Genomic DNA, 144,179 nt, shown 5'->3' on the forward strand with positions numbered 1-144,179 from the left:
GTCTATTTCAGCACTGGCTGCTGGAAAACTGCGTCAATACTCATAGATCAGAAAGCTCCAAAAAGGAAGTCACAAGCATAGAATACCCAGTTCTTTCAAAACACAACACAATGCACGGACTCCTGATCGCAAATCATCACTATATCAACATTACGCCTTATCCTGCAGCGAGAGCAAAGGGTCACCCAGAGGTCTGTGGGTCACAGAGCTACAACGGTGCCATTGACAAGTAAAAGTTAACTTATGAGGACATTTAGCCAAAAATTTTTACGTAAAACCACAGTTCCTTTAAGCAAACATTAACCTTTTAACTTCCTAATGTAATTAAAAAACTGTTCAAACTGTTCAAATACTATTGCTGCGTGAACTTGCAGTTCTCCCGTAATCTCTGCCTGCTGATCAGGGCTGAGTGCCGCGGTGCAGCACCCTAGACACGCTTCCAGTGGGTGAGGTTGCTTGCCTTCGGACGGAGCAAAACTGCGGTGCTTCGGGGTGAGGCGCAGTTGTCCTACGTGGAAATTGCGGGTAAAAGGACCTCCATGAAAACATTCTAACACAGCTAAGGCTAAAGCTGATGAAGCTACATTAGCTATGTTTCTAACATAGCTTATGTAGCTATGTTATCTACAGTATGTTGCTACTGTAGCTAGTTTAGCTTTGCCTTTGTTTGCTAAAGCTCACGTTGCTCAAGCTAAAACTAGCTAAGCTACATTGGCTTACCATAGCTACTATAACTACATAGCTAGCATAGCTATGTTAGCATTAGCTAAAGCTAACAAAGCTAAAGCAATCCACTGTTCATGTAACTACTTCTTAAAGGGTTCTGCACATAATTCAATCCTGGACATGACTTTATTTTTATCTTTTATTTATGAATTGTTGCTTAGTCTGTAATGTTTGCAATGTGATTTTTTCATGAATGTAACTGCCAGACTTTATGAAAGTTAAATTAGAAAAAAAAAACTTTTAAAAAGTACCAGTAAATTATGAGTCCTCCATTGTGAGGTGGTGTCTCACATTGATGGTCTGCAAAAGGGGGCATCTGAGATCTGTGGTCTACAGCCAGACCCCTCTTCAAATGAAAAGGGAATCAGACTTGGGCTGAAAACCTGAATAAAGATCAGTCCTACCAGTGGCTGCACTCAGTCAGAATGCCCCTCCACATTTAGTCTCAAAGACTGCTGCTAAAGTGCAATATCTACTAGATCCAAATTCCCACATTATACCTTTAGCCATTAAATGTAACACTTAATCTGAATCTTTTCTGCAGAAAATGCTTAAAAGGCTGTTTTTATAGTGTGACTTTAATCACTTTGTCTGACACCTACTCAGCAGCAGAAAATCCTGATTTTAGAAATAACTCAAGGAGATATTTTATCATACTTCTAATGGTCTAGTTTGCTTTAGAAGGTCAAAAGGAGGCATCACCCTGTTTCAGTCTGTTTAAACTAGGAAATAAAATCCTCAGGAGCTTTATATGCATCAGTTGTCATGTTAAATATCATAGCTGTCATGTTGAAGACGCATTCTTTTTAAAGGCAATGCTCACAGCCATCTTGAGCTAATAGCATGCATCTGAACTGATGAATAACTGACATGATCCCTGGCCTGAAACTTCACAAGTGTACCATGAAGTTTTCAGGAGTCAAGCCAGGAGATGAGTAACAGCATAAGTTGAGTTCTTTGTTCTTCATCTTTGTTCCAAAGTTATTTTTTTCAACTGACAAAGTCAGAACAACATACCTTGGTTCAAATTCTTGGTTTAAAGCAGATAGATTTGCCCGTGTCCGTGTTTCATGACTCAACCATCAGAAAGACACTGGGCAAAAATGGCATCATGGGAGAGTTCAAAGGCCAAAACCACTAAAGAACACAAAGAATCATCTCACATTTGCCAACAAACATTTTGATGATCCCCAAGACTTTTGGAGAAATATTCTGTGGACTGACGAGACAGAAGTTGAACTTTCTGGAAGGTGTGCAGTCCGTTACATCTGGAGTAAAAATAACAGCATTTGATAAAAGAACATCATGCCAACAGTCAAACATGGTGGTGGCAGTGTGATGGTCTGGGGCTGCTTTGCTGCTTCAGGACCTGGACCACTTGCTGTGATTGATGGAACCATGAATTCTGCTGTCTACCAGAAAATCCTGAAGGCCAACATCCGGCCATCAGTTCATGCACTCAAGCTCAAGCACTCTTGGGTTATGCAGCAGGACAATGACCCGAAACATACCAGCAAGTCCACCTCTGAATGGCTCAAGAAAACAAATATCAGGTTTTGGAGTGGCCCAGTCAAAAGTCTGGACTTAAATCCAATTGAGATGCTGTGGTGTGACCTTAAACTGGCAGTTCATGCTGGAAAACCCTCAAATATGGCTGAGTTAAAACAATTTTGAGAAGAGGAGTGGGCCAGAATTCCTCAAAAGCCATGATTTCAGTTATTGCTGCCAAGTGTGGCACAGCCAGTTATTAGGTTCAGGGAGCAATTACTTTTTCACACAGGGCCAGATAGGTTTGGATTTTTTTTCCCTTAATCAATAAAATCATCATTTAGAAACGGCATTTTGTATTTATTGGGTTGTCTTTGTGAGATATTTAAATTGGTTTGATGATCCGAAACATTTAAGTGTACTAAATGTGCAAAAAAAAAAGAACAAATCTCGTTTAAGAAATAAGCCTTTGTGGTTTCAATATAGGATCTGTAATTTAAAGTCATTTCTAGACTATGTAATTTGTGGGCAGATATTGAGACCTCTGGAATTTATTTTCCTCCAGTGTGTCAGACTTGACTCTGAGCAGATCCTTAATCTTCAATGAGGGTTATTATGGGATATGTTGGTGAACGAATTATGGCTTGTTTATTGCATTTCAGAGATACCATCGGCCTTCAGATTCCAGTGTTGGTTGGCTTCTTGTGAAGATTAAGGAATCGATTCCATCATCCTTTCCTCAAACACTCAGAGCTCGGGGACAACAAACCACATCCTCTGCTTCCATAAATGTTTGGATTATCTCTCGTCATCACTGGATTAAAGGTGATCGAAGATTGGGAGGTTCCACCCCTTCTGTGTCTGACGCTCCATGAGCTGACGCCACTCTTGAGCCATCCTGATGATTTTACAGGCCAAGACCATCTTGCTTTGCCCTGGCCTGTGTCCACTTGTGTTATTTTTACATTTCTAGTCATAAACATACCAACTGTATAATCACCTCTGTTTCCGAGGGGTTAAAGTGCACAGCAGCGCTGCAGATTAACGCGCGTATCTCTGCTGATTGATTCATCACATTAGTTATATTTAACCAGATCAGCTGATTGAAGGAAGCTTTTAAATTATAGCCACTCGCTCCAATTAATCACAGAGATCAAAGTTCGGATCAGCAGTGATTATGTGGCACAGTTTATGCTCTGGGAACAACAATATCTCTTCATTAAAACCATACTGTGTACCAAAGGAAATGTTCACTTTTTTGCTGCTTCTCCTCCTTCCTTTTTAATCTTTTATTTTCCTGTTATGGGATATTTTCGGAGAGCTGCTGTCTGGTGAAAATGCCGGTTTCTTTTTGGTTTTGCTACTCTGCCTTTTTTCATCTTCACTGATGATCAGAGACAAAGTTGGAACATAGACACCTACACAAACAGTTAGAGGAGAGGAATACTTTCTATGGTCCTGCAGGAAACCCTCAGATGTTTTCTGATCTCCACCAGAGAAGGAAACAAGGGATGAGTCACTCAGTTTACTCAGTGGTAAAATAAGAGTGGATGTGGGGGGTCAGTCATCTCCAGCTTGATACTTTATGGGACGTTTTTTGTCTAATGATCTTATGCTGTAATTCAGACAGAATGAAGCCAGAATTTGTGTAGTTAGGCCAGCTTTCTTTCAGTAAAGGGCCGTGAGGATGTTTCTGACCCCGTTTTCATCACAACGTTAACACAGAGGGAGTGCTAGGTTACCGTTTTTCCTCATTAGGTTACTTTGTGAAAAACAACAATGCATCTCCAGACATAGCTGATTTCACTGCATCTCCACTGGCCTGCATCTTGTGTAATGTGGTCCTTTATGTGTGCTACGGGGCAGATGCTCTGTGCGATCATCTGAGAGCTTTTGTGCACATGGCCTTTAGAGGAGGACATGTTTGTTCTTATAGAGACAGCAAAAGGCTTTCTTAGAATATTTCAGTCAAAAGGATGGAGAAAGATTAGATTATTACTGCATAGATTTCCCAAACTGACCTTTTTACTGTTGATGTGCATTTAATGCTGCTCTAATTTTGGAGTTTACCTCTAAGCACTTTGCATTTTTATCACTGGATGAACACACTGAGGTCATCATGACTTTTGAAACCTCAGGGTTTTTTGCTACTTCTCCTCCTGCCTCAGGCTTTCCTTGTAGGCAAGTTATGGAAAGTTATAAAATGCTCAAAAAACACCTGGAATATTCTAAAGGTAGGTGGTTACCTGGTAACAGCAGATAGTACCATGTTTGGGTAAAAGGAGCCCTCAAAGGCTTAGTCATTCACAGTCAAAGATGGGGCCAGGTTCTCCACTCTGTGATGATCCGGGTAAAAAGCCCAGCACTTTCTGAACAACGTTTCCTAGGTGCAGCTGAAAGGCGGCATGGCGGCGCAGGGGTTAGCGCTGTTGCCTCACAGCAAGAAGGTTGCTGGTTTCTGTGTGGAGTATGCATGTTCTCCCCGTGCACAGGTGGGCTCTCTCCGGGTACTCCGGTTTCCTCCCACCACCAAAACATGCTCATAAGGTTAATTGGTGACTCTAAATTGCCCGTAGGTCTGAATGTGAGCGTGCCTGTGTCTGTCTCTATATGTCAGCCCTGCGACTGGCTGGTGACCAGTCCAGGGTGTCTGCCAGATGACAGCTGGGATAGGCTCCAGAAATTAAAAATTTCAATGCTTTTCTGTGGAGGTCTATGAGATAAATGTCTGAGTGCATTGTGTAGTTGCAAGAAATGTTGTTTTAGGTACTGGAGTGCAGCTTAGCAATCAGTCAGTTGCACTGAAGTTGAAACATTTGTTATCATGGCAACATTTGCACATACAATACATGCATATATTTCATATTATTATTGTTATTCTTTCCTTTTCTTCCTGTAATGTGTTGTATTTTGTTATACTTATTATAACTGTAGATCTTATCTTACATCTGCCCTCTTCATGCCTATATCTCAGTCTAATAATGCTTATGTTCACCTCAAATGCAGCAGTAATGCCCAAAGTATTTCTGATTCTGGTAGAGTCGCCGCCATCCTCACACTGAGCTTTAACTTGCTGTGATTGTCTTTGTTGGAATAAAAAGTTCCTGCAGACATGCTGGTAGAAAAAGAGAAGAAGCAACCTTGCTTTCTCCACCCACACTGACTGTTTTCTCTCATTAGAGCTTTCCCTGACAATAAGAAACATCTTACATCGATCAAAACTGACTGTAAGTCCCTTCAAACAAGGCACACATAGGAAAGACTTTCGCTGCTATATGTTGAGATGTTACATGTGGGAAGATGGTTACATTACTTCAGCCATAAACATCCATTCAATGTGAATATCAGGAATATTGTTTGGTCCAATGAACTTGTTTGAGCTTGTGTAAACATGCACCGTAAGAGAGATTTAAGTGACAGACATTCACAGAGACGGGAAGGGAGCCATTCTTGCATGATAAGAAAGTCAAGATTTTTAAGGTCATTGATGCTCAGAGACAAGATTAGACGAAAATAAAGCAAACCCTTTGACATGTTTCATTTTTCTTGCTGACTTCTGACCTGTTTGTCTTTATAAGAGCTGTCTGTTTATTTGATTTCTGTCCATCATTCTGCACGAAGGCCTAGAGATCCTTTGTTTCTGTGTCACTGATTCAACCCAACAATGTATCTCTGACATACCCAGCAGTTTTGAGAGCAATTCCTAAAAAAATGAGATAAAAACCCATAAAAAGTTTCCCAAATTTGGGAGTTGGCTACATGGATGAAAGCAAACAGTCAAATTTCCCACCACAACTTTATCCAAACCTTTCCTGCTGGCCCAATGACAATGTTCCTCTTCTCTCACCAGTATTTTCTTTACCAAGCTGATATTGTGAAAATGTTTACCTTTAATCTGAAATTGTATTTCAGGTGGAAACAGCTATGTGCAGTCTTGATTTTATCCCCACCAAATTTCTCAGAGGTTTTTCATATGGTTGGATGCAGAATTATATCTGTTTTTAATAAACCTCGCACACAAAGTAAGGAAATTTGTGTTTGCTAGATTCTGTCTTTGTTGTAACAACACTTCTTAGCGATAAATCTTATACTGTTTTTCCCTTTTAAATGGTGCCACATTTGTAATGAACATGCATTTGTGGGATGAGCAGCAGAGCTGAGTATGTGGGTTTGCAGCCATAAAAAATGTGCCAAATCTTCTCTGCCAATGTCAAACAGCTGATTCTGCCATCGACTCTTGTTTGCTGTTGTTTGTTGGATTGGATGACTGAAGTCTTAAGAAACAAGACATACTGGCAATTTAACAGTTTATATCAGGGGTGTCCAAACTATGGCCCTGGGGGCCAAATGTGGCCTGCGGCCTACTTTTGATTGGCCCACAGCAAATTTTGAACAATGAAGTTAGAACATGAAGATTTTGCTTGACTGTATTGCACTTCTGAGGTTCAGCACAAGGCAGTGCTACCACTGTAATTCTGTAAACAAACATTTCGACAAGAAGAATTTATGTGACTATGAGACCGAGGTTGGCTGTGTGCAGTCTGTTCTGGATTTTCTGCACCTGTTAGATTTTAAATCTGTCATTCTTTCTTTCACGTCCAGCCAGTTGTTGCTGCAACCCTCCTCCACCCCAGCCACCTCCATTCAGATCCTCACAGGTCTCCTGCTCATCTTATCCTGCATAGCTCAGTCTCCTCCTCCATGCCACCTCATTGGTTCCTCGGCAGCCTCTCAGAAGTCTACTCTTCATCTGATCCTGCATCTCTCAACACCACCACCAGAGTCTAGACTCTGTAGGGAGGTATCCTATTCCTGCCGTTTGCTTCGCTACCCCTTCAAATACATGAAATCATCACGGTGGAGTCTAACTGCTGAGGAATTTGCACAGTTCTCTCTCATTCACTTTGTAAAAATAATTATTTTCAAACTCTTATTTAGTCTCTCCTGATTGAACTGTCATTTCTGTGTTGCCCTTTTTAAGTCATGTCTGGCCTTCTGAGACTCCCCTCTGCTCCCACAGGGTAAGATTCCCACTGTGAGGTCCATGTTTGAACACTTAAGAACGGAAGTTGTCAGGGTCAGCCTGTCTGAAACTCTCAAGAAATTTATAAGAATTCATCTGTGAAGAAGGATAGTGTCAGCATTACATGTGACGATGCCCCAAAGAACAGATATCGGTCAAAGTGTGTTATAAAAGAGAGAAAAAAAAATTGGGTTACAATTTTGGAAGAATGGCTCTGCCCCAGATTTCTCCTGAGATGACAATTTCTTACCACGTTATGTAGCAGTCAGAGTTCAAGAATGAACGTCTGCTGTCATGCATTTAAGAGAGCACATCATGTCAAACCATGTATCACTGGCATAAATATTACTCGATGTTATGGAATTATGCAGAAGAGAGGAACAATGAGAGCTTAACTCACACGCAAGAACGAACAAAACACAAGAATTACAGAATAAAAACAGCTGCACCAATAATCATCAATACTCAATACTGAATAAAGAGATAAATCCTGCATGAGATACCAGGAATAAACAGCTGTGATGCAACACCTGCTTTGGAAAGTCACAACTGATACTAATACAGATGATCTTAAACGAGCTTATGATTTAAAGTATTAAAATTATTGTTAGTAGTTCTTTCTCCTCCAACATCAGTGGTACCTGTCTTATAAACAGCATGTTGGGGATATTTCTTTGGGATGGTTCAAGACTCCCACACTGCTGATATTTTCTTTGATGTTGAAAACAGGTAAGGGTTCATCTAATGACTTCTTCCATCCAATAACATTTTCCAAACAATAGGAGCTTTTTTTAGATTGCACTGTATCATACCAAACCCTATCGTATCATATCACATCGTATCATATTGTAGTCATCAACTACATTTGGACAAGGGCCAGCTTTTTCCTATACAGGAGTATAGGGAAATAATTTTTAAATTAGTCGAATTAACACATATTTCTGTTATATATTATACATATTTTAGCCGAATATTTCATGCCGCCTATCACTGGGTTTGCCGCTAATATGCCGGCAAACCCACATGAAAAACCCAAGCAGGAAAATTGCATTCCCAAAACGCCTGAAGCCACGAGTTGATGTACAAAATGAATTTGATACTGTTCTGGGAGCTGGATGGGAAATATGGGGAGCCTGATGTGACCCCCAGAGCCAGCAGTTGATGATCACTGTTGTATCGTATCACCACGTATTGTATCGTAATGTATCATATTGTATTGTATCGTATTGTATCGTATCATATCATAACGTATCATATTGGTCCTTTCATATTGTATTGTATAGTATCATATCGTATTGTATTGTAATATATCGCATCGCATCGTATCGTACCGTATTGTATCGTACCGTATCGAACTGTATCTTATTGTACCCCATCGTATCATATCATATTGTATCGTATCGTATCATATCGAATCTTATTGTATCGTATGGTATCGTATCGAATCTTATCATATCGTATTGGTCCTTTCATATCGTATTGAATCATATCGTTGAATAATATCTTATTGCATCATCCTGTTTTGTATCATATCATATCATGTTAAATCTTATCGTATCGTCTAGTTTCCTTTCATATTGTATCATATTGTCTCTCTTCTGATAGAAGTCTTCTTGAGCCCAATGAAATTGTTAAATAACACATGATATCATATTACCATATTGTATAGCATTGATCATATTGTATCGTGTCATATCATTTTGTACAAGCTTGCCATTTTATACGTTAAACATCTGAGATAGGGTTCTTCTGATGACTTCTTGAGTCCAATAAATTTGTTAAATAACACATCCTATAGTATCGTACTGTATTGTATTATTTTGTATTGTATCATAGCGTACTGTACCCTACCGTATCATACTCTACTACGTCGCCATTATAAATTTTGAACATTTAAGTTAGGGTTTCCTCATAGGTAACTTCTTGAGTCTAAAAATGTCTCAGTCAACACACACCATCATGACGTATCTGGACATATTGTGTCATACCGCACCGTAACATATCGAAAAGTATCATTTTGTACAAGCTTGCCATTTTGAATGTCGAACATCTACGTTAGGGTTCTTTCAATAGAAGACTTCTAAAGTCTAATGAATTTGTTAAATAACATCCCATCATACCATACCGTTTCGTATCACATCACAGTCATGAACAAAAACAATCAGCTAAATTTATTTTCAAAATGTTTGTTTACAGAATTAACACAGACACATGTCAAGAGTTGAAACCAAAAATTACAACACAGTCAAGCACAGGCTGCATGCTCTAAGTTTTGGGGAATTTTCTGTGCAACTATGAGCTGCATTTAACCCTGGACTTATTTTTGACTTCCCTGATTAAGAGGTTTAAAGTGGTTAAGATGTGTGATATACCAAAGCTTGAAAGAAGACAATGTATGCAATAATCTTGATCTTTTTCACAAATAGCACTAAAAATCGCCAAGAATGAACTCATCTTTTTGACAGTAGCAGATTCTAGAGCCTGAAACTAGACTTTCCACCTGCCTCTGAGTTACAGAATCTTCTAAAAACTTACACCAAGATTTTTTCCTCAGCAAAGGAAGACTAACTTGTTTCTATGTCTTTAATACACAGTCATCTTCCTGCAAACAGTAACTTACACACCAAGTGCAAAGTAAACAACTTAAAGATTAACCTTTGCTGAAAATGCGGCTGCTCTGGGATTTTACTGAGGCTTTCAAAAAACAAAACGATTTATGTTTGACCTTTTGCAAAGATTTACCGTCTCATAGGAAAGAAACAACATTAGGGATGTGTGTCACAGAAAAAACTGACATAAGAGAGTAAAGAGGACGTGCTTGAACATTAGTTGTGGGTTAATTTGGGAAAAGTGGCAAAAAAACAGAACCTTATTAGTACAATGATATTGTTTCATTTTAAAAATAGGGTTTTTGCATTAAAGTTATGATATTTAGAGTCCTGATTGCTCAGTTTGAACAGATAGAAATGTGATTCAGGCATTTTTTTTCTTGCAGGATGCCTATGTGAGGACATGAGCGTCCACTATGTGAACAAACATCAGGAAAGCCTCTGGTTTAACACCTTCAAAGCCGCGCATGTTCGATTCAAATAGACAGAGTGACCCTCGGGGGGGTTTCTCTGCATTACGGACAGCATAGCTTCACACGTTCTCATAATGCAGGCTGCACACACACTGATACGTTGCATGCAAAGCAGAGGAGAAGCCCAGGAAAGACAGCTGCCTTATGTTAAATTTTGCAAAAGGTGATCATCCAGAGAGCAATGCAAGATTGTTTTACATCTCTCATTGGAAAAACTCAACAAGATAAATTCAAATGAGCTTCTTTTAAGAGCTGCAGGGAGGAATACTTCAACACCAGGTCAACCTGAGGGGAAACTGTCCAGCAGCTCTTCTGTATAAGTAATCAATCTATTAGCATTACACCACCACTACGGCACATTTTCATACATTTTATAATTAGGTCTTTTCTGGGTTAGGTGTATAAAAGCTTCGTGCAACTTTGTGGTAAATTGTAAAAGAAGAAATGTCCCTTCTGTAAAATGCTCAGGTTTTTCCTCTTAAGATAAAAGGCCAAGCTCTCACTTCTATTAGAGAAGTGTTCTTATAATAGGTTATATCACAGGGCCATAAAACCAGAAGGACACCTGAGCTACAGCACTGATGTCAGGTGGTGGTCTGGGGCTCGGTCTCTCCCTGTTCATACTGATTTCAAACAGCCTGAGTGACCTTAGAAATGAGTCCGTCAAAGTCACTTAGAACACTGGATGAAATGGGAAAACCTGGCTCAACCTGTTGGGAAAAGCAGTTCAGTTATTTAAGAAGGTGAAAGCACTCGTTTCTCCTCGTTGCTGATGAAAATTTGAAAAGCAAGTGATCGATTGCAACAGGAATGTGAACAGAAGGAGTGAAGCTGTCAAGTTTCTGATACTTTTTCAATAGCATGTGTCTTAAAAAGATGCTTTATTGATTTTATTTTAATGACTATACGGCGCCTATTAAAAGTACTCACCTCTTTGGGTGTTTCACCCTTTAACTGATTTTATAAATCAATCATTTTGCTTTTTTGACAAAGAGAAATACAGAAAAAACAGCTTTAATGTCGAAGTAAAAACAGATTTCTACAAAGTATTATTATCAATAAAATGTAATGTAAAATAAGTGACAGCATAAATATTTACCCCCTTTAAAGAGACTGATCTAATTCAACAGAGGTCCAGTCACTGGTGCCAGTAGTCTCACATTTAGTGAAGTGGGGATCACCTGAGTGCAGTGAGTACGTCTCAAGTGATTGTAGAATAAAGACACCTGTGTCTGGAAGGTCCAGTCACTGGTTAGTCAGTATTCCAGGCTACCATTACACCATGAAAATAAAAGGACACCCCAAGCTTCTCAGGCCTTGTCCATGTGTTATATTTCTGCTTCGTTTTGAAAAAGTATTTTGTAAACATAAGGTCCACTGAACCACTGAAAACGACTGAAAATGCTGTAGTATCTATGACAAGCCTGTAAGTGGCGCTGTAATGCTGCCACAGAAATACACCAAAGGAGAGCAGAAGATTACAGGAAACTCCCCCAAACTTTCTTCTAGTTGCCCTACAGGTGGATTTAAGGACATCTGGACCATGCTGTTCTCAGTGCTGGTAAAGGAGCGTCAGATTTTGCCGTAAAAGCCAAAATAAGCACAGTAACTTCTGCAGCATGAACACATCCCTGTAATCCGCCATTGTTGTTTAGGTTCGACATGCACATGCGGCGTAAGTGTGCTGTGCTATGTGTGACGTAATCGTTTCAAGAAAGATGCGGTTGGCTGTCCACACAGAGACGAAACGGTAAGTGTTTACAGATCTGTTCACTCTGGGACCCGGTTTCAAAAAGTAGCATTTACAGTCCCCCAAAACGCCATTTCCATGTGGATGAAACACCAGGGCGACAAAAACCTTTTGCCTTTACTCCTGAATTTGTCTCCGTGTGGACGGGGCCTCCGAGAAAAGGATATTGAAAAGTATAAGATAGGAGATGTATACAAAAAAGTATTCCAAGGCACTGAGCATCCCCTGAGTTCAGGTAAATCCATCATCATGAAATGGAAGGAATATGGCACATGTGTAAATCTGCCTAGATCAGGCCGTCCTCACAAACTGAGTGACCGTGCAAGAAGGAGCCTATAGAGAGAGGCCACTAAACACCTGTGACTGCTCTGAAGGAGTTATGGTGGAGTGGCAAAAAGAAGAAAACTCAGATTAAATCTCAACTACAGCTCGCCAAAAGGCATGTGGAAGTTTCCTTTGATCTGATGAAACCAAAATGGTGCTTTTTGGCCATCAGACAAGACGCCAAACACTGCACATCACCACAAACACACCATCCCCACTGTGAAGCACAGCCTTGGCAGCATCATGCTGTGAGGATGCTTCTCGGCAGACGTGCCTGGAAGGCTTGTGAAGGTAGAGGGAAAAATGACAGCATCAAAACGTAGGAAATCTTGAAGGACAGTCATATTCAGTCTGCAAGAGAACACGGCTCAGGAGATTTATTTTCCAGCAAGACAACGACCAGAAGCGTACAGCGAAAGCCACACACAGTGGTTTAAAGACAACAAGATGATTGATCAGGACAGGCCGAGTCAAAGACCAGACCTCAATCCAAGAGAGAATTTGTGGCTGGACTTGAAAAGGGCTGTTTACACCTGGTCCCATTTTTTGCAAAGAAGAATGGAGTGAAGATGCAGAGTTCAGATGTACAAGCCTGACTGAGACTTATCCACACAGACTCAGTGCTGAGATTGCAGCCAAAGGTGACTCTGCTGAATACTGACTAGACAGGGGTGAACATTTATGCACTTATTTTACATTCTGTATTTTTATTTGACATTACTTTGTAGAAATCTGTTTTCACTTTGACATTAAGGATAATTTTTGTCAAAAAAGCAAAATCATATTGACTAGGATTGATTAATAAAATCAATAAAAGGGGGTGAATACCTTTGATAGGCTATGTAGGAGTCAAAAAGAATATAAAAAAACCACATCTATTTCATAAATCATGATAAAATCATGATAATAAAAGAAATCCCACACATATTGGGTGCCTGGGAGTTTCATTTTGAAGTTTAAATCCTGGTTTGGGACACTCCTACTGTAAGACTATGAAAATGAAGCAGATGTTTCTTTTGCTACACTCATATTTATTTGTTTTTGTTTTTTTAGCAGCAGAAAGAGGTCACAGACAGAGGTGGCAACTCCAAAAGCGTCATTAAATTAGTATCTAATCTGATCTAATCGTCTGGCTCTAATTGAGGAAAACAAAAGGGACAGCATCTAAGCCCGGAGTCTCTTCCGGTGTGGCGTCACGGCAGAGGATTTCTCTTCAGGAAGGGTGATTTGAAAATGAGGTGACATGAGTTGACCACAAGCAGCAGCCACTTTCTCATCTGGCGTTTTTTTTCTATTTGTGGCAGCCAACATGTGCTCTTCATGATGGGACCTGACACATTTCCCTGGAGCCACAGGGAGCATGAGGAGTGACTTTATGAACATGCTATTACACTTTGACCCTCTAAAATTTCCTCATATCATTTACTGAACTTGGAAAATGGATGGTATTTGGAAGAACACACCAGTTTTACTAAAATCAAATATTCACCTTCTCTTTACATTTGCTGTTTTTTACATGAGTGAACGCTATCTGGAAGTCACTTTGACCTCTGCGTACTGCACATCTGGAGTTTTTCCTCAGGCTGCTTGTCTTGGTGGAATGGATTTACTGTTAAGGATTAATGGAAAGAGCTTTAGCTCACTGTGAAGCAACAACATGCCCACAAATATGTGGAGGTTATGCTTAAGTGGAGGAGAAAAAGCTGTCGCTCATCATTTATTTAACATCTTTTACTACATGTGAACCACAGACATCAGCTTTACTAAGCATTGTTGAAAAAAAAAAAAAAAAAAGAAGAAGCTCTAACTCAGGCATCACTTTAATTTACTACCCTTTAAAGCAATTAAGGACAAAAATGTCCATTTCCAAAACACTGCCATAAAAACTTAACAGATTCATATGTTTTTCTGCTTTTTTTCCATAAATCTATTAAACAACTTCAGCTGTGCTCAAAACTACCAAACATTCAATCATTTTGAGGATTTTAAGCCTTTAAATGCCAGTTTGATTACTAAAGGTCAAAGAATGTGGTTTTAATGGGAATCAATGGACACTTTTGTCCTTAATGACCTGAAAGGGTAGTAAATTTTAAATCAGATGATACACAAAAACTAAAAATGCATCAAAGTCAATATTTTGGCTAATGTTTGACATACCCAGGACTAATTGTAAAAAAAACACACCCCACCCCCCAACATTAGTTTTTCTGGAAAATAATTACTGTTTTGTGTGGGGTTTTTAGAAAAAAATGTGACGATCCTGTAATCAAACTGTCATTTAAAGGGTTAAAATCCTGAAAATTATTCAATAATCGATTGTTTTGATTAGAATGAAGTTGATCAAAAGATTTGACCCCAAAAAAAGCAGAAAAAAATATTAATTTATACTATTTTTATTGCCGTTTTTGGGAGTGGACGTTTCTGTCCTTAATGACTTAAAAGGGTAGTAAATTTTAAATCTGATGCTACACAAAAACTGAAAATGCATCAAAGTCAGTATTTTGACTCATCACTGACATGTCCAAGCTGGATTTAGAAATGATGCCTCAGCCATCCAACATTTGGTTTAAGGAAGATATCCTGTATTTTAAAAACTCTTTTTCATAAAAAAACAGCATTGACTTTAAGCAATCAAACTGGCATTTCAATGGTTAAAATCCTCAAAATGATTGAATGTTTGGTGGTTTTGAGCACAACTGAAGTTGTTTAAGAGATTTATGCAAAATAAAAGGCAGAAAAAATATGAATCTGTTAATTTTTTATTGCAGTTGTTTGGAAGTGGACATTTTTGTCCTTAATGGCTTCAAAGGGTAGTAAATTTGTTTCACAGTGTTCCCCTGACTTATTAGAGCAATTAAAATTTGAATTTAAAAATTTGCCTCAAAAGAAACTTTTCTGCAACAAACTGGACCACATGCACTAACACAGCCTGAATGATGAGCAGAGAAAGAGGAAAAATTAGCCCAAACGGGCAAAAACGTCCCTGGTGATGCCTGAGGGTTAAGGAGGAGACAGGAGGTTTCTGCTTTTAGGTCTAATTTTGGATTTAACATCCACATGTGGATTATTTGTGCCCCCCTCCAGAGGAAGGTGGGGATGTGATGTATGTAAATGCGCAGCAGCAATGAATCACTGGGAGACAATGCAGCCTCAAACAGCCTGAGGTTGTTTGCAGATGCACATTTGTTGAATCATCTGTGGAGTCTATTTGCATAAAAGGTCAAGCTTGCAAGCTGAAAAATATACCTGTTGAACCTGTAATTAATGTTTAGTGTCCTCTTCATTCTAAATGATTTCAACCATGGCTCTGAAGATAACGCAAAATGGATCAACATTTTTTTAAAAGTAGAGTTTTTGTCCATGTAAGGCACACTTACATCTAATTGATCTAATCTAACATCATTTTCTTTATGAGAGTGAAAAACAAGATTAAAAGCACAATCCCAGCCCCTCACTTAAAGGGCTTTCTCTCTTGGAGTCCAAGAAGATCCACAATTACTTCCAACGACTTACTTATTTAAGTGAAAATGCCAGCAGGTGTGGCCCCTATTGGGCTTATTCCGAAAGCATCAGAGGTAGACGCTCGTGCACGCGCGCGCACACTCACATATGACTCATCTCGTCTAAACTAAAGCACTTTGTCAGAGGCGTCCATTCACGTTACACCCCATGCAAGAACGCGCAGACTCAATCTCAGCTTGGAGAGACACTTATAGTGAGCTTGGCTATATAAGTCCATTCAGCATCTACTCTTAAAGTAACTATATACTTGATCCGGCCAAGAAGTGAAGGAGGGCGGCTTCTCGCCAAATTATACCTGGCAACCTACACGGCTTTGCTGGACCTCCTGTAGAGACTGAAGGTATGGAAAGATGCTCTTTCATTTCATCCTTATTTTGATTTTGACAGGGCATGTTACGAAATCTGATTTGCTGGTTAAAAACTAAACAAACCTGATGGAAGTGATTTGGTCAGAGCGAATTTATAAACAGACTTGATGTTGTATTTCACACTTGTTTAACAGAGCTGGAAGCATGTAGAGACTGCAGGGATTAATAATGAGTCCATCTCAGTGTATCCACCACTGAGCCAAAAATGTATCCATCTTTTACGCACGAAATACTCCACTTGTTTCCGTGCGTAAAATCCATATTTACGCACAATGAATTGACGTTTAAAAAAGCCCGTAGCATGAAAATAATCCAGCACCCTTTCTCCTCAGATTCCTGCTGATATCCTGACATGAAGCTCAATTTACTTGGTACCACGGTCATTCTGCTAGTTGCCTTCCTACCCCGCTTCGAATGTCGGGCTATTGAGAGCCCCGGCGGTGCACTGCGCGTCCCAGCACCTCAAACCCAAAACTCCCAGCAGCAGCAGCAGCAGCAGTCTGGTCCCATCCTGGAGCGGCTCGGAGAGGAGTACTTCATCCGACTGGGCAACGGGGACTCTAACTCTTTCCCATCCTCGTCCATGTATCCCGGAGGTTCCCCTTCCATCTACAACAGAGCGCTGCAGCTCCAGCAGCTGACGCGGCGTCTTTTACAGGGGAAAGTTGGGAACATCAGGGCGCTCATAGGCGGCTTCGGAGACCGCGGGGACGAGTCGATGGAGAGGGGAAGGAGGTCCGAGGACCCGCCGATATCCCTGGATCTGACCTTCCACCTGCTCCGGGAGATGATGGAGATGTCCAAGGCGGAACAGCTTGCCCAGCAGGCGCAAAACAACAGAAGAATGATGGAGCTGTTCGGGAAATGAAATTTCCACTCCGCCAAAGATTCATTTTCTCTTTATTTCTTTATTTTCTATTTTCATTTTTACCATCAGCACAAAACATGCTCTGTACAATATAGTGCTGCTTTGTCACTCTATTATTTATAGCTTTAACCTCAACAATGGAGCGGCTTGACTTATTAAGATCCGATTGTACCTTGCCATTTTAATGTTGGTGTCAAATCTGTAGAATTGCACCGTTCTTCATATTTGAGATGAAATACTTTCATTAAGACATGAAACACTGCATTGACAAAAATTGGCATTTTGTTTTAGATTATGAAACACTGTATTTATGATATTTATGTTTGTTAATAAACTTATGTGCAACCAGTCATTTTCTGTTGTGCAAGAGAACGTCTTATATCTATATTTTTTAATAAAAAATTAAAGCAATGCTTACACTTCTCTGTTGATATCCTTACATGTGAAGAAAAGGACCCATCCCCAGATATTTTCATCACTAATTTGGTTAAAAATAATAATTTTTACTCCTAAATCTGAAAAAGGAACACAAGCTGCAGGTTCAAAGTAAAAATGTAAACAGTTTTGCCTCTTGAGTCTTGCCTACACAGATATTGATTGATAGAGAAAAGTTTCTTTCTTACTGAATATAAAAATCATATCTGGTGTAACCATGGCATTGCTCTGGAGCCAAGTCGTGGGTTAGCACCGCTCCTCCTCCCCATCACACACAAAAGGAGCTGTGCCAACACAAATCTGAAGCCGAGATGTTTATGCTGTAAGAGCGCCTGCAGTCATGCAGGTGAAGAGCATTCAAAGAGCATCTTTTAAGAAGCACTTCTCATCGTAGCAGCTGAAAGATGCTCCACTGATGGCTAATGAGTGTGAAAGATGCTGTGTGTGTGCATGCTGTGCTGATCCTTGACCCTCAGTGTCAGAGTAAACTAAACAAGAGCCGTGGCTGTGAGTCATCCTCCTCTTGTTTGGCCCACTTAGCAACTTGGGGCTTTGCGCTGCTTTGAGCCCATTTGTAAAGGATCCAGCCCTCCCGCTCAATAATTAGACAACACTCAGGGGTGGAACACTACAATAGTGGAGTCATAGCAAGGTGAGACCATCGTTGGATAACTGACACCATTATAGGCAGGCTGGAGTCTGATATGTGCAGCAGGTTGTGGGCAGGGATCGTCTGAGGGAGGGAACTCACAAAAACAGCATTAATTCATTTTCTAGACTGAGACGAATCAAAAAGGAGTGGGAAAAAAGAAAAGAGATGAGGAGGGATGGTGAGTATTGGTAAGAACCTCACAATAACTTCAGCTGTGAATACAAAAGACATTATATGACATACACCAGTGTTACTTAACCCTGATCAACCAAAAAATATCTTTGCAAGAGCAGCAATCTAAGCAGTGAAAAGTGGCAATAAAGGGTTAAAATGGCAATAAAAACAAGTTAGAGGTGGCAAAAAAGAAGGGAAAATGGGCTACAAGGGAAAAAAGGCATAAAATCTGGGTGAAAATTGGCAAAAATGTGGAGACAAGTATTAAAAAAAGGGCAGAAGTGGCAAAAATGGGTGAGACGTGACAAAAGCATCAGTTACAGGTGGCAAAAATGGTCAAAAAACAGCAAATTTGTAGCCAAAAAGAGTGAAAAGTGACTAACATTGGCTAAAAAGCAGCAAAAAGGTGGGAAAAATAGGCAAAGGGCAGCTTAAATGAATGAAAAGTGGGAAAAAAGTGGGAAAAATTGCAAATTGAAAAGAAGCAGGATATACGTGGCAAAAATGGGTGAGACGTGACAAAAAACATTAGTTAGAGGTGGCAAAATAGTCAAAAAGTGGCAAATATGTAGCAAAAAATGAGTGAAAAGTGACTGAAATTGGCAAAAGGTGGGAAAAATGGGCAAAAGGCAGCTTAAATGGGCAGAAAATGGGAAAAAAAGTGGGAAAAAATTACAAATTGCAAAAAAGCAGGATATAAGTGGCAAAAATGGGTGAGTCGTGACAAAAAACATTAGTTAGAGGTGGCAAAATAGTCAAAAAGTGGCAAATATGTAGCAAAAAATGAGTGAAAAATGACTGAAATTGGCAAAAAGAAGCAAAAAGGTGGGAAAATGGGCAAAATGCCACTTAAATGGGGGAAAAGTGGCAAAAAAAGTGGGGAAAAATACAAATTGCAAAAAACTAGATATTCATGGCAAAAATGGGTGAGACGTGACAAAAACATCAGTTACAGGTGGCAAAATGGTCAAAAAGCGGCAAATATGTAGCAAAAATTGAGTGAAAAGCAACTAAAATTGGCTAAAAGGTGGGAAAAATGGGCAAAAGGCCTCTTAAATGGGTTAACAGTGGCAAAAAAAAATGGGAAAAAATTACAAATTGCAAAAAGTAGGATAATAAGTGGCAAAAATGGGAAAAAGTAGCAAAAAGAAGTGGCAAAAGGGGCTTAAAGCATTAAAAGTGGCAAAAAATGGAAAAATTGGGCAAAATAAATTGCACATAAGGGCAATGGAAATGCACAGACAAAGAATTCTACTGTATAAGTGGGAAACAAACTGATTAATGTGACTTGCAATAGATCATTTCTGAGGTCAAAGTTTCCCTTTTTAAGTTTTTTTGGGGAATAATATTTCAAATTAAGACATGAAAGAGCCACAAATCATCCCAGAAGGGCCACATGTGGCTCCAGAGCCATGCGTTGAGTAACACTGATGTATACCATAATGCAAACCTCAGTTAAAAAAGTTGGGACATTGGCTAAAATGTGAATAAAAAAACAGAAAACAGGGGTTTGCAAATCCTCTCAAGCTTGTAGCAAGACTTTTAACGTTCATTATCATCATGTTTTTTTGTTTTATAAGATATTTGCTCATACTCTGAATTTGATGCCAGCAACATATCACAAAAAAAGTCAAGATGAGGCAAAAAAAGTTGTGAAAGCATTCCACAGGTAAAAGGGTTAATGTGTGGCAGGTGATGGAGCTGTGATTTGGTATGACAGGAACTCTCCTGAAAGTGAAGGTGGGAGGTTCTCCACATTATGAAAGACTATGTGGGAAAATAATAATAATCTCTCATTGTAGTTTGTTTAAGTGTTTATTTCTGCAACATCACATGTTTGGTGTTCAGACTCTGACTCAATCACTCATTGCAGATTTTTTCACACAGATTTTGAGGAGTGATAAGATAACAGCTTAAACCCCCGGTCAGAGCCAGCAGGTGGATGCTGGGGTGGAGGTGGGTTGAAAGCGAGAGCAGAGGAAGAAAGCGGAAATCTTGCAGCTTAAACAGAAATCCTCTTATTTAGGAGGGTGTGGGTCATGTGATTTGGTTAAGATGTATGTCAGGTGTGATCAGTGCGCTCGAGATTATCAACAGAAATAATTCGTGAGCTTTGTTACATTTCATGTAACGTCCCAATTTTTGGAGGAAATAGAGTTTATGCTTTGCAATTCTCAATATGAAACCTTTAAGTGGAGCTGAGAATAAAACTTGCTTTCTTATTAAGTCAAAATTCTTTTATTCAGTGTCATAGAACATAGTTTTCCTTTTACAAACATGTTTCACTTCAGTATTTAATGATTAAAAATCAGACAAAATCAATAACTGTTTTGCTACCATGACATGAAAACATGTTAATCCCTGGGCACCCGTAACCTTAATTCCTTTCTTCATTCATCTTTCTTGTTGACTAACAAACTTCACCTTATGTCATTCGAGCACTGCTCCAGTTTCAGGCTATAGGAAATAGCCCATCAGTGTTATCTACAGCAGGGGTTCTCAAACTTTCGGGGCTAAGGACGCCTTACAGGACAGAAAATGTTCCAAGGACCCCCAGATAACCCTCACACTGATTAAACATGTGTGAACTGACATTTGTACTTCTAGATTTAAACTTGTCAACCTAAATACTCTTGTCCAACTGAGTGTGGCTTCTTACTTTTGCGATCCTTCGAGCAGCCAAATAAGAATCCCTCTGTGCTTTTTCTGACGACGTGGTCAGCTTCACCATTCGTGTTTTCTTACACATGTATTCCTCACCCTTTTGTCAGCAAAATCTTTTGTTTTTTCCTAAAACTCTGCATGCTGTTATCAGATGACGCTTAAGCTTGGTGGCCTTCTTGGCTTCAAATGAAGACACACAACAGGTTTTGGTCTTTCGTCACTATTTTCTCAATCAAGGTTATAATAGTTCTGGATTTTGCATTAGTTTTTATTTTCATTTCGTTTTTACTTTGTATTTTAAATTTCAGTTTATTTTTTACTGCTGTTTTTTTGGTTTAGTCTAGTTTTTGTTCTGAAAAAATACTTTAGTGTAGTTTTTATTAGTTTTAGTGTCAGTTTTATCTTTTTTTGGCAATATGAGATACTTGTCAGGGGCAAGACCCAAAAGTGCTTTTTACTTTTCATTTTACTTATTCAATTTTGATATTTATATATGACTCAAGACCCAGAGTTGTTATTGTGTGAAGTATTTCCAATCAAAATCAGGTGATTTTTCTCTCTCCAGGCTTGGGTGTCCATGTTAGTCAGTCTGCTGCTGTCAAAGAATAAAACTAAGGAGATTTTGTCTGTTATTGATTTTTTTTTTATTATTTCATTTCATTTCAGTTAGTTTTGTAAGTACAGAATTTAGTTTCAGTAAGTTTTCATTTTTTTGTAAAGGTTTAGTTTTATGGTGCTTTCACATAGGCCCGTTTGATTTGAACTGCGCAATTCCTCCTTCTCCTCCTTCCCCCCTGGCTTGCTTTCACACTAGCAACATTGATGCCTGGGCTCACTTGCGTATGTACTCAGTCTGAAACAGCAGGTGGCGGTATGCACGTAGCTGGTTTACAACCAGCCAAGGATGAGAAAGAAGAAGAAGCTACCATGTCAACCACTCGGGTCATGACCTGAGCAAAGATTGTTTTTGTTTTTAACCTGGCAGAAAGTCCATGGATGATTTAAAATAACTTTTAAGATGTGAGCGACTTTGCTCTTCATATCTGCACATCTACATGCAGCTCAGAGACTGAATGGGCTTGTGCTGTGCAGATACAGCGTTTTTTTGAGGTGACAGGAGACTTTTATTGCCTTTGCACCTCCTCTCACTGACTCCTACTTGTGTTCATCCATAAGGTGAGTCACAACAGACCATTTACTGACTGGATTCTGATGATTTCCGCCCTTTATTGCAAGAGGGTCTGGCTGCAGCCCTCGAGCAAACCTCTACGCTGGGGCATTCGGCTGGAGACCTCTACGGTGGGGTGAAACCTCTTCGCTGGGGCGTGACGTCATTGCCCAAGCGTGCGGCGTGTTAGCTGTTGTTAGCATGACTACACCGCTGTGCTTATGACACATTAGCATAGCCCCATACGCTGGGGTGAAGCCCCAGCGTATGGGTCTACGCTATTAAACCCCGACTGGTTAGGTTTAGGTATTAAAACCTGACTGGTTAGAGTCAGGGTCAGCCTGTCGGCCCAGCGTAGAGGTCTCCAACCGAACGCCCCAGCGTAGAGGTTTGCCCGAGGGCTGCAGCCAGATGCCTCTCCTTTTTTGAGGAAAAATGTGAACAAACCACCACGCTGTGGAAAGAAGTTAAGATTTTACGACGTCATAAGGCTGAAACGATGCTCTGTCTTGTATTTGAGTGCAGTTGCATTCACATCTCATCCGAACCGTGCTGGAGTCCACTTCAATCAGATAGCTGTCATCATATTTTCTCAGTTTAACTGGTTTGGGCCAAGCATCACTTGATGAAGTGGACGTGCTTAAATATTTATCCATTGCTGCTAGCTGGACCTGAGCAAAGTGACCGATGCGTGAAAAGTGATAGATGTACGTGATATCTCACAATCATATCTGAGTTTTATTGGTCCAAAGCTGACTGATGTGGGAGTCAGTGGTTTAGTGTGGTTGTTTGGAGATGTGGTCCCTGTATGTATTTTATGTGAGTTTGAATGACATGGTATTACTATAATGATTGATTTTATATTATTTCACGGGCCCCAAGCTGTGGCCCACAGACCCACAGGGGTACCCAGATCCTAGTTTGAGAACCACTGATCCACAGGCAGTTTGATTACAGGAGTTTGTATGAAATAAAAGAAAATAAATGCATAAAAGGAATAAAATCAATAGACTTTTGAAAAAAATCTAACATTTTTTGCTACATTGATTTTTTTTTTTTTTTTTTTTTGCACCGCCCAAACAGGAAAGGTGTTTGAGAGAAGCTATTTCATCAGCAGTTCAGCCATACATGTGATATTATACTGACACTCATTACAAACTGTAGTGGAAAAATACAACCATGAAGGTGTTTTTTAAACTCTGTTTTAATGACACATAAATCATTCATGTTAGGGGAAAATTGACATTTGTGCCCATAATAGGAAAATATGTCTTTTACACAACAAAAAACACGACACAGGCTGACAGATGTATGAATTTCTGAAATGTCACAGTGATACTTTTACACTCCTCTTCCTTGCTCATAATGTTATAACGGTAATAAAATGTATACGACAGGCAGGGAACCCTTGCCATGATTTCTAATGATGTAGTTTAAGAAGTGATTTGCAAAAGGTCAGCTTCATTAAAAATCTATGAACATGTCTCACTTGTGGAAATAAGATTTAGACACTGTTGGTGAAGCAATGTGCCAAAAACAACTAAAAGAAAATTTGTATTAAACCAGACAATATAGATCCTCTGTATGCACTGATGTAAGCTAAAACAATCTCAATAAAAGAGGCAGATGGGAACTGAAACTTCTGTCTCTTTCTTTAGATCTACCGCAGCGACTCAAACTTTCCCTTCGGCACAGATCTAAATCTGTCTCAGTGTTCCCCTGATCTGGGAGCAAACGTATCACAACTGACCTGAAAGCAACATCTAGTCAGAGTGAAACTTATCCCGCTCCCGGTTGAAGGTGCAGTCTGGGCGCGTGGCTGACAGCTAGGTCGAGGCTGCGCTCTTGGCTGCGCTCGGGGAGGAGTTTGTCTGCTGGGGGGCAGAAGGTTGGACGGAGGCGGATGTAACAGTCTGTGCCCCCTCTCCATCTTCTGCGCCGGCTTCTCCATCCTCATCCTCTTCGTCGTCATCGTCATCATCTGTGGGAAGAAAAAGAAAGGAAATAAATAAAAGTCAAGATCACGACACGTCTGAGGATTCCACTGACACCATTCCTTCACCTTGGATGAAGTCGATGCTGCGCAGGGCCTTCCCCTCTTTCTTGAAGTTGGCGCTGTAGTGATCCATGTTCTCGTAACCACGCTCAACTTTGTCTAAATGCGCTATGCTTGATGCTTCTGCAATCCTGAGAATGCAAGTCAAATCTGCTCATCACTGGGAAGAAAATCACACTTGATAACCACAACACAATCAGTTTATGATGTTCAGCACATTTTATGAATCATTTCAGGCTGCTGAAAACAAAATTGGTATTCACTACTTCGTACGTGACAGCTCTCAAGGAGCAGGAGTGACCTTTCTTCATAAAGCTTGTCTTACAACTTGTATGTGCAAGTACAAATTTGCAAATCATTCACAAGAACATGAACGACAAAAGAAACCAAAGAACAGGGCTTGTAAGAGATTTTAAAGGTTGATCAAGCAATGAAGGCCTTTGTCCTTTAATCCCATTTTTTTGCAGACAGCACCCATTTTAGTTGCAAAACAAATAGAGGTGCACAGATTATAAAAACCCTTTCATCCTGCGAGCTCCTCCTTCTCCTGAAAGACACAGAGAGCAGTCTAAATGTGCATGCTTATGGTATTATTAGTTTTTACTGCTGGTTTGTTTTAGTGTTGTTTTTATTAGTTTTCACTGCTGAGGCAGTCTAAATGAGCATGCATGTGGTCATGTGACACACCATTTTAATCCAAGAAACCCCGGCTTGGCATTTCACAGGAGATATTTACTCTAAAATTGACATTTTTTTAAGGTGGACAAAATAAATCTTTCATTTCTGCTACGTTCCATCCAAGGTTATTATAGTTAACTAAAACTAACTAAACAAATAAAACTAAAATTCAAAAATCATTTGAGTTAACTGAAACTAAATCAAAACTAAGCTTTACTGAAAAAAAACAAAAACTAAAACTGTATAGTGCGCTTACAAAACTAACTAAAATAAAATAAAATATAGAGACAAAATATCCTTAGTTTTAGTCTTTGACACAACCATACTGACTGGCACCTGCACCAGAGTCTGTGGGGAGTAAAATTGCCTGATCTGATTGGTTAAGACTTCATGACAAAAAAAAATGGAAAGTTAAGAGTAGCCTGTTTGAATATGTTCAGCCCCGACATCTATCTGTAAAAAACTAAAACTAACACTAAAACTAATAAATACGAAACTGAAACAAAGCATTTTTGCGAAATAAAAACTAAACTAAAATAACAAACCAGCAGTAAAAACTAATTAAAACTAAACTGAAATTAAAAAAAGAGAGTGAAAACGAAATAAAAATAAAAACTAATGAAAAATCCAAAACTATTATAACCTTGGTTCCATCTTTATTTACTCAGTCCCAGTAAATTCTAGGGGTGTAACGGTACGGAAAACTTTAGTTAACTCAGTATGTACCTCGGTTTTCAATCACAGTTCCATGTTTTCCGTACAGTGATTAAAGCAAATAAATAACAGAATTTATAGTTTTCTAAAATTGTATTAAATTATATTAAAATAAATAGGCTGAATAAATAACATTTGAATTATTAATAATACTGCAACCTCCTTCCAAAAGTTCATCAGTGAGTAGCATTATTAATAAATAAACACATTTTCGAATTACTAGGTTATTTTCATTGATATAATGACATATTTATACCCATTCTTGAAACACTAAAATTTCCCAGCCAACTTGAACACATCATCATACAACTATAAGTTCGCTTGTTAGTATGGTAATTTACGTCTATCCTGCTGATTTCAACACGGACTTCAGCACTGGATTACTTTTTTAACCACTGGGACCTACTACGAATTTTGGGAGAACTTTCACAGCCCATCTTGGAGGATAAAGAGGTTAGAGCCGTGTGAAATCTGAGGATAACTTTACCTATGTCGCAGCTGCAGACATGATGGAGTCCCCTCTACCCGTCCTCCGAGGCTGACAGTTGAAGGTACCGCATTTAGGATTAATTTTGTTCACAAAACCAGAGCACCACTGTTATAATAAAAAGATCTTAAATCCTGGGAAAGTCATAACCAGCTGGTGAGACTTTATGATGTTCCTCCATGTCTGTACCTCACTCAGAAACCTGTACTGAATGGGTGCGGTATGATTACATGTACCTTTACACCCCTAGTAAATTCTACAGGGATTTTTACACATCAGCTGAAATCTTTAAAGAGTTTTCTTTACATTGATGTCAAGCTTATTAGTAATGACACCTATTGTAATGTTAGTCTCAGTTTTAGTCTTAAGATTACATACCTTTAAGTTTTAGCCACATTTTAGTAATTTCCTGCCTTTATAGTATTGGTCTAGTTTTAGCTGATGAAAACATGAAAACATTTTAGTCTAGTTTTAGTCCATAAAAAGGCCTTACATTTTAGTCTTAACTTCTAGTCCAATCATTTATTTTCATGCCAAAATGTGGTACCAAATCAAGGTAATGTGTTGTCTGGACGCTGCTAAACTCAGGGTCCCTGCTTTTTACAGCAAGAGGCAGAATAGCTACAGACTTTTGACAGTTTTACCCACAGTGGTGAAATATGGATTTTGAAAGTTCGACAAAAAACAAATTACATTTTAGTCTAGTTATAGTCATCTTGATGAAACTAAACTTACTTGAAAGTGTAAGTGAACCCCAGCTCAGAGCTAACTCCGCCCACTTCAGTAATTCAAAAAAATGCACAAAAAGTGAGCAGTTTGGTACTGAGAGGAGGGAGGGGAAAAGCACGGGGTTTTCCAGATGAGGCATGAGTGACAGTGACATCCCTTGCCAGAGAGTGACACAGACTCCCGCAGCACTGCTGCCTCAGAGCAATCTTTAGAGGTGGAGGATTTTCCCCTCCAGAGTCCCCAGAAGCAGGCTGTGGAGCGGTGGTGGACCGTGGTGGGCCGTGGTGGTCCTGAGCACTAACTGTTTGGGCCGTTGGCTCCAGCACCGGCGTTACTAAAGCTGGAGCTCTCAGAGCCAAGGCAGTGCAGGAGAGGATGGGAGTGTCTCTGAATGGTAAAGTTGGTGAGAGGCAGTAACATTCTACCTTTTATATAGAGTTTGTGACATAGAAACCTACGTCACATAAGCCTCGCCTTTTCCGAAAAGATTTTTCAAAGCAGATGTCTGTTTGAGAGAATTAAAAGCCATAAAATGCAGATTTTTATTAACCTAGCAGATAGATACATCCGTTTCCGTGTTCCTCACGGCTCCCATCTGAACTGTTTGGGCCCGGTTAGAAAGTGACAGGACCAATTACCGACGAGGGACAGTACTTAAGGGCACGGCGGAGTCATGACGTATGCAAGCAGCGACAAGAAGCCGGTGCAATTATGGCGATAGAGATAAGCAGGATGCTGCTAAAGCGCCAGTTTTATCAGAACTTGATGACATTTCTTCATTTAAAGAAGAACAAAGAACAGCATTGAGTTGTTTTCTGTTCAAAAATGACAAAAGTCAACTACTGACGTGTCTGTAGTTGCCATGGTTCATCTTATGCAGTTCTCTATGGAGTTTATGCCTTCGGTAAGAGCGCAGCTCGCTGGCAGCTACGTCATGTGTTTTGTTGCTCTGATTGGCCCGTAAAGATGTGACAGACAGAACGTTCATCCAATCACCCTCCAAGTTTCTTCTCAAATCCTCTGCCTTTTCCCGAATGCTGTGTATGAGTGGTTTTCCAGATGGATGTGTGAAACAAATCCATCTGGTGTGTCAGGTTAGATTTTTATCAGTTTGGTGCAAATGTCAGAAAAAACACCAGCATTGACGTGTTTTATCATAATTCTCTCTGATAATTCAGTGTACCAATGAAAAAAATGTTGAAGTGTTCACTACTTCTGTAAGCCAGTTTTAGTCATCAAAGATCTATTTTTGGCTAGTTTTAGTCTAGTTGTTCTCATGGAGAAAAGGCCATCAACAAACATTTTTAGTCAGAGTTTAGTCGACGAAATGAACACTGTCAAAGTCACTTCTTTTAATCTTTCTCTGCTCTAAACGACCAGTCAAAACAAGAATGTATGGGACTTCCATTAATGCCTTTGCTGACAGCAGTGCTGAGGAACTAAAATGTCTTTATTCTCTAACCTTCTTTTAATAGGTTTTACTTCTAGGTTCAGAGCTCCTCCTTATGCCAGGTTTCTTTTTAAGGTTTTCTTTGTGAATTTTCCTTAAATAACAGCAGATTTTAAGCACACACAATTTTAAAAAGGCTTTACAGCCCTTTGAGAAGCAGAAGTGCTTCATGAAAATGTCTGTAACCTTGCAGCAGTGCAGGTGAGAATTACCCTGTAACAGACATGGACTCTGTTAGCTGTGGACGCAAGTCTTGTACAAAAACATAAAATTGTATTTTTATTTTCAAAGCAAACTCACCCTTTCAGTTATTATCAGTTATTACATTAGTCTACATCATTCATCAATACAAGAAAATATCTACTCACTTTTTGAGGAGAGGCTTGGTGTTCTGAAAAAAGTCAAAAACAAAAAAACATTCAATGATCTCATCTTTAAAATGTTGTTGATGCTGAGTCTGTGCATTCATTTATCAATCCTGTACCTGAAAAATTCAGATCTTAGCAAGTTGTCTAATTTCTCATCAAAGATGTCTCGTTGTGCTAATTATAAAAAGTGCCATATTTCAAGATGTAAAACCTACAAAATAAGGCCTGAACTGTTTGTAGAAAGAAAAATTACCTGCCAATGCAGCAGGCAAGGTCTACATACTGTAAAAGTAAAAAAATGTTTGCCGCTTTGGCAAATATTTCTACTAATCCAAGAAATTCCAGCCTTATTTTTTGCCTTTCATACCTGGAATGAAGATGTTGATCTTGACTTGTTGCTTATAAAATATCTAAAGGGATATTTTTAACTAGAAGCTAGACAAATACATGTGCTAAGATTTTTTTCATTGTATTTATTATTGACACTTACCTCTAGGAATAAGGCCATTTCTGGCTCCTCCATCGTCTGGATCCCCTTCTCCACAATCTTACAGCTCTCTTCCAGGTGATCCCCGTACTTCCTGGTCAGGCCCCGGATGTAGTTTAACTTTTCTTCCTGTTCGGCTGTCACCTTCTGACTCATCTGCCTCTTCTTCTCCTCCAGGATGGAGTACAGCTGGTCGAACTTCTCGCACACCAGAGTCTTCTGCCTGCGACCGTTCTCCTGTACACGCATGAATAAGCAGCAGAGATGCAAGGAAACACAGAGGGAAACATCATACATCCTGAAAGTCCATCTTTATCAATCTTTAATCACAGCTCTAAGTTGAGAAATGTATGTAAATGCAGCTCTTGGGGACAAGAGGGTTTAGAATATTCAAAAGCAAGACTAGACCAAAGGAGAAGAGGAGATAGTTGTTGATTTCTGTGTTATGTGGTATAAATACTGTACACTACAAACACTCTCATTTGTCTTCCAGTCTTCCGGTGGTACCATATGTGCAGGGAGGACACGGGAGCTCATCTGTATGCCCGTCCTTAGTGACGCCACTGAGGGTGACACTGCCAGACCTGGAGCCGCGCCAGCTTCCTCTCTGCTGTCCACAGGAAGGCTGTTTGTTCCTCCTCTATCACTTAAAACGCGTGTTTTTAATGTCAATAAGATGGAGGCAGTCAAAACAAATGCAAAAGTTTTATCGGATCCGGCCTAGACAGGCTGAGTATGTAAAACATGTAGGCTCTGATTTTATTTGAAATGACCTGTTACATGTGATCATTTGCATTCATCCCTCTTTCCTTTTTCATCATTTTTTAAAATTTATGATCTCTGGACTCTTGCTTTTCCTAATATATAGAAAATTCTTCAAATGGCAGCTATGAAGACTTATTATTTCTGTGAAGGTGCATTTGTGAACACAGGGCGAGCCTTGCTGTGTGAGTAAGCGCCCATTGCTCAGCAACAGTGGGACACTGACCTCTATAGCACGACAGGCTTCCTCCAGCTGACTGATGATGCCCTGCATCCTGTCGTTCGTAGCAACCATCATGGTGATCCCGTCACTCAGCTCCGTCTGGGGACAAGGACACGGTAGAGTAAATACGTGAAACATACTGTGTTTTATAGTTGAAGTTATAATAAATGGGCTATATTCAGACACACTCACTTTAGTCAAGGATTAAGTTAAAAAGCCTTAATCAGCTCAGGACATATCCAATAAAAATACACAGAATTTTAGCCTCTGCAAACAAGCCTATCAGTGTTTTTTAAAGAGGCAGAGACTGTTTGATTACAAGAATTTGTTAACCTGACACGCCAGATGGATTTGTTTCACACATTCATCTGTCAAACCTTCAATACACAGCGTTATGGAAAGGGCAGAGGATTTGAAAAGAAACTTGGAGGGTGACTGGATGAATGTTCTGTCTGTCACATCTTTACAGGCCAATCAGAGCAACAAAACACGTGACGCAGCCTCCAGCGAGGTGCGCATGCGCAGCTACCTAGGAATAACGCGAACCATGGCAACTATAGACATGTCAGTAAATGACTTTTGTCGTTTTTGAAAAGAAAACAACTCACTGCTGTTCTTTGCTCTTCTTTTAAGGAAGAAATGTCGTCAAGTTCTGATAAAACTGGCATTTTAGCAGCATCCACGCTTTCGTTCTTCCGCCATAATTGCACCGGCCTCTTGTTGCTGCTTGCTTACGTCACAACTCTGCCGCGCCTGAAAGTACTGCCCCTCTTCGCTGATTGGTCCTGTCACTTTCTAACCAGGCCCAAATGGTTCAGACGGGAGCTTTGCAAGATGGATTCGCTAGTGAGAAACACGGAAATAGACGTATCCATTTGCTTTGCAAAGTTAGGAATTTGTGGGAAATGAAAGGAAATGTTATGTATTGATAGAGGGCAGAAAAATCCACTTATAAATATTTGCTACATTCTTTGCTACAATTATTATTTTGCATAGCCCTAAAAGGTGTTTCACAAAACCTATTTTTATCAGTGGTTCTTTGATTCTTCTTGATTTTTATTAAATATGCCCTGATCTAACAAGGACTTTTCATGACTCAAACGAGTGTGTCTGAAGATAGCCCTGGCTCTTCCTTTTGATAATAAATTATCTTCAAAAGCACCTGGCTTTTACCTGGAGTTTACCACACTATGAGGGCACACAGTAACATCTCTCCTTTTACTGGGTGACTTGTCCTGTAATAAATGTAGTTAATGAAAAGAGTAGCTGCCAGTATTGAAGCACTTTTTATACTTTTAACCCATCCATCTACTGTCTATAATGCGTATCTTGTTTTGGGTCCTGGACTTTTTTAAGATTTATTTTTGGCTTTTAAGCCTGTATTGTGGACAGAACAGTGGCTTGGCAACTGGGAAGACAGAGTGGGAAATAACATGCAGGGAAATAGCAAAAGATCAAACCCGGGCTGCCCACTCTGAGGACAACAGCATTTGTACATAGGCAGTGCAAACAGAATCACTACTACATAATCACTGGCATCATGAGTTGAGGAGCAAAAACTTTAATTTCACAAAGATGTTTGTTTAATTTCTAGTCAAAACACCTGATTACACTTATTTGAAGCCACATTCACTTGAAAAGTCCAAATAAATATCCTGTTTTAAGATGTAAAAGACCCAAAACAAGGCCTGAATTTTATTAAGTTATATACATCTTATTTTAAGGCAGGGGTGTCAAACTCAAGGCCTGGGGGCCAAATCCGGCCCGTGGAACAGTCAAATCCGGCCTGCAAGATTATCTCTTATTTCTGTTATAAAAGGCCCATCAGTATGAGGTCTGCAGATTTCCTCAAGTATAAGAATGTGAACTTATCCTTGATGATTTAAGATATCCTTGTTAAGTCATAAAATCTGAGAAAGTAAGGAGTAAAATTATTTAGATAACAAGTCAGGAATGTTGGAAAAAAGTAATTTTTGTTTTAATTTCATATTTTCAATTTTACATCTCACAATTAGGACTCAAACTTAGGATTTTTACGTTTTATTTCATACTTTGAGTATTTCAACTCATAATTTTGACTGCTCATATAATATTTTGAGCTTTAGAATGAATAATTCTAAATTTTAAGTCATATTTTGATCTTTAAACCAATTATTTGGTACTTTTTCAACTCCAAACTTTGACTTCATAATCCCATAGTTTGACCTTTTAGTCTTACAATTTAAAATTTTTAATCATATTTTCATTTTTAATTTCGTGATGACAAATTATTATTTCATATTTTGACCTTTCAAACTCAAGATTTTGACTTTCTTTGTAATATATTTGCCTTTTAAAAACACTATTTTTGACCTTTTCGAACTAATACATTTACTGTTCTCAGATCATCAGCCTTTCAACTTATCTTTTTAACTTTTTAAATGTCGAAATCATTTATCATCAGTGTTAAGTTTAAACATATTTTATTTCTGGTGAAACAAGGTTGACAGTTTCTGGTTAAAAGGGTCCTCAGGTTAGTCCTGAATCCAGAATCCGGCCCTTGCTGTGATTGAGTTTGGCACCCCTGTTTTAAGACACTCAGTGGTTAAATCTTGCAGATATGTTTAGTGTTATGTCTCAGAAAGAGATGTTTATCTGGACTTGTCAGGGTATGTGTTGTTAGTGTTATTAAATATTCCAACTAGAAAGTATACAAATACAACAAAAAATCTATTCTCAATATTTTTCCCCCATCCATTTTCTGTACTGCTTATCACGTTTGAGGTCGCAGGGCTGGAGCCCAGCTGTCACTGGGTGAGAGGCGGGGTACACCCTGCCAGTCAATCAACTGACAAATGGTGACAGTCCAGGCACTCTCACACTCACACCTACGACCAATTTAGAGTCACCAATTCACCTAACAAGCACGCTTTTGGTCTATGGGAGGAAACCTAACAGAAGGGTAAAACTATCAAAGCTTGCCTTGTAAATGAAGGCATTTATGATAAAATATGTGGTAAGAATCAGCCTCTGGTTGAGCCCATGTGAAGACGTATGAAATGTATGCCATCTAATTAAGGGCAAAAACGCAGACATTTTTACTATATGGAATTAAAAAGCATAGCTTTAATCCAAAAGATTTCTATGGATCCTAAACTATACTTCACATTAGCTCTAATGTATGTACAGACATATTGGCTACTGCTGATGCAATGAGGTAAAAGGTTGAGTTTTGGCAAGAGAAAATACAACAGTTACACCTTTAACTTGTCATATCAAGGACAACTCTCTCCTCCTCATAGTGATATGTGGTTGGATTGAAATGTTCCTGTTTAGTCTATCTATCTATCTATCTATCTATCTATCTATCTATCTATCTATCTATCTATCTATCTATCTAGTATTTCAGGCCTCACCTTCTTTGTCTGGTAGATGCTGGTGATGGGTGCCACCTCGCAGTCTTTGTGATTTCCAAATACCTTACACATGGAGCATGTGGGCACACCGTGGGTCACACAGTAGATATTGATCTTCTCATCCTCATGAACATCACACATGGGCGTCTCTTCCTTCCTCTCTGGAGCTGGTTTGCTGCTGTAGAGGTTTAAAAGAAAACAGCAGATCTTCCTGTCAAAGGCCGTACATTTTGGTGCATACTGATGTGACATGTAATGTCAGTTTGATAATGTCACAGGTACACATCTCCCTTGTTTATTGATCATCCATCAGTCTTTCTAAGGCATGCACATGGACTGTCTGTGCTCTAATCAATAAATCAACATTATACTTAAAGGTATACTGCAAGGGTGCAGGTGCATAGCTATTTTGTTGATGATTTCTTTTTCTGAAGAATAACTCTGATGCAGTTGTACAATGGATCACAAATCTCCTGGCCTGATGGATTACACATTTTTATAACGGATTGGATGATTCTTCAGATTGGCAAGAGAAAAATAAATGTATGGTAGAACTTTTTGTGTTAATTTTCAGTGAGCTTAAACTGTTTTTTGTAGCAACTCTCTTACTGAACAAAAGCCTAAGTCTTTAGACTGCAGTATAAGAATGGCATCATTTTCATTATGGTATTTGTTAGCCCTTACAGGGTCATCAACTTCACAAACAATAATAATCTTTCTGTAATCGACAAAAAAAAATTACATTTACTTGTGTGGTCTATGACTCAGACAAAACAAAAATGGACCATGTGTTTAAGGAATATTTTGGTACTTTTTTTGGACCAAACACAGCACTGTATGAGGGAAGTTTAAAGCTATATCAATACTTAATAACACATTTTTGTATAAAACTTGTCCAAAAATTATTTGGAAAGACAACATTTTCTTCCTGTTTCTAGAGGAAGATCAATTTGCAGAGCACATGCAACCCAAACTGGGGGTTTTAAAGGATCGTGGATTAGTTGTAATCTGTCCCACCACAACTCTGAATTGCAGCTATAGTTAATTTATCCATGTTATCTTTCAGCTTGGTTTATGTAAAATACCACTGCAGCATCTTGGCTCAGTGTGAATTTAAAGCTGTGGTGTTTATGTCAGACAAACCTTTGACATTACAATCAGCTCTGGGTGTCTGATTTGTCTCACCTGCTGGACTCTTGCTTGAACATATCGATAATATTCTCCACCAACAGGTTCCTCTGCAGCCCGTAGACACCATGTCTGTCCAGAACCACCTCATGTCTGCAGGATGGGCATCGGAAGCGGCCACCAGACGTCACTGAGCCCGCTCTTGTTGGAAGGTATGGATTAGACGCCTGTAATCAGTCACAATTTAAACCTTAAATCTAATAGGATATCGTATTAGTATTTGTTGCAAAACTAAATTTTTTTTTATTGTTGGACCTCCCTTTTATGAAAAGTTAATCCAACATATTACAACCCATGATAACAAGTGCAAGTCTGTCACCCTAACATTTGGGGCACTCAACAAAAATTAAATTCCAGGGCCAATTATTAATTACATAAGCAATGTTTGTCAAGTCAGTCATTATCAGTTACAAACTCCATAATCTTTATTCTGTCCAAAACTCTTTGTTATGAGAATAAACCTACAAATAATGCTAAACAAACACAAACTACTTCAGCCTTCAGTGCATAACAAATGTAGGGCACGTTCATAAAACACCAAAAGGCTTTATGAAATGGATAGCTGACCTCGAGCTATAGATATATATGGATTAACATTCAAAAATGTCCCCTTTATACTTTAAACATTTCCCCCTCAGTTTCTTACCTGGAAAACATCATTGGCACATTTTCTGCAGAGGTTGTGCTGGCAGGGTAGAATGACCACAGGCTTTGTAAACATTTCCAGACATATGGGACAAATCAGCTGCTTCTCCAAGTTATCCATGGTATTCATCTTAAAAACACACTTTCAGATAGGCGTAGAACACAAACGAACACAATGTTAAAGCAGCATAAGCTCGTAGAAGGTCCGTTTTTAAAAAAAAATCAGTCTATAATGTGGAGTCTTCCTGAAGAGTAGGCCTGCTTCTCTCGTCCTAGCGGGTGTGGGCTCCTATCTCGCTGGTGTCAGTTCTGTTTTTAGCAGCTATTGCTGTCACGTCAAAGGTTGCCATTTTTACCTTGCCCATATTTGAAACGGAGTACAGAACAGCTGCCTGTCCTCCATGCTGCCAGCAGAGGTGACCGGGTTTCTGTTCTGTCTGGCTTATGATGCTACATTTTTGTTAAGGGGCAGTGGAGGCATTGCATTAAATAATAATTTACTTTATTTCACGATTCAAATGTGTGTGGACCTCAGTTCAATGATTTGGTTTACGTTTAAATGTAAACGCAGCCACAATGTACTTTTAGAAATTAAATCAAACTTTTAATAAAGTCCCTGGTGTTATGGTTCAAGGTGTGACCATGTTAACGTCCATCAGTGGTTGATTACATTTAGACTAAAAAAACGTTGACTTCTCATGAACGCCTTTTTTTTCTTTTTTTTTTTTTGTTGCTGTCTTATAATGTCCGTATTTAACGAAGACCGTATGAAATAAACATTTGTAAAAACTCTAGTTTATATCTGCAATAACAACCACGCCACTACTCATGACTTCAAGTCGCCAGTTAGCACGGCCACCACTTCAAACGAAACACCCAGTTAAAGTTGTTTCTTTTAAATAATACATCGCTTAATACGACAAACTGGTAGCTTTATATGAAAAATTTTATATTAAATTCATATTACAGACAGTCTTTTTGTTACCCATAACTAATTAAACAACGTTTAATGTCTTTACGCTCATTGGTTGCTTCTTTAGAGCATGACGCAGCACAAATTCTGACGCTAGCTAGTCGTTCCGACAAACTACCGAAGCGACGTGAGCTCGAACTTCATACCAGCAACTTTTTGCATCATGGATGGTCATAAAGCCACTAAAAGGTATGTTACAGCGTTTGTTTGTTAAATATTATGAAAAATTAGGAAACAGTGTTACTTACTAATCAAAGTTTGATAGTCTTGTTTTTAAATTGCGTAGTTACATAGAATGCTAACTTCTTGGCAACGGAGAAATAAAGCTATCAACTTTATTTTAGTTATCTTTAAACAAAGGTGACATTAGTTCAAACCCTCGCCATACCATCTACCATATCCCGATGAATAGCCGTTTAGAGAAGCAGTAAATATCGTACTTGGTTTGAGATTAAAAAAGAAAAAAAAGTACGAGAATGTTTGCTTTAGAGAATGCGGAGAAATTAAGCTAGGTCAGGCAAAACTAGCATGTGCATTTTAAGTTTGGGAGATTATCAACTTTAATTTAGTAATCTTTAAACAAAGGTAACATTAGTTCAGACCCCCGCCGAACCGTCTACCATTTCCCGATTTACAACCTACAGTTCATAAAAAACAGTAAATATTGCACTTTATTTGACAAAAAAGTACAAAAGTGTTACTTTGGAGAATGCGGGCATCGATCCCGCTACCTCTCGCATGCTAAGCGAGCGCTCTACCATTTGAGCTAATTCCCCTTGGAAAGACCCGGAAAAACGATAACAATTTTGAATACTAATGAAATAAATTTGATCTCAATCGTATTGGACAGTTATTTTTATCAAGCGATGCATGGGCAGTGTCGAAACTTGTCGAAAATGGCACGCACAACTCAGCCACGAAGAGCTACGACGTTAAGGTAACTAGCATTAGCTAAACGATTTAAGCTAGCAGTAAGCTAACAGTAAGCTAGCTTGCGAGCGAACGAGCGTCTTACGGAAGCGTTGTGATGACGTCAGGATAGGGAGTGTCGGTGCCACTGCGATATAGCTCTTGTTGTATTTATCTCTGTGGTAGTTAATAAACAGACTTAAGGTCTCAGAAGTCTGCAGTAACGCAACACAAAGTATCAAAAGCATCAATATATCAAAGAGGAACGGGGACGGACTGGCACCTGGTAAGCCAACTGGGTTCATTCAACTTCTTTAACAGTTATGTACACGTTTTTGATACAATATAAGGGATCTGCAATGACAATATATAAAAAACTACGGCTCAAAAAGGCCGTACAGCTCCCTTCGATAGCTCAGTTGGTAGAGCGGAGGACTGTAGCGGTTACATGGACATCCTTAGGTCGCTGGTTCGAATCCGGCTCGAAGGAGAGATCATTTTTTTTCTAAATTCATACAATATTTTTACCATATCCATACGATTCACTATAGTCTATAGATACGAATCTGACTAGGACACCAAGTTCTGAGCACACCCAGCTGTCATTACAATGCTGATAATAGGTATAATTGCAATTAAAGTTAGAACTATAAGCAATAACAATCCTCATTTATAAACAAAATTCACTCTTAGGACAAAGAGCAACATCTTAATGCAGCAAACATTGTAGCCATGTGGTTTCAAAGTTAGCAAGTGTTGTCTTGGAATACCTTCTCAAGTTGTTTTCTTTGCACACCAGTATGCATTTGTTCAAAAGTAGACACACAGGCTTTGTATGAACAGTTTGTCCACAAATGTTTAGCTATGCCTCATTGAGCATAATATATTCTCAGTTGTTCTTATTGTCAAATAAAAAAAACAACAACACCTGCAAGCACTCTGTGCAGACAGAGGTTTAAAGGTGATGTTTAGTGTCTGATCTAGACACAACTAGTGATTAAACTAAACCTAATCCTGTTTATTTCCATAGATGTACAGCAACCCTTTTTACATGCATGACTCAGAAACACTAATAAGCAGCTGTGTGGAAAACTGCAGCATTAACCACACTCTAATGAAGTGCTTTTGTTTGTGATGGTTGACATTGTTCTATTTTGTCCTCTATCTAGTGTATTTTTCCCTGCAGAATGGTAATTCAAACTACAAACTTAAACATCAGATCTCCAGTAATGAAGTGCTAAGTTCAATGTATTTCTGTTCGTTGTTTTTGTGGTCTTCTTGACACTTTAACACACAGTCATAAATTCCGCTGCAATGGGACTTTCAATCAAAACAATGAAAAAAAGGAAGAGTTGGAGTGCTGGTCTGCGCTATCCATCATCACTGTATACTTTCTCATTTGAATTGAGGAGTTTGTTCAGTAAAATTGCACTGTATTTGGCGATTTTACTATTACACAATCATTTCCATATTATGGATTAATTTTAAATTTCATGATGACCTTCCTGTTTCAGCTCAAAGCAGGAAGGCCATTTTTAACAGCTTTTGTCATTCTAAGTTCATTTTGTAAAATTCATCCATGAAAGAAAAACTGTGGTTTATTGCTAACTCATGGTCCGTCACAAGTAAGCAGTACAAACCCTAGAAGAGATACAGCAAAAGAATGGCAGCTTCCAGTTGCAGTTTTCGGCTGCCCATGACGCAGTCTTTGTCGTAACGTCTTAGACCGTTCCCCTAAGGAAACATGATGTGTCTGTAGTGGCAGCTTTGCCATGGTAACCATAGTGATGAGAAATGGCCTGTCACATCTAGGGATGCACAATATTGAATTTTTGTCAATATTTACAAAACAATTTTAGCAAATATATATATATATATATATATATATATATATACACTAATCTTAAATGTAGTTCTGACCTGAAATTGCAGTGCTAAAAACACATTAAAGTGTAAATATGATGATGAATGTAGAAAAAGACTTTGCTGAAGTAGGTTTGTTGGTCCAGCCTCAGATTCCACCTTTTTTGTTCATACGGCCAATACTTACAGCTAATAGAGACAGATTTGTAAAGTAAAAAAAAAAAAAAGTTATAAAATCTGGTGATGCTGATAATTCACAACCATAAAAAAGAAGATTTTTTTCTGCTTTTTGAAAACAGTTGGAAATATTCGAGGTAATGTAATTACTCAACCAAAAATTATATATAACACTGGATGTGTCATTTTTCAATTGATATAGACATTTCAGTACAAAAATTCTACATCTTGTCCCTTAAAATGTGATGTAGAAGTTACTTTAAAGCAAAGTAAGTGGGACAGAGGATCCTCAGATTTTGGAAGATCTAAACCAGTCTTGAATTGCCTAATCTGAGTTTCCATCTTATCTACCTTCCCAGCCTTGCACGTAGCAACGTCTGCATTCCTTTTACTTGTCATAATGCCAAATGAAATCAATGCTTCTCATCTGTCAGAGTGTATGAGTCACTTTTACATTTCTAACATAGATGCTATGTTTGAAAATGACTGTCATTTCCTAGCTCCACCCTCTTTAACTTGTCTTTATTTGTCTTATTTTCTGTGATTTCAGGGACAACAATACAGTTGGATTTGCAGCTTTACAGACACCATTAACTCTTAGAGAGTTGATGGCTGGAAGGTGAGAATTTTATTAAAAAAATTACTGAAACAAAAAAAAAACCCAAACATATTGTACTATTTACTTTAAAGTATCTGTGATATGTGAATCTTGAAAGACTTTATTTAGCATGATTACAGCCTTTTGAATTATTAATGAAAAGAAATAAGGAGCATGCAGCCATTGTGTCATACATCATCTCCGTATATATCTTTTTCCATGTCATCTACTACAAACGATGTTTTCTCTTTAGTGTGTGATGATGTGGCAGCACCGCTTCATTCAGTATTAATTAGTCTTCTTTAAACAGGCTTATCTGTGCTTGAATATTCATTAACAACAAGAAAGGACTGCTCAAATGTTCACCATTAAGATTGCTTCTTAAAATGAATTCAAATTAGATCAATTTAGAGGATGTTCTGGGTTATGTCTTTGTGACTGATTCAAATTTATCATTTTGAAGCCATTACTGTCTAGCTCTTAATATTGCAGCGACTGATGGTAAAAATTAGATTGAAGATTGACAGGTTAAGAGCAGCTAGAGTATTGCTGGATGTTAAAAATCCAATCTGAGTGCTAGACAGAAACGGTTTTGAGTTTTCATGCCACAAGCTGCCGATTTAAAGAGCTCAATGTGGCCCTCCTCTAGTTATTTGTTTTACTTTGTGGATATACATGGAGTCGTGTTTTTGAGAAGGATTTGATTGTGAGAGGAGCTGTAGGCACCGATAAGGCCACAAAATATACAGCCCTGTGTGAAAAGGTCTGCAAGCTCATAAGCAAGATATAGGTGTACATGGAACAAGAGGAAGCAGAGCAAAGGGTGCCATCTGTTCTCCTGTATGAATATTTCAGTTAGGTGGAAGTCATATTGTATTCATACAGATGGTAAGCAGCCCCTGCTTGTAGTGAAAAATTTCTTGGTGAACATTCTCAGATAAGGTTTTCTTTTTTTTCCATTACACCTTTGATTGAAAAAGGTCCTCTGAAATGAAATTAAGTTCCCTGAAAGCATCACTTAGGATGTGACGGAGGATTAAAAGAGGACAGCGTAACTGCCACTTTGCTGTGATTTTAATCCTGTAGAAATGCAATGAATAGAAAAGTACGATTAATTGTAAATGTTGTACAGTTAATTTAGATCATTAGTAAATCTGTCTTTTAAAATATACGGTGCTGCTGTCATTATTACTGTTATAAATTTGAAACTTTATACTTTATGTTAAAAGCAAAACAAAGTTTGCAGAAAAGGTAAAACAACATCTTTGAGCTGATTGGGGTTTTAGTGTAAACATTACAGTTTTTGCATTTAAGGATGAAATCGTTTTTATTGTTCACAGCTTAGGGTAATTTAATAAGGTATAAATGTGTTAATTTTAATGTAGTAAAGTGAAAAAACTTCCTACCTGATTTCAATGAATACAGGTACACAACAAAGCTTTTAAACAGAGCAACAGCAGTATAATTTTAATGAGGTACTGCTGAATAAACAAAAAATAATTATGGTGAACTCCATATATTTGTACAAGGTAAGACTGGTAGACATGTTTGCAAAATTTAAGCTTTTCTTTTCATTATTTTCTTTTTTTCTAAATTTTTAGATGGTGAACTTCAGGATAACTTCTGGCATAGTTTTGAATCCCAGGTGTACCTGAAAGGAATCCCTGCGACTTCTTAAATGCAGGACTTCTACTCTTTAAGGATAGAAGTGATCTCTGGAGGTAAACAGTGTCACACTCTTGACAGCTGACATCTGTGTTTATCATAAAGACTGGCAAGCACTAAATATTTATGGCAAAAATCACGATTAATTGAACTTTTTACCTTGATTATGATTAGTGAATGATTATTCCACCCCCAACCTTTTGCTCTGTTTGTTCTGAAAATACTTGTATGATATTAAAACAAATAACTGGAAGGCACAGGAACAGATAAAAAATTTATGGTTATTTATTGAAACAAGTTAAATCAAAACACACATCCGCTGAATTAAAAATCTTTTTTGTAAAAAGTCATTTTTACAAAAAAAAATTGAATTAATTGACACAGCAGGTTTATGTCGGTTAGAGGCACTAAATGTTTGTTTTGATTATTTTTTGATTAATTGCCCAGCTCTATTTTTAATACTTAAAATATCAAATCAGAGCTGACCTGATAGCCTTCCAACTAGGGTAAAATCACTCTTAACAAAAGCTCATACCACGAGAAAATCTGGCAAGATAATCTTTAGAACCATCACAGATTCTGGTCTTTGCTAACTTTGGTCAGAAGGAGGGAATCAGGCCCAAAATTGCCCTGATTATCTTTTTGTGTAGTGTGTACCCTTCCTAAACTCTACAGCAATCTTGGAATCCATCAGTGACTGCCATTTGACAAAGTTATAGCTGCTGTAATCAACAGATAACTTTTCAGACTTCCAGTGTACCCCACAGTTTGAAAAGAGGAAGACTTCTTCCTTGGTCTGTCAAGTTATGCTTCATCTGACTACTAAGTTGTTGGTGTTTCCACGCATCGTCTTGTGTTAGCATAATTGTTAGCTTCACTTGCATGCAGTCATTTGTTTAAAGAGATTAATTCAGACTTAGTCCTGACCAAGTCCAACATGACACACCAGATGGATGAATGAAACACATGCATCTGGTAAACCTTGCATAGACAGCATTTGGGAAAGGGCAGAACCTATGAAAAAAAACTCAGAGGGTGATTGGACGAACGTTCTGTCTGTCACATCTTTATGGGCCAATCAGAGCGTCAAATCACATGAGGTTATAGAGAACCACGTAACACGAACCATGCTGACTGTAGACTTTTGCTGTTTTTGAAAAGTAAACAACTCAATGCTGTTCTTTGTTCTTCTTTTAAGGAAGAAATGTTGTCAAGTTCTGATAAAACTGACGCTATAGCAGCGTCCACGCTAATGTCTTCTGCCATAATTGCATCTTGCATCTAATTGCGTCTTGTTGCTGCCTGCTTATGTCACGACTCTGCCGCACCCGAAAGTACTGCCCCCTTGCTGATCGGTCCTGTCACTTTCTAACTGGATCCAAACTGTTCAGATGGGAGCTTTGCAAGATGGATTCGCCATTGAGAAACACAGAAACAAGCGTATCCATCTGCTTTGCAAGGTTAGACCAGGTCATGACCACTAATAAGTTTCAGGATAGTATTACAGCTAATGCATCCCCACCTTTGCTCTTCAAGCAGAAACCACAGCACTGTTTAAGGGCGAAAGTGTTGAAAATACACTCATATATTCTGTGTTTTATATACAGGTATGTTGAAAGAGATTACATGCAGGGGACCTTATTTACATTTCTTCAAGAGAAAAAAAATCTAACCACGCAAGTCATGATGGTATCAAACAGTTCAATAAAAACCTGCCACGCCTGTCTTAGTCATGCTTTGTCTTGTATCACCATTGCCTGTCAGTATGGCGCTGCCTTTCTCTACTTAAAGGACTAACCTTAACTTTTAAACATCTAATACTGTATATCTTACAGTGTATTTCAATGAAAAGCACTTGTTCTTTTTAAAAGCAGCAACTGTGTGGATCATTATGAGAATGAAAATCAGAAGTGTCAACACTATTATGTGTACACAGTACAAGAATTAACACCTGTTTCTTATAAATCAAAGAGTTGCAGTCATTTTAATCTACTATTAAGTTTGCTTTGGCCTTTACCAGTGAGAAGCTTGCATTCAATAATCAATCATTAGGTTGGTTTCTTTGTTCTTAATGCCTTTCAAAGATTTCTATTAAAACATACCACTGAGAAAAAAAAGACTAATGTGCAATGACACTACAGCCATATTCTCTTTTCCCTCTATTAATTTAGCCCAGTCACCACTTGATTGCATGTGAAAAAGCTGGCTAATGCAACAAGCACTTTATTAAAGACACTTAATACTTAATCAAAAGATTTAAGCTTGAATTGTTAAAACATAAAATCTTGTAATCCTTTAAAGGGAATGAGTGTCATAATGATATGTATGATGATAATAATAATGCGGACCTGCAGATATGACAAATAGTCTATAGACGACAAAGATTAAATAAGCACAAGAATTCCTCATGGACTTTTATATAACCTCTTCTCTCACACAATGACGTAAAAGAGACGTCAGTCTGTTTTAACAGGCACCGCTGCACCTCATGGTCATGGGAAACTGAGATATGCTCAGCATGCAAGCGCTCCTCTCCACCAGGCTTAAACTTCACCTTACACCCTCTGCACCATAAGAAGGGCAGTGCATGCTGCCTCTTCTGTAACCCTTTAATATATGGATTGTTAAGAGGGGTGATTCCAACAACCAGCAGCTGAGTGCTTATACACCAAGAGCCAACATTAAACAAGTCACACTGAGGGTATTATGAACATGGAGGATGCTGGCACTCTTATGAATACTTCATCTACTCTCATAGAGGTTTGAGGCAGTTTTATGATCCTCTGGGATTGGCCAGTTATTCCCCACAGGAAGGGGGGAGATGTAACAAAGGTCCCCTGAAGTGCTATCTAATGAGCTTCATGTAACAGAGCATTGTTCTTTGACAGTTCACACAGCACTTCTGTTTCTGCTGCTGCTGTTTTATTTAATTTACCATCATAAATTATTATTAGTAATCTGAATTTTAATACAAAGTTATTGATGTTCACCAAAGGAGCATCAGACTGTAGATTCTGATGAGAGGCTGAGGCTGTGAAGCCTGGTGGTCTTAAATTTAATAAAAGAGTGCTATCTAGTGGTTGGAAGACAGGAAGCTATATCCAGCATCTGCTGCTGAATATTGACGTAATCACAGTCGTCACTGTAGGCTTGCGTTGTAGTTGAGGGTAAGCGCTTGCGTGTTGGCTTGATGGTTGTTTTTATAAATGACGTCAATAAAACCTTGAGAGTTCTTGCTTCAGACACTGAAAGCTGTCAGACATGAGTGCTATTTAATCACAAAGTTAAAACTTCTGGACTAACTGGTTTACACTTTACTTGCATTTATCTTCACATATTTAAGTAAAAAACTGCAGCAGGGTTAAGCAGAAAAATATGTGCCTTTATTCAGCTGGTTCTGTTAAGTGAAGTTGTTTGTCTATTAGAGAATAGTATTTTAAACCCATATTTTTAACCTTCAAATTACAAACTACTCATTAAAAGCATAGTTTAAATAAGGTATAATTAGGCTCAAAATATATTAATTTTCTTTTTATATGCTATGATTCAGTTTGGATCAATTTTCTTGTAAGTGCTATTTTTCACCACAAGATGGCTCTATGTACACAAAAACAATAGACGTGTAGGCGTTTTGAATGACGAAAGTGTACTAATTTGTTAAAATTCTATGCTAATAATGTAAATATGCAGCTGATAGTTGTAGATGTATTTATTGGAACGAGTTAAGGAAAGAAGACATGCTGTTTCTTCAAGACAAGAGTTTAAAACATCAAGAAGAAGAAACACCTGAATGTAGGCACGTCTGTTCTGGCTTGTGTTTGCTGTTTATGTAATGGTGTGTGTTTGTTTATATTTGCACATGAAGATTACGTATGTAAAGAGAACTATAAGCACCAAACTGCTGCAGGGAAAATAAAGCAATAGTTAATATCTCCCATGATGCTCACGGTGTTTTCAGAGGGTAACAGGTAAATCAATTAGGAACTCCCTGGTGGATCACCATCTGTCTCCAAAGAGCAGTGAAGCATTTGAAGCGTCACAAGCAGATACTATATCTGCGACCCTGAGGGGAATCAGCAGGTATGCAGCTCACCTGTCTCAGTAAACTCCTTTAGGCTGACGCTAGAGTAGTTGAACACACCTGCCATGTTACAAAGGTGTGTAGGAAAAATTAGGGAACAAGGACAGATTTAATGAACAAATCATTTTCCCAGGTGTGCACTTAAAGAAGTTAATGTCAAATTTGTGCTGTTCTGTGCACCCAGGTGACATTTCATTGACGTAGTCATATCATATGCAAGATCAGGCAGTTTCAGAGTTGTCTGGCAACAACAGGTTCATAAACTGTGACTGCAAAATCTACTCCCATGTGTGTTTGACTTTCTGTTCTCTGTTTGCAGCAAATAGCTTTAGGAATTAGAATTTGCATATTAGTCACATACTCAGAGCAATAAATATATTTACAGTATATTAAATGGTTTTAAAGCCTGCTCTTGGCAACAGAATATGAAGTGAGGCTTTTTTACTTGTTCTGTTACAAATGCTTTGTAAAATCAACAGCCTTTGCTTTGCACACTTAAGTTTGATTGAGTTTTTTTATTTTAGGGCTGCACCGTTTTATCTGCATGATACTGGCATCTGCAAATATTAGCTTAGAAAACATTTAGTTATCCATATTTGCAGATATGGCTGCAAATATTGGTTGTATCCACCTGTAAGTTTGTGGAATTTTAGGCAGGAATCAACGGACTTGTGTGAGCTAAAGTCTTTTTTGAGCGTCATTCCTCAAACTTTTAAGTGTGTTTTAAAAATGAAGTTTTAGGCCTGGACTTTTTATACTAAACCATAGTGTTGTTGTACTTGAGAACAGTCTTGCTCTTGAAGCCGGTCTCAAGACCACATTTTGAATGTCTTGGTCTTGTCTTGGACTGGCCGGACTCGAGATTTTCCATCAGGACCAGTGGAGAACCAGCACTGATCTGCTATTCTTGGACTTTCATTTATGTGTTGATAAGGAGAAGCGCTTGCTAAAACAACAAATAGCTTCAACTGCAAAAACTCTGACATCAGTCCAACTAATTTCTAGTCAGGAATACCTCTGAACACTTACTTTAGGCTTCATTTATCTGGCACATCTAGATAAACATCTCCTTTTTAGATAATTCTGGACTTGTCAGTGGCTTTTAAATACATACAAGGACTTATTTTTTCACAAGATAGTTGCACAAATTTGCTAAGATTTGAGATTTTTGCATGCTGTGCTTTGAAAGAGTTGCAGACACCTTGTTTTAATCTGTCAAATGCATTAAAAAGAAAACTAAAATTAAAGGGGGAATGCTCTTTAACTGTTCAACCTTGTCATGTTTTTTTTTAATTTATTTGTATGGTCTTGGCTTGATGTAGTCTCAGTCTTGTCTCGGTCTTGACCCCCAAAAGTCTTGGTCTTGTCTTGGTCTCGGGCAAGTCTTGGTCTCCGATAGTGTGGTGTTGAGTTCAACACTACTTTATCATTGATATGAGTCATGGCTAAAATGAATTCATAATTATAAGCACATCAGACATCAGCAAATATTTAATATTATGCATCCCTGTTTATTTTGTATTTCAAACACTGAAGTTCTAAGAATTATACAGAGCTGACCAACTTCAAGGAAGTAACTAGCGTTGAAAAAAGATTGATTATAATGTGACTATTCTCTAGAGAACAATATCTGACATCAAAGGTCTTCAGTATCTTTAAAATAAAATTACTTAAGTGTGGAAAAAAAATGAGTTTACAAATATATTACTTGACTTTTCATTAATATAAAAACATGCATTTCATAAACTCTTCCTTTAAAGAAAGACCTACCCAAGATCAATAACAAAGAAGCACCAAGGGAACTTTGAGACGAAGGCGCAACTTAAGTTGTTGTTTTCACTCGTATCCTCGTGGTCTTCTATTGAGTCATATCAGTGGATTGTTTTTCCACTAAATAAATGTAAGTTTAATTAATTCGCTAAAAAAAGATGTGACATTTATACGTTCAGATTTTAGTTAGAGTGGCTGAAATACACTGTTCATACATTTCTACTTCTCCCTTTTACATGAACACATGCAGCTGTTACTTTCAAATGTACCCCAGTCAAAATGAGTATTTTGTAGGCGTTTTCATGGGTGTTTTAAACTGAAGTTTTTAATTACGAGCTAAACCAAACTCATCTCACAGTGTAACTCCACTTGAGAGGACTTTTATAGTACCCTTTCCAGCTCTGCTCCTGTCTGCGACTCATTTGTTGTTGTGTTTTGCAGTGTTGCCTTAGTTGCCTGGAAAAGATGCAGGACCTCTTTGTGGGGGGTATGGCTGTGGGGAACTACATTCAGACCCATGGACTTTGGGAGGGGTGGGGATTATGCCTCCACTGGCACTGGGCCTGACTGTTGCCATGGCATATCTATTGTCCCCCAGCATTGCACAGAAACTCACAGTAAAAATGAACTCGTTAGTGTCTAGTTATTGCTTTGTCTATTTATTGGGGAATTATTTAATTCACAGGGCTTGTGCGCATCTTATCATGCTAAAACTTGGATCCAGCCTCCTAGGGGCAGACTCAAACAGGGACCATGGACAATAAAATATGCAACTCAGAATCTTTTTTAAAATCCAGTCTGCTTGAGATTCAAGTCACTGCAAGCAGTCATATGTAGAAAATTGCCTCAGCCTTACACAGCTGCAGTATTTTACTGTATTTCCTAGACTGTATTTCAAACTCCCGGTGAGTCTCGGCTCACAAGTAGTATGAGTCATGAGAGGAAGGTAATCACAGGCAATGATGTGGACCGCTGCAGGGCAAGCCCCGTTGTGGAGGAATACCCTTGAGAAAGTCCACGCCGTCTGCAAACGACTGCTCATATAGGACTTGGGATCGCCCTGGTCCCCCAGCCAATCAAGCAAGTCGGTTCAAAGCAGAACGCGCTTCTGTCCAATCAGCGTTGAGGTTAGAGTTGCTCCCTTCATGCGATTGGCCGATTCTAGACAAGGCGTATTTTAGCTCGCTCCAACAGCACCATCTCTGGCAGGTGGTGTGTGCTTTAAAAACCATACAGTAGGCTAATGTTTAGGACGATAGGTAGGTAGTTATAGGGGGATAAACACGCTTTAGGTTTTTAATTTGTCGTTTTTTGGTTGATAGTTTTTCGTAACGTGCCATTACGTTTCCTTTAACGCCACCGGAATCGCAGTGAATGAGATGAACGTCGGGGTTTCCCTCTCTGAGCCAGACACTTTGTGTTTTACGGTCAGCGCTGAATTAGACAACTGCTCCTTCATCATCATGCAGCTGGTGAAAAAAGACGGAAAAGCCGTACATGTTGATCATGTTTCGACACCGGTGTCAGTCTGAATGAGAGGAAAAAACCTTCCCTGCCACGGTTGACAAGGACTCACATCCTGGAGCTGCCTCACCTCATCCGCCGGTGTTGCGTTCAGTATGATATGTTGATGACATTTTTTGGAAGTGGTCGTGCCTTTTGTTTTCATTTCGGGATATGCGGATTCGTGAAAGCAACGAAACGCAAACGAGCGGGCGTCTTTTTCTGCTCCTAAAATGAGGAAGCGTTTTCATAAAAAGACCCAGAAAATGGCAAGAAGGTCTCGTCGTCCGTGGGCCCGGATTTGAGTAAAATGAAAAGGAAAGGAGCAAATGCAACAGAAGCAGGATTTTTCTTTTTTCCGACAGAATGACACCAAAGGAGGTAAAACGGTGGAGGCAGATGAGTCGCAGCATCAATGAAGGCGATCTGTACAAGTTTTGAGTCGCTCATAATGAACAGAAATACTTTGCAGCTCGATAGCAGATCGTTTCCACAAAATTGAAAGATTTTTTTCTGCTCTGGGAGATTCACTTATTCACCAGTCATCTATTTTCGCATTGCATTTGTTATTTTTTCCTCATTTGTTTGATTTTTTTATATTTTTGATCCGGATCCAGCCCTGATTATTCAATGGAAGTATGTTATCAGCTGCCGGTTTTGCCTCTTGACAGGCCGGTTCCTAAGCATGTCCTCAGCCGGAGGGGAGCCATTAGTTTCAGCTCCAGCTCTTCTCTCTTCGGGGCTCCTGATCCAAGACAGCTGTCACAGGTAACTACTCAAAAAAATAATTATCCTAACCTTTTTATGGTCTTGATATCACACAGCCCATAAAACCAGCATCTGCTTCAACAAATATGTGAATAATCCACAGGAATCTTGCAGGTGGTTGTTGGATATCTAGGCCCTAACTCACACTTGCATAAATGCACACGTTTCTTATCTTTTACATCTAAAACACACAACAACCAGCCATCTCCTCATACCACTTTGCATTTGTGCATGTCACCCACAGATAAACCCCTCTTGGCTTACACGTTAGCCAGCACTGACAGTGTGTAAAGTAAGTCATTTTACTCCCGGGACTTGCTACATTTGTCAGAGGGAACGTGTCACTCTGTTATTTATGTTAACATCCCTTGACACATTCACAGAAGAAACATAAATCATTGAGTCATACTTGAACTTCCTGCTTTCTCTGAGTCTTGAACTCTTGTAAATGTGCCTCTGGTAAGCCTTCCTCTATGTTTCTTATTCTGCGGTGAGAGAAAATAAAAGATAGGCCACAACAGTGTTCACGGTTTGATTCTCATGTACACAGAAAAAGCACCACAGTGCTATAATGTATCTCCTATGACTTGGTCAAACACTGAGTCACTGTTGTGTGTAAGCATGTGTATCAGATGATGTCCTCTCCATTAGGGCCTGTGTCCATTACACTGGCTTGACTAACTGTAACACACGTGTGTCCGCTGAGAAGAGCTGCACATAAAGTCATGAGTCAATGAACTCGTACCCACAATGTTAGACTTTTTTTTAAATATGATGGGAGGGGGCATCCACATTCTTGCTTCAGTAGTTTGGCACAAAAACAGCAGGGTGTATTCTCTGCTCTTCAGGTCATGTCCTGCTGGTTTGGTAATGAATTGAAACTTTCACAGTGTTTCATGGTATCTCCCAGCACATTAGCTAAGCATTAAGTCACTGTCTTTGGCTGTCCATTAGTGCTTTGTGCTACCCACCGCTCCATATGACCACCCATGTGTGTCCGTTTTGAACCTGCGACACTATTGCTGGGGGCTCCCTCAAAGACTAATGCAGCCCTAGGCTATCAAAGGCCTGCTCATCTTTCTTGGTTTTTATCATTTTGTCACGGTTGTAAGTGTTTATGGCAGATGTTATGAAATGTACTGTTCTTAGGGATAAAATGATACTACTTTATCCTCATAATACTGAACACATTTCCTATGCCTGAGTATTACACTCACCATTAGCATCACTCTGTTGTAGCACGAAAACTTGCATGAAACTCCAATTTCGTACTACTTTGCTAAATGCCAAGAGCATTCCTTATACTCATTGATTTTGGGTTTGTGTAAACAATAAAGAGCAGGCCTAGACCCTAGATCGATCATTATCATGGTAGGAGGCACCAGGCCTGCCTACAAAAATGATGACCTGAACGAGAAGTTGCGGCCCAAATTTCTCCCATTTTTCAGTCATAAGCCAAATATTTTTAATGAAAATAAGTCTTTGGACTGGAAAAAAAGATGCAACATAACAGACACACAGACATTTCTTTCAAATTGAAAGCACAGCACAGATTTTTTTTTCCCAGACACACATCAATGAACCACTGAAAAGGAATTTGAGACTCATGTTTGGGTCCTGACCCACCAGCTGAGAACCAAAGCCCTAGACGATTCAGTAATGTCAGTAGCTGCGTTTCCATAACCCTAAGAAATGCACAATGTCTAAATAGAGCAATAAAAAACTGGTGATGGAGAAACCTGAATTTCACAAAAAACCCTCAAAGTTGTTCAAAAGTTTTTACCCTTTCATGAGGAGGTTTTTCAGACGTTTAGATTAAAGATGTTCCTAAGCGTCTATTTCCATATTTGGCTAAACACTCATTTAAATTTTGTTTAACTGACTAGTCGAAAGAGGAGAAAATCCTTAGAAAACAGACAAATTCCTCACAGGGTCATTGTGTCAGCAGGTGTGACGTAAGCCTGATATACTCTCTACAGCAAGGCTAACATTACAAGCTAGCGCCACCAGCCTTTGTTCCTCTTTGCAGATTAATCGTGCTTTTAGATGTGGCCTTTTTCACTTTGGGTGGAAGTTACATGTGAGTTCAACCCTCGACAGCCTACATACCACTTTATTTCCGTTTAGTACTTTTAAAAAAATGTGATACTGCGCAGACAGGAAGGCAGCAACTATTAACTGAAGCTACAGCGGTCTCTAGTGGCAGGAGGTTGATTACTGTTGAAAAGAGCATAATAGACTGGGATTTCAAGCCCATGTTCGTAGAAATGATGGGTAATTTGACTGACTCGTAAATCCCGCTTATTTGATAAGCAGATTTAACGGTTTTAACAATAAACCGCGTGCATCCCAAGTTTGCTTAAGTACAATGGAAACACTTTTCCTGCATTTACAAGTCACATGACGTAATGTATGGTGTCACATGACCAGTTTACCCTGGGACAACATGGCGCTGTACGTGTGGACAGAGGAGGAGACAAATTTTTCTTAACATCCTACTTATACCCTTGCACATGGCTTTTGCCATACATATGGACTTTGCTTCTGAACTATTATATGTTGCCTTCGTCTTTTGTTCAAAATTGTAAAGACAACTGCTGTAGATGTAATCATAACCGTACCAACACGCAATAGGTTTTGAGCGTCCATCTTCCTGCAGCGGAGTCTCGCGAGATGAGATTTTACAAGAATTGCGAGGTTTGTGCCCAAAACTCCCTTCAGTGGAAACACATTCATCATACTTAGTCGAAATTTAAGAAATATCGCGTTTATTTTGCAAAAAACCGTCATGGAAATGCTGCTAGTGTCTGCATTAGTAGTGTAAGAACTACCGTAGCCTCTTTGCTAACATTTAGCACATTCACCTGACTTCAATTAGCTTTTAAAGCCTGTAGTGAACATGTTTGTGAAAATTAATTGTCTGGTTTTAATGCTGTCGCCAACCACTTCCCCGCCACCCTCAACCCTTTTTGTTTTTGGCATCCAGATATTTGTGCAAGTCCTGGTATGCTAATACTCTGACATTCCTGGACTTAACTGTCACATATGATAGGCACTCCTGTTATGTTACTTTCACAAAATTATAAAAACCTGTCCTTAAGAATTAAGCAACAATTAATGAAATGTTTATTTATTTGCTGTCATAAATGATTGTGAATATTTAGGTTGTGCAGTAATATTTGGTTAGCATTGCTTCATTTGGTTTCCTAACTTTGTCCTCCTTATTCTGATGGGCCCCAAAAAGATTACCCCCTTTTCCCCCCTTATTGGGTGGCCCTGGGGAGCACTAATACTTCTTGGTAACAGCTTTTATTTTGATTAGCAATACCCAATCCCAGGAACTAGACTCTATATTAGAGCTCATATCAAGTCCGTTGTAATTGCAGATAAACATTTGCAACAAATGCACTGGAAAACTTTGAATTAATTGCAAAAACGAAAAAATATTAATTATGTAAATGAGCATTGTTTTCTCAGTTATTATGCATTTACCTGACCTGTCAGATGGAAGCTTGGGTCCAGGTGCTGTTACACGATTTTTTTGTAGTTACATCTAGGGCTGGGCAATTAATTGCAAATTAGATTAAATCGCAATATGGCCTGCTGCGGTTTTCAAATTGCTGACATTGCAATATTTTTTTATCCTGAAATGAGTCAAAATACTAATTTGATACAATTTTTTGCAGCGGAGATTTAATGCTCTACACATGATGTATACATGCAAGTGTCTTTTATTCAGAATAGTTGTATGAAATCCTACTTTTCCTGTTCTTGTAAATGATTTTCTTATTCAAAATGAGAACAAAAAATATCCCTTCAGTACAGCACTTGATTTCAAATTTGCGATATAAGCCAAAATCCCGATTAGACTTTTTTTTTTTTTTTTTTTTTTTCAAATCTTTCATCCCTAGTTTAATTTATAACCTCCGTCAAGGAGGTTATGTGATCGGCAGGGTTTGTTAGTTTGTTAATTAGTTTGTTAGTTAGTTAGTTAGTTTGTTTGTCAGTTAGTTTGTTTGTTAGCAACATGAGTCAGAAATGGTATAAGGAAGAACTGATTAGATTTTGGGAGTGATCCAGATCACCGTCTGGATCCAGGAATTTTTTGAGGGATTCTTTACTATTGGGAGATAGGGCTAATGGTGGAGGCCTACGCTGTCCGAATGGTTGGTTGTAATATCGAATGATTTACTGCTTATGTTTGTTGAATAATACATAAGACGAATAACCTAAAAAATAGTTGCGTATTAAATCCCAATTGCAATATTGAGGGGAAAAAACACAATTAGATTGTTTTCTCAAATCTTTCAGCCCTAGTCACCTCCACCAAGGAGGTTATGTGATCGGCAGGGTTTGTTAGTTTGTTTTTTAGCAACATAACTCAAAAGGTTATGGATGAATTTTGATGAAATTTTCAGGAAATGTCAGAAATGGCATAAGGAAGATTCGACTTTGGGAGTGATCCGGATCACCGTCTGGATCCAGGAATTTTTTGAGGGATTCTTTACCATTGGGAGATAGGGCTAATGGCGGAGGTCTGCGCTCTTCGAGTGCTTTTCTAGTTAGATCATGCTACAGCTAGCTAGCTACCTTGTGAAGATTTTCTTTTTAAGGTATTCTCGGGCTTGTATGTCTTTATTGATAGTGGAGGACAGTGGATTGCATCAGAAACAGGGATGAGAGAGTGGGGGTGAAGGGGAAAGAAGATGCAGACTGAACTTGAACCCAGGCTGCCCTGAACATGGGGCCAGACATCACCACTATGCCATCTGTGCCCTGGAAAAAAAGTATTTCTTACTGAAACATGATGCAAACACATGCATTGTTAAAAAAAGACCAGCAGATTGACGTTAAAAAAATAAATATATCTAATAGTGTTTTATTAATCATACATGATACTGTTATCACAATATTGAACAATGTTTTTGCACAAAGCTTGATTTTGATTCTATTGTACCGGCCTAATTGGTTTTGGCACAACTCCTAACTTCCTGTAAACATCTGTTCATGCACTCCATATTTTGGTTTATTATCTTGGCGCTCAATCATCTCTCTCTGAATTAGTTAATGACTTTTTAAACTCATCCAAAGACCTGAATCTGTTCTACTCCCAGTGGTGCTGCAGCCTCACAAGAGCTAGTCTCTGGAGAGGTCACTAAACTTCAGGTGTGAGTGCTAGATAGCTCATCCCCTGCACACAAACACGTGTGAAGCCATTGTGTCTCTTGGTTGGGATCACAGGTTGATTTCTAAAGTAGGCCAGAGTTCATTTGAATCGGCAGGTGTGAGGTGAATGTGCTGTTTTCATGCGTCTTTATTGTGATAAAGGGGTCATTTGGAATAACAGGTCACTTTGTGGTGTTAAATTAGTTTTCAGTAAATCAGAAAAGTTCTGCATGCAATTTTTGGCTGGATACTGCTTAATCACACCATTTCTAATGGCAAGGTTTATGGACATGTTTATTCATTGTACAATGAAAGGATCCGGTATTTTAACATAAAGACCTGCTTACAAAGTCATTTGTCATGTTTTTCTGAATTGGATAACATGCACACTTGAACAGCAATGTCACTCAGCCTTTGTCACAAAGCAATTACACTTCTACAAATATTGTGTTTCAGGCCCTATTTATGACCATAAGGGTGCGTTTGTCCTTGGTGGCTGCTGTGTTTTTGTGTGCGGTTCCACAGGCCTGTTGTTTGTGGAAGCAGCTCTGGACTAGCACTGCAGAAAGAGGCAGTTAGGCATGTGCCTGAGCTCTGTGGGCAGTGGTTTGGCCTGCAGCCAGACTCACAGATGGCCGGAGTCTCAGTCTCTCTTTTTTCTTTCTCTGGCTATCTTGTTCCGCTCACTCACAAGCTCTCCCTCTCTTTCTCCTCGAGCCCCCCCACCACCCTCCCCCTGCACACACACACACAGATGAAGATATTTCCTCTTGTAAACAGAGGACGAAAGAGTCGGGTTGAGCAGCCTCAGAAGAATATGTCACTCTGTGTTCAGGGAATGCTTATGATTGGGAGTAAATATGCTGCTGAAGAGGCGTTGAAAACAGCAAAGGCATTAATAAATGGTCTCATTTATCTGTTACAGTGCCTCTATTGTTTTAGGACAATAGATGTTGGCTGCCTGTTGACTAATTCCAAAAAGTGAGGAAGAAGATGATTTGAATTTGGCTTGTATGTAGTGATGAACACGTGTCTAAGAAGCATGTAAACAGGACAGAGATGCATTGGATTTGTGCAATAAAGGACAAGATGCCAAAGGCTGAAATGTGGTAATAAACATGTGCACTCTTAACTAAATTATCATGCTTTGAGCTGGGATTATTAACATGCCCAAATGTTCAACTTTGATATGATACTTGACAGAAATCAAGCAGTACTGCTACCTATTTCAATACAATTGCAACAAAAACTGACTATTTATCATTTCACTAATACTGCTATAAAACAACATTGCTACTGTTATTGTACGATTAATTCACGCAGGAGATGTCCTGCAATTTTAGTTGTCTTTATTCCTCTCCTACCCATTAGCCATATGACAGAAATGTAGTTTGTTGAATTTCTGTACTTTTCCATGCTACCGATCACTGAAATAACAGATTGTGTAGTTTTAAAGCATTTGGTGTTAAGAAAGTCTGAATGAACTGAAGCTAAATCTCAATGCCATGTGGCTGGCTATCATGCTTTTGTATTAGTTACACATTCACACACAGTCACATGTTTCTGACAGGACTGTATAATTGACAACTCCTCCAAACAGAAGAAAAAAAACAAGCAGAGATACAGGAATCAATAAACAGATGCAGAGTATTGACGAGTTCTGAGCAGTCACATGGCTTTTAGCGATAATGGGAGGAAAGCTGCTCAGACTGGAAACACTGATCTGCTGTCAGCTCCATCTATCATATCACAGTTAGAGATATCATCAAGAGTATGTTTGCCACTGACCCTAGGCCGACTCCTCCTTATTTCAGATGTTTAGAGAGATGATGATAGCCCCGTGCGTAAGGCCGGGAGATAGCGCTTGGTTTTTCATTCGCAATATGGATGTTTTTGTGCAAAGCATGATAAGAGAATACACTCCAGTGCTACTCTCTGAGAGAGTTACTTTGTTGATTTTAACTGAAGCGATAAGAATTTTTTTTCTTCCTACACAGTGCCATCGGATTGACGTAGTTTCAGGATGTGGTAAGAATGCTGAAGGAGCCGTTCAGACTCTGAGCTTGGTGTTTCACAACCTTTCACAAAAGCTTTAACTCTCTCCTCGCCAGAGCCAGGGTTTCTGAGAAGTTTGCGTGAATGAGCTGGAATCCGGGGCTCTGTTTGTTATTAAGCGAGGATGTGAATTATTTAGTAAATAAACAGCAGCCATCCCTTCCAGCCTGTCTTTATTTGAACCCTGCCTGTCTCTCTGCCTGTCTGTCTCTAGCTGTAAGGGGCCCCTCTTATCACATGACTATTTTGTTTTTGCGCTGCAGTGTGGAGTGCAATCGGCCGTGAGAATGTGGCTACACACATCAACACATTCACGGACACAATGTCAGGGGCAGGCTGCATATTAATCATATTTACAGCAGTTCTACTGACGTGAATTTATTTATTCTAGTTGTTAACACCAAGGACTTTTACAGAAGCACACTGGTGGAGACTCCAGTTCTGTTTGCCTTCTTTGGAAGGTTAAGACATCCAAGGGAGGAGGGGCAGTAAGCTGGCCTAGAGAAGCAATTAGAGCCTGGGGATGATGTTTAAAAACGAATGAAATTCCTGTGCAGGGTAGACAAGCCTGTGAGAGTATGAAGCCCCCTTCCCCCATCCCTTAACTCTGCTTCTTTCATAGAGCTACGAGCACGTTTATACAAGGCCCCTTAGAGTATTCAGTCTAAAGAAGGCTTAAATCATTTTTAGACACTTTAGCCGCCAGTAAAAAGGGAAAAAAACATTGGTTGCAGATATATTACTGCTCGACAAGCATGCTGCTTTGTTCTCCGCCGTCAACACTACCATGTCATCCGCCGGCTAAGGCACCCGGCCAATTCACCTCAGGCCTCTCCTTCAAAACTCACTGCAGCTGGAGTGTGTCAGAGTGGACAGTGTTCTCATAAAACACTCTTACAACAGGTAGACTCCATCTAGGGCTTTTGTGTATGCAGCGGCTGGTGCACAAACACGCACACACACATTCACTCAATCCAAACCTGTCCACATTTATGGCCTAGCACTCAGTTACTGGAATGTGCACGTCCCACACAGCAGAGCGCTGCAAGAGGCCATAACTCAGAAGGAAGCTTTCAGTTCATGTACAGTGCTGCTGAGTCCAGCTGCTTTTATCTCTGGAATTTACATCAGCTTGTGCATGCGCCAGTATCTGTATGCTGCTTTATTTTTGATAAGTCAGTTTATAGGAACACTGCTGGCTTCCTCATTTGCCTGGCCCAAGAATACAATAGCCATGTTGTTAACTTAGACCCATTTTAAAACTAAAAGGCATAATAAAACAGGTTTTATGCCTTTGTGTGAAACAAGGAACTGTGAGAATGCCTTTCAATGCATTGGACCATTGAATGCCATTCACTGGACGTCAGACTACGATATCAGCTCATCACAATGCTATGATGACAACGGAGTGTTTGGAAAAAAAAAACACCTCTTGGCTGTTCTGAATTTAAGTTCTTGCTGTTCATTCCCTGCCCTTTTCACGAGCACACACAACGCATGAGTCTGTCTGCATCGAGCAAACATCCCTATAACAGCCGTTAGCATTTGCTTAACTGTAGGAGTCGGAAAAGGACAAACACTGAAAGCCTGGGTTAACTCACACTGTCAAAAGTTTTGACATCATTTCACCTCCTGACCTCAGAAACCTGAGTGCAGAGATAAGAAACAGCCATATGTAAACGAGCTCTCATGGAATTGCAGAGAGCACAATGAGCAGACTGTTATGTTAGCAGTAAACTCCAAACAAAATCCAAATTGCCTTGTTCTCAGACTGCTAAAAGCAAACACTACCTCGCTGAACCCTGGGGGATGTTTAGTTTAAGACAGGTTTCAGTATTCCTCAAACTTAAGACTACAGTTTTAGTCTAATTTGTTAGGCTTGAGGGAAGTACACAACAGGAAAACTATGGCGTTCTACATATTTGGGACATTGTTAGTCAAATGTTACTGGGATATCTGTTCCATACATTTCAACAAGTTTGCATCTAAAACTGATCTAGGATTTTTTTTGACCAACCAGGAGAGTTTTTAACCAACAGTTTACTTGTTTCTAGTTGTGACTAGAAACTAGAAACGACTAGAAACTAGAAACTACTCCCAGTGGTGCTGCAGCACCACTGGGAGTAGAAAGATGGATGACACCAGATAAGTCAACTCTCTCCTGTCACACCCAAATTTGCATGAGTCTGTACTGCGGAGAACTGCAGCAAGGCAACAGATTGGTTCATAGCCCTGCCTTGTTTGATGCCAGAGGCTGTGGGTCAAACACAAAGAGGCAACCTACCGTGATCTGCAGTGAAGCCAATGCTGTAATTTCTTCAGTGACTATTAAATGCTGAAATCTGGAAAATTTACTGCATTTAAAATCCAGAGAGTTCTATCCTCAAACCAGAGTTGATGCTTCTCTTTAGAAATGTTCTTTATCCTCTTTGAAGGCCATTTTCTGAACGTCTAGTCACATTTTTTGGCTCTGTTTGGTATTTTCTCGATTTACAGATGTCTTGGCCAATTTTTTACCTCGCTTTTGGCTTTTATACCTGATAAAATTGGTGATAAAATATGAAACAACACCCCAGCTTGAAGTTCCCCTTTGGAAGGTGATTGTTTTTTTTCATTGAGGTTAAGGACAACTGGCTCTTACACATAATTATCAGAATGATTGACAGGAGCACTGTGCCAATTGTATTTCCACTTGATAGGATGAAAGTCAAAGATGTGTTGTTTGTTTAGCCATTTAATGTGCTTTGGAAATATTATTGCACTTAAATGATAGAAAGACTCAAATCTACCAAAGAGGTAGGGATGGACAATGCAGTGATACGATGTACCATATTATACATACACAATACAGCATTTCTCCGAGCCAATCATGTAATACGGGGGTTCCCAAATTTTTCCCAGCCTGTGACCCCCAAAATAACGGCATCAGAGTCCAGGGACTCCCACCTCATTTTGAGGGGATAAGTGCAAGATGTTGCATAAAGCTTCAAGTATAAAACTTACATTTTAGGTAGTTTTTTTTAATAACTTTTACTTAGAATAAAGCACAAAATATTTCTGGATAACTATGTTTTAGTGTAAGTTGAACTATTTGTAACAATAATTTTAATAATAATATGTAAAATGTATTTTTTTAAATCATATTAAATTTCTCTTTGTTTTTGGAAAGCGTCCAGCGACACCCCCCCGAGGTCCCGGCCCCCACTTTGGGAACCACAGATGTATTGTACATAATAATATCTGGTAAACTGAGATTATAAAATGTTCCTGAAGGCAAGGTAAAGTGCAGGATTAGTGTTTTTTTTCCAGTGGTTTGGTGTTTTCTGCACTTCTTGTCATACTTCATCCTTTACTGTCTTTTAGAGCTTTTATCAAACGTTCGACTTCTTTGTTTCTACAGTAAACTTGCATTAATTGAAGCACTAGAAGTTTTAATAAGATTATCCAAACCTTGCATCATCAATTATATATTATTATTATTATTATTATTATTATTATATATTGACAGGATATTGACACCCTCAGATATAAGCCTACAATGTGTAAAATGTGAAGTATTGGCAGATATGGAAATTTCTGCTTATATTTACAGCTGTTGTTTTAGCCATAAGGATCTGCCTATATCAGCTGTACCAACAAAATACATTATTAAATTTTTAGGCACATCCAACAGGCCTACATCAGCTGAATCTTTTTCTATATTCATCATCATTCCTCAAACTTTAAATTGTGTTTTAATGACTGAAGTTTAAGGTCTGAACTACATTTAAATATTGGTTTCAGCTAAAACTAATTTGTAAATATCTGCAAAAGTCCAATACCATGCATTCCTAATCGCAGGTGTCAAGACAGCGATATTCTGCTGTATGCATTTGCCTGACTCCAAAAGTAGATAACATGGTGATCTGCATCACAGTGGAACATTTGCATCAATGATACACACTGTTCTGTTATTGTCCCCTGATATTAAGTTAGCGTGCATAAATTTTGTCAGCCTCCGTTTATCCTTAACAAAAATGCTGTAATCCCATCCTATGATGATGCAACAGAAATTATAACAAGCATGACATGCTGTTTCAGAGAAATCCAAAGCAGCGTAGGGCATTATTTGGCCTGTCAAGTTCTGATGCCTACATACAAGAGACAATGAGAGAAAAAAACCTTACAGCCATGTCGGCTTACAGGAACAGTCATTACCAAAAGAAGATTAGCACTGCTGGACTGCATTCCTCATGTTTTATATGATTGAAATTTACGATAAGCTTGTGCAATAAAGGACAGTGCTAACTTTAATAAGTGAATTATGAGTGTTTGACTTTGACACCCTGCATCTCTCTCTATCGCCCATATTTCACTCTCCCCTCAGCTGTGAAGCATAAATGCCAAAAACAGAGCTTACAAAGGAGCCCAAGTTCATGTCAGACCACGACAGGACCACTATGGGTTTTTTTGTGTGTTGGCGCTTGGCACTGTGAGGCGTGGCCAGGGTGTGTGATATGGGCGGGCCATTTCAAGGGGAAAACGTGACTCTCCTCCTCTGTTCACAGTGGGAATGTGACATTGACAAAGTGTTTGCTCTGCCGCCCCCTTCATACCAGCTCACATGCCAGTGTCCACTCAAGTGCCAACTGGTGGCTGGCCCAAAGCTGTGGCCAAAAGGTTTGTTTGGGCAAGTGCTGGCAGGGCCGGTCACTCTCCTATTCCCAGCTCTAGAGCCGGCATTATATGATTCCCACGCATGTTATTGCTAATACAACCCCCTTACATACACACAGCAAGCAGTAGATACACACAATATATAATATTCACACTAACCACTGGTGCTGAGTGTAAACATAGAGGCCTGTTGACACTAAAATACAGCTTTGTAGATTATCCACCCTGCTGTTTGCTAGCCGGTAAAATATTAGCTTTGGATTGGCGGCTGTCATGAGCGTCTACTGGACAGACAGTGTCAGGTGTCTGTGTGAAGGAGATCTACAGTGATCCTGAGGATATGAAGTACAGAATGTACAAGCATGCGTATTTGTGTTTGTGCATGTTTGTGTTTGTGGTGCAACCAGTTGAATGTTGTCTTAAAATGGTCCCAGAATAAAGACAGTAAGCTGACCGGCCAGTCAGACAGGCTCCCTGTGGAATGGGTGACACCAGATAAGGGCAGCCACAGAAGGGAGAGCGGAGAGCCGGCCTGAAGGGGGGCTAGGATGTGTTGAGTGCATCGAGAGGTGAGCCAACACCTCAGTGTAGCCTGGAGCAGCTGTCCATCGACAGAGCAAATATGCACTTACCACAGTCCGACCCACTACAACTACTAGTGTGTCTGAGACTCTGCTGTTGCAGCTGCCTGCTGCTGAAAGATACTGTTCACACTGGATGGTGTAGCGAACAAAGTCTAGATGAAACAGGTAGTTGGTATACCAGATGCCTGACATTTCAGATAAACACCAGATACTGATATCTGTTTATACCATTTTATTTGCCAATAGCCAATGTTTGTCAATAGAGGCATTACCAGTTGAATCTGATCCTAATGTATTGTTGCATCCCTACTTACAGTACTGTGCATAAGTTTTAGGCATGTGTGTACCATAAAATTGAGGCTGCTGTAAGGCCATGATTTGGTGGGTAAGCTGCCTGAGGGCACCATTGGGCAGGATTAACACAACCCTGGTTCTGCTTTGGATGTCTTTGCATATTGTGGGAAAATCATCTGTTGATAAAAAGCAAAGTCTGCACCTTTAGGGCAGAGTAATGGGTGGATCTGGCCAGGAAGCCCGGCCTAGGCTTCCGTCTGGGCGGTATCACCAGGCCCGCACAAAAGAATTGCTGAGCTTGACATTGGCTGGTGCACAACACGTGTGTGCTGACGTATGTCGAGCTTGGGTTGTGGCACATTCAGCCTGTGATGTATCTTTAGCACCCTACATGCCTGAACTTATGCACATGACTGTATATGTTTGGAGATTAATAAAGACAGAACAACATTTGATAAGGGATGTAAAATTGTATCAGCGTGATAACGGTTCCAGCATTTATGTAAATTTCTGCCAACATGTACAGCCCATACATCGGTTATACATATCAGCATTATAAGTTATATATCGGCCTTAATGTTTGCACAATGTACAAGTGTAAAATTGGGTGCTACACACTGCCCCAAACATTATGAATGAAGCCCCAACATCAAACAACTACCAGATTGTCTGCTTCCCTACCTCCCTTAACTCAGTCTGTCTTTGAACTGATGACATATGATGTTTTTAGAGTTTAAAAGGTGTGTACACTGGTATCATATCAGGTAAAATTATTTTGGAAATATCGGCATATGGATATCAGCAAAAATCAAATATCGTGCATCCCTACTTTAGATGGATAAAAATCAGTGGATTGCAGGACTGCATTTTTGCCTGTGCTTCCTGGCTCTTTAGACTCTCCACATGGACTGTATTGGACTCACTTTCAGGCATTCTTATTGTGTTTCCTCTGCACACACAATGTGAATACATTCACTTCAGGCAGGGCATGACCCCAAAAAAAAGACCACTTCATCAGCGGAAGTGGCTGATGAAGCAACAAAAAACCAATGATGCATCAGTTTTTGCCGTTACATCAGTGCTACATGTGGTATAGTTTATTCACTGCCAGAATAAGGGCATACTGATGTGCAGACAGCATCATGGAACAGCTTTATTACGTGCTTCGATATCATACCAGTTTGCTATAAACTCAGTGGTCACAAGATATAAACCCCATCAACCATCCCACCAGCTCAAGGTGATTTTTTCTGATTAATTCCAGCTGTGTTCTCAGGACTTATCAGCTCTACCCAGACTTCATGCTACAGGGATAGTTCTGGGTATGGTCATATGAAAAATTTGGCTCTGTGTGTTGTAGGGATGTTCCTAGGTAAGTAATTTCACATAGTTGGAGCAAATTATGTTTAGCTGACTTGTCATAAGATGAGTAAATGCATTTTGTAAACTAACTTGAAATCATAATGTTGCAAAGTTGGTTCAGAAGTTAGCAGTGCCAGGACTGCCTATCTTTGAACCTTTTTTTCCAGGCTAATATCCACATTCCTGTGCTGAATCTAGTAGAGATACAGGATATTGGATTTTTGACGATATTTACAGATTCACATTAACTGATACCAGTATTTAAATTTGCTTTTTGGACAAGAACTTTCAGTCCTTTTGGACACACTTTAAGGTTTGAGGATGACCAAGGAAACAAACTTTAGTCCTTAAAAACACTTTAAAGTTTGGAGAATAAGGATGAATAAAGAAAAAGACCTCAACTGACATAGGTCTGTAGGTTCAGCCTAAAACTCTACTAATTTATTAGTATATATGGACAAAATTTACAGTCCATGTAAGCTGAAATACCCAGGCAAAATATCAGATGTAAATATCAGCAGAAATTGTGATATCTGCTGATATCGATATTTGCCTTTTTAAGCAAATATCTGCTGATCCCAGAATGATAATATTGTGCATCCCTAGAATCTGGTCACTTAATGCCTCAGCTATATGTGAGTTTAACCTGACAGGGTCTGGATAACATCATCCCTGTTTTGTTGATCAAAACTGTGCTCAACTGCGCTGTTCCCAGGGGATTCTGTCCATGCTATCAGTTCACCATTGTTTACTTTGGATCAAAGAGTTTTGTGGCAGCAAGCTAGTGGTTATTACCTCTGCCAAGGAGGTCGTGTGATTGTCAGGGTTTGTTTGATAGTTTGTTTGTTAGCAACATAACTCAAAAAGTTATGGACGGATTTTGATGAAATTTTCAGGAAATGCCAGAAATGGCATAAGAAAGAACTGATTAGATTTTGGGAGTGATCCAGATCACTGTCTGATCCAGGCATTTTTAGAGGATTCTTTACTATTGGGAGATAGGGCTAATGGCGGAGGTCTGTGCTCTCCGAGTGCTTTTCTAGGTAAGAACTGCTACAGGGGTTACGAGTAGTGAACAGAGCGTTATCGTCAAAACAGACCATTTCACCAGGACTGTAGGCCTGAAATTATGAAGAAGTTATTGGGAATTAGTAGTGGAGTAGAGATAAACCGATCTGAATTGATTAACCGATCTTAACGTCAAAAGCCCAGTTCATCTGTCAAGGAAGCCCTGGATCGGTAAAAATGTAGTATGAATCAATCTTTGGAAATGTTACAGGTTAGTTTACTGAGCCTTTGCTGCTTGTTATTAGAGCTTGTTCTGCCGTTTTTGAGCTCCATGTCTTTAATCTCACCTGACCTGCAGTGACTTTTCACCTCTAAACGAGAATTACTGTAGCCATAGGTACTCACAAGGTAGCCAGATGTGTTTCACCAAACCTCGCCAGAACGCCTTATAGTTCTCCACCTCAGAAATCAAGTCATGTGAACTTAATATGAAGGAATGATAACTTTTGAAAATGTCTGCCCATCTGTATGCTTTGGAGAAAAGCATACGGTAGAACAGCAGCACGTAATTTCCACCTGATGAGATGGCAGAGCTAAAGTTTAGCCAAGATGCTAACACTAAACATGGCACAAACAGACCCGAACATTTGACACTTTTTTTAGTTAAAACTCAGGGAAAAGTCTTTGGTTTTCAGTATCCACAGCCTGTTCTGTTCACGGGGTTTACAACTGTAACATGTTCAGGGTGGTTGATTTGGTGACATAATCAGTACACCTGAGCCCACTTACATGATATTAAACAGAGCATTTTACTGAGCTGGAGGTCAATTCAGGAACAAAAACACACAAGAATGGTCAGATACAGAGCGAGTAGAAATAACGATGTCTGAGGGACATGTACAGTCCCCTCCAAAAGTATTGGAATGGTGGGACCAGGGCTTGACATCGACACCCACCAACTAGCCAAATGTGGGTGGATTTCGGCCGTGGCGGGTAGCAGCGAGACTCTAACTAGCCATGATGGCGGGTTGAATTTATCAGCGTCACAACTTATGCTTCACTCTGAAAGTGCTTGTCAGTTAGCCCTTATGATTTAGACTTGTTACAGACAGGCTGTTTGGCGCATCAAGGCTCAAGTTTCCCTCCAAAATAACTGAAAAGTGGCTGGTCTCTTCATCCATTCGTGCGTATTTTACGCAGCGCCAAGGGCTTTGATGCTGTATGATGCACATAAACGCGACACTCACAGACGTGTTGGTAAGACTGAAGGCTTCTGTCTGTTTAGGGAAAATGTTTCAGAATTTGCAGGATAAACTCAGACCTGAACTTTCTCTTTCTGCTTTAAAGTTCCATGTGCGTCAGTGCCGTTTATGTGTGTGTGCTCTCCAGCTGTGTGTTTCTGTTGCTCGTGCGAGCCAGAGCGGGCGGTGTGTCTAAATATTGTTTAATTGATACTCCATCTATATTCTTTGTTTGTTGAGGGCGATCTAAATGATAAAAACCTCCGCAAAGGTGCGCATACTTTAAATGTTATTGAAAATTTTAAACCTTTGTATATTCAGGGTTAATTATAAATTTGCCATAAATCGATAATTAACGGTTATAAAAGACGAGAGAAACTCCAAAACTTTAAATCAGTTCATTGAGGCAGTGAGAAACAGACAGGATAAAAGTCTGTAACTGATCACTTAGGAGTCAAAGAGAATTCAACTAAACGGTGTTTTTTTTTTTTTCTTAATATATTATACATCCGTTGTGTAATGTTCTCCAAATGTGAGCTTCACCACCAAATGTAAGTAATCTATTATTTGAAGAGATATTTTAATTAGTATTAGACACACATATGAAAACATTTCCTCCATACAGTATAGAGCAAAGGACAGGAGAAGTTGGACACTTAATATTCTCTGTTGAAGATTTGTCAGATTGAAAATTAGAGATGTTCTTGTAATCTGCTGTAGTTTTTCTAATAAACAGCCGGTTAACAGTATTTTAATTTTAGCATAAACTTGATACCCATTAAGAAAATAAAAATCTAAGAGTTTTGACTCTTAGAAGACTGTCTCTAACAGTCTGACCCATATCTCAGTAGTGTGCTGTTTCATATGTACAGGGAGAAGTGCTTTAGTAAAAGGAGAGCTGATATTGATCATATTGGTGAGGGAAAGGAGAGCACGTGTGTCATATCATACCCTTTGTACCAAATTTGGCTTATGGCTCATAGTTACCAAACACCAAAGTTGTGGCTAGTGGAAATACTGAGTGGCTAGTAAGTTTGCAGAACCACTAGCCACCGTGGTTGGTGAGCAAAAAAGTTAATGTCAAGCCCTGGGTGGGACCAATTCCTTTATTTTTGCTGTAGACTAAAAACCTTTGAGTTTGACATTAAAAGATGAATTTGAGACAATAGATCAACATTTCAGCTTTTATTTCTTGGTATTTGCGTCTGGATCCGATAACCCACCTTGAAGACAGCACTCTTTGTTTGAGCCCGCCCATTTTTTATGTGAGCAACAGTATTGGAACAGGTGGCTGACAGGTGTGTTTTGTTGCCCCGGTGTGTCCTGTTACATTGATTATTCAAACAATAAATAGCGCTGAATGTCTATGCTCAGTTTCAGATTTGGGTTTTGCCTTTGGAGACTGCATTTATAGTTGAGAGCTGTAACCAACATGAAAACCAGAGAGCTGTCTATGGGTGAAAAACAAGCAACTGTGAAGCTGAGAGAAGATGGAAAATCAATCAAAGCCACTGCACAAACATTGGCCATGGCCTGCTCAACCATTAGGAATGTACTAAAGAAGAAAGAAACCACTGGTGTACACAGTAACAGACGTTAAACGGGTAGACCAAAGAAAACAGCATCAGCTGACGACAGAAACATTGTGAGAGCTGTAAAGAAAGACCCAAAACAACTGTTAGTGATATCAGCAACAACCTCCAGAGGACAGGAGTGAAGGTATCACCATCTACTGTTAACAGAAGACTTCATGAACAAAAGTACAGAGGCTACACCAAAAGATGCAAACCACTCATTAGCAAGAAAAACAGGAAGGCCAGACTGGAATTTACCAAAAAATACAGAGACGAGCCTAAAAAAGTTTTATGGACTGATGAGAAAGATGAACCTTTACTAAAATCGTGGAAAGGCTAAGGTTTGGAGAAAGACAGGAACTGCTCATGATCCCAAACATACAAGCTCATCTGTGAAACACAGTGGGGGTATTGTCATGGCTTCTTCTGAGATGGGCTCATTAATCTTCATTGATAATGTAACACATGATGGTAGCAGAAATGAACTCAGAAGTCTACAGAAACATTTTGTCTGCCAATTTAAAGAAATATGTAACCAAACTGATCGGGAGATCCTTCATCATGCAGCAAGATAATGACCCAAAACACATTGGCAAAACAACAAAGGAGTTCATCAGGGGCAGGAAATGGAAGGTTTTAGACTGGCCAAGTCAATCTCCAGACTTAAACCTTATAGAGCAGTTTACCTGCTAAAGAGGAGCCTGAAGGGAGAAACCCCCCACAACAAACAACAACTGAAAGAGGCTGCAGTGAAAGTCTGGAAAAGAGTCACAGAAGAAGACTGTAAAAGTTTGGTGATGTCAGTGGATCACTGACTTGATGCAGTTACTGTAAGAAAAGGATTTCCAACTAAATATTAGGTCTTTTTCACTTTAATCTGTTTTAAGTCTCTCTGTTCCAATACTTTTGCTCACCTAAAAAGTTAGTGTTCTGTTACATATAAAGCTATCTCCTAAGCTGTTTATCCAATCCTGATGTAAATACCTGGAAATAAAAGCTGAAGTGTTGATCTCTTGTCACATAATCATTTTTTTGTGTCAAACCAAAATGTTTTCATTCTACAGCAAAAATAAAGGAACTGGGCCCACCGTTCCAGTACTTTTGGAGAGGACTGTAGACTAAATATTCCAATTAAGCGTAATTATGAAAGGGGAAAATTTAATGTATGAGAAAGCTGTTTTTATTTTACTGTTTTCAATTTTTTTTAACCCATTATTCTTCTGTACTAGCAGAAACCCAAAGCTCTGTCTGTCCAAATCTTCTTAAATCTTTAAACCAGCTTTATTATGTGCTTCTTGGGCAAATTAAATACTTATAACTGTCAAAGTGAGACACTTGGGCATATGTGTGATAAAACTTCATTTCTAAGCATAATCATAATTAAATGATAATCATTAATCATAATGTTTGCACAGGAGGCCTTGGATTTAGTCTCTTTTTATAAATAAACTCAAAGATACTCAGACCATAATAAAATGATCTTGTTTTGAATTGGGTCGCACTAAATCATTCTGCATTTTAAAGAATAATCAGTGAATTGAATCATAGACTGTTAATCGAGATTGGAGAATCGAATCATCTTGAGAAGGAGAGATTCACACACCCACGAATTAGATCGACTGACTATTAATTCTGGTGCCAACTACTAAGTGATCCAAATGTAGCCGTTTGCCTGGCTAATTTGCATATCCCTAGTACATTCACACATTCAGCTCACTCTGAAAACCTCAGGAAGTTTTCAAACTTTTGTGCATGTGTGAATAGGGCGTAATTCTAATTTTGAATCGACAATCAGAGTAGCTACTACATGGCCACCCAATAGGTGCACTAGTACTGTAGCTGCTGAAGACTTCTGGTGTTGCATGAATTGTTTTCAGCTTGTTAGTTTGATCTTGCAAATAGAATTTTTATAAAAAGATTTTAATAAAATGAAAATATGGCAACACAGACCTTAAAATGTTGTCTGCCTATGTCAGCATCCAACAGTCTGTTAAAAATCTTGGCTCCCAGTGAAATCACAGTGAGTCAGTATAAAAGTACCTGACCCTCACCTGGTATCGCCATCCATAGATCTCTACACACAGCCATGGAAGTACAAGGCTGTACTGGTTTCTGCTCATCGGTGGAAAGAGGGGAGCAGGGTGCATTTAAAGAGACACAGACCACAACCAACTATTCTGGGAAAGGCTGCTCAGAGCTGGTGGATGCAGGGTCAGACACCTCCTCTGGTGCTTTATCCATATGATATTTTGACTAAGGAATGGCACGGATGTTTTATTTCAACTACAGGAGACTATGTTCAAAGGTGGATAAGGTTTATGATATGCCACCTTCAAAGCGGATCAAATTATAACTTCAGTCAGTTGTTCGTTTGAAGCAGGTGGTGGGCAGGATCTATCTTGGTTATCCATTCAAACAAATTCATTCAAATACCATTCACCTGCTGACGCCAGATCAGGGCAGTCTTCTTTTTTTTACAACTTGATATCTCTGGACTTTATCTACACAAAATGTCACGTAAAACTCATTTGGATTGGCAAATAATGTTTTGGATGGGACCCAAAGTTATATCTTTTTATGAGGAATGCTGCGCACGTGTTCCTACACTTCTGTTTGTGTGTGTGCATGTTTGTTCACATAGCATGTGGGTTCCTCACATGACTGGTAGCGGTGGTGTAAGAGCCATATCAAGCTGATGATATGGAGCTGGAACGTGTTTATCAGTGAAGCGGTTCAAACACACATACACAACTGCAGATTACAGCCAACAGTAGCAATATTTCAACACCCTCCACCTTTCAAGCTCTGTTTATGTGTAAAAAATTGGCTCTAATCTGATTCTGAGATGTTTACTTGGGTAGAATGATATTGATGGGACTGTTGTCATAATATTATTGCAATATTAAACAAATATAAACATTGCAGAGCTGTAGCTGATGTCTCTTTTTGTTTGTTTAGAGACGAGGGGCCATCTCGTACGACAGCTCTGACCAGACGGCACTGTACATTCGCATGCTAGGTAAGTGTTTCCCCGCTCTCACCCCATAGCTGCACGTGCAGTTACAGCAGACACAAACATATCCTCACGTTTTCCAGACATCAGAGGGTTTATCTCATCCATGTTCATTTTCATTTCTTAATACACAATGGCTTAAAAAGCAAAGAGATGGGAAATGGATGGAGAGAGGGATGTAGAGATTATAAAGTGACGAGTCCACTCAATCTGGAGCCTTTTTGTTAATCCCTGAATCAGAGCTCGGTTATGGTGTTTTGATTTTGCTGTGTTGCATGACTTTAAAGTTTTTTTCTCGGGTTTGTTGAAAGTTCAGGGCTTCATTGGCAGCAAGTTTTTATGTTTGCTTCTGCCCTCAGCAACCCTACACAGGATTATAGCAGTTTAGAAAATGGATGAGAGGATGGAGGCTTGCAGCTCCGTCCGACAGATGGACTCAAGTGCATCAAGGGAGCAGGCAGATCAGGCTCTCCTTCCTGATCAATAAAGTTTTTTGGAGATAATAGTGCGATTAGACCCCTAACATCCATCCCACACACACAGATTGGCCCTTACGTGCAACTTTTCCCACGCTGATTCACAGATCAGATGGTGTCGGCTTGAAGTGAGCAGCAAGAAAGAAAGAAAGTAGAGCGGCTCAGTGTTCTCCTGTCGGTGTCGATCATAGATATCAGATTGCTGTTGTGAAGTGGAGTGAGTAGGCAGGGGGCATTAAACAGCAGTGGCATTCAAGCTTACAGGCTGTTGTGTTGTATCCACTTTACTGTAGCTTTCACGTAATGTGTTACGGTATTTCTCTCTAGCAGCCATGACTCGACTGCTCACATGTGCATCCTATCACAGTCATGTTTTATCAAGCCTGAAAGAGTTTAGGTGTTTAATCATTTCACTCAGCTACATATGATTGCAGGCTCATACCTCAGCAGCACATAGCATCTGACGATGGGTTTTTATATTAATTTGAGTGTGAGGAGAGGCAATGCTAATGCAGACTGTTGTGCTTTTGTGACCAAGCCAGGGTTCAGTCTGCCAACTTAATGCTGATGTGCTTTCAAATCGCTGGACTCGGAGCTTTGGCCGCATCAGTTATAATGACATGACCTACATCCAACCCTGGAGCAGCAGCACTAATGCACCGCAGGGGAAACTTAGACCCTGTGACTCTGGAAAGACACTAATCACACAGCTGCACACACACGTGCTGAGCCAAAGCACATGCATCTGCAGATGTGACAGATGTTTGACACACACTGACAGAATTCATGTTTGCACGTGAAATGCAACAGATGCACATTCATACCAACAACTTTACAAGCATCCTTTTAAACAATGTTGAGCATCATTTTGCCTTGATTGTAATTCTTAGTTTTTGGTATTTTGATAGGAGCTTGTGTAGTTTTCAAACAGCTGTTTCCAAGTAAGTAACATGCTAGCCGGGAGGGAAAAATCAGTGTGATTGCTTTGATTTAAATTCTAATGCACTTAAGAAACAATCAGAAGTGCCATGCTGGAAATCACCATTGCACCTTTCAGCACCGTGATGAGTTTGCAGCATACAGAGTTGCCTGTGATGACACACCAGCATTTTTCTGCATCAGTGTCATAGCACTGTCCTGTCACATCACTGCGCTTTCACCGCTCCTCACTGCAGTCTACACACAGGCCAGCCTCTGTGTGGTCCTGATCCTCTGCCTGACTACTAAAAACAGTCTTTGATGGACGATAAATCACTCTCTGAGTACTAATAGTAGAGCAGACTGTCCTGACATGGCATTGCATGCTCAGCTGTTTGATCGACCCTCCTCTTCTGGCTCTTTGGCGTGTGTGTCTGTGCGTGACTGTGCAGGCACATGGATAATATACACCAGATTTGGGTCAAATGGTATTTACAAAATGACATCTTTTGCTTGTTTTATTTTGCTTTGAGCTACAAAATGATGGGCTTTACAACAGTTAAAATTTTAAATGGCGAGATGAATGTCTTCTTCATTTTAACAGTGCAGAATGAAAGACTGTTTTTTATTGTTATTCAAAGTCATGCATGTCTAATGTTAGTCAAAATGTTCAATGCCCCCATGCTTTTACATGTGCCGTGAAAAAGTATTTTCCCCCTTTCTGATTCCTGATCTTTTTTGCATATTTATCTCACATAAATGTTTTGAGTCATCAAACCAATTTTGATATCTCACATAGACAACCCAAGTAAAAACAAATTGCTGTTTCTAAATGATGATTTTATTCATTTAGGGAAATAAAAAATCCATACCTATCTGGCTCTATGTGAAAAAGTAATTGCCCCCTGAACCTAATAACTGGCTGTGCCACCCCTTGGCAGCAATAACTGAAATCAAGTGTTTGTGATGGCTGGTGATGAGTCTTTCTCATCGCTGTGGAGGAATTTTGGCCCACTCTTCTTCACAGAATTGTTTTAACTGAGCCATACTGTCAAAGTTTGGACTTTGACTTGGCCACTCCAAAACCTTGTTTTTTTTTTTTTTTTTAAAGCCATTCAGAGGTGGACTTGGTGGTATGTTTCAGGTCGTTATCCTGCTGCATAACCCAAGAGCACTTGAGCTTGAGGTCATGAACTGAGGGCTGGACGTTGGCCTTCAGGGTTTTCTGGTAGACAGCAGAATTCATGGTTCCATCAATCACAGCAAGTGGTCCAGGTCCTGAAGCAGCAAAGGCAGCCCCAGACCATCACACTGCCACCACTATGTTTGACTGTTGGCATGATGTTCTTTTTATCAAATGCTGTGTTATTTTTACTCCAGATGTAACGGGCCACACACCTTCCAAAAAGTTCAACTTTTATCCCGTCAGTCCACAGAATATTTCTCCAAAAGTCTTGGGGATCATCATGATGTTTCTTGGCAAATGTGAGACGAGCCTTTGTTTTCTTTTTTGTCAGCAGTGGTTTTGGCCTTGGAACTCTCCCATGATGCCATTTTTACCCAGTGTCTTTCTTATGGTTGAGTCTTGAACTCTGACCTTAACTCAGGCCAGTGAGGCCTGCAGGTCTTTGGATGTGGTTCTGGGTGTTTCTTGTGACCTCCTGGATGAGTGGTCGTTGCATCCTTGGAGTCATTTTGGTTTGCCTGGGAAGGTTCACCGCTGTTCCCAGTTTTCTCCATTTGTGGATAATGGCTCTGAATCCCAAAGCCTCGGAAATGACTTTGTAACCTTTTCCAGACTGATTTCAGTCACTTTGTTTTTCATTTGTTCTTGAATTTCTTCGGATCATGGCGGGATGGTTTCTTTTTGAGATCTTGTAGCCCACTTCACTTTGTCTGACAGTTTCTATTTAAGGGATTTCTTCATTCAACAAATCTCGCGAAAGAATAGCCAATGCTTTAGCTAGTGCTTATGGGGATCCTAATAAAGAAAGAAAGAGAAAGAATTAGGCCTGGGTGTGGCCAGTGAAATTGAACCCAGCTTTTCAAGAACAGTGGTTAATCACAGTTAACTCATGATTTAACAAAGGGGGAGCAAGTATTTTTCACGGCACTGTGTATAGCACACATTTAAAAATTAAACAGATCTGCTATTGTGAAGACCAGAGGTTTGTAAAAATACTGAACCTTAGAAATACTTGAGCTCTTCAGTCATACTTTAACAGAAAGTTGTTGGGAGAAAAAGAGAGAGCGCTGTCTACATTGCACAAAAACAATGGCAGTGTCTCAGGACTAAATTGTTGCCACTGATTTTTGTACAATGTAGACACTGTGTAGTGTGCTTGCAGGTGTAGGATAGACAAAACAAAACAAAATTCCTCAATATTAGTACCAAGGAATTATTTTTTTGGCATTTTCTAGAGATGCATCAATTTTGAAATTTAAGGCCGATGCCAGCACAGATGTTTACAACAATTTGGCCAATGGCCATGTTTATGTTTTTTTTTTTTTTTTTTTTTTTTTGATAAATACTACATTTGGTTTAACATTTCTCTCGAGACACTTTACAAAGAGCACAGGTCTAGACTGTACTCTCTATTGTGGCCTTTTACTAAAGATCAGCGTTAATCACCATAAACACAGCACTAGCAGTATTTCGCCCTGTTACAGTGGCGACATAAACCTTTCCTAACTAAAGGGCAGGACTGTCAAGCAGACCAGGCTCAAGTTGAACAGCTCTCTGCCAACGCTGCACTGGGTTTGGAAAGGACAAGACGGAGGAGTAGGGGAGGAGAAAGGAGAAAGAGGAGAGGGAGAAGAGAACCAACAAAACATCAAATGAAAGACAAATTCATGGTCACTTTTTTGCCCTGTATAAAGATTCTTATTGGATTCAGCAGCTAGATACAAGAATCAAATTGATTTGAAACACTGAAATCTTCTACTCATTCATGCCATATAAATTGGCTGTTGTTTGCAAACAGGGCTACGATCAGCTGATACTAATGTAACACTGATGCATCTGTGCATCCCTAGTATTTTCTTGTATTACATATATATATATTTGTAATTTTGCACACACTTGTGATTCGCTGGTGCAGGTCCAGAGAGATTTATGAAATCCAAAGGAAAAATGTATTTTTTACAGCCCACAAACCTACATCTACAAACTAGAGATGTGCTGATTGTGAAAATTAGGGCTGATACTGACTCCCACCTCTCAGTTAAGCTGACTGCCACTATTGATACCAACATTTCTCAGTACATTTTTTAGCGTGACTTCCTCTGAGCCAACATTTTCTCTTGTGTTAAACTGTGAAATCAGATCAGAGTTTGTCCAACAGGTGACATCCTATGTAAATACTCCCCTCTTTGATTCAGCAGTTGGGTCTACTAGATGTGAGCATTAAATTGATTGGACACAAACATCTGCCTCTGACATGGGTTCATGCCACATTTGCAGGTGGCTGATGTTTGTCAACTGGGCCAGTATTCATCATTGTTAAACTCATGCTTCAGAGCATCTCAACTACAAACAGTTGTGCCCGAGATAGACAGCCAGAAGTAAAGCTAATCTTTGTTGCTCATGAGCAAAATAAATTTTTCTCTACAATCAAAAAGCTTTGTAAATACTCCCCATCTTGACACATTTAGACACCTTTCTTTGCAAGAAGCATGAATCTTGAGGAAATAAGTGTTGATTTCTTCTAGGAGATGTGAGAGTGAGAAGTCAGGTTGGATTTGAACCAGAACGAAGAAGCTCCCACCCGTACCTGTGCATCGACTTCCGAACTCTTCACAGTGAGTAGAAACTACAGCTGATTAATAGAGTTAAACTCAAGTCATAGTGTGTTCATTTCAAGACTTCCAGATGTTGGTGCACTCATTAAATACAGTTTTAAAAAGTTCTGACTTAAACTTTGATGAAATCTCTAAACATATCTGAATTAACTTTCAAATCTCAACTCAGCTCAGCTTTATGTGTATAGCACCCCTCATACATAAAAACATGCAGCTCAAAGCACTTCTCGAAGAACTGACATTCTTTCAGATTTATTGAAACTTTACCAGAAAATAGTTAGAACAGCATTGTGTGTGTGAAAGTGTGTGTGAGTGCATGTTGACATTTTGACCCAAAAGTAATCCTATCTCACGCTGACGTGTTTCCGGATTGCAGCCCCGGTTTACTTAGACACAGAGCTATTGTGTGAGTGTGCGTATGTGTGCGAGACCACTGACAAAGCATGTCTGCTGTGTGATTCCAGACGAGAGGCTTACAAGTGGGCGGCTGTGTCAGCAGCAACTGTTTGTATATCTCTGTGTCGGTGTCAGATCCCCACTGAGTTTGTGCCCAAATGATTCCGTGAGCCTAATGAGCTCATAAAATAAACACTTACCTGGAGCATTCGTGTGTTTTAAACATACTACATCTTTAGTCAACATCTGTCTGTGTCTGTGCAGCACGTCTGGGATGTGGGTCTGCGTCAGCGAGCTCTGCTCCTGAAAGGAGGGTCCACAGACTACTCAGCTTCCAGAGGTACCTGCACTCATCCCGTCTGCTGCGGGGAATCCCTCAGCAGATCCCCCTTCACCTCCTGGATGAAGACTACACTGGACAAGCGAGAGTAAGTCAACCACCTTTATATTATGTATTAAGAAAGTAACATGAGTTTTAACGTCATTAATCCCATGCTTCTGTTTCCCTTCTCTTATAGTGCATGCTGGAAAAAGTTGGAACCTGGAATTTTGACATTTTCCTCTTTGACAGGTTGACAAATGGTAGGTAAAATATGATCTGAAATAGAAGCTGTTTTAAAAGTCATTGAAAGGCAGCACTGGCAGGAGAATCAAGCATTAAACCAGCCTAAGGTGTAATGTGATGCCAATGGTGCCATCTATTGGATACAAGCCGACACAGACATTTTTATAATATGATGATTTTCTCAGTAGTTAATAATTCCCTGATAAGAGAAAAGACAATGCCCATGCTATCTAAGGCTGCTTTGCTGTCAGGGGATTGTTGTTGAGGGAACATGAAGGTCTTGTTAATGTTAACGGTCCATTTATTTCAATTAATAGCAACCTTGAGAGATAGTAATGTGGTCAAGGCACAGGATTTGTTAAAATTTGAAATTAAAACATGATTCAGACCTAAAAAGTGTGTTATTTTAGGTTTTATATGCTCACTTTACGTCTGTCTTGATATGAGCTGTGAAACTCAGTAGTTAAAATGGGAACGAGATTGTAAAGTGAAAAAAGAGAAGAGAGTGTTTTAAGATAAAAAAATTCACATAAACGATTTTGGGAAGGCAAGTAAAGGAAAAAGTAAAGTTTGGTCAGCCAAGGCCGGTTTTAAGAAGACGTTTGTCAGACAGTTAACTAAAAATGCAGACTGTTGATATGCAACAGTGTGTGATAGCACAGTTTCGTTATTTACAAAAGAAAAAAGAGAGACTTGGGAATGAGGTGTGGTCTGATGATGATGATGAGTCAGTAGGGAGAATCTTTTTTGTGCAGCAGGTTAACAGAGTCAAATAATCTTTCGCTGATTGCAACCTACACCCAGTCCCTTCATACTTGTTACCATGGGGTTTCTCCTCTCTTTATAAAGTGCAAGACATTGCATTTGCAGCTGTTATCTGGTGTTTAAGTTTTGGGGTAATGTCTGACAGGAAATGAATACAACTTTGGCAAGACGATACAAATAAGTCCCTATTTGTTTATGTTATCTCTCAGGTGAGAGACTTCTTTTGACAAATTTCCAGCAAGAACTTTTTGAACAGTCTACTCTTTTAGCAGGAAGATTTTTCAGTGGATTAAGCTCAAGCTTCCAACTAGTAATCAGTGGTATGGGGAAATTTTGAAAGTTTGCCAATGAAGCGCTTAAGTTCAGGAAATGAGAGTGCTTTTTGATAAGCTGTGAGCAACTTTCTTTATCACCTTCCAGATTATATAGCAGACAAGGGGAGACAATTACTTTTTCACACAGGACCAGATAGGTTTGGATTTTTTTTCCCTTAATAAATGAACTCATTATTTAGTAACTGCATTTTATATTTATGTGGGTTGTCTTTGTGAGATATTAAAATTGGTTTGATGATCTGAAATATTTGAATGTGATAAATATGCAAAAAAATCAGGAATCAGAAAGGGGGCAAATACTTTCTCACGGCACTGTAGACTGGCACTCCTCTTGTATCTCCCTGAATCCGTAAGGCTCTCCTCTGTGTGTTTTGATTTTAAGTTTCTTTAATTTGTTGTATTTTATTGTTGTACCTTGCCCCTCCATGTCGTGTACTTCCTGATCTATGTTTAATATTTAAACTCTTTGATGTAGAAATGCCCTTGCCATCACACGTTGTTGGGGTATTTTGCTTATCTTTGTTTTGTTGTGATAATTTTATCTGATTCTATATGCTCTGTATCTTGCTCATACCTTGCTGCTATGCATGTGTGTTGTCTTATCTGTTCAACAATCCAATGAAACGTGTAAAAAAGAGAGAGCGAGAGAGAGAGATCTACAAACGGGATCTGCTTGTCCTCTTTTACAGGAAACAGCCTGATCACCCTCACCTTCCACCTGCTGAACCAGTACGGCCTGGTTGAGCTCTTCCGGCTCGACATGGTCAAACTCTGGAGGTTCCTGGTCATGGTCCAGGAGGACTACCACAGCGACAACCCCTACCATAATGCTGTGCACGCTGCAGATGTCACACAGGCCATGTACTGCTACATGCGGGAACCCATTGTGAGTTATTCTTATGAGACAGTCTGGGCATTTGTCAGTAAAGTCTGGGGCTTCTGTTACATTATAGGTATCAGTTAAGTGAAAATCAAAAAAAACCTGATGTAAATTAATAGTTAAAAGGGATTGAAGTCAAACTGTCTGGGTGTGTTATTCTCATCTCTGTGTTCACACTGACAGGGTGGTGAAAATGTTGAAATAATTCTTAAATTCTGTCCTGCTGTGTTTGTAGCTTGCCAAGTCTCTGACCTCCTGGGACATCCTACTGGGACTGCTTGCAGCCGCCACACACGACCTGGACCATCCTGGAGTCAACCAGCCTTTCCTCATTAAGACTGACCACTATCTCTCTACACTGTATAGGGTAAAACCGCACTAAAACAGTCTGACAAGCTTCTCATGCATATACTTAAATTCAAGATGTATTATTTTATTTGATAAAAATGGTCATGCGCATGTTTCTTGTGCAGAATACCTCAGTTTTGGAAAACCACCACTGGAAGTCAGCTGTTGGCCTGCTCAGAGAGACAGGGCTGTTCTCCCATCTCCCTGCAGAGGACAGGTCAGTCCGACACTAGCAGTATGAGAAGCTGATCTTCACTCAGCATTAGACGGTTCCGATGTAACAGCACCTCTCTGCTCCCCCTCAGCTTAAACATGGAGCAGGAGTTGGGCTCCTTAATCCTGGCCACGGACATCAGCAGACAGAACGATTACCTGTCCAGGTTTCGTCTGCACTTGGACCAGGATGACCTGTGCTTAAGCAACGCTACCCACCGTCACTTCATCCTGCAGGTTCGTTACCTCTTCTGTCACACAAACACAAAAGTTGTCTGCATCTGAATAAGACTTGGAGACCTTATTTTATTTTTATTTTTCCTCTGCTGTGCAGATGGCTCTGAAGTGTGCAGACATCTGTAACCCCTGCAGACCCTGGGAGCTGAGTAAACAGTGGAGTGAGAAAGTCACTGAGGAGTTCTTCCAACAAGGTTGACCCTTTTTTATGCTGCCTCATTCTCTTTTAAGTTTATTAAGCTTTTGTTTTTGTTTTGTTTTTTAAATGCTGCCCAACTTCATATTTCTATTAATTTTCTATAAGGGTAAGCCTATCAGGAGGCAAACAAAACACACATATATTTTTCATATAACATTATATCAGCCTCACAGCAAAATTGCCTAAGTCACATTTAAAGGTTTCAGGAAAAAAAAGACATATCTCAGCAAACACATTGAATGTTTTCATTTATACTGTCAGAGTGATTTCTACCAGATGTGTGAACAAGTTCCTTAAAAAAAGAAAAACCCACAGCAAGGTCTGCATAATACACAAAAGTGACATAAAGATAATTAATTGATAGAATTGATAGAGACTTAGGCATAAGTGATTATGGACTTTAACAAGCACTCTGATTGGCTGAGGATATAGGCAATAAGGCACAATGATTCAGCAGCATGAAGAGAGTAGAGTAAGGCAGATACCACAATTTGGCAAAAAATGGCTTAGGCAGTTATGCTATGAGGCAAACAATAAATAAAAATACTTACTGATGTTTTTTACACTTGCTTTGTTTTGGGAACGTTGTGGAGGAAAATTCTGGAAACAGCCGCAGGTATTTATCATTCACAGAAACGGCTACAGCCAGTCAACATTAAATAAGATATCCTTCTACCAGGAATAGGACAGAAAGCAGACGAGTGCTTGTACACAATAATATGCAGAACTGCATTAAAGCAAATCACACAGAACTTGATGGAATTCAACAAGAACTGGAGTAGATATAGAAACAGATGGAGTTTGAGTGCAGGCAAACCACTTTACACTGACTAAATTGCATAAATACATTGGCAGCATTTATATATAATAAAAGAGGTACAGTAAAAGATGAGCTGTTGGAGGGAGAGCAGAAGTGCTGTGTGTATACGGACAGCAACAGTGCGCATACTTGCATTGGGATAGTAGAGTTTAAATGAATGAATCAAACAAAAATTAAGTCATTTGTCAACATTAGATGTAATCAACTGAAAGAAAAGTGGTATAATGACCTTTATGTGTCAAAACTTGATAGACAATCTCCTATGCAGCCTGAAAATTAAAATAAAAGTCTGATCAATTACTGGGAAATTGGGAATAGGAAAATCAAACAATTGTTCATCCACTGATCTGAACTATTATGAATGTCAGAGCTTGGTGAGTTTGATGTAATTGATGCGTCTTTATGAGACATCAAAAGAGTTTGAGAAAACATACAGTAAGTATCTGGCAACCTTTGACTGTGGATTGACCACCACTGCTCTCTTTCTGTATTCTGCATTCTGTATCGCCCAAAAGGTTTGACCCCCAAAGTCCACTTTAGCCGCGTTTCACCAGGTGGTCCGGTTTGATTGAGAATGGTTTGGTACGGTTTGGTATGCTAAACACCAAAATAGTTTGCGTTTCCACAGACACCGGCACCCTCACTTGGTGGTCAGGTTGTAAAGACATGAATGTGAAGCCACATGCAGCGCTAGTCTGCTGGTTCAGCCGCTGAATTATAGGAAGGATGAGTGACAGAAATCAGTGGGGAATAAGCAGTAAACAGCTTTATTTCAGCTACAAGTACTTAAAAAAAGAAAAATTCATCATAGTTATATAAACCACAGTCAGTACAGATCCTCGGCTGATGGAATAAGTGTACAGAAACATTTTGAGTTGTAACAGTACATTAATATGCAAATGTATCTAGTCTATAACAGTTTATTTGCCATCATACAAAAGTTAAGAGCTAAACCATGAGAATTCACCACTTTAAATAAACCAAAAGTTTAACTGGTGTTAAAATCAAACTAGATTAAGTCAGAGATCCTGGGTGCACTGATCTCGTTTTAAAATAGGCTGCAGCCCGAAGTTTTACAAACACGTCCAACAACCACAGAGCGATGTTTTTACAGGTTACCTAAAGTAAGAAGTAGATGACCAACTATCTACAATACAGAGAATCAACTGATCTACAGCTTCATATTCACAAACCTTTAATTCACATCCATCGCGGATAGACAAAGCTTATGTGAGCCTGGCTCTGCTTTAGAATCACGTCTAGATAAACATCAGGAAACTTGATTTGTGGCCATATATCAGTATCCACAGACTAGGAAACAGTTTGGATCTCTGTCGAGTCCAAATATCCCCGATTTAAGCTGATATTAGTCTGTTTTTCTCCCATTTTCGCCCACTCCTCACAGAGACTTCCGTGTTTTGCAGCCCGGAGCTGAGCAGAAGTGTCGCACGCTGACATGACGTCAGTGCAAACTCCTGTTGTTGTGTGTATAGCTCCACCTTTCTGGGACGAATAGGTCAGATTGGTACCCCTAGGGAAGGGTTCCAAAAAGTAGGACGGTACGGGTCCGTTTTTTGGGACCCTTTCCAACTTTTGCTCTGTGGAAATGCAAAAAATGGGCATCGTGCCGTATCAAACTGAACCAGAACGCTTGGTGGAAACAACCTGTTTGTTTGACTAGTGTGAGAGCTAAGTAGCTCACTGAAGCATTGTACACTTCCTCTGCCCTGGAGTGAATGGAAGAGCTTGGTTTTGGCATGAACATTACATGTACACATACATAGACCACTCCTCTTAACAATCATTCTAAACAGTGGTAAAGTGTTAAAGCGCTGTCTGACCAAACAATTTTAAAAGTGTGTGAGTGAAGTTGCCAGCATGTGTATTTCTCCAATGGTCTAACTATGTAAGACAACATGTCTTGCTAATTGCATAGTAGGATGTTATGGCGTATCCATGGCCAGGCCAGAAAGTACAGCTCAGCATACTGATCATAACTTTTTTTGCTCTTGTAGGAGACATAGAGAAGAAGCACAAACTTGAAGTAAGCCCGCTCTGTGACAGAGATGCAAACACTGTTGGAAACATTCAAATAGGTAAGCAGCTGTGTTTTACATTTGTTGTATTGAAGGTTGTGTTGGGAGTTTTTGGTTTGTGTTGATTTTGGAGACCCCTGTGGACCAAGGGGTCAACCAGTTCTTCATCTGGCTGATTATTGAGGTCAATTACAGGCATTTGGCTGATTATCTGTTGGCATTTAGATGCAGCCATCATCAATAAAGATCACTTCTTCTTTTCCTGATGCTACAATGATGCTAATTTTTTTTTTTTTTTTTTTTTTGCCTATTTTTTGATCATGCACTTTCACGTTCATAACATTAAGTGCCTTTCATTGATCATTATATATGCATATCAGCTGAGGCTGTCAGTTATCGGTTTTGCTGAGTGTCCTGTGGATGTGCATGTACATGTTTTTGGTTTGTTTTGCTTCTGTTCACAATTGTTGTTGTTTTTAGCTAAAAATCTCACCCTGTCTCTTACAAACAGTCAGTTGTGCCACTCAAGTAACTTTCTTGTTGAAACTGTAAGATACAGTCTGTTTCTACAGAGTGCTGTAGAATCAGCAGTTTCAGGCATTAGAAATATTCTATTTACATGCTGATTGTTTTTTAGCTCATAAGAAGGCATCAGCATTGATTTCAGTCTGTTTTATAACCTCTTTAAAGCTTTCATTTAAACTCACCATCCAGGCTGTAGCCCAAGGCTTTATCTTCTGTCTCCTCTCCATCCTCAGGCTTCATGACATACGTAGCCGAACCGCTGTTTGCAGAGTGGGCCCGTTTCTCCGACACACGTCTGTCCCAGACCATGCTGGGCTACATGGGTCTGAACAAGGCCAGCTGGGGAGGCCTTCAACAGGAACAAACCTCCGTCTCAGAGGAGGCAGAGCCCAGCACAGCTGGAACCAACACAGAAGAGACCACTGCCGCCATCGCCCGAAGAGACAGCAACACCACAACGGCAGGAGGAACCAGCTCCAAAGAAATACCTCAGGGAAGCAGAGAATCCTGACACTCCTCGTGGGCCCTTTCACCTCAACACTGGGGGTCGGGTGGGACGTGTGATGTGCCGCAGACTGCCGCTGCCCCACTTGATCCTAACACCTTGTTTTTGTTTTGTTGCTTTTGCCTCCCATCTTGATAAACCACTGATTTTATTTAATTTATTTAATTTTAATTCCTCTTTTTGGCATAGAGCAATACATAGATACCTCATTTGGCTACTGCTGTATTTTCTTTTATTTGCTTTGTTTTATTTATTTGTCCACTGTAGTTCTGGCATTACTGACTGAACACGCCACTTTTTTTTTCTTTTGGTGAACCTTAAGGGGAAAGTCTGAGAACTGAAGACCTTTTTCTGGTATTTTGAAGTGCCATTTGAAAACAAAGATTTGAAGAATGATCTGAACTGAATTGACCGAGACGACCGGAGTATTCAGACTTTCTACCCTCCTAAGACTTTAAGACGTGTTGCTCTCGTACTGAAGATTCTTCCTCATGTAAAAAAAAAACAACAAAAAAATGTGACAAGCCCAGTCCTTTTGCTGCCTCTTTGAAGACTGTTTACGCATCTCCCTGTTTGTTTGTTTGTTGTTTCTTTCCCTTGAACTGAACAGAATCATGTCGGCTCCACGGTTTGCCTTCAAAGCACAGATGTGAAGAACCACTCGTTTGAACTGTCATCCCACTGTCGAAGCCATGAGCAGAACCGTATTCAAACACACCAGATGCCATAATAAGTAACTCCGCCTGTGCTACGACGTGTTCTTGCACTCCTGAATAATGATGGTGTTGGATGTGCATCCACTTTCCACGACACCTTGTGAAGGTATTGTAGAAATTAGTCTTTATTTTTCCTGATGAATCTTCCAGCGCTGGTTGAACTCGGGGGAATTTTCCCACCCAGACTGGAGATCAGAAACTCGCTGCACATGCATCTAAACCTGGAACTCCACTCCACGCAACTCGACTCGCTCAGGGTTTTGCCAATCTCTTCTAAAGAGGGAGAGGAGGGGGAGGAGGTGACTGCAGCTGATGCAAGGTTGTCTGTTTTTTTATTTTTATTTTTCTCGGATCTACTGAAGGGGACTCTCCCTCTCCACAGAATGTCTCTCTCAGCCACATGCAACCTAAAGGACTGCTCGATTGATGCCTTATTACTATGCACAAACTATGCTAAGTGACCAAACCAGCTCCTGTTCCCATCAAGTGCATGGTGTGCTTGTCTTTGAATGCACTGTCCAATCCCTTTGCCTTTTTTTGTTGTGAAGAACAACTCCTAGCTGTCCTTTTCTCTTTTTTTCTCTCTCTCTTTTGTACGGAAACAAAATGGTCGAGTGACTTTGAACATTCCATTTCTTTGTGTTTGGTTTGTCTACTTTGACTCTGTATAGTGGCACAACTTGTGTTGAAACATTTTGAAAGATAACAGGTGCTTTTCTTACTTTAGCTGATTTGTATTTCGCTGTAAGTGCTGTAAGACTGTTGATAAAACTGTTTACAATTTGTTGCGACAGCCATTTTTGGGATGACTTTAAGTGTCGAGCCAGATTTTGTAAAGGCTTTGCTGTATTGACCTTTTTGATACTTGCCTGTTGCAGTTAAGATTTGAATAATAAAACCTGTTGCTGACAAACATGTCTTTGAATGTCACACAGTTAAATCACTCTTCACTGGGTTGGGAATAGCAGGATAACTTAACACATGACACGTGGCCAATGATGTCATGATTCTGTGATTGTTATTCTGCAATAACCTGACACGCCAGAAAGGCAGCCACATGTCGATGGCACGGGATAAACCCGTCAAGACAACGCCTCGTAGATCAGTCTTTATAAACAGGGGTGCCTTCTGGCATCATCAGGGTTTCCCCTCAAAGTCCTTCATTTGTAATCAAGAATTATCATGAATATATAAATCATTGGCTATACTGACAATTGCTTGCAGAAGTATTCCTACCCCTTCAACTTTTCCACATTTCAACCACAAACGTAAATATATTTTATTGGGATTTCATTTGATAGATCATCATAAAGTCGCGCATAATTATGAAGTGAAAGGAAAATTATACATGGCTTTAAAATCTTTTACAAATAAACATTTCAAAAGTGTGGTGTACAGAAGTATTCAGCCCCCTGGAGTCATACTTTGTAGAGCCACCTTTCACTGCAGTCACAGCTACAAGTCTTTTGGGTATGTCTCTACCAACTTTGCACATCTAGAGGCTGAAATTTTTGCCCATTCCTCTTTGCAAATTAGCTCAAGCTCAGTCAGAGTTGATGGAGAGCATCTGTGAACAGCAGTTTCCAAGTCTGGCCACAGAGTCTCAGTGGGATTTAGGTGTGGACTTTGACTGGGCCATTCTAACACATGAATATGCTTCAGTCTAAACCGTTCCATTGTAGCTCTGGATCTATGTTTAGGGTCGTTGTCCTGCTGGAAGGTGAACCTCCGCCCCAGTCTCAAGTCTTTTGCAGATTCTAACAGGTTTTCCTCCAAGATTACCCTGTATTTGGCTCCATCCATCTTGCCATCAACTCTGACCAGCTTCCCTGTCCCAGCTGAAGAAAAGCATCCCCACAGCATGATGCTGACACTCCCATGTTTCACGGTGGGGATGGTGTGTTCAGAGTGATGTTCAGTGTTGGTTTTCCACCACACGTAGTGCCTTGGGTTTATGCTAAAAAGTTCAATTTTGGCCTCACCTGACTAAACCACCTTCTTCCACATGTTTGGTGTGTCCTCCACATGGCTTTTGACTTTTTTCCAACAATTCTTCTTGTTACTCTTTCATAAAGGCCAGATGTGTGGCGTGCACGGCTAATAGTTGTCCTGTGGACAGGTTGTCCCACCTGAGCTGTGGATCTCTGCAGCTCCTCCAGAGTTCCCATGGGCTTCTTTGTTGCTTCTCTGATCAATGCTCTCCTTGCCCGGCCTGTAAGTTTAGGTGGACGGGTTGGTAGGTTTGTTGTTGTGCCATGCTCTTTCCGTTTAGGGATGATGGATTGAACAGTGCTCTGTGAGACGTTCAAAGCTTAGGATATTTTTTTTATAACCTAACTCTGCTTTAAACTTCTCTACAATTTTATCCCTGACCTGTCTGGTGTGTTCCTTGGTCTTCATGGTGCTGTTTGTTCACTGATGTTCTCTAAAATACATCTGAGGCCTCCACAGAACAGCTGGATTTAGACTGAGACTAGATGACACACAGGTGGACTCTATTTACTAATTAAGTGACTTCTGAGGGCACTAGATTTAATTCATGGGTATCAGACTCCAGGGGGCTGAATACTTCTGCACACCACACTTTTCAGATTTGTATTTGTAAAAGATTTTGAAAACCATGTATATTTTTCCTTCCATCACAATTATGCACCACTTTGTGTTCGTCTATCACATGAAATCCCAATAAAATATATTTACGTTTGTGGTTGTAACGTGAAGAAATGTGGAAAAGTTCAAGGGAGAATAAAAACTTTTGAAAGCCACTGTATATTTTTCCTGGCAGCAAAAGTGACAATATTTTGATTTTTATTAGCTTCACTGCATTTACTTTGACTTGGAAGTCTTAAAATCTGGGATCCATTTCTATATTTTTAAAAATTTCCTCTATTTAAGAAAGTATTTCCAACCAGTATTTCTGCATTTCATAACATGACAATAAACAGTGAGTTAGGGTACCAGTTTCTGTTTTGCATTTAACACACAGAGGGGAAAGTGATGGATTTAAAGAATGTATCCAACTTTATAAAAAAAAAAAAACTTTTAGTATTGGGTGACTTAGGATTTTTCAAACTTCTAAAGGGTACCTTCAAAGAAAAGGTTGAGAAATGCTGTTATAGATGATGGGCTAATTAGAGCAACAAAAATCTAAGGTAACAGAACATTTGCCGTAGTAGGCATGCCCTGCCTTTAGAGCAGACTTCATAACACGAACTCAACAGGCAGCCATTGCCATGTAAATGCATGATTCCTACTGTCAGTGGAGCCAGTGGTTGAGTTAAACTCTTGAAGAAGCTGGTCAGGATTGGAGCAAAAATATTTCCACCGAGGAAAGCTATCAGTGCGGCCCTTTGCTCTTCCTCTGATAAAAAAAAAGTGTCCAGTTCTGATGAAAGTATGCATATAGCTGCATCCATCCTTCTCTGTCCACCATGTTGACAAACCTGCAGCCTTGCAAGATGAATCTCCCCTGATGGCAGACAAACTGTCAGCTTTGCAAGCTTGCAATTTTACAAGCCAGTCATATGATTATTTTAATGTAGAATTTGATATGCTCCAAACACGGTAAAGTGCAGGATTTATTAATCTAATCACCTTAGTTTCTTACTATATTCAGATTTTGCCAGTTAACTTTCTTGCACATTACCCACTAACATGTCGCAAGCGCCACCATGTGGAGTGAATCAGTAGGGAAGCACAGAGGAAAACCACCAGTGAAACTCCACATTTTGTTTTTCCAATCAAAATATTGACATTTGACTTCTTCGCTGAGTCTTTTTTCACTGTTACTGAGGTAAATAATATAAGTCCTTTTCCCATCACATAAAAGACCTGTCTGCTTAGGAAAAGGGTTTATTTATCTATTAAAAAACATTTTGTTTGCTTTATAAACCTGTTTTTCTGTCTTTTTTAAAAGATATATATTTTGGGGCTTTTCATATGTTTATTTTAGCAGACAGTGGATAGAGTCAGAAACAGGGATGAGAGAGTGGAGGAGAGACATGCAGGAAAGAGGCCAGACTTGAACCTGGGCCACCTGCATACATGACCTAACCACTCGGTCATCTGCGCCCCATTTTTCTACCAATTAATAAACAGATTATTTTATGCTGCATCTTGACTAGGAATTATTCAGAATTTAGGGTTTTGTAAGATAAAAAAACATCTGGTGTGGCACTTGCTCCTCATAGGGTTCTTTTAAGGGTGCTGGGGTTAAATTTAAGGATGCTCCACGACTCCTACAAGGGTCTTTAGTAGTCTATGTCGATGAGAATGTCAATACAGTGCTGTTCAAAATGTTTAATCTCAGCCCTAATCTTCATCATCATGTTTCTGAAATCTTTCTTTTCTCCTCACTTTTGACAAAACAAACCTCTCTCTAGAAGTTAACACCAAACAATGCCACACAAACACGGGTTCAAGTCAGGACAAACCATTAACTTTTATTGAGAGATTTGACAACAATAGATAACTTTAATGAAGGCAATCCTTGAATAGTAAATTTAAATCACTTTATGACAACAGACACATCCTGTCCAGCTTCCCTTGTTTATAAAAGGTAACAAAAGAGTTATTCTAAAGCAGCAACTAAACTTTCATTGAGGACAGAATATGAAACAGCGTACAGTCAGTCACTTTGAAGAAAATACTGCCTAACGTGACCCTGAGGAGTCGATACGCTCTGGGACACATTCTTTAACGGAGGAGTAAAAATGTGGTGATTACTGGCACAAAAGCATGATAGATACCTTTGGGATACTGATAACAGGAGGTGCCTTTGGACAATAGAGGTAACTACAAAACCGTGCCACTTCTATGCTGATGATTATCTCAGAAACAAACGTTCTGTGAGAGTCGTTTCGTGACAAAGTCTTATCACAGAGTTACTGATAAAGAAACTAAACATTGCACATGTGCCTGTACTGGTGAGAAAACTAGAAATATGAACTCTAGTGAAGCATTACAGGGTCTGTTTCTGCATCGCTAAAGCACCATCCTAACTAGGAAAATTAAAGTTAAATGTTAGCACTTAAAGGCAAAATCTCACAGATCATTGGAATGTCTTTGGCTTTCTACCACAAAACTTACAAGAGAATAAGTCAAATAAAACTGGGATGGAAGCGTGTGAATCAAAATAAGACCTTGGCAAGACTGGGACACAACTGAAACAACAGTTTAAAACCTAACGACAAACATAATAATTAGCAGTTTTAAAATCATGATTATCTACTTCAACATAAATAAGAGCATCCCGATCATAAATTAGTCTACAAGTCTTCACAAAAATATATACTATCAACAAACAGCACTCTGTTCCATGAGTAAGAAAGTGCTCTGATAGAAGAAACTGGGAATGAACAATGACTGAACCATATCACAAACATCTAACAATTCTGTAGTGTTGCTTTGACAAAGGCTCAAGCCTCTGACACTTTAACTCGTGATCATAAAGTAGTGAACTTTTGATGATTCAACACAAAAACAAAAGCATTCAAAAGAACAAAAACAAGAAAACAGAAGGCTAATTTAAGTTATAAAAGTGCAAAAACAGATGGTCAAAATGATCATTGAATGCAACACTTTAAGATGACTGACGAGCCGAGGCAGAGTCCCTTTCTCCTCTGAAACAGCTGGTGTTAAAGGCTTAGTAAGGCACTTTCAAGAGTCCGCAGTACACCTGAATCACCTGTTCACAGCAGCTTCCTTTTTCCAGTTTGTCTTAACATGTGCTGTCCAAACTGTAAAAGCAAAGGAGAAATAATGCATTAAAGCCAGGAGAGCACTCACACATCATCATTCAAAAGACAATTAATAGAATAGGATCTTAATCTCAATATTAATAAAGGTTGCACAGTGGCTCAGTGGCTAGCAATGCTGCCTCACAGAAACAGGTTCCTGGTTTGAATCTCAGTCAGGCTGAGCCTGTGTGGTTTGCATTTTCTCCCTGTGAACATGTAGGTACATTCTTGACTCTCCAACTTCCTCCCACAATCCAAAAACACACTTGTTAGGTTAACTTGTTGAGATGCAACAGTATTGTTAACATTGCAGTATTGCAGTGATAGAAATGCCTGTGTTGTTGTTGGGAACAAGTGATGTTTCAAACGGTAGGTCTTAAGGACAAAGTGTTTTTTTGTGGAACTACAGTCATCATCAGCCCTTGTGTATTCACCATCCTTTGCACGCCTCTCACTAACTTGATCTAAGCATAAAAATAGTGGATGCTATGAGTGGCGAGGCAGAATCAGTCCGTTTTTAAATTTGTGGGGACTTTTAACTCTGGCATGTGGAAGTATTTTGGTTTCCCGGTGTCAGATAAACAAAAGCCATAGCAGACACTGCCAGACTGCAGTGACACATTTGATAGAAAATACAAGTAACATGAGGAGCCACTTGACAAATGATCAACCTGAGAAGATTTGTGAAGATGCCAGGAGCAGAATCAGGCCAGGCCAAAAGACTCTTAAGGAAGCGTTCACAATCCCACGTCCCCTCAACAGTGCATGGGCTCAACAGATCACAAGGTGTATCTGTGAATATATCAACAAAGACCTACAGATGTTTTCAGTGGTGGACAACAAAGGTTTTAGGTTAGGTATGAGTAGATATTTTTAAGCTTAATCCACACCTACAACACTTTTTTGCACATATTGTTGTATCATAGATGCCATTTTATCTTTCTGTTTTGATACAGTAATAAACTGTGCCGTGGACTTGTTTCTAAGGTATTACCATACCATGAGATTTTGATACCATTACATCCCTATTAACTGGTGACTGTAAATTGTCCGTAGGTGTGAGATTTTGTCTAGGAAATATGCATAGTAACTGCCCTATGCAGGCTAAGACTCTACTACTGCACTGATATGACTGACGGTGACGTATGTGGTGCCAGCTTTCAGCATCAGAGATCAACAGTGACTACCTGCTGTTTCCAACGCTTACTTTCAGCAGTAGCAGCCAACAGCCAAACTTTGAGGATAACAGCAGGCTTCACCAATCGGAGACGGTGCTGTGGGTAGTGAGGTTCTTTCCCCTTGCTCATGACTATTTTGATGCTGATAACATACAAACTTGTGTTGTCTACAGGAGCAAATACCATTGTTTCACACTCAGGTAGCTCATGCTAAGTCTACCTTGGATGGTTATGTCATTATGTCTAATAATCAAATCAGCAAAAGCAGCATTGACTGTACAGTTTAGTGGCTGATGGGGACAGTAGGAAGGAGTGAGAGTTGGCATATCTTGTCCTTTTCCCCTCCCAGTACTGCTCTAAAAGCACTTTTTGAAATTCAAAGGCAGATGTACCTCAGTCAAAACTCTGGGATTTAGTTCCTCTTTAATTTATCTACTCACCACATAAAACTTTAATACTTCTGATACCCAAACAATGAAATTGTGGCTATTTAAGGATGAATAGTATCTCAAGTATCCTAAAAAAAACATTGAATTTCAGTGATATTTTCAACCACATGCCTACTTTTTGCCATGACGTCACAATCATATTTACACAATTAGGACAGTGTGAAGGTCTTTTAGTTTGTGTAATTCAAAATAAAGGAATTACCAAACACTGGATGCTTTGAACTTTTATTTTTGTTAGGGTGGTATTTCAACAGGTGATAATTATTGTCTGTTTTTTACTAGTATCATATCTGAATTTAAATCCGATATTGTGTTAACTTAAATATCTAAAATTAAGTCCATCAAAATTGTATGCAGTTCTCCTCTGGGAAAAGATCTATCTATGTAACAGTCTGATTTTGTGGCTTGTTTTTGATCAAAGTATAAATTAGAAAGAGTGATGTTACCTACCAAAGGGGTTTGGGTTTTAGGCTTTGCTTCTGGAACAGGAAGTTTGAAGTCCTCTGTGTCGTCTCGCTCGCTGTCGTGTCGATAGCGGTGGGCAAACTTGCGTTTCAAGGCTTCTGCAATTAAAGCTGCAGCATCTGCCGGCTCACTGGGCTTTGATTTGGCATCATTATCCACTGAACGACTATGGAAACAATTACAAATCACAATAATCCACTGCATTATTCATAGGGTAGTACATTTTCTCACATATAACAATTTCCAAAACAACACATTGACTAAAAACAAAAAACATTCCTATTTAGTAACTTCCAAATAAATGTAAATCTCTTCTCTTCATTTACATTGAAGACCTACCTTTTGACTGATCTCAGCTTAACTTTGCTCATGTCTTTCAGTACATCCAGCATGTTTGGGATCTCCAATGGCCTCTGTTCCAAAACTGTCTGACCTTCTGTCCTCTTCCCCCTGCGCTCTTTTATCAAGTCAATGGCAGAAAATGTCCTCTGGAGATTTGGGGGTGGCAGTGGTGGTGGAGGTGGGGGAGGAGGTGGGGGTGGGGGAGGTAGGGTGCCAGAAGGTGGGGGAGGAGGTGGAGGTGCGCCTGGGGAAACAGCCGAGGCAAAACAAAAAAAGAAAAAAATGTTAAAGCTGGGTGACACGTGAAATTCTGCTGCCATCTCGAGGCCAATCAGTGTTACTACACCACCATAGATACAGGAAAACAAAGAGCTCAGTCAATGTGACAAAGCAGAGAGAGGAGGTGGACCGCATACCTGTCTGTGTGTTTTTTTCCTGAGCCAACACGATTTGTGCTATCTGAGCTCTGAGTTTGGCTAGTTCTGTCTCCAGTGCACTGATCTTCTGAATTGCCTCGTCATTAGCGACTGTGGGACCCTGGGGGTCTGGAGGCCCCTGGTGTATGCTTGGTAGCGACCTCCGGCGGGTTAAAGTGTGAGGGTGAGGCTGGCGGGCTCTGAACAGGAGTCCTGGAGGGATCCCTGATCTGTTAAGAAAAGGTAGATTTATGTTGTTACTTAAACTCTGAGGTTGTTAAAATTAGGGTCATTCAAACTATCTAGAAACAAGATAAAACACATGAATGGTTCATACAAAGTCTTTTGGTAATAATACTTGTGTTTTGGGCTATTTTTGGCTTTAAATGATTAAAACTATTAAAATTGATGTGTATTTTTGACAGCAATAAGTCATTTTTTTCCTGTGGGTCATGGTGGGCCACAGCTCTTCTTATATATGTCAACAGGGGCTCAATGAAAAAAGGTTGAAATGACATTACTAACTTTTTAAAAATCAAATTGATTAGAAAAAAGAGGGGAAAAATGAATTTAGAAAAGAGGGATTAAAGGAGGCGGTGTGGGTGGGGAGTGTCTATTACAGCATCAGTAAATACGGTAGATCTCATTGTTTGAACATCATCTAACATTAAATCACTTCTACTGTTTTAACCACATTTTTAAAGACTGAATATACAGAAATTTAAGGACCCTACCCACTTAAACATTGTTGATAAAATAATAATAATTATTATTAGTCAAATATGATGTTTGAAGACAACACAACAACTTATATTTCTACAGCGTGATGTCTTCTTTAATCAACCTGGATCATTTTATGATCCACAGGATTGGGTGTAAATTTTTGCATTGAGGGGAATAGTCATTTTTATGTATTTCTCATTTTGATTAAAAAACACGCAAAAATGGAAGAAAGGATTTTGTGTAAACTTTTTTAAAAATACGACTTTTGATTGTTTGAATGATGTATAGAGAAGAACATCTCTGCTGCAAAAAGGTTAGTGAACTGGTAATTTGACACACTTTTCAGGTTGAAGAAATATTGCACCTTCTGCGATTTGAAAATTGAAGCTGGCCATACTGTGATATAATCTACATTTTGAATAACTGCCCAGCCCCAGCTAGGAGGCTGTATAGGGATGCTGGTCTTTCCCTGCTCAGTTGGTTGCGACTCAGGAAGGTCAACGCCACAGTAAATGGATTTGAGCTTATGTTGTGCTTTTCTGGTTGCCCAACTACTCAAAGTGCTTTTTACACCGCAGGTCATTTGATGGTTTATGCATTGAGACGAAGAGTAGCTGTCAGTTCTAACAAAATCCCATTTGTACATATAATGCATATTCACATGACACTCGTGCAGCTGTGGGAGCTGTTTGGGTTAAGGCTGGAGATATACTTGCTATTTCAATTTGTGTTTGGCAAGCATTCTAGTAAATATACGTTTTTTTACATACCCAACCCATCTTATTGGATGGTGTTCAGAACACACCATCTGCTTTAGTTCCTACAACATTTTCATCCATGCACTGACATAACACCACCGGTGTATTAGTTGAATTGGTGACTGTGTTAACTGCTGACTTCCAGCTGGCTGGGTCAGTCCTGAGTCAAGTCTTCTGTTATCATGTCCAGATATTCTCATCAGATATGTATTCCATGAAAAACTTCACTAACAGCCATGGACACACTTGACTAAGAGTCACCACTTTACACAGCCACTTTTTGAACTAGAACACCAAACTTACTTCCATTATCATAACGACTTTAAACACTGATTTCTAAAACAGAAATGATCTCTCACCAGCTGGTTTGACAGGAATGTTTGTCTCTGTGCACTAACAGTAAAACACTGTAAAGATGAGGAGAATCATAGACTTGGTTTCTCTCTCCTGTTGTGTTGATCGTCACACCTCCTCCGCCTCTATCACACGCGTTTACTGCATAATGAGTCCACATTGCATTAGATTTTAAAGATGTACAAAGTGGACTAGTCAAACCGTCGCTGGAGATGTGTGGCATGCGTGATGCGTTTACATCACAGGATGTTCACAGCAAGTATATCTCTGGCCTATCTCATGGTCATACTGACATGGGGATCAAATCCCTGACCTTCTAGATGAGAGACAACCATCTCCACCTACTGAGCCACAGATTCCCATCAGTTGGTAGTGAAGATCTGAGTTTAGTGTGGGTGTGGGAAGGGGAAATTCTTCGTTGATCGACTCCCACTATGAGGAATTTAAACTACATCTTTTAAATGTCCAAAATAAGTGAATATTTAAAAAAATAAGGATAATTTTCTTCTTCTGAAATCCAGAGCTTTTTAAGAAAATGTTGGTGCACAGATGATGATGTTGTTCTCACCTTGGCCTGCCAAAGTAGTCTTCCGCATCCTCCTCATCCCCGTCGATCCAGCCGACATCAGCCAGAGAGGCCACCAAACCAATCTGCCTCCTGGTGCCTATCAGGAGACCGGCGTCTTCAGTGTAAGGATAAAGCTGATGGATAGAGAACAGCCAAGTCAATATGGGGACTGGAAAAACATGTCAGAGAAGAGCACACACCTGAACAAACTACAACACTGCATCTCAACAACTCATGTACAGACACTTTTCACTAAAATGAGGGTACAGCATGTATAGGGTGTTAATACAAGCACAGAATTTCCAACATGCTTGATGTATGGAAGGTTCAGGTAGCTATGTAGGTCTATAATCAGCTGGAGGTTACTGAAGGTTGCTGAACAAACTGACCTAAAGCAGACAAACTGCATTCCTTAAAAGGAGGGCAGCTGTAGAAGGAAGAAAAGAAGGAGAGAAAGCACAATGTTGAAAGAAGCAGGAAAGTCAAGAGAAACAGTTCAGTGTTTTAAACCACATGTCAAAGAATTTAAACCTGAGAAAAGTTTACTTTAACCGTGTATTAATTTCTGAAAACACATTCAGAGGAAAAATACCTCTGTTACACTGACTGCATCACCTGTGTTTATGGTTCTGACATGAAAACAGTGAGAAAAGCAGAGGTAAACAAAAGGCTGAAGAGGGCATGAGATTTTCATGTCACATGGCTGTGACGGTGAGAATAGACGAGACGACAGAAGAAGAGACAGAACCGTTTCATAGGGCGGCACAATAAATCGCAGTTTTATCATTCTTGAAATATGAACTTTGGAGACAAACATGTCTCAAAGGTCTGATTATATTGTCATAAATAAGAAAAAATAATTTCTCATTTTCACACTCTCACAACATTTTCATGAAGTCAGATGAAACTAAAGCAAGCCTTCAGCTACCCTCAGGGTAGGGGTAGGTGATATAGGAAAAAAAGTATCACAAATTTTTTATGGACACATCTCGATTTTTTTCATTCAATTTTTAAGACAAATTTGTAAGCTGATAAAAAGAAAATCAACCTTTTACCCTAAACATTACTTCAGGTGCATAAATACTGTTTGAAAAACTTTTCTTTTTCTTCGGCACCAACCTGTTGGCCAATGCATTAAATCTTAAAAATTTTTTTAAATTATTTCATTTTAAAATTTCATAGTTGCACCATCAGGTAAGGGAGTCTGGAGGTCTTCTACCACAATATATTCAAGTTCCAAACTTTTATTTTTCTGCATTCTCATCTATTTGTTTCTGCATTTTCTGTGCCACTTTAAAATGATTATTTTTGTCTCCTCTTTATGTTAGTAATTCTACTTTAGTGTTTATTACGCTCATTTTAACACACTGATTTTCACTTTAAAGCAGAGACACTACATAGAATTCCTATAGCTGAAGCTTTAACAAGTAGCCTGATTATATGCATTTTTATATTACAGTTATTTCATTCTTGTTGACAGACTGCAGAATTAAGAAAAGTATCTAAGAATTTGGTGCATTTTTCAGACGTGGCTATGTAGTGAGGTAGTGACTGTATGTTATTTTAACAAAAACTTGATTTTTATTTTAAAAAGGGTAAGGAAAATGTTAATTTACAGGGGTAAATTAGGCTGTGATGAGCAGTGAAGTAGTCTACCTGTCACATTTGTACCTGTTGCTGCTTACAATGGAGGAGAGAGGAGGAGGAGGAGATGCGGGCTGAGATGCAGCAGCATTTAGCAATGTCAGCTAAAGAAATGCACCTGAATCCATGAATATACTGCTTAAAAGATTTTCTAATAATGATCAATGTTGGGACCTTGCAGACATCGCCACCTTCCTCCGTAAAAAAGACGCTGATATTACAAAGTTTCACTCAAGATTCCGTTACCTGTCAGGGGGGAAATTTTGTAAATAACTTGGGAAAACAATGGAAAGTAAAACAATGGCGGCTGTAACAGTTAAACCAATAGTAGGCTATCTGCCTCTGCCACACTTTAGCCTGTTGACTGTGGTGTGGTTCATCTCCCTTCCCTGTTTGAACCTCAGTGGACAGTTTAGGATGCTAACTTTTGAGCTCCTCAAAAAATATTCATAAAATTTGTTTATATTGTGCAAATCAATGTGTTTTGCACACTGATGGTTTAGAAAACCAAGACAGAGCTTTGTATAAGACAGTAAGCAATCATCTCAGGGATTAAATCTAAATTTCACTTTCATTTGCAGCTTGAATCACTGCTGCGTCAGGAAGCAGAAGGGGAGAGGGAGCAAAGAGCTATAAGTAAAAAGGACAATTCTACGATAAAACAACTTACTTAGATTGCCAATACATTTTACTTCTTCACGATCTGAGATTGTCCTATCACTCAACCCTACTTCAGAGTAACTGTTGCACGTTTAGTGGTGAAAGAGTCTGAATCACTTCAACTGGATTCACAATAAACATATTTTAAATTGCTGGAGAATTGAAGAATTGGTCATCAGTATTAGCTAATCCCATTCAAATGCATCCATATACACATTTACACATCACCGATGAAGCAGTGGGAGCAAACTGGAGTTAAATGTCTTGCCCAATGACACATCGATATGCAACTTCAAGAGCCGAACTCACAACCTTCTGATTGCGAGACAACTGACTCCACCAACTGACCCTGGTGTGGTCTTCTGCTGCGTTAGCCCATCTACTCCAAGGTTTGACATTTTGTGCATTCAGAGGAGCTCTTCTGCATTCCTCAGTTGTAACAAGTGGCTATTTGAGTTACTGTTGCCCTTCCATCTGCTCGAACAAGTCTGGTCATTCTCCTCTGACCTCTGCCATCAACAAAGCATTTTGACCCCGAGAACTGACGCACACTGGATATTTTCTCCTTCTCTGGCCACTCTATAAACCCTGGGGATGACTGTATGTGACAATCCCAGTAGATCAGCAGTTTCTGTGACACTTAAACCAGCCTGTCTGCACTGACAACCATAGCATGCACAGTCACTCAAATCAGTTTTCTTTCCCATTCTGATCAGTTTGAACTTCAGCAGATCATCTTAACCATGTCTACATGCATGTGATGCTGCCATGTGATTGGATAATTAGATACTTGCATTCATGAGAAGTTGAACAGGTGTCTAATAACATATCTAATAATACTTTGCTGAAAGAAAGGATAAAGCAATGTCATTTTTTAGTTTTGCTCAGCCCTGAGAAAATAAAAAACCCTAACATGATTTACCTGAAAGTGAACCCTGGGGCAAGGTTTCAGAGGCAGACTAGTAGCTATTCTCCTCACAATACTTCTTGAAGACCCATAGGGCTTAGCTGATCCAAAAGCCTGAAAAGAGAAAGATGAAATGCCTTATCTGAATCACAGCTGAAGGAAAAAACAATCAATGTTAAATATGTCCACTGCATTCATTTTAACTCAAGAGAAGTATTCCAGGTGAACCCCAACTAGTATTTTTAAGATCTGAGAAATCTTTACTATAGACTTTCATATCAACGCAAGAGAAAGTTTCAGTCCAAATTTTCAACTGGTTGAGGATTCATATTCTCTTGTTGTTTTTTAACTGATTGAAGAAAAAAAAAAATCACATTTTACTTTTCAGCCCCACTCCATTGGATTCCCACTGTAAATATGTACTCCTTTGAGTAAACTTTAAATAAATTACTCCAATTACTTACAAGCACATTTACTTAAACTTAACCCTTGGAGCTTACGCGGCATGGATCCGTGCCACAGTCACATCCCTTTAAAGATCACTTGGTAACGTTTAAACAGTAGGTCGTAGACAATTTTTTTTTTTTTTTTTTTTTTTTATCTGAAAGCTCTTTGTTGTGCCTTTCTGGTTATGTTCTCCATGCATTTGTAGCTTTAACAGAACATTTTCTAGTGAACCCGACACTGGGCTGACTTTCTGGGGTCCCTGAGGACAGCATTGTCATAAATAATAAGAAGTGAAAAGTCTATAAAAACGTTAAAACTTTTGAACCAGTAGTCATAGACACTTACTCTCTTTTTTTCTCTGAAAGCTGACTTTCCTGTCATTCATTTGCTATCCTCAATATTTTTGAAGCCCTAAAGGACGCCGTTCTAGCGAGCCTGGAACTTTGGTGACTTTTCAGGGTCTTTACAGATTGAATCCACATTGTTAGAACCAATAATTAACGTCTTTTAATCCATTTTTAATCCATTTTCGATCACTTTCTTCAGCTTTTCGCCCAGTTGTTGTTTTCAGCAATGCATTGTGGGAGTTTTAGTTGACCAGTTGCATCTCTACTGCTTTAAGGAATGGCACAAATGAACCTAACTGCAAAAGAAGTGCATGGACTTTTCTTTAAATATATGTAGATATTTTGAAAACTGTTTGTCACAAAATGTTTGTTCTTTCACCTTTCTGTCCCCAAGAGATGTGAGAACAAGTCTGTACAAAGAAAAGGCTTAGTCACTGATGTTTTTTATGTAATAAATAAAAACTGCTGAGTTTCAAATTCTGATTTGTTTTTTCTTATGTCTTTAGAGTCCTGTAACCTTTTAAAAATTCAAGTGACATTACTGTAGTATATATATTCTTAAAGCCCAGGTTGTCCTGAAAAAAGGATGTTTAGAGCTTGACTGTACACACTTTTAAAGATAAAAAGTCCAGACGACACATGATGGTAAAAAAAACAGCTGCAAGCTCTAAGGGTTTAAGTAAACCTTAATCAAAGTGGCTTTACTTTTACTAAGCTACAGTAGTCTTTGGCTCCTTCCACCCTTTCTAGATGAGTTTTATGATCTCTATTAAACAATGTAATCTTATCTTTAGGATATAGATGATTCAGCTGACAATTGCAGAGTCTCATATCGAAACCCCACTTTCACTTACCAGGTCCATTTCGATTGGTGCATCGTCTTTACTCATTTCTGTCAATGTGCTTCACAAAGACAGGCAGACGAATGTCCCCACACCAAGGGAGTCATCACAAAACACTCATCTAGAGGAAACACAAAGCAACAGTGAGAAATCTGGTGAGAATGTGACATACATAAATACAAAGCAGCATCTTTTTAATGTTGTTGTTGAAATATATATACCAACAGTGTACAACCATGTTAAAAAAGGCAACTGTACAACGCACTGGCATATATTCTGTATGACCCTTTAACGGTTTGGACCCACATTTCATCAAAAAATAAAGTTCTTAGCTTTTAATAATAACTTCCAATAATTGGTCAAATACGGAACACGTTAAAGATTCAGAGCTGACATTTTTCAATTTGTCTTCCAACAAATGGACAAGAAAATTAGAGTAAATAATGGTTACTGAGATACAAACACCACATATGATGCATTGGCAACATTTTTCAATTATATGCGAACAATGCAAGTCCATGCCAAAAGACTTAAATCGGATATAAATAACAGAGAAAAATTAAAACGAAAGCAGCTCTGCCAGTGAAAGTTTCTGTACTAGTAAACAGCAAAAGTGCACGTAACCACACGCACTTTTTAACGAGCTCCTTGTAAAAGAAAGTGACTAAGGACTTAGCTGTTCCAGCTGAATTCTGTAACTGAATTAAACAAAGAGATTAATGGATTCCAAGTTTATTTTAATAAGCTCAGTTTTCTACCAAATAAAGATGAAGCGGCGCGGTAATAATCATGGAGGATAACATTAAACTGCCGCTCCTTGTCGTTGTTGTTTTAGAAAGTTCCCGACGAATATAAAAACAACACAACTGAACAAAGAAACAACAATCAAAGTTCTGTAGCCGTATTAGTGGTTATGATGTTTGTTAAAGGCTAACGTGCTAACTTAGTGACATTAAACTAAACTAACCTGCACGAGCAGAAAAGCTAACGGCTGCTAACAACCCGGGCAAGCTAACTCCCGAAAACTACGACCGTTGACAGATTTATTGTAACATGTCGATTTGACGGTTAGTTCGAGGAGTAACTACTTTAGAAACTATATATTTAATGTCGTAGTTGACGACTGGTGTATATGCGACTCTAAAACAAACTTACCGAAAGTTACGCCGACTGACCCTTGTTAATTTTTCCAACTTGTCAGCCTTCGGCATCCACAGCAAGAGGTGACTAGTGTGGGAAGACTCTTGGAACACAAGTTACAGCCAATGGGATAACACGGATTACTCCGGCTAGGCTGTGACCACGCAACGCAACTATTGGTTGTTCGCAGTGATTGGCAGACAAATCCACTAATAGCATCTCGTCAAAGAAAAAATGCTATCTAATAACTGGGTCTTAGAACTGTCGGTCATATTATATTATCCAATCATGTGCCAGAAAGCATGTGGATGTTCGTTGTGATTCTCTTCATATCCCGGTTGCGAGTTATGCGTCCGGTTCTGATGGAATCCTAATGGAAAACTGGGATGTCCTGCAGCATAAAACAGCTACACCCATTGACGTGCCACAAAACCCAAACACTTTGCACAGCTGCTAGCTAAGGAAAGGTAGTAAAGAAAGAGGCGCAGGCCTGTGTCAGAGAAATTATTTTCTCACATTTTTTTTTTGTTTTAATGTGCGACTGGAACTCGGCTGTTTTACGTCGTTTGTTGTACCCGCTGTAACCGAAGTCATTCTGGGTTGTCTCATGATTTCACAGAAAACTGAAAGCAAGGTATGCTCTCATTGTCAAGTAACGTTAGCTAGCCTAGCTTAGCTGCCGATTCGTCTCTGTACCATAGGGCGTGATTTGAGGTGAGGTTGGGGGTCGAAGAAAGTGTCTTTGAGTATTTTTATTTTAGACTCGGCATTTAAGTTGTTTCTCATGCAGTAGGGCGTGAATTTAAACTGCATATTTATCCCAATTTGCCTAAAAACAGGCTAGGCTAATCACAGTCTCGTGAGGTAACTGCAGCCTTATCTTCTTTTTTGAAGCTTATCTTGTATCTCTACATGAGTAAAAGACACACATGGGTGTTTCAGAGTTTATTGCAGCATTAATGCCAGAGAAGCTGAAACAAATCTGAAAGGATTGCTGAAAGGTCAACAGTAACTGTCAGAGACATATACTGTTTCTGCATCAGTTTAAACAACTTTCAATATTTGAAACCACTGTAGAAAGGTTGACCAATAACGTCTTAGTTTTTACTTTATTTGTAATCGTTGCTAACAAGTTCACTGATTGAATGTGAAAGCTGTTTGAAAAGACTCTACACATGTAAAGTACAAAAACGTCTAAGACTGCTTTATCTGGAGGGGATGCCAAAATCATTGCAGGACGTTTAAATTCTGATGACCTTTATTCTGTGTGCTGATGTTTTCAGAAAAAAAAGAAATACAGCAGTTTAAAGACCTGTACTTGGGTCCTTGAAGTTTTGACACTTAAAAACGGTCTAATAATTAATTTATGAGTTAAGGTGATTAGAAATGTTTATCCAAATAATGCTACAGCCAAGGGATGCACAATATTTGATCTTTGCAGATACACCATGGAAATAGACAGTCTGATCGTTATTTGACATTAGGAGCTTCTTTCAAAATGTTCAGTGCTCAGGTTGAGCCTCATGTAGTGTGTAGCAACCACCTATACCTGATGGTACACATGTGTATTCAAGTGTTTCTCAATTATAATTATGACTAAAAATGTTTGCTGACAACCATTTTTCCATGAGAAAGACGACACTAAGACCAGCTAGAAAATGATCTGTGATGGCCACAACTCTGATGGAAATAAGTTAGTTTAGTCTCAAGTAGGCCTAAACGATTTGGGGAAATAATCCAGTTGTGATTTTTTTTTTTTCCTCAGTGTTGCGATTGCGATTTGATATGCGATTATTCCTGAAGTTCCTCATCATTTGTTACGATCTTGACTCGTGCTGCAAATTTGATATGGACTTTTTTGTAGAAGTGTTTGGTTATTTTTATGTCATTCTCATATTCAATTAAAAAAAATGCACAAAAATGAAGAAAGTAGGAATTTTTGCAGACTGTTGTAAAAAAAAATGTCACTTGAATGATTGCGTGATATGACATGCATAACATCTCTGCTGCAAAAAACAAAAAACACAAAAAAATGGTATTTTGGCCCAGATTTCAGGTCTAAAAAATATTGCACCCTCTGCGATTTGAATATTGCAGCAGACCATATTGCGATTTAATCTAATTTGCGATTAATTGCCCAGCCCTAGTCTCAAGAAGATTAAAATGTATATAGGTTTTCCTCTAACATTCAAAATCAATGATATTTCTCTACTGTGGGTGAATCTGTCAAACACACATTGCATCTTTGGTTCTTCTGCCTCTGTAAATTTCAGAGATCCCAGATTTGGAAGACTAAATAGAACAAACTAATATGATTAAGTTCCAGATTCAGGCAATACTAATACATGTTTTGACTACATGTAAGCACTTTATTTGGACTAAAACTGGACAAAAAATGCATTTTTGTCAACTTAAACTATAAAGGATAGAAATTAGTCAAATGTGACAAAACTGCTGAACATTTTAATCTTAAACTAAGATTAAATATAGCTGTTAAATTAATGCTGGTATTTTTTTTGACATTTATGGGCTATACATGATATCGACTGCCAGTATGTAGGGTTGAAAACATAGCTGTAAAGTATGGCTGTAAATATCAACAGATTTTGCTGATACCTACATTTAACTTCAATATTTGCTGACTGTATCATGCATCTTTAATTCAGCCCTTTCCTATATTAATCTAATTCCCTTGTGTACCTTTTTCCCCACATAGTAACAAGAAGAGGTTGGTTTGATGTGTGTGGCATCAAGACAAGAGGCACCATGAGTGCGGAGATGGATGCACTGACTGTGGTGAACCAGCTTCGAGATCTTGCTGCAGACCCTTTAAATAGAAGAGCCATAGTAGAAGACCAAGGTTGTCTGCCAGGTCTCATCCTGTTTTTGGACCACCCCAACCCACAGGTTGTCTACTCTGCACTACTGGTAAGCAGCAATGTTTAACTTTTTTTGTAAACAACAACAACATAACCAAACCAGTCTACTTTATTTATAATGAACATTTTAAAGTTCACATGTTTTACCCTTTTAAGACAAGTTTATATTGGTCTCAGAGGTCCCTAAAGCATGCCTGTGAAGTTTGTTGCTGAATAAACACTCCAGTATTGGATTTTTGCTTGTCTGAAAACCTCTCTGTTTCAGCCCTGCTCAGAATGAGCTGTTTCTGTGTCTGTGGCTTTAAATGTTACTGAGCTGTCTGACTCCGCCCCCTCAGGAAATGGATGTGGCTCTCCTAGAGAGGAGGGTGGAACTTTCCTCTAAGTAGAGAAGAGCCAACTGAACCTGGGGGTGGGGCTAACTCCCCACATGACATCACAAGGGGACATCTGAGAACGGCTTGTTTAAGCACACAATTTCTCGAAGTCGGGGAAAGTTTGGGGGGGGGGGGGTTCTGAACTGGACCGGCCGGGGGCATATATCTTTCATAGAAAACCCTGCAAAGTGTATTTTACATAACATGTGACCTTTAAAAACATAAATGCATACCAAAGTGCTGCACAAAAACTATAAACAGCAGAAATAAAAGAAAATATGAAGTTAGAACACCATAAAATCATTAAAAGCCAAAGAATAAAAGAGCATTTTTATATGTGATTTAAAATTGGTAAGATGGGGGATGTTTTGATTTCAAGAGGTAGTTTAATCTGTTTTAGGGAGGACAAGATGAAGCTGATCAGTAGTCCTGAAGGATCACAAGGGGGTGTGGATATTGAAGGGGGTCAGAAACGTATTGAGTAATGTATTGATCCATTCAAAGCTTTAAAAGGAAACAATGCAATTTTAAAATGAATCCTAAAATGAGTCTGGTGCCTGTGGAGAGAGGCCAGAATTGGGTTGGTAACCATTCACAAAACAAAAGTAACTGTTCCACAACATTGATCCACTAATTTCAGATATTTGGATCAATTTTGTCTCCATCTACAGCCCTCACGGTTGAGAAACCAGGGTTTTATTGTTATTAGTGGGGTTGTTTGTTCATGCCAACCCCCACCACACACATCCTCCCTGCTGTCCAGCAGAGATAACTAAAGGCCATTTCTCTCTCCAGTGTACCACAGTCCACTGCCAAAGGTGACACGTGCTGGCATTTCAACAGCTACATATTTTAAACCCGGCACAATGGTGACATTTGCTGTCTGTTTTGTCATGTCAAAACAAACAAAAGATATAGAAACCTCTCCTCACTTCCAGAAGCACCACTCTTCTGTACAGAGCCTGACTTGTATTGTAAGTAAACATTTAAGTGGACTTACGTAACAGTGGCTCCTGGATGGTAACTGGTGAAGTGTAAACACCCAGTCAGAGTGTGTATGAATACTGGTTATGTAATATTTTACCATTGTACATGCTCATTCATTTTTAAAAGCTCTCTCTCTCTTTTTTCTTTGATGGTATCGTCAATGCTCCGTGGTCAGCTTTTAGATGAATAATGGTCACTCTTGTCCTTGCAGGCTGTGCGCTACCTGGCAGAATGTCGAGCCAACCAGGAGAAGATGAAGGGCGAGCTGGGCATGATGCTGAGTCTGCAGAATGTCATGCAGAAGCAAGTTCCTGTCATTACTATGTCTCTCTAACCCCCATACAGACACATACACATGCTCACATTGCACTTTCTTTACTTAAAACCGTAACCTAGGATTTCTTTTGTTTTGCACGGATAATGTGCCAGTCTGCAGGTTTTCCTGTCAGAAAGATGCCCTCCATTCGCCCCGTCAGTATGACTGTGATTAAAGTTGAATAAGAATAAGGTGGAAACAATTAAAACTGCTGTTCCTGCATGTCCGGGATTTTAATTCACCTTGCCACCTCTGTACAATTTCTTGATGAGTATGCTTAAAGGTTTTTACTGATGTGAGCGTATATTTGCTCTCGTTTTATTGTTGACTTGTCAGGTTATTTTGCAGAGGTGGCTCAGTTTCCAAACATGGTAAAGTTGCTTGTTTTTTGTGTTACCTTCATGTAATAGATGATAAGTAGCGTTAGGGCAATATACAATTTTATGGCAACTACTTCATGACTCTATACTGGGGTGATTATGACAAAAATAAGGGTCACGTGAACAGGAGTTGACTGCCTAAAATGCAGTTTATATCTGGATTAAAGGAAAGATGACAGTAGGATGATGTTGGACGACAGTGAAAAAAGGTAAAGGATAAAGCATGTAGAGATTATTAATCCTGCATTTTACCTTACTAACATCATTTTGTATTCTTCAGTTAATCAGATATCATTATTTTAAGGTTGTCCTGCAATCTATTAATGATCACAGAATCATTTTTTTATGATAATAGTTGTCACAGACCAGGTATCATGTCATAGTAAACCATTAGTTACCTTCCTGTTCCCACCTCTAGTTCTAGTTTGATCTGACAAAATTTAAAGTATATTTTTTAACAGGACATGTTGAGTACACCTGGGTTAAGTATGAGTGGATATAGGTCATGCCTGATAAGGTATTCATATTACTGCTCTTACCCAAGGGTGCATGGCAGTTTACCAAGCTGCTGTTCATCATTAGCACCCTGATAGGAATAGACCTGTGTTCAAGTGGCTGGCTGTAGCTTGTATCATTTTGTCCCTTCCCACCCTGTAGCAATGCTCTTTCCTGCCCCGTAGTTAGACAGTCACTTAAGCTTGTCATGAACGGCATAAAGATGAGCCTTGCAGCAAAAAGCAGCAGCTTTTGCTGCTCTGACTTTGGATAGAGGTCGATCATAGCCGGGCAGGGTGGGAACACACAGCTGAGGGGGAGCATGCAGCGTTTCTGCACCAAACAGGTGTGAATACCATTTTTGTTCCTTCAACACATTAACATCCTAAGCTCAAGGAGATGTTGCTTCTCTTTCATTACACAGAAGTGATAAATAAATCAGTTTAGGAGAGTGTTTGGCTCAGTTAAAGGCTGACATGCTTCCACAGAGCCAGAGCAACAGGGTCCCAAGGGCAGCCACTCCAGACAGCTAATGTCGAATATTGTTACTATAGTAGGAGTGATGACTTGGTGACATATAAAGCAGTATCGCCTGCAGGTAAATCTCAGCATCCTTCACACAATATCTGCAACTGCAAATGACCTTACATGGATTTCTTCAGCAAACCTGCTGCCCACTAAAACAGTGATCTGCTGTGGAATTTTTGCCTAAAAGGGCTTAAAAAGCACCACCAAAGTGCAAACTTGTCTATATAAGCACAAGCTGAATGTTGTGTAAGGGATTACAGCATTATCTTTTGGTACACCCAGTAGTTTTAAAATAGATATTTGAAAAAACTAAAGCCTGAAACATTTTCTTCACTGTGGGATTTAGTAAGGATAAGGCGAGATTTGAGACAGCAGTAAATGAAGTCAGAGATCTGATTTTTTTTTTAGGGCACAACATGCACTTCCTCTTACACTTATCTGTCCCTGCATTAATATTTCCGTCTTCATCTTAACAAATATTTTGTCCTAAAATTATAGAAATTAAGAGGTGGAGAAGAGTCCACATGCATTTTTTAAGTGACCTTAATCATGTCAACATCTAAGCGGCTGCACCTGTACTGCTCCTGTGAGGATTTTTTTGGTTTGCACCACTTTTGGGTTCCCCACCCAGGGCCGCCCATAGAGGGGGAAAAGGGGAGGGCTTTCTGGGGCTAAATGGGGTTAAGCTGTTAACCATAGTTTATTTTTAACTGAATTCTACCCACTTTTACTAGAGCAAAGAAAAGAATGTTATTTATTAATAATATATCTTATTTATTAATGCAATGTAGCCTTTTTGAAGACATAAACCCCTGCTGTTTTAACATAATTATCTTTTTTAGGTAATTATAACAGTGTGGATGGGCACATTGAACTAAACTATTTGGAGAGTAACATCAGATGTAAGGATGCCAGATAATAAATTAGAAGAAAATGGGACAACTTTAGTGGAAAAATAATTTGATAACTTCAAATAATGCAAAAATGGGCGACTAGTGGCAAAAATGGATTAAAAGGGGGGAAAAAGTGACAGAAATTGAATAAAAGTTTCAAAAAGGGCATAAAGAGGTTGATAATGGCACAAGTTTGGTGAAAATGGGCTAAACATGTAAAGAAAAGGCAAAAAGTTAGTTTGAAAGTGTTTAAAGTGTTTTAAAAAGTTTTACAATAGTGACAGAAATCGAATAAAAGTGGCAAAAATTGGCATACACATTTTAGAAATGACAAAAAATAGTTAATTCGCAAAAAAAAACCACGTTGAAGTTGGTTAAAAGGGGCATGGTTTAACACTTGACACACTTCACAGCTGTAAAATAAGGTAACAGTTAGCCTCGATGCTAACACACATGCATTGAAATCGTAAATAAATCCCAACTGGGGAGGGCCCGTTCACTGGGATTTTCAGGGGCCCAGCCAATTCTGTGGGCAGGTCTGCCCCCACCCGCCCACCCATCAACAAAGTGCTAACTCATGTGTCTTTGCAGATTTTGTCCTTGTAGGGCTTGTGTCCTCACAGCTGCTGCTTTCAGTGCTGGCAGGGCTCACAACCTCGGGTTCAGAGCACTTCTAACCAGCATTTCCTATAAAAACTGACTTCTGCTGTCCTCTCAAGTGTCCATAATGTTTTTAGATAGCACTCTGTGTTCCTCATGAACACAGAAAGAAAACATGAGAATGTTGTATAGTGGCAGCACCTGTAGACCTGGAATCTTTTCCCCTGAGAAGATAAGTTTGAGCCATTTCTCTTCCACCTTTATCAGAAGTCCTGCCCCTTCTTGATTTTGATTGGCCAGTGAGGGAGAGCTGACACTGACGGGCACAGCAATGTTACAAAAGTTGAACGGTTTTCAACCCAGAGCACTGTGAGCATAAAAAACCCTGCAGCAGTTTCAGAAATTAACACCAACCATATAAAGCAGCCAACCTTGATTATCTTTTATAACTAACTGAACATTCCTCACCGGAGCTTTAAGTCTTTTACTGATTTATTTCCAACTACATCACTTCAACAACTAAAGATAATTTCTAACTTTTATAAGTGCCACTTTTCTTTTGTACATAAATCCCAACTGCATAGCTTTTTTTGTGGAGGGGCATTGTCTCCCTCTTAAACTCTTTAAAATTCTCTTTCTCCACAGGGGCACATCGCCTGGGGAGACCAAACTGCTGGCATCAGAAATCTATGAGATCCTGCAGTCAGCGGGTAAAGAAGAAGCTGAGCAGGCAGAGGCAGCGGCCGCCTCCTGCCGGCGTAAAGCCCACTTCTTCCTGGGCTCCAACAACAAGCGGGCCAAAACTGTAGTGCTGCACATCGATGGACTGGATGACCCTGTGAGTGCCCACTGAGTGCATTCAGGGCACAGTGAATGTCTGTTGATGCACAAAAAAACACTCTTTTGGGGAGCTTTGTTTTTATATGACAGTGTTGTCAGGGTAACTTAGCGGTGTCTATCTGGAGCAGGATGAGAGGGGGGTGGAGGGGTCAGATTGTAAATGTCAGCCATTGAACAGCAGGACGCTGAGATTGAACCTGAATGCTGCTCTGTGGGAAGCTCTCACCTAGCCAGATTCCATTACAGCAGACAGACGGCCTCTGGTGGGCCGCAGTGCTATCACTACAGCAAACACACAAGGCTGTAGCAGCTGGGAAATGTAGTCATGCAACCTGCTTTTCCAATTAATAATCTGTTTAGATGTTTTATGTTTTTTTCTAAGATGTTTTCATACCCACATGTGACCTGATTAAACTGGAACCTGTTCACACTTCCAGTATAATGCTTGATAGATGTACCTGTGAGTCATTCATAACACACAAGCCTTTAACTTATCCCCTTCCTTTGTCAGACTCGAAGGAGTCTTTGTGAGGAGGCGTTACTGAAGATTCGAGGGGTCATCAGCTTTACCTTCCAGATGGCTGTGAAGAGATGTGTTGTCAGGATCCGCTCGGACCTTAAAGCTGATGTAAGTTAACTTTTCCTTCAAGAAACTTGTAGATGTGAAACATTTTACTAATGTCTTACAGAAATATTGAAACTGTTATTATCAGAGGCTTATCAGAGGTTGATTAACCCATCTAAACAGGATGAACGTTCTTCTAGCTTTAAGATCTATTTTGGATGTTTTTGAGACATGTAACCGAAAAACTGCAAAGTGATTTGCTAAAATACAAATACAGAAGGCAGAATCAAAATGTTTTGTTTTTAGGCTCTTTAAGAGAGGAGGGCTGCAGACAACAAATCTCGAACATTCACTCTCACAGACCGTTTATCTGAGGAATGATTAATAATTTTCTGGTACAACTTATTTTAAGTCTTAGATTAAAAAAAATACTTTAATCATTAATATTAATGAAATAACCACATCACAAACATTACAGATCAAGCAGAATTTCGTGAAAAAAAGACAGAAAAAAGAAAAAAGACAGAGGTCTGATCCAGGATTAAATTATGTAAGAAGTAGTTACACAAACAGGGGCTTGCTTTTAGCTTTAGCTAAAGCTAACATAGCTACACTAACTCCATAATTAACGTTACTACATAAGCCAAGGGGTCTATTTGAAAAGTCCAAAAAACATTTCCTATCCACTTTTTCTTAACCCCGGTGAAAAACGTCACAGGGTGAAGGAAAGGTGAGAGTAAGAGGATAGGAAAGGAGAACAGTGGTGATTAGGGAATCCGACTGCACTTTCCTTAGACGGATGTTACAGACGTGACGTGTGTTATTTGTTGTTTAATGTTGATAGACGACAAAATTTGCATCCAGCACTTGGTTTGTTCTCCGTGTTGTTGAAACACGAAAAACTCTGTGATAAATACACTCCTGATCAAAATCTTAAGACCAGTTGAAAAATTGAAAGAATTTACGGTTCTTAACAAATGTATTAGACCACCCTAACCCTAACCAAAGTAAGGTGTATGCCACAGCTGCCCTAAATGAACAGCATTGGTAATTACCAAAATCATTTTTAATGTTTCTGCAATGGTTAATAAACCAATATGTAGAAGCTTTTTAACCCAAATGATATTTTTAATGCTAAAATATAATTATTATTGTTATCCATGAATTTTCAAATGTACTGATTTACAAAAAAAGTAAAGCACATTATTATTTCTTGATTAATATGTCAAATTATAGTTATTTACTTGCATTCCTGAACAGAAAAAATAGTTTTAGTGGTTGAATGTTATGCTTGATTAATTTCTGACTTCTCAGAGAAGCCCAGTGAGCCGGCTCAAATTTGGGTGAATTCAGTTTGAAATCCCTCATTCCTGTTCAAAATGGTAAAACGTGGAGAGCTCACTGAAAATGAAAGAGTCCGCATTAAAGCACTTCATGATGCTGGATGGTCTCTGAGGCAAATATGACAGGTGGTCTGATAAATTTGTTAAGCACTGACTGTACATTTTGCACTATTGGATCTTAAGAAGGTTCTAAGTAGAGCTTCAAAGTGCAAAAAAAGAAGAAATGGGAGTGAGACAAAAAAAATCTGAGTAAGCAATTTATTGAAAACAACAGTCAAACTGAAATAGGCTGTTGATCAGCTGATCAGAACTTTAAGACCACAGCTCAAAAACACGACAGAAATAAAAGTTTCAAAATAGGACTCAGTATTGAGTAGCCCCACCGTTCTCTTTGATCACTTCAAACATTCGTTTGGGCATGCTTGATGCGAGTGTTTCCAGGAGGCTAGTGGGAATGTTGCTCCAAGTGGTGAAGATGGCTTCACGAAGGGCATCCACTGTCTGGAACTGACGTCCATTTTTGTAAACTTCCCTTGTCATTCATCCCCAAATGCTCTCAGTTGGATTTAGATCAGGGGAACACGCAGGATGGTCCAAAAGAATGACGTTATTATATAAATGGGGATCTACTAGCCAGGGCTCAGTGGATAAGAGACATGTTTTGAAGAAGAGGAGGACACTAATGATTTTGATTTGAGTGATGCCTTAAAAATGTTAACAACCATTAGGTCAAAGGCATTATTTATGGACAAAACTGAGGGTCGAAGCTATGAAGTTTTTTTAATTTCATATCTCTCATTGCTAATGAGGCCAAGGAATAAAGATTTTAGTAAATGTTGACATTCTGTGCAGTTTTGCAGAAAATCCTCTGGTTTTTGGAGGTTGTTTACAAATATATTCAGGTTTCAGAGCTGTTATTTTTAGGCAGCTTTAGGTCTAAGTGGGTTAATACAGAAAAGAAAAACCTGTATTGCCTTTTTACGTCCCAGCCGGTAGTCCTGAGAAGTAGGTACCTCATTAATTTTTTGTTTGACTTTCAGCCTTTTTGACGATTTAAACATCACATATTACCATGGGTGTTATTTCTTTAACAGGCGTTGGGAACTGCAATCAACTCCACCAAAGTAATGAAGGCCCAGCAGGTGGTGAAGACTGAGGATGGAGGAGAGGTAAGAAGGAGAGGTTTGGAGGATAAAAACATCTGAATTGTGTACATTATTTGTTTTCCTCATGAAGAAATCAGCAATTGGATCAGTTTATTCTTCGTATGTTGTGTGCATGTCTCTGTAGGGCTGTAGCCACCCTTGCCTGCAGCTGAGACTTATTCACACTGACATGATTAGCTAGTCACATCTCTGCTTCAGCCTGTAGGCTTGTTTTTTTGCAAAACACATTACCATCCCAGTATTTAACAGCAGTGTAATCCAATTCTGGAGCTTTAATTAAACCCATATAGCAATTAAAAAGGCTAATTTTATAGAAATATGAAATTGTGTGATCATTATTACAATAGTGTTATAATAAAATGAATGTTTTAATAAATGGGTTTAAAAATGTACACTTGGCAAACTTAAAGTCATACACAATGTTGCCAGCAGGGGTCAGCCTTCGCTCAGTCATGTTAATGACTGCTCATAATGGGTTTTCAGGCTTCGTTGTCACACAACAGCGCTGAAGGTTTTTGGGCAAAGTGCACACATTTTCTGTTTTTACTGTTTTACATTTTTCTCAATTTTAAATTTTCTTGGTCTTTCTTTTTGCAGCTGATGGTTCCATTCCAAGAAGACTCGGCGGTGCTTGTAGAGGAGAACTCAGACATCCCAGACTACCTGCCCGAGGAGGAGAGTCCGTCCCAGGAGCAGGACAAGGCGGTGACACGTGTGGGTTCCATCACAGACGGCATGGGCTGGCTCAGCACGGCAGCCAACTTCCTGACGCGCTCCTTTTACTGGTGACCGCTTCCTGTGCCCCCTCGCTCCCCCCTTGCTCTCTAAGGTACCACCCAGCTGCAGTTTTAGCCTCTCTCAGCCTCAACCTGGACTAAGCCCTGCCTCTCCTCCTCACAGTAGCGTAGATTCCCCTCTGCAGAGCACTCAGAGCTCCGGCTGTGTGTGCAACAAGTGCTGGACTGCCAAGTGGAACCTGCAATAACTAAAACTTGTGTATATATTGAGCTACAAATCCCACTACTGGCTGTGTGCGCACAACTATATTCTAGCTGCATATGTAACTCACAAGACATAGCCAGATGACTTTGCATCAGCCGAAACCAAATAACATTCTGGAAACGTGTAACACGGACATGTGGCAGGCATATTTAATTTCTCTGAGGCTGATTTGGAGTACGTTGAAAATTGGGAGTATCATTTTTGCATGTTTTTTTTTGTTTCTTTCTTTCCTTCTGCTGCTTATTCTGAATATTTTTCTTTACTTTTCATATTTTTCATTCTTTCATTTCTAACCCCCCCTTTTTTCAGTTTTACTCGCATGCTACCAGTCTTTGTGCCAACCTTGCTTGATGCCTTGGTCCTAATTATTGTGTGTGCCTTTTTTTTGACATTTTTTAATATTAAGTTCTTCATTTTTGGATCCTTTGAAAGGACAGCTCAGATGTGTGTCAGATTTAGCTTTAGTGCTTCCAAGGCCACTCTTAGCAGCAGCAGCAGCCAGCTTTTAGCTCAGAGAGAGACTTCACTTCTGTTGAAACTTCTTAGACACCAGCAGGAGGCTCACATGCATTTCACTTCAAGTGGAACTCATTAGAAGTGACTGACAGCTCCTTGTGTTATTTGCACAGACTTTAGTCTACCTCTGCTTTCAGCCCTTTTGTTCACATAATCTGCATTACTTTCTCTTGTTGTTTTAGTCCAACCGTAGATATGCATGGAAGAGTTAGCTGCCTGCTTTGTTACCTGGACTCTGACCTTTTTTTACAGTATTGTAGCCGCTCTGATCAGTTTTTAGTTTGGCCAGCAGTGTCCTTACAGCAGAGATCACATTGGTGCACATGCACATAAACAACAACAGGGGACTCACATGTTAGTACAGGTGCACTAGAACAAGAGTTTGTGTTTGAAACTGGTGCCTGATCCCCCGAAATCTCCAACCTTACAGGTTGAAGGATTTTTTTTTTTCTATTTTTCTCTGATTGATTGGCATTTTTGATAAGAGGTTGTAGCAGCTAAAGCTAACACTCTTAATTTCTCTTTTTTTCTCTGACTCACACGGGGGTTAATCTCCTCTGACTTGTGTGAGTGTCATCAATAATTACTCTTATATACAGCGCTGACCAGGCGACTTTTATTGTTCTGATTGCGTGGGGACGTCACAGCAAGTTGAGGTCAAACTCATGGACGAGTGACCTCAATAACCTGAATCCAGGGTGGCTGTTCTATTAAAAAGCAATAATATTTAAATTTTCTGCATATGTAGTAATCAAAGCTCAGCATTAACCATCAAAATGTTTTTTTTTAAATAAACTGTCTAAATTGAAAGTTAAGCTCATCGTCAGTATTAAAATTCTTATTTTCCCATTTTTGCATGGAAGGAATTTCTAAGTTGGATCATGTAATTTCATTTTTAATATTTGGTTCCTGCTCATAATGCGAGGAAATACTTGAACATTGTTTCTTAGATCTGTCTTATGTGTTGATCAGTGTGTACATCTTCCTCATCTGTTCATTAACCACAGCTGTAAGGTTGACAAAAACCACAAACTAAGTCCTAAAATGTAACTTCATGTGTACAGAGTTGATCTGTCTTCAAATGTAATATAATGTAATCTTAAAACTGTAGATTCCAGTACACTGTTAATGCAAATGATGATAAACTTAAAGTCTTGACTTTTTTGCTGCTTTTTGTGACTCTGTTAATCAGACTTGTGTTAATAACCTTCTTTAAAGTCAGATGTGTTAGCAGAAAGAGAGAGGCGGGGATGTTCAGTTTCTTTACTGGTGCATAAGTGGGATGCCTCAGGGTGCTCCTGCGGCCTGCCCACCACCTCCCCCAGCCGCAGTGCTGGTAGGCAGGCAGAGGCGGCAGCTGGAGGCCCTGGAGCCACTGATGCTGCTGCTGCTGCTCCTTCAATGAAACGCTGTGCCAAGCTGGAGGGGAAGCCTTCACTGCCCTGCTGTAATATCATCTGAACAGAAGGTGACTATAGAGAGCATGCTCATTTACAATTCTGACTAAATAATTCTGAACTTACCCAGGACATTTCTGATAATAGCCTTTGTTTATTTCTATAAAATCAAGGGTTTACGAAGAGCTTTGACACATGCAGAAGAAAACATAAGGACGAGGCACAGAGCCCTTACAAACCAACAGCAAAAGCACCCAGTAAATCCTTAGAGTAGAAAACCTAACCAACATTTTTAACCCAGACTTAGGAGGCCAGAATCATAGCAAGCTATAGATGTCCAAGGGAAGCACAGGAACCTCGCTACACAGGATGATACAAAGAGGAGTTACCAATATTTATTTGGATGTACAGTGCCTATAAAAGGTATTAACCACTTGGATCAGGGGTGTCAAACTCAATCACAGCAGGGGCCGGATTCTGAATTTAGGTCTAACCTGAGAGCCTAACAGGGTCAACATTTAACCATAAGCTCTCATTTGCATCAGTAAAAAAATGGGAAGAAACTAACTGAGCACTGATGATAAATGGTTTTCAGATTTAAAAAGTCAAAATTTCAAGTTTGATGGCTCAAAATCTGAGATGAAAGTCAAACTTATTAGTTCAAAAGGTCAAAATAATGATTTTAAAGGGTTAATATATGAGATAGCATGTCAAAGTAGGGAGTTTTAAGAGTAGAAATATTACATAAAATTTTAAATCCTGAGTTTAAAGGTTAAAAACATGAGTTAAATTTTGAATTATGAGTCTAAAAGGTCAGAATGTGGAATTAAAAGTCAAAGTTAGGAGTTGAAAAGGTCAAAAGGTGAGTTTAAGTTTGAAACAGTGAGTTGAAAAGGTGCAAACATGACTTTAAATTTACAACTGTGAATTTAAAAGGATGAATTTTGATGTAAAAAAAGTCAAAATTGTGAATTTAAAAGGTCAAAATCTGAAATAAAAAGTCAATAAATTTGATTGTGAGATGCAAAATGGAAAATATGAAATGAATACAAATTGATTTCTTTCCCACATCTGTGACTTTTTATCTAAATATTTTTACTCTTACTTTTTCACCTTTCACAGGTTAAGTTTACATTTTTATACTGTAGTAAATCTGCAGACCTCATACCAGCGGGACAATTACAATAGAAATATGATATGATCTTGCGGGCCGGGTACAACAGCACCATGGGCTGAATTTGGCCCCCGGGCCTTGAGTTTGACACCCCTGACTTGGATGTTTTACCCTTTTTATTGATTTTATAAATCAGTCATAGCTTTAATGTCAAAGTGAAAATAGATTTTTACTAAATAATGTCAATTTAACAAAAATATGTAAGGGAGGGTAAGATAAGTGATTGCATAATTATTCAACTGCTTTAAAATTAATCAGTATTGCAGCCAAAGGCGGATCCACTAAACTGACTTAAAGGGGGGAATATTTATGCTGTTACTTATATTACATAACATTCTTTTAATTACTTGACAATAACTTTTTGAAATCTGTTTTCACTTTGACATCAAAGAGATGTTTTGTAACTTTATTTTGTCAAAAATTCAAAATATATCGACTATGATTGATTTATTAAGTGAATAAAAGGTTGAAACAATCAAAGGGGTGAATAAATACAATGGTAAGTAAATAACACCAAGGGAAGGGGAAAAACATTAAAAACATGAAAGGCATAAAAATGGAAAATTAATAATTTTCTCCTCTCCATAAAGTAAATTTACAAATGTGCTTTTTCAGTAGAAGTAGATTTGAAAGTAGCAGGTTATGGGTTAAAATGTGTTTTTGACATCTTAGTGTTGCCTTATTCAGGAGCAGTCCTGGAGCTTTTCTATGAGGGGTGAGAGTCGCAGGATAACTCTTGATGCATGATGTGAAACATGGCCACTGATGATGAGAATATCAAGGCGCAACGAGGCTGCAATCGTTGATTTATTGAGAGAAAATCATAAAATGGTAACCTGGCACGGCCCAATGAATTTGTTTCACAGATCCATCTGGTAAACCTCTAATAGACAGTGTTTGGGAAAGGGCAGAGCCTTTGAAAAATAACTCTAAGGGTGATTGGATGAACGTTCTGTCACAACTTTACAGGCCAATCAGAGCAACAAAACACGTGACGTAGCCGCCACCAAGGTGCGTTCATCGCTACAGAGGAATAAACTGCATTTAGAGCTGCACAACGCGAACCATGGCGACTGTAGACATGTCAGTACACGACTTTTGTTGTTTTTGAAAAGAAAACAACTCACTGCTGTTCTTTGTTCTTCTTTTAAGGAAGAAATGTCGTCAAGTTCTGATAAAATTGGCGCTTTCGCGACATCCACGCTAATCTCTTCCGTCATAATTGCACCGGCCTCTAGTCGCTGCTTGCTTACGTCACGACTCCACCACGCCCAAAAGTACTGCCCCTCGTCGCTGATTTGTCCTGTCACTTTCTAACTAGTGACTAGTAACTAGTGCAAGATGGATTCACCAGTGAGAAACACGGAAACAGACGGATCCATCTGCTTTACGAGGTCAATAAAATGGTGCATAATGCTTGACTGGCAAACTGAAAAACACTGGAAAAATTCCCCATCAGAAGGTAAATTTAAGGAAGCATGTATTTATTCATTGCAGTTTATTGTTATTTTTTCAGTTTAATCTCTGAACTTCTTTGCACTGATGTCAAACTGATGGGAAAGTCTGTTTAGACTCAGCTTTTCTCTTTTTAAATATCAGTATTTGGCACAAGAGATTCAGTATTGAACGTGTCTGAATGATTATATAGAGTATTGCCATTACAATAATTGTCCCACTAGCACTTTATTTTGAGATTTGATTCTCTTTATTTGTCCAGTAAAAGTCAAAGAGAATAAACATAACACAATATAAAGAAAAACATACTAATTCAAACATAAATCAGCCAAGAGCTCATTCTGAAATGGAAATCACTCCCAAGTCATGCAACACGCAACATGGTGGTGTGCAAATGAGCAATGAAAGTGCAAGATGAGCAGCTGAAGTGCAAAATTTGGGATTTATATATAAACACTGATGTGTTTTTATAAACCTTGTTTTTAAAACTACTCATGTCCCTTGTCTTAATATAGGAGATCTAAATACTAGATTTCAGCAGGTGAACAGGTGTCTGGTTTGAAGTGAAGCAGGCCTGAAGGCCTCTCAGCTCAGACTTCTCATTTCTCACCACTAGAGAGAGACAGTAAGCCTGACATGGATGGAGAACCATGAAGTGTGGGGTCCAGAGTATAATCTGATGTAAACACTTGTCTGTAATCAGATGACCGAAGATGCTTGATGACATCGAGAGCCGTGCTAAAAAAAGATTCCCATCTGGTCACTTTACACTTGAGCTTGCAGACTTATGCAGCCATCAGGTAGTTTTTAGCACTTCATATGGTGTGTACCTTTCTCCAAAATTCCTGTGGTTGATATAAAAATCAATATTTGATTTTAACTGATTTCTTTGAGGGTTTATACTTTGCATTTTAATTATTGTACTTCTCTTTCTTTGTCTGACCTTACTTTCAAATGAAAAGCCTCAGATCATTTCACTTTCCCTGCTGAATTCTCTGGATAAGACACTTCCTATTCCCCTGTACCATCAGATAAAACACAATCAGCCTGTCCTGTGTACTGGAGTCCATATCAGCCGGTTGCATATATGTGCATAAATGTGCAGTGGTATCATCCTCCCACCTGTGTCTATTTGCATGCTTAATCTGCGTGCAGACGGGGGAGGAACTGATGGAGGGGAGATAGGTGCGTCTCCCGGCCTCGCGAGCTCTTGATTTTTTTTTTTTTTTTTTATTGGAGGTTCAGCTCCCAGTCAATGGGATCAGCCGTAAATCCCGCTCACAGTGTGGCAGGAAATGATGTGACTCCGGCAATTTATGTCAAATAACTTTTGAGGATGTGTGAGTGTAGCGATCAGCGCTACGGGGGCGGCGATAACTCTTGTGCAGGGGGGGGTTGGTGGTTGGGGGGGGAGGGGGTGGGGGCTCTGGTGCACATTTAATTGAGACATTTTTCTTTATCTGCAGCGGAGCGCCGGTGCCGTGTTGTTGTGTAACGAGATGTAATGTCTCTCTTTATACGGGGGTCAACATCCGGGATGAGGGAAGGTCACGAGCTCACTGTTTGAAGATCCAATTTGCTGACGTGACACGCGCACTGCAGGGAGCTAAAGGGACGCACGGTGACAGATCACACTCACACATGAGGCTGTGTGGATGTAGAGCATCCTTATTCTGTTAGATGTGAGGGGAACATTTCTACAGGCATGGGACTAGAAGGGGAAAATCGGTGCATTGGTTGTGAATTATGTATTATCACTTTGCAACAAATCACACGTCATAAAAGCATGTAAAACACGAAGATTATGAGCTAATCCTAATTCATCTGTCATGTATTTAACAGATACAGTTATAATTTGTTGCTCACTGGCTTCAGTTTGTTTTAGAGGGTAGAAAAAGTTGAGGGTATGACTTTGTTGCAATTGGAAATTTTCTGCAGTATCTATGCAGCTGCATACACAGCAATTGCATTAAGAACACAGAGGCAAACACCAGCTATCCATGAATATTAGAAAGCACTATGACTCTTGCAGTCTGACATTATAAGTCATTATTATACTGTTGTTTGTTATTGTCATATTTCCATTATTATGTGAGGGGTTTAAAGTGAATCAGCCTTATCTGTTCAGGGGTGATTTTAGGATCAGACCTAAAAGAGATCCTTGAAAGCATTCGCCTCCTCCAAACCACTCATTTCATGAAAAACAGGGATTATTTTTCTACTGTAAAAACTTTTTAAGATTTTTAAGATTTAAAAGATTTTTATAACCTAAACACTTAAATAATAAGAAGTTATTCCTTTATCATAAAAGATTATTTAAGTTTACTTGTTTGAAATAAATCAAGTATTTAGAGACGTGTGACCAAACAGCAAAAGGTTGTTGAAAAAAAGAGCTAAAACAGCTGTTTTATCTGTTTTTCTGAGCTGAACTCATTTTTAGATTTAACAACAGTACTCAAACAATTCAAGTATTTTCTGTCATTGTAGTCAAAAGATTTTATTATCATCACTTAATTTGCACAGTTTTCCTAGAATGCTTGCACTGATAAAATACCTACTTAAAAACCTGGGCACCTTTTTGCATACATTCTTTCTGTAGATTAGCCAGGTTAATCTTTGTGAAAACTTCTATTCTGTTTTAGTTCAAGAACAAAAAAATTAAAGTGAATTTTACTTACGTTTCAAGTAGATTCAACAAGACTAATATTTGTTTAACTTAATTTTTTTCTTTGAAATATATGTAATTTAAATTAAACACAGTTTGTAAAAATGATTCATGCTTTCAGTGTAGTTTTACACAATAATTTAAATAATATAATTTATGACTCCCTCCCACTGGTGGTGTTCATTAGAGTCGCCTATAACAATGCTGGCTAAGGAAGTATCTGCATGTGCTCCTACACCTTCTTCATTCTACCTCATCACTGAAATGATCAGAGAACTATTCTTTTTACTTTAAAACTGAGACAAGCAGTCAAACTCATTTTCAGGAAGTCCTCTTTTCACTCATGGTGCAAACGTGTCGACCATCAAAAACGACAATAATCCATCAGGAAGATGAACAAAGGAATCTCGGCAGTGATCTCTGTACAACATTCAACATCTAAACTCACCTGAACACATTTAAACATATCTAAACACACAGAAACACTCTGCCCCAGGGCATCATGGGAAAATTCCGCCTACATATCCCCAGATTTGAATCTCACCAATCTGATCTGTCATCACCGCCATGTCTTCAGTCAGCTGTTCATCTATTCCTGATTATTAGAAAAGCCACTTATCACTAATTTGAAATACCCACAATGCATCACAGGGGGCATTTATTCATGGATAATGTAGTATTTTGTAGTTTTGAAACACAATCTGTGGGTCACTAACAGCCATTGATGCTAAGGTTGCTAAAGTTAGCCTCCCTGAGGTGCAATTACAAATTTAAATGCTCTTAAAAGATATTATTTTTCAGTGAGTACTACTTAAATAGTTTACGATAATCGATTTCCTATTATATTTTAACTTCTTTGTACTTATCAAGTTTACAGTGCACCAAAATTATTGAATTTGAAGTATTGCACACTATTATTGTATTAATTAGAAATATTAAATTAGTATAATTGCAGCACATTTAAAATTAATGTTATTTGAACTCTAGTCTACTTGTTATTTCTGAGGCAGCAGGTTTCCACATTTGATTAAGTAAGCTCCTTTTATTGTACAGTTTACTGTCAGACCATAACTCTAATCATCATGGCTGAGCTCTATCTTAATGCTCATATGATCATAGCATTTTATCAGCAAAGTTAGGATGCAGAACTTGTCATATCGTAGAGCTACACTGCACTATTAACATGTTTTCTTCAGAGCATTATAGCACTCTTTTCTCCACCCTCTAAAGAACATGTCCTCTAAGAATGGAGGCCTAAAATTAAATATGATCTCACCATAAAATCTATGTTTTTGCATGATTAACTTTCAGGTTTTCTGGCATTTATGAAGGAAACCATGGATTTCCCCTGCACCCTGACATGAAATCATGACTTAAAATTTAATGTTTTTCTTCCAAAATTCTAAATTAATACAGCAAATATTTATTTCAATTAAGAAAAAATCTACAAGGGCTCTAGCTCCTGTTGTGATTATTTTTATGGGTGCTGAGATGACATGTAGGTTCTCCTAAAAGGGTCTAAAATTGCCCATGATCCTGTTGTAGTTCCAGTTTGAATTATCATTTATTCAGCATGCATTATCTTTAATTTTACACCTGGACCTTTAGGAAACGCTCTGTTTTTTCCTATAAAGTGGAGAAGTGAACAGGGCTGCACTGGTAATCTGGCATACAGGGCATTTTGGTACTGGCGTACTTTAGGGCCAGTATGATTTTGTCTTTTTTGTTTATTTTCTTATTTTTTATACTGATTGTGTAAGGCTGTTGTGTCCACTAAAAACAAGACAGTCAGTAAAACAGAGTGAATGTGGACCATTTTACTTGTTCATCATTTACTTCTCTGCTTTGTAATAGATTGGTGGGATTATTTGGTAGAGCTGTTAAAGGAAGCAAATGAACAGTGTAGCTATGAGCTGAGGGGTGAAGGGCTAGTTTACCCCAATAATGCCAGGGCCAAACTTCCCAGTCTGGCACTGGTAGGTAAATATTTAAAGTACATTTCATAATAAGAGATTTTTAATCATAAGGTGTAGCTGATCACATGGGTGTAGCACAGGGAAGAAAAGGGCTGATTACCTTTGAGAAGCCTGCAATGAAAAGTGTGGTTTTATTTTTTTTTTTAGTAACAAGTGTCATTATTGAATCAAAAGTGACAAAATGAATCCGTCAACAGACGGAAATTTGTACTAGATACAGTAAAATAAAACTGCTCCTCCCTTTAAAAATGTCCAAATGGTGTCATCCAGCGCTGCGAAATAATGCAAGTAAATGTAATTTAACCATGGTAAAAATATTCCTCATAAATGGTTCAAAAGCACAAAGCATTAGTAAAAATGAAGCAACATTTGTTGCTTGGCTAGCTGATTAATGGGGGCCTTGTGTAATATTCTTTCTGGAGGTCCAAAATCCCTAGCTACGCCCCTGGCTGATCAGGTGATTCACAGCCATCTTGCACATTCACAAAAGCAGGGGTCTCCAAAAAGCAGTGCCAAAGACCAGGGACCCTAATTGGCCTTTCCAAACAATGACACAAGACCAACACAGAAGAACACATTCAGCCTAAAAATTCTAAATTGAACTAATTTGTACTAAAAATGATTAAAATACACTTTTTGATGGGGAGCAGATAGCCTGGTGGTTAGGTCATGCCCCGTGTGTGAGAATGATCAGGGTTCAAGTCCAGCCTGCGGCTCCTTTCCAGTATGTCTCTCCCCCCACTCTCTCACCCCAGTTTCCAGCTCTCTCTACTGTTCTCTTCTCTGTAAAAAGGCCCCCCTTTTTTGGAGGGATCTCTCCACCTTTACTTTGTGAACCACTTCTCTAAAAGTCCAACTGATCAGAACATTTTACAATATGGTAACCCAAACCTATCTCAGATATGTAAATCATTACTTTAGGATTAATCAAAAATAAATGCCATAAATAAAAGTCAAATTTACTCTGCTAAAGTTTCGTACCAGGGTACTCGGTCATGGTTGGCACTCATTTCGGTGTATAAGCCATAACAACAGATCTCATGTTTGGCTGCTTATGTAAAAGATCCAAATGAAAATAAAGTTAATTTTTCATGTGGAAATAAGACAGTAAAGAAGAACCAGTGAAAGCAATTATAGCGGAGGGAAAAAGAGAATAGAAAAGCTGCTGTCATGTGTGTTACAGAAGGTGCAGTGTGTAAAATTGGGGGATATTGTCAGCATCAAACAGTCTGACTCTAGATTGCGAAGCTCATCATCAAAGACCAGAAGGAGAGCACACATTACACTGATTTTAAAGTCTCTGCATTGGTTACCCGTGTCTTTTAGAATAGATTTTAAGATTCTTCTACTGGTTTTTAAACGTCTTGGGCCCCGTGTGTGAAACAGCTTACCTGAAGACCTGAGGGCTGTGCCTAATGTTAATGTTTTTAAAAGCAAACTCACAGCCGAGCTTTTTAGTCTGCCTTTTACCTGAATGAAATGTACTCATCTTATTCTGTTTTAGTTATTTAGGTTTTATCTTTTTTCTGTTTTAGCCTCAGAATGATCTTTCAGTAGTTAACCTCTTGTTTTATCTTAAGTGTCTAAGTGTTTTACTTTCCTTTTAGTGTTTTTATTCTTATTACAGCACCCTTTTATTTTATCTTAATTCATTTAAATTTATTTTTTATATTATTTGATGATATTTTATTCTACACTTTAACCTTAACTTCTAGTGTTCACTCATTTTAAACCTTTAAGATGACGTTTCCTTGTATGTACTGGATACACAAGTTTCCTGTTCTTATAGTGTCTTTTATTTACAATATATTTTACCAGTATGGATTGCAGGGTGGGTGGGTTAGTTAACTATAAAAATAAAGTTGGATTGATTGATCTCTGGTGATAATTATGGCAATTAAAAAAAATTGTTTCTGTTATTTGATTCCTTTAGATATTTGCATGATGCAAAACTCCAAGATGGCATAAACCATAATCCCTCCCTATAAATAAATAAAAAGCTTATTTAATAAAAAATAAAACAATTGTATACATTCAGGTGATTAAACGCTAATTTTAATTTATATATATTTTGCTTTATTTTTTTAACCAAGTTTGTTCCACTAAATGCTACCAGACTAAATTATACACACTGTCCCTTTAAATTATTATTACAGGCCAGTATTTAGATATTACAGTAAGAGATATCATTTACATACTGTAACTGCAACGCTCCTAGTTATTTGAAATTGTTTTTTTCTGCTTATATCATCAGCATCCGTCAAACTAAGTCAGTATTACAGTGATTTAAATGTATTATTAAGGTTATTGTAATTGCAGGAGTGTAATGGCAGCTTTAAAAAGTACTTGAAAGTACAAGTTAGGAGTTTAGAAGTTACAAGTTTCTGTAATGTGGATCTATTTTGAAACTTTCTGCTTTAAAGTGAAAAGTAATATCAGGATCTGTTGATTAAAAGAGCAGGAAAAATATTTTAGTCCCATAGCTAGTGAAGTATGACAGGCCTGTAAGTAAAACTCAATGATTAAACTGACACCCTTAGTGTCTGACTTTAACATAAGTGATGTGCTTTGAAAAATTAGATCTTTGCTTTCTTTGCTGCACTGTGCATCTCTGCGTGCTCTGCCCCTCATGCAGCAGCTTGCATGGGGCTCTTGATGAGATGCATGCACACACAGGCTGCAGCTCATAATTGTGGCCACAGCTCATTATTGTCCCCGGGATGATTTGGCTCCAGCCGGGGGGAGTCTCGTCCTCTGACACCGCTTCACTGTCCGCCCGCAGACAAGCACTCCAGGCGCTGATTGGTGGGATGAAATATTGCCGGCGAAAATTAAAAGGTCCCAGTGTCAAAATAATTCATGATATGCATATCTTCCCAGGGCTTGATGAAATCGCTGATATCTGGATTAGGCGGATAATAAACGCGATCAGGCTGCAGTTAAACTGTTTCAGAGGAGGAGAGGGAGGGTGGGGGGGTTCTTTTTGTGTCAAGTGGAGTGGGCTGTGAGGTCAAAATACAACAAGTGTGTGTGCCAGCGTGCATGTGAGCCCCTGTCCACCGCACTCACCCAGACCTGTGATTTGAATATCTGCTGTAATTGTCCCAAAACGGCTCATCAGTGGATCTGCCTGCTGCCATTAGGGGCCAACAATATGGTGTGACATTCAAATTCCCCCTCAATGACAGGTTATTAGGAGCCCCAAGCAGCCGGCTCATAATTAAGCACCGTAACGTTGACCTGTAATATGAAGTGATGGCTCAGGCCTATGTGAAATAGGTGCTTTGGTTAAACACAGGAGGGGGATTTTAACACAAGTGAGCATAAAAAGCAGACAGCTGTCAATGTAAAATTCAACTTATAAAGAGGGGAATAACACAGAGTCTGATTTTATAACTGGGAGAAAAAGCATATACCAGCTGCCAGTGCAACAGCTGACAGATTAGAGTGAAAGATAATACTCATCAACGCCACTGAAAGTGATAAATCTAAATGTCTGCTTCTCCCTCTCTCTATGCGATCATGTTGGTTTATGTTATACAATTCACTTATACACCACTTTGGATGTTGAGCTGTGCGAACAAATCTTACAATCCAAAAAAGAAAAAAAAAAGAAAAAGGAGAGAGAGAGGGAGAGAAGAACAAACAACCTGAGAAAAAAACGTGTGACTTTCATATGTGACACTAAAAAATGCCGATTACACAACTTAAGACATGCTGTCTGAGGCCCCCGCTTTCCCCTTTAGAACAAGTGGACGTTGTGATGAGCAACGGACCCATCTGCTGTGCCCTCTCCTCCAACTGGTGTGTGAATATGATGTAGTGTGTAGGTGCCATTTCCAAGTCGCAATATAAAACCAGTGATACCTGAAAATATCCTTAAATTATTAACTTTCATGTTATGGCACTAAAAGAGGGGGCAGTAATCATTTTTGTGCACCAAAGCTTTGATTTCTGTTTTATTGTAAAGCCATCAAACGCACACTTTACTGTCATTTCTGCTTTTTTTAATTGGGCTTGGGTTAAAGCGAGTCTTTATGTTAAACTGTAGGCCAGAGGCCTGTGTAATAATGGTGGGTTTGTGGCAGGGTTGCTGAACAGAAGGTCTGCACCCCCCTTCCCTCCATCTCTCCCTTTCTCTCTCTCCATACCCCCCCTCCCTCCCCCTTTCATAACGGTGGCAGATGGCTGCAGATGAATCCCTCATAATCATGTCAGGACGGCTCCTCCGATCCCAATTCATCTCTTTAAACACATTTCATCAGACGGAGAATTACACAAAGATAAAGGCGGCCGGCAGACAACAAAAGCACACAAAGATTGTCCTTGCAAACAAGTGTTCTTAGTCCCTAACACCACTTAATCATTCGTGCTCCTGTTATTGCTCCTCACCCCTCTGTGCAATCAACTCTACCCCATTTTCCTGCTCTGCTCTCACTCTTTCACTCTTATTTATGTTTTCCCACACTGTTAATTGTCTCCATCCCCTGCCACTGTCTGTCCTCATTAAGCATAAATCTTTCTAACAAGCTTTGCTCTCATCCCTGCCTTTAAAAAAACAGGTGTGTAAAATCCTCTCCTCTCCTCATTGAGTTCTGGTTTCTGATGGCTGCCCCCTTTTTGCAAGGGTGATAATTTGCCACAAAGAGAATTGTGATTTTTCTCTCTCCCACATCCCCCCCCCGCTGTGACCCCGTGTCACACCATCCGCATGATGCCGTTAATTGTGGATCAGGTGAAGTTTGTCTCACCTCATTTCAGGGCCATGCTCTGCTAGGGCCATTCTCCACCACTCAAAGGCCACATAATTTCACAGCCTCCTACTTCTCATTAATCCCTCCTGAGTGGCTGCTCTCTCAGTTCCAGATCACAGATTTGTTTTGCTCTTGTTTTCTGACTCGCTGCCCTTCCCTGCCCCACCCACTCCTCCCCTCCGCCTTCAAATTAACCCCTTTAGTGAGACCCCCCCCACACACACACACTCTCCAGTGTTCACAACTACTTCAAAATCTCCTCATATCAAACCTTTATTTTCTTCCATTTCCTCTTTGTAAGATCCCTTTGTTCTCTACCTAGCTTCAGAGACTTTGTGACATGAACAGGCGTTTGTGGTGTCTGCTTTTATTGCCAGTCTCACCTTTTCCTTCCAAAAACAACTCCACACCCGGCTGCATTGTACGCTCAAACCTGCCATCTTCAGCCTAATAAATATCAAGTGACAAATTTAACAAAACAAAGGGGAAAGCTGTGTGTTTGTATGTGTCTGCACATGTGTGATCACTTCCTCATTCTTCCCTGCTAAACTTTTTTCACTGATTCATAAATTATTCATGAGGAAAAAAGCTGAAGATCTCTCATTAACATAAAATAACAATTTGCTAATTTATGGAAACTCCTAATTACTTGCCTTATTTGCCACGACCGTATCAAATATTCATAAATATGTGATTATTTCTTTGATTCCGCGGTTGTTCGGTTAAATCTACTATTTTCTCCCAAACAATAGCAGCCTGCCAGCGTGTGCTGGTGCACCAACCAAAACACAAACCCAAGAGGAAAAGTCAAAGTCTTCCATTATTATTATTTCTTTTTAAATAAACCATGATTTCACCCTCCCCAGAGTTTAACTGAAGTTTTTAATCCTTGTAATAAATACCAAAGACCATTCAGTGCACTGAAAATCTTTATTGGCTCTAAACTCACAAACTGCTTCTTGAGGACATTAAGAGTCTAGATTTGTCAAAATGAGACTCCTGCCCACAAAGACGCATCACCTTAGGGGTTCAATGCCTCGCTCTAGGGCAGTGGTTCTCAACCTGGAGGTCGGGACCCCATTGCAATCGCTAAAAAGGGGTCGCCAGATGCCTTGAAAAAAGGAGAATACTTTTGAAATGATTTTTTTCTAACCACATTTCGTTGCTATTATTTTCCACTTTTCATCAATTTTGCACAATTTGGACCCATTTTTGTCCCTTTTTACCAACAATATTTGCCAATTTTAACACATTTTTGCCACTCTAAACCAATTTTTATCAATTTTAAACTCTTTCTATCACTTTTTACTGCCTGTTTTGCCACTTCTAAACCAATTCTTGTCCCTGCCCATATATTGTTGCATCTGTTGACCCATTATTACCACTATCAACCCCTTTGTATAGCATTTTATGCCCATTTTTGCCCATTTCAACCACATTTCACTGTTTGATATGCCCATTTTGACCAGTTCAACCCATTTCTGCCAATTTATCTGCCCCAGTTAACCCATTTATGCCAGTTTAAAGTGAGTTTTCTCATTTTTAAATTCCACCAGTTTCACCAAATTTTGCTACTGAACCTATTTCTGCCACTTTTTAATCTCCTTTTTACCACTTTTTGTGCCTGTTTTTGCCACTTCAACCCATTTTTGCCATTTTTTGCCACTGTTATCAAATTTATGCCACTCTAACCCATTTCTGCTACTTTTAAAATCCCATTTAACCACCGTTCCCATCACCTGTGTTGGAGGGTTTTTTTACTATTTGAATTCTGTTTTTAAGAAAAGGGATTTACATTTTCAAGAAGACTGTATACAACGGCAGAGTTATTATTCAGGTTAAATATAAAATATGGATAAGGATATCTAGCTGACTTTACAATGGACCCTGATTTTCCTGCTCTTCTTAGGCCCCCAGTTTGGCTGGGTCCCAGAAAGCCCTCCCATTTATCCCCCCTTATGGACGGCCTTGTCTCCACATGACTATTCTTGAATGTGCATGGCTGTGTTCACCCACCTTCAGGTACAGTGGGGGGTTCCTGGTCTCTGGCACCTTTGTTTTGGGGGTCGCGGGCTGAAAAGGTTGAGAACTCCTGCTCTAGGGCATCTCTGCAGCACTCAGGAAGTGAACTGGCTCCTCTCCAGCTACCAGACCACTTTCCAGACTTTGTCCCACTGAGACTTGAATTGGCGACCCTCCAGTTCCCAACCCAAGGCCTGTCAGACTGAACACTGCCGCCCCCGCCGACTACACTCCAACTTTATCAGAGATTTAAAATCCCTGTCTCTAGGAATATGGTTTAACAAAATAGTTACATTTTGAAATGAGGCTGATCAGATTATTTATCATGAAAGTTACTTTTTAAATCCTGTGGGGAACATCTGTTGATGATTTTGACGCCCCTTTGGACCTTTTATTCTACTAATCTGGATCTGCACAGGTAGTGTTTCTGATAAAAAAAAAAAAAAAAAAAAAAATTGCTGTCTTTTGACCAGTAACGATATCGCACTGTCTGACTTTTACATTCAGGTCCAGCTCAATGCAGTTTAACTGGGAAACTGTCCTTTCCCCAGTAATATTGATTTAACCTCCATTGATTTAGACCTGAACTGTATTTGGGATTATCCCTCGTTTCTCCCGCTAATCTGGGATGAGTAGGACCTCAAAGGTTAAAGCATCAGACTGTATGCATTTAGAAAACAGAACATGAAGGAGCAGTAATGTCGCCGATGTAGCTAAAGGCTAATGCTAATAAAGATATGTTACATGTGTTAGCTATAGCTACTGGTTAATTCAGAAACAGAGCTCCTCTTGTCTTTTCTGTAACATTGTCACTATTTAATGTGTCTTTACTGTCTCTATTTTACCCAGTTCACTTTTTTTTATCCCTTTTTAATCAACTGTTTTAGCTTTTTATTCTCATAAAAGCCCTTCTAGGGATGGGTGCTGCAAATTAGCATTCGCTACAAACACTATGATACTCACATGGGATGCCTGTTCTCAGTTGTCTATGTTTACTGTACCTGTCCCTAACAAAAAACCTTAAACAAATAAATACATAAGCTATGTAGGTGGCATAGCTACATGACTAATGTAGCCACAGCTAATGCAGCAAAAGAAGCTACTCAAGCCACATAGGAAACAAAGCTGAAAAAAAGAAGCTATGTTAGCTGTTTAAGCTACATAGGTAGTGTTGTTACATAACGAATGTAGCAAAAGCTAACAAATCTGCATTAGCTTTGTTAAGCACTTGAGCTATGTAGGTAAAGTAGGTTCTGAATAAATAGTATAGGTAGAGCTAACAAAGCTACATAAACTACATACATTTAGGTAAGCTATGTAAGCTACGCAAGCTATGTAGGTAACATATATATAAAGCTAACAGAAGTAGTGCTAACAAAGATGCATTTGCTACATGAGCTATGTAGGTAACATATCTGTAAAGCTAACAGAAGTAGTGCTAACAAAGCTACTTATGCTACATGAGCTATGTAGGTAACATACCTATAAAGCTAACCAAAGTAGTGCTAGCAAAGCTACATTTGCTACATGAGCTATGTAGTCAACATATCTATAAAGCTAACAGAAGTAGTGCTAACAAAGATGCATTTGCTACATGAGCCATGTAGATAACATCTGTAAAGCTAACAGAGATAGTGCTAACAAAGCTACTTATGCTACATGAGCTATGTAGGTAACATATCCATAAAGCTAACAAAAGTAGTGCTAACAAAACTACATATGCTACATGAGCTATGTAGTCAACATATCTATAAAGCTAACAGAGGTAGTGCTAACAAAGCTACATATGCTTCATGAGCTATGTAGGTTCACGTAGCCAAAGCCAACATAGCAATGTTAACTACATTAGATTAAGTTACATTTGAAAAGGCTAACAACTTGCAAATTAACATTCACTACATAGCCAGCATAGCTAAGATAACTTTAGCTAAAACTAAGTTAAAGCAAGCCACCATTTGTGTAACAACTTCTGAAATTTAATCCTGGATTTGACCTCTAAGACGTTGCTTAGTCTGTAATGTTTGCAATGTTGTTATTTCATGAATATAACTGCCAGAATATTCTTTATGAATGAAGTTAAATAAAAATAAAACTTAACATTGTACCAACAAATTAGGTCACTTCGTTCTGACAGAGGTGTCTTGTTACAGTAGTGGTCTGCAAAGATGGTGTCTGAGTTCTGCAGTCTGCCAGACCCCTCTCAGTCTTGTTTTTATGGGGGCATCACCATTAAAAAATTCATGAATAAGAATAAAAGCATGATCTTTTAACATTTACTTTATGCCACCCCTGCATGAATCAGTTGGGGCCCCGTCAGTAAAAAAAAGTCTGGACCCCACCCCCGCATATTAATGATATAAAACATATTGTAATCTGTTATCTTTGGATCAAGATTAATGCTGAAACAATACCAAGGAGTAAAACCTCACACTGTACAGGCTTGTAACTTGTGTGGCTGGAGCTTCATTTCTTTCCAAGACAAAATCAAAAATGCATCCATTCATTTGGCTCCCATCCAGAACTAATCATTTCATTTTCCATCCTGTAGCCTGGAAACTCGGCTTTCACTCTGGTTCATTTCAATTTCCTCTAAACTGAGGAAGACTGAGAGTGTATGCGAGGAAAAGATGAGTCTATCTTTGAGTGTGTGCTCTTGTTGTCAGAGGAAGTCTCAGCCAAGTTTCTCAGGGAGGAAAAGCAGAGCCTTGGATCCCATCTGGGATGGCTAGATGAGGTCTCTCGCTGTCACCGCGTCTGTTGTCAAGGCTGTATTTAACCTCAAATTTATGACTTTGTTATATCAGAATTAATTACACATATTTCCCCCCAAAGTGAGTGACGTTGACGAAAACGCTAAGCACAGGCAATTTAGCTCTATTTGCAGATTAATTTGGGCCCACCTGTGATGCTTGGTGTGCTAAGTAGGTACATCAGTTTTAATTACAGGCCTCGTGGAGTGGGTTTAGTTAAATTACAGTATTAATTATCACATTTACCAAATATTAGAGTGACAAACGGTTTGAGAGGAAGCACTTCCCTCAAACCTCCTGTTTCTCCAGAGAAGCGCTTCACTCCTGTCCTTCAAACAACCTTCAGGCAGGTGGATGTATGAGAGGAGAACATCTACCTTCATTTATCAACTTCCAGTCGTCTGCCAAAGTCACTCTCAGCTCAGAGTTGATATTCTACGAGTATTGACACTTCATGCCGCCACGCCGACGACGCTCCAATGAAAAGTCTTGCTTTGATAAAATTAGGCTGTAAATGTAGAAAACAAAGGAAACACCTCTCAGTTCCTCCTATTGTTAGGGGATTGTAAGTGGTCTTTGTTCACATCATTACCCTCTTCATTCAGTCAGCTACATTAATCTCTTCAAGGATAATATGATTCATGCTTCACTGCCACTTCACCAGTCTACATCAGAGGGAGAAAAGAGTAACCTTTGACCACAGGGATCATTACAAATTTATGTCATATAGAGCCATCAGAGATCAGGAGAAGACATTCATCTTCAGGATGTTTATGTCTACATGCTAGGGCGCAGAGAGTGGTGGTAGCAGGAGCAGCTTTGGAGGGTTATTCCATCTTTGTTATTTCATAGAGAAAGTTTAAATAGACTGGGTTTACATGTTAAAAAGAAAATATTCAAGATTCTGGAAAAAATTGCTTTGCTCCTCACTCAGTCGGATGAGAAGATCTCAATAGCTCTCTTGTTTTTAGACGAACCAACACTCAACGTTGATTTTTTAAAGTTTTTACCTACTATAACATGGTAGGTCTATTAATGGGAGCAAAGAAACAGTGTAATGTTGTGCTCCACAACAGGTAAAGGGCTAGTTCGCACAATTAAAAAATTCAGTGGTGAAAGCCACAAATCAACAAGTTCTGGTTTCCATCTAACATGCTTCACTGTCTTTGCTATGGCGGTGTTTGTTGTGCTTCCTTCTTCAATCAGATTTCCCCCCTGATTGGCTGTCATTCAGATCCACATGACAGTCCACATAGAGCACTGATTATCAACTGGCAGCCTGAGGGCCATATCAGGCCCCCCAAAGCTTCCTGTCCGGCCCTTAGACCACTAAATTCAGAAAAGGCGGAAAAGAAGATGTTGGCTTTAGATGTCTGCAGCTGTTAAATCCACCCTAAAATTATAAGAGTACTGAAATAGTTTTAGAATGACTGAACAAGACCATATCAGATTTTTATTATAACCGGGCCACCAGTGTGAGGTCAGCAGGTTTTCTTCCAGTACAAACACGTAAACTTAACCTCAATGATTTAAAATACTCTCATTAAGACATAAAAATGTAAAATGTGAGAACAAAAATATTAAATAAAAAGTCAGGAATGAGGGGAAAAAGATATTGTGTGTTTTAATTTCATATTTCCAAATTTGCCTCCAATAATTTAGCTTATGAGTTTGATATTTTATTTCATTTTTGACCTTTTCGGTTAATAATTTTGACTTTTATTTATTTGAACTTTTAGATAAAAAAATTTAAATTTGAAGTTCTATTTTGATATTCTAAACTCTTCAAATTTTAGCTCACATTTGTCTCCTACTTTGATTTTTATTCCTATATTTTGACCTTTTAGACTCACAATTTAAAATTTTAACTCTTATTTTGACCTTTAAAACTCATGATTTTAACTTTCTTTCATATTTGCCTTTTAAAAACTTCTTATTTCATATTTGAACATTCAGGTTAAAATGTTTAGTTTGAGGTCATGCTCTGATATTATAAACTCGTCAAACTGTATCTCACATTTGACCTTTTCACTTTGATTTTTAATCCCAAATTTTGACCTTTTAGACTCACAATTATCACTTTAACCTTTGAAACTCATGTTTTTAATTTTTTTATATTCATCTTTAAAAACATGTCTTCAACTTTCTCCAATATATTTGCCTTTTAAAAACATTATTTTGACTTTTAATTTCATGTTTTTACCTTCTGAACTAATGAATTTGACTTTTTAATCTCAGATTTAGCCTTTAAATTTATCACTTGAACTTCTTGAAACCTCAGAATCATTTATTGCCAAGGCTAAGTCCCCCCACCCACCCCCATTATCCAGGATCCAGCCCCTGCTGTGATTGAGTTTGACACCTCTGGGTTCAAGAGTGGCAAAATTGGTAGCAGAGTGGCACAAAGGGACAAAAAATTCACAGGAAAGTGGTGAAAAAAGGAAAAAAAGGCAGAGAGAAGTAACAAAAATGGGTAAAAAGTGACAAAAATGTGCAAAAAAATTAATGTAAATGGATTTAAAAGTGGTAAAAAAACAAAAACAAAAATGGTTACAAGAGTAGCACAAAGGGAATAAAACATGCAGGAAAAGTGATTTAAAAGGGGTCAAAAAATGGCAAAAATTGGGTTAAAGTAGTGAAAAGGTGTTAAAGAGTGGCACAAAGGAGCAATAATAAGCAAGTAAGTTGCAAAAAAAAGTTAAAGAGTGGCAAAATGGGTGAAAAGTGGCAAAAATTGGTTTTAAAGTGGCAAAAATGATGCAAAAAAGTAATGAAAAGGGGTTAAAAGTGACAAAAAATGGATAAAAGAGTAGGACAATGGGGCTAAAACATGCAGGTAAAGTGGTTCAAAAGATGTTAAAGAATGTCAAAAATGGGTTAAAGAGGCAAAAGGGACAAAAAGTATCAAAAAGGGGTTAAAAGTGTCAAAAATGAGTTAATACTGGTGCTATATCACAATTGAGGACGGACCATGGAGCCCTACCAGTTCTGTGGGCAGGCTTGTCTTCTTGTGGCCTGCTGCACAATAATAAGTTAATCAGACCAAGATATTTACCTATTTTTTTGTTTATTTGAAAGTCTGGCCCCAGAGTTTCTGCAGACTAAATCTGGTCCTTGTGCAAATGTACTTGACCCCTGCTATAGAGCATGCTTGGCGGTCCTCAGAGTCCTCCCCTATAACTGGATGTTTCTATCTTAAATATTAAGCATGACGATTGGTCACAATTTCAATCCAAGTAACCCCAAATGTCTCCTGAACAGATTGAGGAGGGTACAGTCACTATCAACAAACCTTACACCTCAGAAATCTGTCCAGATAATCTTTAGAACCATTATATAACTGAGGTATGCAGACATTGGTAGGATGAGAAGAATCTGGCCCAAAATCAAACCAGTTATCTTGTAGTGCTTACTGTGCCAAAGAGAAGGGAGAAGCTGTAACCCCTCTCCATTTAAGGGTAACAAAATCATCGTCACTTTAAGTTTACCTGACAAGCAACAAAAATTCATAAAATTACAACAGCCCTGCAAAAAATAGTCCTAACTTAACCAAGCAGGAACTTCTGATGTTGTAAAACAGGAAATTTAATTTGGAATAAAACCATATGGTATAAAAATAGAACATTTAGTAACTCACAAAGGTTATCTTTAATTTGGATCAAATTTGTTTGGACTTTTTTAAACCTTGATGCCTGCTAAGTGGCTAAAAAAGAGAGTGAATAAGGTCAGAAACACAACTCAGAATAAATGCTGATGTTATTTAGTGTCTGCTAAACACCAAGACAGTCTGCAGCTCTCAGACACACCCTCTTACAGACCACTACTGTGACACTCCGCCTCTGTCAGACGGACATTCATGCCCAACTTTCAAAATAAGATTGGATTTAACTTCCACTTAAGGCTTCCTCAGGCTATGCAGTTTTTGGGTCGTTAGCAATGGCACTACGTGACAAGACTCTTGTCCTATCTTGGCCGACAGACTGGCCACACATCAAGTGTGATCCTGATCGTATGCTGACACCACCACTGACTCCTCGACTGTGTGTGAGTTCACAGGAGGGCAGGTCAAAGACAGTGAATCATAAAAGTGCTCTCTGTGATGCTAACAGTCTTTTAACATTTGATAAAGCTGAACAGTCTGCTTACAGGAAAGACTGTCCTTCATGAAAAAACTCGGGGAAGCTGATGTAGCTACAGGGGTGGCAGTAGCTCAGTCTGGAAGGACTTGGACTGGGAATCGGAGGGCTGCCAGTTCAAGTCCCAATCAGACCATGTCTGGACTTTGGCCTGGTAGCTGGAGAGGTGCCAGGTCACCTCCTGAGTACAGTCAGAGAGCCCTTGAGCAAGGCACTGAACCCCCAACAGCTCACAGCAGTGCTTCAATGAGAACAGCAAGGCCATCACTCTGACATCTCTCCATTAGTGCATGTCCATAGGGATCCTGTTTACATGTTTAATTCAGCTTATGTGTGTGTAGCATGTTTAACATGTATGACTTGACTTAACTTAAAGCTAAGCTACATTAGCTATGTATGTAGGTAATATAGCTAAAGCACAAGCTGAAAAAAGCTAAATTATTTGAAAAACAAAAACTAAGCGACAAAACACATTAGCTTATGCTACAGTTACTAAAGCAAATTTAGCTACATTAGCTTTGGCTACATAACTACATTACCTATGTAGTTAGCTTAAGCTATGCTTACTAAGCTCACATTTCTAAAGCCAGAGCTAGCATAGCTCTATTAGCTATGTTCACTTATGCTACATTTACTAAAGTTAAATTAGCTACTTTAGCTTTAGTTACATAGCTACATTAACTATGTGGTTAGCTTTAGCTATTCTTATTAAAGCTCACATTGCTAAAGATAGAGCAAGCATAGCTCTATTAGCTATGTACGCTTATGCTACCTTTACTGAAGCTAATTTAGCTACATTAACTTTAGCTACATAGCTACATTACCTATGTGATTAGCTTTAACTATTCTTATTAAAGCTCACATTACTAAAGCTATAGCAAGCATAGCTCTATTAGCTATGTTCGCTTATGCTACCTTTACTGAAGCTAATTTAGCTACATTAACTTTCGCTACATAGCTACATAACCTATGTAGTGAATTTCAGCTATGCCTTCTAAAGCTTGTGTTGCTAAAGCCAGAGCTAGCATAGTTCTATTAGCTATGATAGCTTATGCTACCTAAGGCTCATGTTGCTACAGCCAGAGCTAGCATAGCTCCATTGGCTTCACAGTAATGCTCACTATGTAGCAATGTAGCTATGTTAGCCTTAGGTAAAGCAAGCCCCCGTTACCGTAACAACCACCAGGTACTTGATTTAATCCCAGATTAGACCTTTGACCTTTATTCTGTTTTATTTAGGAAATGTTGCTTTGAGTTTGCTTGGTTTACATGAATGTTACTGCCACCTTGTTTCAGAATGAAGTTAAATAAAAACGAACTAAAACCAGGAATGCATTGTACAGGAAAATGTCATCACCTCTGTCCTGACATGGGCAGCGTCCCATAGTTGTGGAATGCAGGAGTCTGCAACCAGACCCCTCTTGATAAATGTGCAAAAAAAAAAGCAACTGTTTTCCTAACATATCTAAAACTGAAGATTGTTAATTTCTCATGACACCAAAATCTTACTGCAGGTTTAGTTTGTAGGCATGTGGTTATAATATGAAAGCCCTGGGGGAGAAGAATGGAAACTTTTCCCATGTGGTTCTACTCTTTTGGCTAAAGCTAAGCTAACCTGCTGCTGGCTACAGCTCTATATTTACTGTAGAGCCATTTGGGAATGCTATTGATCCTTATTATCTAAGCTTTGGTAAAAGAGGGCTATTTTTTCTAAATCTTTTAAAAGTAGACAGTCACACAGGCATGTAAAACACAAAGTTTATTCATGCAAAAAGGCAGACATTAGTCCTGTTCAGAGGTCTGGAGCAGAGCTGAAACGTGTCCAGGACTGGAAGCAGAGAGAGAGGTCCTCATTTAGCCTTTGGCTGCTGTTCTCTCCCCTCTAAAGTACTATATTAATCATTATCACACAACATCATTAGACTATGTCATTCTATTAAAGAAATCACATTATCATACATTTCATTAATTAAACTGGAAACCCAATCCATCCACTCTGAGGAGTCACTCAGAGGGAGAGGGCCGGAGATGGAGGTGGGCCGGGATGGAGGAGGAGGAGAAGAAGGGGGAGGAAGGTGGCAGAGGGCAGGACGCTCCAGCACTCCACTCACTGACTCTCCAAAGTGAAATCAAGGGGACAGATTTGCATGCCACGGGCACAGGGTGGGGTGGGCCATGGCTAGCGGCTCACAGACAATAGCAGCTGATGATGGCGGTGGAGAGGGGAGGCTGGTATCCTTCTGACAAGTGTCTGCATGATCCAGGAGAGCTGGAGAAGTGACTGACTCCCTTCTTAAATGATAAGCAGCAGCTAGGTCACAGGGTGATATGATGAGGGTGCAGAGGGACCACGTTTCCTCTCTGCATGACTAAAATGAACAAGTGGCTTTGTTTAGGCGTGAGTATTATTGATGCTGCCTGGACAAAGACACATGTAAATATCAATTTCAAATATGCAGAACAAGACCATATTTATATACAGATTCATATCCTGCAATATTTTATCAATCATTTGGCCAACTTAAAAAGGGATAAAGAGAATATATTTATCATGTTTATTTATTGAAAGGAAATTGCTTTATATGTAGAATCCAAAGGGGGTGTACAGATTGGTTTCAAGCCCTGGCTTGGCTTTTAAATCAAAACAGAAAAAGAAATTGATTGCAGATAATTCCTGTCCTGGCTTCTGGCAATTATGTCTCTGGGCTTAGGGTTTAGCTTCAGGTTTCAGCTACTAAAAATGTATTTAAGCCAACTATCAGAAGTGCAATAAACAGTAAACCTTTCAAAATAGTTGATGCGATCTAACCCATGAAATGAACTGTTTTTACTGGTTTTAATGGGAAATGTAGCTGCTCTGTTTGTCTATCTTACTCACTGCCTGAATGCTTTTAATGTTGCTATGAATCTGGAGAGCCTAGGGCAAGTTTGGACCTTTGGCAGACAATAAACATTGATTGTATTCTATTCTATTTCTTAACAATGTAATACGACACAGTTCATGCATCTTTTGACACACATCATTAGCTCCATGTTGCCCGAATAGTTTTCTAAGACACAAGTGAGACACCATTCGAGTCACCTTCCATCATAAACATTTTTGTGTCTGACACGGTTCATTAAAAAAAAAAAAATAACAGAAGTCAAACAGAAGGTATAGAAATGTCCCTTGGGCATCTCTGGATGCTCGTCATCTCCAGCCCCTCAGGTGGTACTGCATTAAAAACAGGCGTGATTCTGTACTGGAAATCACTGCACATGCTCAGGAACACTTCCAGAAATCACTGTCTGTTGCACAGTTCCCTCTTTCAGCCACAAATGCAAGCTGAAGCTGTATCATGCAGAGTTGAGTGAACAAGATCCAGGATCTTTGTACCAAAACTCATTCAAAATGGACTGAGGACAAATGGAAAACTGTTCTGTGGTCAGATGAACCAAAATTTGAGTCTTTTTGGAAACCAAAGACGCCGTGTCCTATGGACTAAAGATGAAGGGGACTGTCTAGCTTGTTATCAGTGCACAGGTCAAAAGCTCACATCTCTGATGGTATGGAGTGGTTTTAGTGCCTCTGCTGTGGGCAGCTTACACATCTGGAAAGGTACTATCAATGCTGGAAGGTAGAGGTTTAAGAGCAACACACATCTCTCTCAGAGGAGGTTTTGTATATTTTTGTGAAACAATGCAAAAGAAACCACATACTGCATCCATCACAACAGCATGGCTTCACAATAGAAGAGTCTGGGTGCTGAACTGGTCTGCCTGCAGCTTTTACCAATAGAAAACACTTGGTGCATCATAAAATGAAAAAATCAAAGAAGAACCAGGACTTTTGAGCTGCTGGAACCCTACATCAGACAAGAAGGGATCCACTTTCCTCTCCTCACTTCCTAGACTTTTTCTTTTTTACAAGTAGAGAGGATGCAACAACATGGTAAACATGGTCCTGTCCCTATTTTTTTGAGATGTATTGCTGCAACCAAATTTAAAATGAGCAGCATGAAATGTCTCCGTTTTAACATCTGCTATGTTTATGTTATATTGTGAATAAAATATGAGTTTATGAGATTTGCAAATCATTGCATGCTGTTTTTGCGTTCATTTTAGACTGCACCCCAGCTTTTTGGAACTGGGGTTGTACATGTAAATGAACAGCTAAACCAAGAAGTATTTGTGTTGAGAGTAATTTAGGCATCAAGGCTTTTTAATGCTTTAAGATCACTGCCTGTGTAACGCCTCTTTCTATCTGATTTCACGAGTTTCTCTGTGAGCATCCTCAGCTGCATGCACGGGTTCATGTTTAGCTCTTAAATGTAATTGTTGACTTAAATGCATAGTGGCCGAACAGCAACCATGGGACATCCTCCAATCACTGTAGTCACATGTCTGCAAAAGGCCTATACTCATGTATGCCAATGTTAACATCAGGTATGTTTACTGGGATACAGGAGGGATCCGATTGTATACAACAGATTAGTTAAGGGAAAAAATCACATTAAAGACCTGTAATGTGAAAATAAATCCCTATTTAGGTTGTAGTATGATAGGTCACTGTGTTCGAGCTCCCAGGTCAAATTTCAGCCAAATTAAACATCTCTAGGTTTATAAAATTAAGCTTCAAAATCATGAAAAACGAGGCAGTAAAATCAGCTCTAGTGTGGGCGTGTCTGTTGAATGAGATGAAGCCGCGCCCACTTTGGAGAAAAATGATCCTTTAAGATTTAAAAAAATGCCCCAATCTGAATGGAGTTGCCTCAGAGAAAGAGACAAAGTCCGTTTTCTGGCTCAAATCTCTGTTGTGATGCTTTAAATGATCCATAAACCACTGTAGCTGACAGATTTGGCAAATTTACCTCACAATGAACAAAGAAATAACATTTAACTGACTGTTAACTGTCAATGAAGGCAGTGACATCATCTAACAACAGACTGTACTGAGATTAACTGCTCTGTGATTTTATATTTTGGTGTTAGAGGGGCGGGGTTATTCCCCCACTGTGGGCTGATGACATCACCAGCCCACATATTTGCCCCGCCCACATTAAACCCAGCCAGGAAAGAGGAGAAACATTTTCTAACAGTCTAAATCCAAAAATCACTCACATGTGGATCTCAGTGTTTTCACATGTTTACAGCGACATTATTCCAACACATCTTGTTAAGACACACATTTTGGATTTCACTGTACAGGGACTTTTAAAGGCCTTTCAGCGTGTTGGCTGCAGAACGTCAGCCACTGTATGCAGACTGTGAAATATGTAAACATCAGTTAATAAGATTTCCTTTGTAAAAACATTGTCTTGTCTTCATATCTGCAGAAAAAACCTCCTTAACACACTGTAAAACACAACATCCATTTTATTCAGAGACACTGAGTTGAATTAACTCAGCTCTTTGTAACCTGTTCTATACTTATTTTAAAGAAGTTACTCGTAATTCTCAGCCATAACAGCTAAAGGGTTCAATTTACTTTAGTTTACTTGGTTTAAACAAATGAAGTAAAAAGAAATGGAGTTGTGTTTACTTAAAAATCCAAAACAGCAATTTCAACCCTATTTTTATCCATCTGCTTTGCAAGGTTAGGATTGCACACTGACATTAATAAAATATCAACTACTGGTTCAGTGGATCACCAACAGCCATTGTTGTAAACGGTGGCACAAGTTAGTCCACCTTAGGTGAAGAGATAACATTAAAAAAACTTTTACAGTGAGTACTATCTGATGTTTTAAGGTAACCAGTTGATTATGATATTTTGAGTGCTATGAACTTATCGTTGTTTACAGTGCACTAAAAACATGAAGTATTGCACACTCAGAATAGATGATTTACCCTCAGTCCTGCTAACTCCAATTAACATTTGAATCTTAGGTTTGAGCACTTAAACATTTTGATTTTAAACTAATATTGAATACTTAAATAGTTCATGTAGAACAAGTACTGCACACTAAAAGGAACTCATGTTTTTAAATTCACAAATGTCAAGTGTAGTTTGTTTGTTATTTTTGAGACAAGTCTCCATATTTTTTTAAGTAAGCTCAACTCATTTTATTTTACAGTGCATATGTACATTTTTGCCAAAGTTAATCTAAAATAATCTGATTTTTTTTCTTCACTTTGACAGCACATTTTCCACTTCTAATTTAGCAACATCTTCCTCTTTTTATATCAGCATAATCTTCTACATTCCTTTAATTCAGCATTTCTTTACAAGTGAGCCAGTTCCTCTCTTTTCCCTCCATCCCTCCATCTGCCCGTCTGTGCGTCTCTCTGGGTCTGATTAGCATGTGTAGTGTATGTTCCGTCACGCTGTAGTGTTGACCTGTGCTGTCATCTCCCTGATTACCTCCCTGATTCACTTTCCTTGTTTAGTAATGTGCAATCAATCATAATCAATTAGCCAAAATGTTGAATCATTAAAACCATTATCATTAATTAAAATAATTATCACTTTCTGCCAATGCTTCATTACCAGTGTTGTCTACCACGTACACACTGTGTCTGCCACACTGCAGACTTTTCTGCTGCTGTTTTTTTCTGCAGGAAGTCACATTTGTAAAGTTTCTTTTAGACGCATGCGAACCATCACTGATTAGTTTACTTTGGTAATAATTGCAGATTAGCTCAAACATGACTGTTTGAGAAAACTGTAAATAGCCGTGATTAATTGCATGTTCCAAAAATATACATCTATGCTCAAAATATGCCAAAGCAAAGTTTAGCTTGCAGATAATTTCTCTAAAATCAGTTTCTTTGACAGGCTGAGGTTTAAGTGTGTCTAAAATTCTCCACTCAGAGCTCCTCTTGGCATCATGTGAAGTGTTTTCTTGTCTGTTTGTGCTGACTCCTCTGCAGCTCTCCTTTCATTCTCTCACGCTTGACCAGAAACTGTTTCTCCCTCCACCTCAGACCAAAGCAGCCCTGTTCTTTAAAAAGACAGTGCAGGGATGAGACAGGGGAACTTTAATGATGTGTAAACATCCTGGGAGAGGCAGAGCGCTCGTCTAAAAAGCCCCGAGGGAGGGATGAAGGAGGCAGACAGACATGCAGCTCACTACACAGCTTCAACCAGAGCGGTGATTCCAGACGATTGTCAGCCCGTTTCTCGAACCTGGAATAGACCTGTCACTCCCTAACCCTCAATAATTGCTTGTGTCCAAATTTCCTTGAAAGTAGGCTTAGGGACCCCGAGGGTGTGAAGGGTGCAACTGAGTGAATGTGTGCGTAAGAATGTGCGTGTCTGCGTGGGCGTCTGTTTTTCCAGCTCAACCCATTGGGCAAAGAAGGGTCTCCTCGCTCCCCTGCTTCCACAGTGCTGCTGGGGAGCATCACTCACTGCCACCTGGGGAAAGCAGGCGTCTCATTGGGGTCATGCCACCCCGGTGGAATGTGAGTCAAAAGGAAATGGGCCTGAACATTGCACAGTATCCCCAGTCTGAGCTCCATTAAGCGGGCCGTTCTTACTCTGGGATGGATGTCCATTATTACGCACAGCACAAGGGTCATCCATTGAGCTCACTGTGCCTCATATTCTCTATCACTAAGAGAGAGTAATGAGCCCATTGTT

The 144,179-nt window shown here is 39.2% G+C and overlaps 5 protein-coding genes and 2 non-coding genes across 13 annotated transcripts; 4 read left to right on the forward strand and 3 right to left on the reverse strand.

Annotated features, from left to right (window-relative positions):
- The first annotated feature begins 16,187 nt into the window (after positions 1 to 16,187).
- Positions 16,188 to 17,408, forward strand: crhb (corticotropin releasing hormone b). The gene is made up of 2 exons (XM_041814403.1): positions 16,188 to 16,255; positions 16,616 to 17,408. Exon 2 carries the CDS (start codon positions 16,636 to 16,638, stop codon positions 17,149 to 17,151), a length of 516 nt encoding a protein of 171 aa, XP_041670337.1. The 5' UTR covers positions 16,188 to 16,255; positions 16,616 to 16,635; the 3' UTR covers positions 17,152 to 17,408.
- A 5,997-nt stretch (positions 17,409 to 23,405) lies between these two features.
- Positions 23,406 to 35,718, reverse strand: trim55b (tripartite motif containing 55b). Its single transcript, XM_041814263.1, has 8 exons — positions 35,428 to 35,718; positions 34,779 to 34,948; positions 33,594 to 33,771; positions 30,202 to 30,297; positions 29,217 to 29,450; positions 28,727 to 28,749; positions 24,307 to 24,431; positions 23,406 to 24,225 (listed from the first exon to the last, which is right to left on the reverse strand). Exons 1-8 carry the CDS (start codon positions 35,554 to 35,556, stop codon positions 24,071 to 24,073), a joined length of 1,110 nt encoding a protein of 369 aa, XP_041670197.1. The 5' UTR covers positions 35,557 to 35,718; the 3' UTR covers positions 23,406 to 24,070.
- An 800-nt stretch (positions 35,719 to 36,518) lies between these two features.
- On the forward strand, positions 36,519 to 85,334 carry pde7a (phosphodiesterase 7A). Of its 7 annotated transcripts, XM_041814015.1 has the most exons (15): positions 36,519 to 36,588; positions 39,899 to 39,967; positions 41,548 to 41,667; positions 70,632 to 70,692; positions 72,071 to 72,103; positions 75,792 to 75,881; positions 76,542 to 76,705; positions 76,796 to 76,859; positions 78,632 to 78,828; positions 79,058 to 79,189; positions 79,296 to 79,387; positions 79,476 to 79,620; positions 79,718 to 79,814; positions 82,655 to 82,735; positions 83,434 to 85,334. In XM_041814015.1, the coding sequence occupies exons 4-15, from the start codon at positions 70,686 to 70,688 to the stop codon at positions 83,709 to 83,711; spliced, it is 1,380 nt and encodes a 459-aa protein (XP_041669949.1). In that variant the 5' UTR covers positions 36,519 to 36,588; positions 39,899 to 39,967; positions 41,548 to 41,667; positions 70,632 to 70,685; the 3' UTR covers positions 83,712 to 85,334. The 7 variants fall into 7 exon arrangements, with proteins under 7 accessions (XP_041669949.1, XP_041669950.1, XP_041669951.1 ...); XM_041814016.1 differs by lacking the exon at positions 72,071 to 72,103 and having other exon boundaries at positions 36,520 to 36,588; XM_041814017.1 differs by lacking the exon at positions 72,071 to 72,103 and having other exon boundaries at positions 36,520 to 36,588; positions 75,795 to 75,881.
- trnaa-agc lies at positions 37,103 to 37,175 on the reverse strand. Its single transcript has one exon. It is a non-coding gene; the product is annotated as a tRNA-Ala (tRNA).
- Positions 37,713 to 37,798, forward strand: trnay-gua. Its single transcript is given in 2 exon segments — positions 37,713 to 37,749; positions 37,763 to 37,798. It is a non-coding gene; the product is annotated as a tRNA-Tyr (tRNA).
- Positions 85,335 to 88,837: 3,503 nt separating the features above from the next.
- Positions 88,838 to 101,510, reverse strand: mtfr1 (mitochondrial fission regulator 1). The gene is made up of 8 exons (XM_041814711.1): positions 101,415 to 101,510; positions 100,272 to 100,380; positions 98,639 to 98,737; positions 95,413 to 95,546; positions 93,010 to 93,239; positions 92,591 to 92,837; positions 92,237 to 92,417; positions 88,838 to 90,159 (listed from the first exon to the last, which is right to left on the reverse strand). Exons 2-8 carry the CDS (start codon positions 100,305 to 100,307, stop codon positions 90,112 to 90,114), a joined length of 975 nt encoding a protein of 324 aa, XP_041670645.1. The 5' UTR covers positions 100,308 to 100,380; positions 101,415 to 101,510; the 3' UTR covers positions 88,838 to 90,111.
- Positions 101,511 to 101,844: 334 nt separating this feature from the next.
- On the forward strand, positions 101,845 to 115,444 carry armc1 (armadillo repeat containing 1). The gene is made up of 7 exons (XM_041814612.1): positions 101,845 to 102,033; positions 104,116 to 104,327; positions 105,854 to 105,945; positions 109,500 to 109,692; positions 110,206 to 110,322; positions 112,697 to 112,771; positions 113,366 to 115,444. The coding sequence occupies exons 2-7, from the start codon at positions 104,166 to 104,168 to the stop codon at positions 113,555 to 113,557; spliced, it is 831 nt and encodes a 276-aa protein (XP_041670546.1). The 5' UTR covers positions 101,845 to 102,033; positions 104,116 to 104,165; the 3' UTR covers positions 113,558 to 115,444.
- The last annotated feature ends 28,735 nt before the right edge of the window (positions 115,445 to 144,179 follow it).

This window comes from Cheilinus undulatus, linkage group 19 (assembly GCF_018320785.1).
Source record: "Cheilinus undulatus linkage group 19, ASM1832078v1, whole genome shotgun sequence".
In the NCBI taxonomy this organism is placed as follows: Eukaryota; Metazoa; Chordata; class Actinopteri; order Labriformes; family Labridae; genus Cheilinus; species Cheilinus undulatus.

Bases quoted from the DNA above. Each gene is read 5' to 3' on its own strand.
- pde7a (XM_041814011.1), top strand. From the start codon at position 49,596: ATGGAAGTATGTTATCAGCTGCCGGTTTTGCCTCTTGACAGGCCGGTT. The intron at 49,734-70,631 runs GTAACTACTCAA...TTGTTTGTTTAG, and splicing joins ATCCAAGACAGCTGTCACAG to AGACGAGGGGCCATCTCGTA. The intron at 79,815-82,654 runs GTTGACCCTTTT...TTGCTCTTGTAG, and splicing joins TGAGGAGTTCTTCCAACAAG to GAGACATAGAGAAGAAGCAC.
- armc1 (XM_041814612.1), top strand. From the start codon at position 104,166: ATGAGTGCGGAGATGGATGCACTGACTGTGGTGAACCAGCTTCGAGAT. The intron at 104,328-105,853 runs GTAAGCAGCAAT...TTGTCCTTGCAG, and splicing joins TTGTCTACTCTGCACTACTG to GCTGTGCGCTACCTGGCAGA. The intron at 112,772-113,365 runs GTAAGAAGGAGA...TTCTTTTTGCAG, and splicing joins AGACTGAGGATGGAGGAGAG to CTGATGGTTCCATTCCAAGA.
- mtfr1 (XM_041814711.1), bottom strand. From the start codon at position 100,307: ATGAGTAAAGACGATGCACCAATCGAAATGGACCTG. The intron at 98,738-100,271 runs GTAAGTGAAAGT...TTCTCTTTTCAG, and splicing joins CACCAATCGAAATGGACCTG to GCTTTTGGATCAGCTAAGCC. The intron at 92,838-93,009 runs GTATGCGGTCCA...CTGTTTCCCCAG, and splicing joins GGAAAAAAACACACAGACAG to GCGCACCTCCACCTCCTCCC.
- crhb (XM_041814403.1), top strand. From the start codon at position 16,636: ATGAAGCTCAATTTACTTGGTACCACGGTCATTCTGCTAGTTGCCTTC.
- trim55b (XM_041814263.1), bottom strand. From the start codon at position 35,556: ATGAATACCATGGATAACTTGGAGAAGCAGCTGATTTGTCCCATATGT. The intron at 33,772-34,778 runs GTGAGACAAATC...AAACCTCTACAG, and splicing joins TTCAAGCAAGAGTCCAGCAG to CAGCAAACCAGCTCCAGAGA. The intron at 28,750-29,216 runs GTAAGTGTCAAT...GACTTTTTTCAG, and splicing joins AAATGGCCTTATTCCTAGAG to AACACCAAGCCTCTCCTCAA.